Below are 137,208 nucleotides of genomic sequence, written 5' to 3'. Positions count from 1 at the left end.
ACTGCTCGTTTAAATGTTTCCAGAGCATCGGGGACGGCTGCCTCAACTGCAGCAACAACAACAACAACAACGACGACAACAACAACAACGACATCGTCGAGAGGGGCCTCCTCCAAAATGTCAATGAGGACATCTGTAACCACCACCACGCAACCCCGGCGAGGAACTCGTCCACCCACCGCCGGAAAAACAACAAGGACAACCAGACCCACCACTACCACTACTACTACCACTACCACGGTGGGTTCGAGCGCCGCGACGAGAAGCTCCGTCACCCTCGCGGCGCTATTTCAACGAAGCCGGCGCTCCTCCGCGGACGAGGCGAGCCCCAATGCCACAAGGACCAGCAGCGGGTCGGGGCCCAAGGGGAGGATTTCAGGGGGCTCTACCACCACGCCCCCTGCCCCCGCAAGGGGGAAGAAGAGCCCGGCGGCGCCCGCAGCAGCTGGGAGGAAGAGGCGGGCGTCGACCGAGCGTCCCCAACCCGACCCGCCCCGGAGGATTCTGCCATCGAGGAGGGTGACCCCCTCCACAACATTCGCGGAGGTCACCCGGGGCAGCCCGTCCGCCGTGGTTGGAGCGGCGGTGGTGTCAAGGAGCACAAGAGCGACGTCTCTCCCGCCCGCGTTGCCCAGGATAACGCGGGCGGCAGCGAAGAGGATGGGGGGTGCGCCCACCACCTCCAGCACCCCCCCAGCGACACCACCACTGCAGGGCCCTCCACCTACGCCCTGCAGCGCTCCGGCCACACTTACCACCACGACGGTGACGACATCGGTCCGTGGCTCTCCAATTATGACGGTGGCCGTCGTGTCACCTGTGGCGGTCACCGTCGCGGCGCGGACGCCGCCAGCCACGGGCCGCGCCTCCACCCCGCCAGCCAGGACGACTCGGGCGACGTCCCTCCCGCCCGGGTCGTCCGCGAAGAGGCCGATTCGGGGACGCCTGTCCCCTCCGGGGGTCAGAGGGGGCACCCAGACCACCGGGGTGTCCATTCGGGTGGAGGCGCGTGGGGAGGGGACCGAGAAGAGGAGGTCCCTACCTTCGCCCAGGCCCCTCCCCACCATCCATGAGTCATCGTCGTCATCGTCGGACGACGAGAGAGCGCCGGCGGCCGTTCCCAAGGAGGGACCGGCCCGGACGAGACGGAGGCGCCGCTGCCTGGGAAGCAGCGGCAGCAGCAGCAGTAGTAGCAGTAGCAGCTCCAGCAGCAGCAATAACAACAGGAGCAACACGAGCGCCGCGAGGGGACGGTCTGGAGCAACACCAGGAGCGGCGAGAAGGCGGTGGGTGGACCGCACCATTACCTCCACCACGGATTCGTCGGGGGAAGAGGAGGCCCCAAGGCAGCCGTCCCCGCGGGTGGAGGGAACCGGTCCCTCCACTCGAAGGTCACCGAGGCTCCCCAGGGAGGAGGAAGGGGGCCTCAACCTAGATAATTTATTATCAGAAAATCGTTTTTATCCTTTGACTGACCGGGCATCTAGTCCGGTCATTAATGACAATATTATTGACTCCCCCGGGCGTAACCGGGGGTGTATTTGTGTGTGCAGGTGTGGAGGCGCGCGGGACCCGCCCGCGTCATCATCCCGGGGCAGCATCGTCGTGGAGGCTCCGGTGAGGATGGCCCCGTCGAGCATTCGGGAAAGCCACCCGGTGAGTGCAACACGTGGGTATCGCGCGGGTACCAGAGGCGGTCGTGCACCTGCAGCGACCGTGGGGCGGCGGCGCGGGACAGCGACATCGGGCCTCCCGGCTGCTTGCGAGCGGGTAGGCGGGGCGTCTCAGCCTCGGGCCCCGCGGCAATCCAGGGTGCCCCATCCCCGAGGTGGAGGTCGCGACGCTGCGTCCGGCGCGCCACCAACCGGTAGACCCCGATCTAGGGGACGCCGGGAGGTGGACGTTGCCGCAAGGGCGCGGTTAGTGGCCGTCGCGGAGGGGGTGGGAACACCCGAGCAACTGGAGGCGCTCGCCACGAAGGTGGACGAGTACTTTCAGGGGCGGAGGGCCGCGGGACCCGGGGCTGGCGCACGGAGTGCCGCCTCCAACGGGGGGGCCGGTCGGCGCCGGCCGGTCGCGGGGAGTGAGGGGCGTCGGGGCGATGTGGCCAATTCGATGGTGAGCGATGGCCCTCCCAGCGTCCCGGATCGCGTAGGGGAGGCTACCCGAATCCAACGTCTTTTCAGGGCGGATCGGAAGCGCGCGGTGCGGGAGATTCTCGCCGGAGAATCTCCCCATTGCAGTGTGCCCCTGGAACGGGTCCAGGAGCACTTTACGAACGTTTACTCGCTCCGAGCCCGCCCTGGTAGCCTTCCCTCTCTCTATGGGGAGGACCCGACCACTGAGTCGAACGATGCCCTGGTTTCCCCCTTCACGGAAGCCGAGGTCAGCCGTCGGTTAAAGCGGATGAAGCTTGCTTCTTCCGCCGGACCCGACGGTCTGACCTATGGTGACCTACGGAGGGGGGACCCAGGAGCGGTCCTCCTTACGGCGGTATTCAACACCTGCCGCCGCATGGAGAAGATTCCGGGGCGCTGGAAGCAGTCCAACACCGTCCTCCTTTTCAAGAAGGGTGATCGCGAGGACCTATCGAATTGGAGGCCTATCGCCCTGGGTGATGTCACCCCCAAGCTCTTCGCGGCGGTCGTCGCCGATCGGCTCACTCGTTGGGCCGTAGTCAACAAGCGGCTCAGCCAAGCACAGAAGGGCTTCTTGCCCTTCGAAGGCTGTCTGGAGCACAACTTTGTGCTTCAGCAGGCCATGGCTGCCGCTCGTAAGCAGCGTAGGGAGGTGGTGGTGGCGTGGTTGGATCTGGCCAACGCTTTCGGTTCGGTTCCCCACGCCACCATCATCGATTCGCTGGCCGGCGCCGGCGCTCCCCGGCCGCTTATCAACATCGTCGCCAGCCTTTACGACGGCGTGGCGACACGGGTCCGTACCGCTGAAGGGTACACGCCCTGGATCCCCATGAAGTCGGGGGTGAGGCAGGGCTGCCCACTTAGCCCGATCCTATTCGACCTTTCCATTGAGGCCATGGTTCGCGGGGCCGTGGACTCGGTGGAGGGTCTGAGTGTGAGAGGGCATAAGGTGACAGCCCTGGCGTACGCAGACGACGTGGCACTCGTCGCGTCATCCGTCGACGGAATGGGAAGGCTATTGCAAGCAGCAGAGGGGACGGCTCGGCAGCTGGGGCTCTCCTTCAACCCCTCGAAGTGTGCAACCCTGCACATCAGAGGGGACGGGAGGGTTTCTGGCACCGAGTTCCGTCTAGTCGGGGGACTCGTTCCTGCCCTGTCGGAGGGGCAGAGTTACGAGCATCTGGGAGTGCCGACCGGGGTTCGGATCGACCAAACCCCGTATCCGACGATCCAAGCCTTGTTAGTAGATCTTTGCGCGGTCGACGATTCCCTGCTCGCCCCCTGGCAAAAAATCGAGACCGTGGCGACATTCTTGTTGCCACGCCTCGATTTCGCGTTCAGGGGAGGCCACGTGCGAAGAACCGCTTTAGCCGATGCCGACAGGGTCATCAAACGCACGGTAAAGAGGTGGTTGCACCTCCCGCAGCGTGCCAGTGCGGAGCTGGTCTATATCCCCCCCGCTTGGGGTGGGTGCGGCCTTCTCCCGCTGGTGGATCTGGCCGACGTGGCGACCGTGTCGCACGCGTTCAGGTTATTGAATGCGAGCGATCCGGTCGTTGCGGACTTGGCCAGGTCAGCGCTGTGTGACGCCGTGCGGGAGAAGGCCGGTCGGACCCTTGGGAGCAGGGGCCTTGCCGACTATCTCTCCGGCTCTTTGTCGGGCGAGATGGCGAGGCCATCGGCGGGCCGGGCTTCGTTCTGGTCGCGAGTAAGGAACGTCGGGATTCGTTCTTGTGCGCGGCTTGGATTCAGTTGGAGATGGGACGAGGTTCGTGAAGAACTCTCGGTCGTTTGTCGCTCCCGGAATGGGCGTAGCGTTGTTGTGCCGCCTGCTGCCAAGGGCCAAGTCACGCGGAGGCTGAGGGCAGCAGTGGGAGAGTGCTACCTGGAAAGGCTTCTTCGGAAGCCCGACCAGGGGAAGGTTTTCGACGCGACCTCCCGTTGCGCGGTCAGTAACCACTTTCTGCGCACCGGGGGGTTTGTCCGCTTCGCTGATTGGCGCTTCGTTCACCGGGCCCGCCTCGACGTGTTGCCGCTAAATGGAGCACGTCGGTGGGGGACCGGTGGCAAGCGTTGCCGGCGTTGCGGGCATGAGTTCGAGGGCCTTCCCCACGTGCTCTCCCACTGCGGTCCTCACTCCGCTGCCCGGCAGCTGCGGCATGACAACCTCGTTCATAGGCTCGTGGCGGCTGCCCGTCTGCCAGGGGAGCTCCGGGTCAATAAGCGCGTCCCGGGAGTCGACGGCGAGCTGGCAGCCCTGCGTCCCGACATCGTCGTGGAGCACGGGCTGTCGAAAAACATCGTCGTGGTCGACGTGGCCGTGCCTTTCGAGAACACTCTCGAGGCAATTGAGGAGGCGAGGATGGCGAAGATACGCAAGTATCAGCCCCTCGCCGAATCATTGCGGAGGCGCGGCTACCGAGTCCACGTAGATGCGTTCGTCGTCGGCGCCCTGGGCGCGTGGGACCCGGGAAACGAGTTTGTCCTGGACCTGCTGCGCGTCTCTCAGCGTTATGCAGCGCTGATGAGGCGTCTCATGATATCTGAGACAATAGCCTGGTCCAGAGATATCTACGTGGAGCATGTATCCGGGGTGCGTCAGTACCGGGCTCCACGGGGTACGTCCGAGGCGGGGTCGACATCGGCGGCGCTGAGCGGGAGCAGTGGAGGCGCCCGCGTCCCTGGGGTGGTGTCGCCCGCGGATCCTTAGGGCCTCCACACCTGGGCTGAGAGGACTGGCTGCTGGGGGACTGGAGCGGTTATTAAGGGCCTCCACATGATAAGGAACCCCTACTTATTTTATTCTATTTTACTATACTTAACCTACTCTATTCTATTTTACCATACTTAACTTACTCTATTTTATTCTATTCTACTTATTTTACTGTATTTATTTTACTTTTATTCACTTAAGGGGTACTTCTTATCTATTTTACCTCATTATATTTTAACTCATTCTTAATTTATTTGAACTTAGTTGCTATAGTATATCTATTTTATCTTAACATACACTAATTTATTTATTTATTTACTAATTTATTCTTCCTTTTTTATTCTGTGTTGACCATACGGCAGCTAATGAGTACCTTAATACCGCTTTGGAAGGCCTAGGGGTGACTGGTACCTCCGGCCCTGACTCGTGTGACTGCAGCTAAGCGCCTAATCCGCACACTGAGATTTTGCGATACACACGTCCAAGACACTCACTATACGAGCAACATATAGTACACATATATATATTGCATCTATAAGGATTCACCCTATGATTTATTTATTCACTAACATGACTGAGATAGACTCTGTGCAATATGCGTGCACTAGTCATTATGAAAGTAATACTCAAGTTCCTTTATAATATATAACCACGCTATAGTGTGAATAATAGATTAGAACTGACGTTGTGTGGGGTTTCTCCCCATCCTTGTTATTGTTACCATGATACACATTATACACTTAATTTGTGCGGTATAAACACAAATTGATATATTGTAAGACAATTGTATACCCCTGGGGCTTCGGCCTCAGGGGAACATTAGTTGAAAATAAAGAAGCGTTTATCTGTTCTTATCAGCTTAATATCTGATACACTCCTCATTAGGAGTCAGAATATTAACCTGATTTTTGGAAAAAGGCGGACCGCTGGGGCTTGCTCCACCTCCGCCGCGAGTCGACCCAGTATTGCAGTGCCTCTGGGACCGGCTCAATAAGCCTTTTCCAAGAATCAGTTTTATTTATTTATCTAGTCAAACCCACACACTTTGATTTATCCATCAGTAGCTTTAAGTATTCGTTTTAACCTGTGTTCGACTCGCTCACCGGAGTGTCGCGTCTTCATCCGCGTCGCGCGTGCTGTGCTCGTGTGTAGTGCAGTGTTCAGTGCGTTCGACTTAGCTGGTGGAACCCCGGACTTGGTAAGTCTGGCACTTGGAATTTCGGTGGAGGTCCCTTCCGCGTAGTTAGTTTAAAGTGCTCCCGATGCGGTGGTGTTGAACGCATCGGGTAGACGTTAGACGTCCATACGTGACGTCCCTCCTCCTAGGTCGACCATTTCGACCTCCGAGGAGTTTGAATCCGAGTAGAATCGGTTTGTTCGTCCTTATACCCGGTTATAAGTGTAAACTTTACACTTATAGCCGTTGGTTTTGAATTCGACCTCTCCGTGTTTTGGGTGTTAGACTTTGCACGTACGCCCGTAATTCGAGTTTTTTTTTCTCGATTTTACGGGTCGTCGCTGCGAAATAGCAGCAATTAGTTTAATTAAATTCACCGTTTATTTGTTTTAATTAAGAGATCGGGGTACACGGAGGCCCTTTACACCCCGTGTAACTCGATACGTCGCGGTCCGGAGTTTTCCAGGCCGTGTGGAGTGTCGTGGAAAGTTAAACCGTTTGCGGTTGCTGGTCACGTACGCGAAGCACGGTTCGTTCGTGCGGGGCTGTGTCCACCGGGCACAGCGGAATTGTTTTATATTATTTTATTCTATTTTATTTCATTAGATTCCGTTTCGTCCGTTAATTCGTATTGAGTGATTAATTTATTCGCGTTCGCGTTCGCGTTGTCCCTTGTGATAATTGTATATACTTATTTATTCAATTTGTCCTTCGTCTTACGTGTTCGTCCCGTTCCGACCGTTACCGTCTGTGTTTCGCTCCGGTGAGCGTATTGTTTTATTATTTCGACTATTTATTTTATTAGACGAGCCGTGTGTTGCGTTGCGACACTATCTTCACGATGGCGGGTACAAATAGCAGTGTTAATTCGAGTAATAACGAATGCGTGGTGAAGCTATTGTACCCGTTCCCGGCAGAATTTCCCTGCCCCTTCTGCTTCGTCGGCAGAACGGTGTGCAGAAAGGGAGCGTGTGTCTATCTGAGACACACGGATTTATTCAAACATCTCAAACTCCATCACCCCGGTGCTATCAAGAGATGGACCTGTGCTGAGTGTGGCTTCTCCGACGACAGCGCGTATGCGCTGAAGAAGGTGAAGGCGCACCACCAGGTCCGTCATCCAGCCACCGGGGGTCCGTGTGTCTCCGTTAGACACAACTCCCTTGCAGGGAGTGCCGCCCGCGCAACGCCCGGCGACAGCGTTGCCGAGTCGCGACCTCTTGACGCGACGGAGTTATCCGTCGAGAGCGAGGTCTCTTTCCCCCCCTTGGGTGTTTCCCCGGTGACCTGTGGGGGCGCAACGACGTGCGCCTCCACCAGACCACGAACTGTTTCTGCTCGATCAAATGTTTTCAGAGCAACGGGGACGGCTGCCTCCACCGCAGCAGTAACAACAACGACGACAACGACAACAACAACAACATCCACGGCGTCGAGAGGGGCCTCCTCCAGAACGTCAACCAAAGGCATCACCACCACGCAACCCCGGCGAGGAACTCGTCCACCCACCGCCGGGACAACAAGGACCACGAGAGCCTCCACCACCGCGACCACAACATCAACAACGACGGTAGTGGGGAGCAGCGCCGCGACACGGAGCTCCGTCACCCTCGCGGCGTTCTTACAACGAAGCCGGCGCTCCTCCGCGGACGAGGCTAGCCCGAACACAACGAGGACCAGCAGCGGGTCGGGGGTCAAGGGGAGAAGTTCAGGGGGCACCTCCACCACGCCCCCTGCCCCCTCTAAGGGGAAGAAGAGGAGTCCGGCGGCGCCCGCAGCAGCTGGGAGGAAGAGGCGGGCGTCGACCGAGCCTCCCCAACCCGACCCGCCCAGACGCATTTTACCGTCAAGGAAAGTGACCCCAACCACCACCTTCGCGGAGGTCACAAGGGGCAGCCCGTCCGCCGTGGCCGGAGCGGCGGTGGTGTCGAGGAATACAAGAGCAACGTCTCTTCCGCCCGCGTTGCCCAGGATCACGCGGGCGGCAGCGAAGAGGATGGGGGGCGCGTCCACCACCTCCAGCGCCCCCCCAGCGACACCACCACTGCAGGGCCCTCCACCTACGCCCTGCAGCGCTCCGGCCACATTAACAACCACGACGATGACGACCACGGTCCGTGGCTCGCCAATTATGACGGTGGCCGTCGTGTCACCTGTGGCGGTCACCGTCGCGGCGCGGACGCCGCCAGCCACGGGCCGCGCCTCCACCCCGCCAGCCAGGACGACTCGGGCGACGTCCCTCCCGCCCGGGTCGTCCGCGAAGAGGCCCATTCGGGGACGCCTGTCCCCTCCGGGGGGCAGAGGGGACACCCAGACCACCGGGGTGTCCCTTCGGGTGGAGGCGCGTGGGGAAGGGACCGAGAAGAGGAGGTCCCTACCTTCGCCCAGGCCCCTCCCCACCATCCATGAGTCATCGTCGTCATCGTCGGACGACGAGAGAGCGCCGGCGGCCGTTCCCAAGGAGGGACCGGCCCGGACGAGACGGAGGCGCCGCTGCCTGGGAAGCAGCGGCAGCAGCAGCAGTAGTAGCAGTAGCAGCTCCAGCAGCAGCAATAACAACAGGAGCAACACGAGCGCCGCGAGGGGACGGTCTGGAGCAACACCAGGAGCGGCGAGAAGGCGGTGGGTGGACCGCACCATTACCTCCACCACGGATTCGTCGGGGGAAGAGGAGGCCCCAAGGCAGCCGTCCCCGCGGGTGGAGGCTCCGGTTACCTCCACCCGAAGGTCACCGAGGCTCCCCAGGGAAGAGGAAGGGGGCCTCAACTTAGATAATTTATTGTCTAGTAATAGATTTTATTCGTTGACCGACCGGGCAACTAGTCCGGTCAATAATGACAATTTTATTGACTCCCCCGGGCGAAACCGGGGGTGTGTTTGTGTGTGCAGGTGTGGAGGCGCGCGGGACCCGCCCGCGTCATCATCCCGGGGCAGCGTCGTCGTGGAGGCTCCGGTGAGGATGGCCCCGTCGAGCATTCGGGAAAGCCACCCGGTGAGTGTGACACGTGGGTATCGTGCGGGTACCAGAGGCGGTCGTGCACCTGCAGCGACCGTGGGGCGGCGGCGCGGGACAGCGACATCGGGCCTCCCGGCTGCTTGCGAGCGGGTAGGCGGGGCGTCTCAGCCTCGGGCCCCGCGGCAATCGATGGTGCCCCATCCCCGAGGTGGAGGTCGCGACGCTGCGTCCGGCGCGCCACCAACCGGTAGACCCCGATCTAGGGGACGCCGGGAGGTGGACGTTGCCGCTAGGGCGCGGTTAGTGGCCTTCGCGGAGGGGGTGGGATCACTCGAGCAACTGGAGGCGCTCGCCACGAAGGTGGACGAGTACTTTCAGGGGCGGAGGGCCGCGGGACCCGGGGCTGGCGCACGGAGTGCCGCCTCCAGCGGGGGGGCCGGTCGGCGCCGGCCAGTCGCGGGGAGTGAGGGGCGTCGGGGTGATGTGGCCAATTCGATGGTGAGCGATGGCCCTCCCAGCGTCCCGGATCGCGTAGGGGAGGCTACCCGAATCCAACGTCTCTTCAGGGCGGATCGGAAGCGCGCGGTGCTGGAGATTCTCGCCGGAGAATCTCCCCATTGCAGTGTGCCCCTGGAACGGGTCCAGGAGCACTTTACCAACGTTTATTCGCTCCGAGCCCGCCCTGGTAGCCTTCCCTCTCTCTATGGGGAGGACCCGACCACTGAGTCGAACGATGCCCTGGTTTCCCCCTTCACGGAAGCCGAGGTCAGCCGTCGGCTAAAGCGGATGAAGCTTGCTTCTTCCGCCGGACCCGACGGTCTGACCTATGGTTACCTACGGAGGGGGGACCCAGGAGCGGTCCTCCTTACGGCGGTATTCAACACCTGCCGCCGCATGGAGAAGATTCCGGGGCGCTGGAAGCAGTCCAACACCGTCCTCCTTTTTAAGAAGGGTGATCGCGAGGACCTATCGAATTGGAGGCCTATCGCCCTGGGTGATGTCACCCCCAAGCTCTTCGCGGCGGTCGTCGCCGATCGGCTCACTCGTTGGGCCGTAGTCAACAAGCGGCTCAGCCAAGCACAGAAGGGCTTCTTGCCCTTCGAAGGCTGTCTGGAGCACAACTTTGTGCTTCAGCAGGCCATGGCTGCCGCTCGTAAGCAGCGTAGGGAGGTGGTGGTGGCGTGGTTGGATCTGGCCAACGCTTTCGGATCGGTTCCCCACGCCACCATCATCGATTCGCTGGCCGGTGCCGGCGCTCCCCGGCCGCTCATCAGCATCGTCGCCAGCCTTTACGACGGCGTGGCGACGCGGGTCCGTACCGCTGAAGGGTACACGCCCTGGATCCCCATGAAGTCGGGGGTGAGGCAGGGCTGCCCACTTAGCCCGATCCTATTCAACCTTTCCATTGAGGCCATGGTTCGCGGGGCCGTGGACTCGGTGGAGGGTCTGAGTGTGAGAGGGCATAAGGTGACAGCCCTGGCGTACGCAGACGACGTGGCACTCGTCGCGTCATCCGTCGACGGAATGGGAAGGCTGTTGCAAGCAGCAGAGGGGACGGCTCGGCAGCTGGGGCTCTCCTTCAACCCCTCGAAGTGTGCAACCCTGCACATCAGAGGGGACGGGAGAGTCGCTAGCACCGAGTTCCGTCTAGTCGGGGGACTCGTTCCTGCCCTGTCGGAGGGGCAGAGTTACGAGCATCTGGGAGTGCCGACCGGGGTTCGGATCGACCAAACCCCGTATCCGACGATCCAAGCCTTACTAGTAGATCTTCGCGCGGTCGACGATTCCCTGCTCGCCCCCTGGCAAAAAATCGAGACCGTGGCGACATTCTTGTTGCCACGCCTCGATTTCGCGTTCAGGGGAGGCCACGTGCGAAGAACCGCTTTAGCCGATGCCGACAGGGTCATCAAACGCACGGTAAAGAGGTGGTTGCACCTCCCGCAGCGTGCCAGTGCGGAGCTGGTCTATATCCCCCCCGCTTGGGGTGGGTGCGGCCTTCTCCCGCTGGTGGATCTGGCCGACGTGGCGACCGTGTCGCACGCGTTCAGGTTATTGAATGCGAGCGATCCGGTCGTCGCGGACTTGGCCAGGTCAGCGCTGTGTGACGCCGTGCGGGAGAAGGCCGGTCGGACCCTTGGGAGCAGGGGCCTTGCCGACTATCTCTCCGGCTCTTTGTCGGGCGAGATGGCGAGGCCATCGGCGGGCCGAGCTTCGTTCTGGTCGCGAGTAAGGAACGTCGGAATTCGTTCATGTGCGCGGCTTGGATTTAGTTGGAGATGGGACGAGGTCCGTGAAGAGCTCTCGGTTGTGTGCCGCTCCCGGAATGGGCGTAGCGTTGTTGTGCCGCCTGCTGCCAAGGGCCAAGTCACGCGGAGGCTGAGGGCAGCAGTGGGAGAGTGCTACCTGGAAAGGCTTCTTCGGAAGCCTGACCAGGGGAAGGTTTTCGACGCGACCTCCCGTTGCGCGGTCAGTAACCACTTTCTGCGCACCGGGGGGTATGTCCGCTTCGCTGATTGGCGCTTCGTTCACCGGGCCCGCCTCGACGTGTTGCCGCTAAATGGAGCACGTCGGTGGGGGACCGGTGACAAGCGTTGCCGGCGTTGCGGGCATGAGTTCGAGGGCCTTCCCCACGTGCTCTCCCACTGCGGTCCTCACTCCGCTGCCCGGCAGCTGCGGCATGACGGCCTCGTTCATAGGCTCGTGGCGGCTGCCCGTCTGCCAGGGGAGATCCGGGTCAATAAGCGCGTCCCGGGAGTCGACGGCGAGCTGGCAGCCCTGCGTCCCGACATCGTCGTGGAGCACGGGCTGTCGAAAAACATCGTCGTGGTCGACGTGGCCGTGCCTTTCGAGAACACTCTCGAGGCAATTGAGGAGGCGAGGATGGCGAAGATACGTAAGTATCAGCCCCTCGCCGAATCATTGCGGAGGCGCGGCTACCGAGTCCACGTAGATGCGTTCGTCGTCGGCGCCCTGGGCGCGTGGGACCCGGGAAACGAGTTTGTCCTGGACCTGCTGCGCGTCTCTCAGCGTTATGCAGCGCTGATGAGGCGTCTCATGATATCTGAGACAATAGCCTGGTCCAGAGATATCTACGTGGAGCATGTATCCGGGGTGCGTCAGTACCGGGCTCCACGGGGTACGTCTGAGGCGGAGTCGACATCGGCGGCGCTGAGCGGGAGCAGTGGAGGCGCCCGCGTCCCTGGGGTGGTGTCGCCTGCGGATCCCTGAAGCCTCCACACCTGTAAGTCGGGAGGGTGAGTCGCTGGGACCTAGAGTGAGTTTCTTACATCTCTTTCGTTCTCTTTATCTTTAGCTTCTTTCTCTATTGTATTTCTATGTTTTGCTTCTCCTTATTTAACTTACTTTTATTTCTATTCATACTGCACACACTGCCTCCACACCAAAAGACTAAAGACGCGTGGATGCAACTGGAGCGTGACAAAGGGGAGTCCACTGGCTTAACAAATGGACTAAGTCTCCTAGATACGCGCCTTTTACTTATGAACACTATTTTATTCTATTTTATTTTATTTTATTTTATTCTATTTTATTTTATTTTATGATACTTGACTTTGTTTTACTATCTTGATACCCCATGGTACTAGGTACTGTTTTACGTTACGTCTTCTCTCTTTTGCTCTACGCGTCTGTGTGTGTTAATCTAATGGATTATTTTATTTTATTATTTTATTATCTTATTAATTGACTATATGGCCTATCTTTTATACTCTATTGTATTTTGGTCATCGATGCCTTCTTGTGTTGCTCTGGACCACCTGATAGCGGCTAATACCTCCTGACTGGACTCGCTTGACTACAGTAAGGCGTGTATCCGCACGCTGGCGTCGAAATACCATCTAGTCAACTATGTTATGTATTACGCTTATATAATATAAGTTCACTTTGTTTGTTATACATATAAATCAGACTCTATGTTACTTTTTAATACTATTATTACTATACTGAACAAATATACTGTTAATACGTGCCTAGGTCATGTTACCGCTTTGTATTATCTCGATGTATGACGCTAGGTTCACCTCATAGTGAGGTTGTCATGAAATTAATGGACGCTGCAGGGATTTATCCCCTAGCATGGTTGTAGATAGAAGATGGTGTATAAGTGAATTCGTGCGGATTAGTGCGAATGTATTGTATAAAACAAATGTATAACCCCTGGGGCTTCGGCCCCGGGGGAACATTAATTGTTTTAATAAACGTCTTATCTGTTCTTATCAGCTTAATATCTGATACACTCCTCATTAGGAGTCAGAATATTAACCTGATTTTTGGAAAAAGGCGGACCGCTGGGGCTTGCTCCACCTCCGCCGCGAGTCGACCCAGTATTGCAGTGCCTCTGGGACCGGCTCAATAAGAGTTCCAAAAATCAGTTTTATCTAGTCAAACCCACACACTTGATCTTCCCCATCAGTAGCTTTTAAGTATCATTTTACTTTGTGTCTTTCCGACTCGCTCACCGGAGTGTCGCGTTATCATCCGCGTCGCGCGTGCTGTGCTCGTGTGTGGTGCAGTGTTCAGTGCGTTCGACTTAGCTGGTGGAACCCCGGACTTGGTAAGTCTAACACGTGAAATTTCGGTGGAGGTCCCTTCGCGCGTAGTTAGTCTAAAGTGCTCCCGATGCGGTGGTGTTGAACGCATCGGGTAGACGTCAGACGTCCGTACGTGACGTCCCTCCTCCTAGGTCGACCATTTCGACCTCCGAGGAGTTTGAATCCGAGTAGATTCGGTTTGTTCGTCCTTATACCCGGTTATAAGTGTAAACTTTACACTTATAGCCGTTGGTTTTGAATTCGACCTCTCCGTGTTTTGGGTGTTAGACTGTTTGCACGTACGCCCGTAAATCGAATTTTTTGCTCGATTTTACGGGTCGTCGCTGCGAAATAGCAGCTGTAGATTAATTAAAATCACCGATTTATTTGTTTTAATTAAGAGATCGGGGTACACGGAGGCCCTTTACACCCCGTGTAACTCGATACGTCGCGGTCCGGAGTTTTCCAGGCCGTGTGGAGTGTCGTGGAAAGTTAAACCGTTTGCGGTTGCTGGTCACGTACGCGAAGCACGGTTCGTTCGTGCGGGGCTGTGTCCACCGGGCACAGCGGATTTGTTTTATATTATTTTATTTTAGTTTATTAGAGCCAGTTTCGTCGTTACTTTGTATTATCTGATTAATTTATTCGCGTTCGCGATCGCGTTGTCCCTTGTGATAATTGTATATACTTATTTATTCAACTTGTCCTTCGTCTTACGTGTTCGTCCCGTTCCGACCGTTACCGTTTGTGTTTGCTCCGGTGAGCGTTTTGTTTTATTACTTTGATTATTTATTTTATTTCGACGAGCCGAGTGTTTGCGTTGCGACACTATCGTAACGATGGCGGGTAATAGCAGTAATAATACAAGTTCAAGTGAAAATAGCGTGGTGTTGCTGCATTACCCGTTCCCTGCGGAATTTCCTTGCCCGTTCTGCTACCTTGGCAGAACTGTGTGCAAAAAGGGAGCGTGTGTCTATCTGAGACACACGGATCTATTCAAACATTTAAAGATCCATCACCCCGGTGCGATCAAAAGGTGGGTGTGCGGTGAGTGCGGCTTCACCGACGAAAGTGCGTATGCACTGAAGCGTGTGAAGTCGCACCACCAAACAAAACACCCGTCCACCGGGGGTCCGTGTGTCTCCGTTAGACACAACTCCCTTGCAGGGAGTGCCGCCCGCGCAACGCCCGGCGACAGCGTTGCCGAGTCGCGACCTCTTGACGCGACGGAGTTATCCGTCGAGAGCGAGGTCTCTTTCCCCCCCTTGGGTGTTTCCCCGGTGACCTGTGGGGGCGCAACGACGTGCGCCTCCACCAGACCACGAACTGTTTCTGCTCGATCAAATGTTTTCAGAGCAACGGGGACGGCTGCCTCCACCGCAGCAGTAACAACAACGACGACAACGACAACAACAACAACATCCACGGCGTCGAGAGGGGCCTCCTCCAGAACGTCAACCAAAGGCATCACCACCACGCAACCCCGGCGAGGAACTCGTCCACCCACCGCCGGGACAACAAGGACCACGAGAGCCTCCACCACCGCGACCACAACATCAACAACGACGGTAGTGGGGAGCAGCGCCGCGACACGGAGCTCCGTCACCCTCGCGGCGTTCTTACAACGAAGCCGGCGCTCCTCCGCGGACGAGGCTAGCCCGAACACAACGAGGACCAGCAGCGGGTCGGGGGTCAAGGGGAGAAGTTCAGGGGGCACCTCCACCACGCCCCCTGCCCCCTCTAAGGGGAAGAAGAGGAGTCCGGCGGCGCCCGCAGCAGCTGGGAGGAAGAGGCGGGCGTCGACCGAGCCTCCCCAACCCGACCCGCCCAGACGCATTTTACCGTCAAGGAAAGTGACCCCAACCACCACCTTCGCGGAGGTCACAAGGGGCAGCCCGTCCGCCGTGGCCGGAGCGGCGGTGGTGTCGAGGAATACAAGAGCAACGTCTCTTCCGCCCGCGTTGCCCAGGATCACGCGGGCGGCAGCGAAGAGGATGGGGGGCGCGTCCACCACCTCCAGCGCCCCCCCAGCGACACCACCACTGCAGGGCCCTCCACCTACGCCCTGCAGCGCTCCGGCCACCCTTACAACAACCACGGTGACGACATCGGTCCGTGGCTCGCCTATAATGACGGCGGCCGTCACAACACCTACGGCGGTCGCCGTCGCGGCGCGGACGCCGCCAGCCACGGGCCGCGCCTCCACCCCGCCAGCCAGGACGACTCGGGCGACGTCCCTCCCGCCCGGGTCGTCCGCGAAGAGGCCCATTCGGGGACGCCTGTCCCCTCCGGGGGTCAGAGGGGGCACCCAGACCACCGGGGTGTCCCTTCGGGTGGAGGCGCGTGGGGAGGGGACCGAGAAGAGGAGGTCCCTACCTTCGCCCAGGCCCCTCCCCACCATCCATGAGTCATCGTCGTCATCGTCGGACGACGAGAGAGCGCCGGCGGCCGTTCCCAAGGAGGGACCGGCCCGGACGAGACGGAGGCGCCGCTGCCTGGGAAGCAGCGGCAGCAGCAGCAGCAGTAGCAGTAGCAGCAGCAGCAGCAACAGGAACAGGAGCAATACGAGCGCCGCGAGGGGACGGTCTGGAACAACACCAGGAGCGGCGAGGAGGCGGTGGGTGGACCGCACCATTACTTCCACCACGGATTCGTCGGGGGAAGAGGAGGCCCCAAGGCAGCCGTCCCCGCGGGTGGAGGGAACCGGTCCCTCCACTCGAAGGTCACCGAGGCTCCCCAGGGAGGAGGAAGGGGGCCTCAATTTAGATAATTTATTACTAGAAAATAGATTTTATTCGTTGACTGACCGGGCAACTAGTCCGGTCAATAATGACAATTGTACTGACTCCCCCGGGCGAAACCGGGGGTGTATTTGTGTGTGCAGGTGTGGAGGCGCGCGGGACCCGCCCGCGTCATCATCCCGGGGCAGCGTCGTCGTGGAGGCTCCGGTGAGGACGGCCCCGTCGAGCATTCGGGAAAGCCACCCGGTGAGTGTGACACGTGGGTATCGTGCGGGTACCAGAGGCGGTCGTGCACCTGCAGCGACCGTGGGGCGGCGGCGCGGGACAGCGACAACGGGCCTCCCGGCTGCTTGCGAGCGGGTAGGCGGGGCGTCTCAGCCTCGGGCCCCGCGGCAATCTAGGGTGCCCCATCCCCGAGGTGGAGGTCGCGACGCTGCGTCCGGCGCGCCACCAACCGGTAGACCCCGATCTAGGGGACGCCGGGAGGTGGACGTTGCCGCAAGGGCGCGGTTAGTGGCCTTCGCGGAGGGGGTGGGATCACCCGAGCAACTGGAGGCGCTCGCCACGAAGGTGGACGAGTACTTTCAGGGGCGGAGGGCCGCGGGACCCGGGGCTGGCGCACGGAGTGCCGCCTCCAACGGGGGGGCCGGTCGGCGCCGGCCAGTCGCGGGGAGTGAGGGGCGTCGGGGTGATGTGGCCAATTCGATGGTGAGCGATGGCCCTCCCAGCGTCCCGGATCGCGTAGGGGAGGCTACCCGAATCCAACGTCTTTTCAGGGCGGATCGGAAGCGCGCGGTGCGGGAGATTCTCGCCGGAGAATCTCCCCATTGCAGTGTGCCCCTGGAACGGGTCCAGGAGCACTTTACGAACGTTTACTCGCTCCGAGCCCGCCCTGGTAGCCTTCCCTCTCTCTATGGGGAGGACCCGACCACTGAGTCGAACGATGCCCTGGTTTCCCCCTTCACGGAAGCCGAGGTCAGCCGTCGGTTAAAGCGGATGAAGCTTGCTTCTTCCGCCGGACCCGACGGTCTGACCTATGGTGACCTACGGAGGGGGGACCCAGGAGCGGTCCTCCTTACGGCGGTATTCAACACCTGCCGCCGCATGGAGAAGATTCCGGGGCGCTGGAAGCAGTCCAACACCGTCCTCCTTTTCAAGAAGGGTGATCGCGAGGACCTATCGAATTGGAGGCCTATCGCCCTGGGTGATGTCACCCCCAAGCTCTTCGCGGCGGTCGTCGCCGATCGGCTCACTCGTTGGGCCGTAGTCAACAAGCGGCTCAGCCAAGCACAGAAGGGCTTCTTGCCCTTCGAAGGCTGTCTGGAGCACAACTTTGTGCTTCAGCAGGCCATGGCTGCCGCTCGTAAGCAGCGTAGGGAGGTGGTGGTGGCGTGGTTGGATCTGGCCAACGCTTTCGGTTCGGTTCCCCACGCCACCATCATCGATTCGCTGGCCGGCGCCGGCGCTCCCCGGCCGCTTATCAACATCGTCGCCAGCCTTTACGACGGCGTGGCGACGCGGGTCCGTACCGCTGAAGGGTACACGCCCTGGATCCCCATGAAGTCGGGGGTGAGGCAGGGCTGCCCACTTAGCCCGATCCTATTCGACCTTTCCATTGAGGCCATGGTTCGCGGGGCCGTGGACTCGGTGGAGGGTCTGAGTGTGAGAGGGCATAAGGTGACAGCCCTGGCGTACGCAGACGACGTGGCACTCGTCGCGTCATCCGTCGACGGAATGGGAAGGCTATTGCAAGCAGCAGAGGGGACGGCTCGGCAGCTGGGGCTCTCCTTCAACCCCTCGAAGTGTGCAACCCTGCACATCAGAGGGGACGGGAGGGTTTCTAGCACCGAGTTCCGTCTAGTCGGGGGACTCGTTCCTGCCCTGTCGGAGGGGCGGAGTTACGAGCATCTGGGAGTGCCGACCGGGGTTCGGATCGACCAAACCCCGTATCCGACGATCCAAGCCTTACTAGTAGATCTTCGCGCGGTCGACGATTCCCTGCTCGCCCCCTGGCAAAAAATCGAGACCGTGGCGACATTCTTGTTGCCACGCCTCGATTTCGCGTTCAGGGGAGGCCACGTGCGAAGAACCGCTTTAGCCGATGCCGACAGGGTCGTCAAACGCACGGTAAAGAGGTGGTTGCACCTCCCGCAGCGTGCCAGTGCGGAGCTGGTCTATATCCCCCCCGCTTGGGGTGGGTGCGGCCTTCTCCCGCTGGTGGATCTGGCCGACGTGGCGACCGTGTCGCACGCGTTCAGGTTATTGAATGCGAGCGATCCGGTCGTTGCGGACTTGGCCAGGTCAGCGCTGTGTGACGCCGTGCGGGAGAAGGCCGGTCGGACCCTTGGGAGCAGGGGCCTTGCCGACTATCTCTCCGGCTCTTTGTCGGGCGAGATGGCGAGGCCATCGGCGGGCCGGGCTTCGTTCTGGTCGCGAGTAAGGAACGTCGGGATTCGTTCTTGTGCGCGGCTTGGATTCAGTTGGAGGTGGGACGAGGTTCGTGAAGAACTCTCGGTCGTTTGTCGCTCCCGGAATGGGCGTAGCGTTGTTGTGCCGCCTGCTGCCAAGGGCCAAGTCACGCGGAGGCTGAGGGCAGCAGTGGGAGAGTGCTACCTGGAAAGGCTTCTTCGGAAGCCCGACCAGGGGAAGGTTTTCGACGCGACCTCCCGTTGCGCGGTCAGTAACCACTTTCTGCGCACCGGGGGGTTTGTCCGCTTCGCTGATTGGCGCTTCGTTCACCGGGCCCGCCTCGACGTGTTGCCGCTAAATGGAGCACGTCGGTGGGGGACCGGTGACAAGCGTTGCCGGCGTTGCGGGCATGAGTTCGAGGGCCTTCCCCACGTGCTCTCCCACTGCGGTCCTCACTCCGCTGCCCGGCAGCTGCGGCATGACAACCTCGTTCATAGGCTCGTGGCGGCTGCCCGTCTGCCAGGGGAGATCCGGGTCAATAAGCGCGTCCCGGGAGTCGACGGCGAGCTGGCAGCCCTGCGTCCCGACATCGTCGTGGAGCACGGGCTGTCGAAAAACATCGTCGTGGTCGACGTGGCCGTGCCTTTCGAGAACACTCTCGAGGCAATTGAGGAGGCGAGGATGGCGAAGATACGTAAGTATCAGCCCCTCGCCGAATCATTGCGGAGGCGCGGCTACCGAGTCCACGTAGATGCGTTCGTCGTCGGCGCCCTGGGCGCGTGGGACCCGGGAAACGAGTTTGTCCTGGACCTGCTGCGCGTCTCTCAGCGTTATGCAGCGCTGATGAGGCGTCTCATGATATCTGAGACAATAGCCTGGTCCAGAGATATCTACGTGGAGCATGTATCCGGGGTGCGTCAGTACCGGGCTCCACGGGGTACGTCTGAGGCGGAGTCGACATCGGCGGCGCTGAGCGGGAGCAGTGGAGGCGCCCGCGTCCCTGGGGTGGTGCCGCCGACGGATCCTTAGGGCCTCCACACCTGCGGATCGGGGAGTCTAGTCGCCTGGAGGGGAGCTGGAGCTGGATCTGTATGGCCTCCACTTAACGTATTCCATTTTAAATTATGTCAAATCATTTTATTTTATCTAGTCTATAGTATCTTACTCTAGTCTATTCTAGTTGTCTTATTTTATTTTACCTCACTCTACCCTGTCTTATTTTATTTACTCTATCTATTTTATCTATCTCACTTTTCTTGATTTTATTCTATTTTATTTATTTTACCTTAACCTGACTAGTTTACTCATTTTAAGATGTTTATACATTTACTATCTACTCTTATTTATTTATTCGGTTATGGTTAATTTAGTAACAGATACACTACTTCTCCACTCAATATATGGCGGCCTGCATTCTCCCGACCCAACATGTGTGACTTGGATTGAGCGTACATCCGCACTAAGACTGTGAACGAGGACGCGTACATCTAGCGTGCTACAGTGGGATGCATACTGAGCTTAAAATTCGTGCACACACTATGTGATGCACTAATGCATATTGTGCAATATCCTATTTAAACTTATTGACGGTCTTTTTGAATTATATATGACTATCTTATCAGTCATGTAGCTATATTTATTGTAATATTGTTGTGTTCTGTATGCTGTACATCAAATTGTTGTTATAACTATATATAAGATGTTGCGTCAGGGGTTAGCCCCCAACATAACTTATAATAAAATTATTATACTTTTGTTAATTCGTGCGGATTAAACACGGAGATATATTGTAAACTGACTGTATACCCCTGGGGCTCCGGCCCCAGGGGAACATTAATTGATAAATAAACGCTCTTAATCTGTTCTTATCAGCTTAATATCTGATACACTCCTCATTAGGAGTCAGAATATTAACCTGATTTTTGGAAAAAGGCGGACCGCTGGGGCTTGCTCCACCTCCGCCGCGAGTCGACCCAGTATTGCAGTGCCTCTGGGACCGGCTCAATAAGCCTTTTCCAAAGATCAGTTTTATTTATCTAGTCAAAACCCACGCACTTTGATTTATCCATCAGTAGCTATAAGTATCATTTTACCTTGTGTTTTTCCGACTCGCTCACCGGAGTGTCGCGTCTTCATCCGCGTCGCGCGTGCTGTGCTCGTGTGTGGTGCAGTGTTCAGTGCGTTCGACTTAGCTGGTGGAACCCCGGACTTGGTAAGTCTAGCACTTGGAATATCGGTGGAGGTCCCATTTCGCGTGATTAGTTTAAAGTGCTCCCGATGCGGTGGTGTTGAACGCATCGGGTAGACGTTAGACGTCCATACGTGACGTCCCTCCTCCTAGGTCGACCATTTCGACCTCCGAGGAGTTTGAATTCGAGTAGAATCGGTTTGTCTGACCTTATACCCGGTTATAAGTGTAAACTTTACACTTATAGCCGTTGGTTTTGAATTCGACCTCTCCGTATTTTGGGTGTTAGACTGTTTGCACGTACGCCCGTAAATCGAATTTTTTTGCTCGATTTTACGGGTCGTCGCTGCGTAATAGCAGCAATTAGTTTAATTAAATTCACCGTCTATTTGTTTAATTAAGAGATCGGGGTACACGGAGGCCCTTTACACCCCGTGTAACTCGATACGTCGCGTTTCCGGAGTTTTCCAGGCCGTGTGGAGTGTATCGTGAAAAGTTAAACCGTCGCGGTTGCTGGTCACGTACGCGAAGCACGGTTCGTTCGTGCGGGGCTGTGTCCACCGGGCACAGCGGAATTGTTTTATATTATTTTATTTTATTTTATTTTATTCTATTAGATTCCGTTTCGCCGTTAATCCGTATTAAGATATTTATTTAATCGCGTTCGCGTTCGCGTTGTCCCTTGTCTTCTCTAGTGTATATACTTATTTATTATTGTCCCTTGTCTTACGTGTTCGTCTCGATCGACCGTTAACCGTCTGTGTTTGCTCCGGTGAGCGTATTGTTTTATTATTTTAACTCATAATTTTATTGAGACGAGCCGTGTGTTGCGTTGCGACACTATCTTCACGATGGCGGGTAATAGCAGCAAAAACGATAGTACAAATAGTAATAGTGAGCGCGTGGTGTTGCTGCATTACCCGTTCCCGGCAGAATTTCCTTGCCCGTTCTGCTACCTTGGCAGAACTGTGTGCAAAAAGGGAGCGTGTGTCTATCTGAGACACACGGATCTATTCAAACATTTAAAGATCCATCACCCCGGTGCGATCAAAAGGTGGGTGTGCGGTGAGTGCGGCTTCACCGACGAAAGTGCGTATGCACTGAAGCGTGTGAAGTCGCACCACCAAACAAAACACCCGACCACCGGGGGTCCGTGTGTCTCCGTTAGACACAACTCCCTTGCAGGGAGTGCCGCCCGCGCAACGCCCGGCGATAGCGTTGCCGAGTCGCGACCCGTTGACGCGGTGGAGGCGTTCTCCACCGAGAACGAGGCCTCTTTTCCCCCTCTGGGGGCGTCCCCGGTGACCTGTGGGGGCACTACAACGTGTGCCTCCACTTCAACAAGGACTACAACAACAATAACGACAACAACAACAACTAAGAGTCCAAATGTTTTCAGAGTATCGGGGACGGCTGCCTCTACTGCAGCCAAGACGACATCGAGAGGGGCCTCCTCCACATCGTCAACCAAAGGTACCACCACCACGCAACCCCGGCGAGGAACCCGTCCACCCACCGCCGGGACAACGAAAGCAAGGACGTCTAGATCCTCCACCACCACAATCACAACGACAACGACAACGACAGTGGTGGGGAGCAGCGCCGCGACACGGAGCTCCGTCACCCTCGCGGCGTTCCTTCAACGAAGCCGGCGCTCCTCCGCGGACGAGGCAAGCCCCAATACCACAAGGACCAGCAGCGGGTCGGGGGCCAAGGGGAGAAGTTCAGGGGGCACCTCCACCACGCCCCCTGCCCCCTCTAAGGGGAAGAAGAGGAGTCCGGCGGCGCCCGCAGCAGCTGGGAGGAAGAGGCGGGCGTCGACCGAGCCTCCCCAACCCGACCCGCCCCGGAGAATATTACCGGCAAGACGGGTCACACCCTCCACCACTTTCGCCGAAGTGACCCGGGGCAGCCCGTCCGCGGTGGCCGGGGCGACGACGGTGGTGTCGCGAAATGTGAGAGCGACGTCACTCCCGCCCGCTCCACTCAGAGTGACCAGAGCGACAGCCAAGAGGATGGGGGGCGCGTCCACCACCTCCAGCGCCCCCCCAGCGACACCACCACTGCAGGGCCCACCACCCACGCCCTGCAGCGCTCCGGCCACACTTACCACCACGACGGTGACGACATCGGTCCGTGGCTCTCCAATTATGACGGTGGCCGTCATTACACCTACGGCGGTCACCGTCGCGGCGCGGACGCCGCCAGCCACGGGCCGCGCCTCCACCCCGCCAGCCAGGACGACTCGGGCGACGTCCCTCCCGCCCGGGTCGTCCGCGAAGAGGCCGATTCGGGGACGCCTGTCCCCTCCGGGGGGCAGAGGGGACACCCAGACCACCGGGGTGTCCCTTCGGGTGGAGGCGCGTGGGGAGGGGACCGAGAAGAGGAGGTCCCTACCTTCGCCCAGGCCCCTCCCCACCATCCATGAGTCATCGTCGTCATCGTCGGACGATGAGAGAGCGCCGGCGGCCGCTCCCAAGGAGGGACCGGCCCGGACAAGGCGGAGGCGCCGCTGCCTGGGAAGCAGCGGTACCAGCAGCAGCAGCAGTAGCAGCAGCAGCAGCAACAGGAGTAACACGAGCGCCGCGAGGGGACGATCCACGGCAACACCAGGTGCGGCGAGGAGAATGCGGTGGGTGGACCGTACCATAACCACCACGGATTCGTCGGGGGAAGAGGAGGCCCCAAGGCAGCCGTCCCCGCGGGTGGAGGGAACCGGTCCCTCCACTCGAAGGTCACCGAGGCTCCCCAGGGAGGAGGAGGGGGGCCTCAATGTTAATAATTTAATAAATAATAATAGATTTTATTTATTGACCGATCGGGCAACCAGCCCGGTCAATTCCGAACATTTTATTGACTCCCCCGGGCGAAACCGGGGGTGTGTTTGTGTGTGCAGGTGTGGAGGCGCGCGGGACCCGCCCGCGTCATCATCCCGGGGCAGCGTCGTCGTGGAGGCTCCGGTGAGGACGGCCCCGTCGAGCATTCGGGAAAGCCACCCGGTGAGTGTGACACGTGGGTATCGTGCGGGTACCAGAGGCGGTCGTGCACCTGCAGCGACCGTGGGGCGGCGGCGCGGGACAGCGACATCGGGCCTCCCGGCTGCTTGCGAGCGGGTAGGCGGGGCGTCTCAGCCTCGGGCCCCGCGGCAATCCAGGGTGCCCCATCCCCGAGGTGGAGGTCGCGACGCTGCGTCCGGCGCGCCACCAACCGGTAGACCCCGATCTAGGGGACGCCGGGAGGTGGACGTTGCCGCAAGGGCGCGGTTAGTGGCCTTCGCGGAGGGGGTGGGATCACCCGAGCAACTGGAGGCGCTCGCCACGAAGGTGGACGAGTACTTTCAGGGGCGGAGGGCCGCGGGACCCGGGGCTGGCGCACGGAGTGCCGCCTCCAGCGGGGGGGCCGGTCGGCGCCGGCCAGTCGCGGGGAGTGAGGGGCGTCGGGGTGATGTGGCCAATTCGATGGTGAGCGATGGCCCTCCCAGCGTCCCGGATCGCGTAGGGGAGGCTACCCGAATCCAACGTCTTTTCAGGGCGGATCGGAAGCGCGCGGTGCGGGAGATTCTCGCCGGAGAATCTCCCCATTGCAGTGTGCCCCTGGAACGGGTCCAGGAGCACTTTACGAACGTTTACTCGCTCCGAGCCCGCCCTGGTAGCCTTCCCTCTCTCTATGGGGAGGACCCGACCACTGAGTCGAACGATGCCCTGGTTTCCCCCTTCACGGAAGCCGAGGTCAGCCGTCGGTTAAAGCGGATGAAGCTTGCTTCTTCCGCCGGACCCGACGGTCTGACCTATGGTGACCTACGGAGGGGGGACCCAGGAGCGGTCCTCCTTACGGCGGTATTCAACACCTGCCGCCGCATGGAGAAGATTCCGGGGCGCTGGAAGCAGTCCAACACCGTCCTCCTTTTCAAGAAGGGTGATCGCGAGGACCTATCGAATTGGAGGCCTATCGCCCTGGGTGATGTCACCCCCAAGCTCTTCGCGGCGGTCGTCGCCGATCGGCTCACTCGTTGGGCCGTAGTCAACAAGCGGCTCAGCCAAGCACAGAAGGGCTTCTTGCCCTTCGAAGGCTGTCTGGAGCACAACTTTGTGCTTCAGCAGGCCATGGCTGCCGCTCGTAAGCAGCGTAGGGAGGTGGTGGTGGCGTGGTTGGATCTGGCCAACGCTTTCGGATCGGTTCCCCACGCCACCATCATCGATTCGCTGGCCGGTGCCGGCGCTCCCCGGCCGCTCATCAACATCGTCGCCAGCCTTTACGACGGCGTGGCGACGCGGGTCCGTACCGCTGAAGGGTACACGCCCTGGATCCCCATGAAGTCGGGGGTGAGGCAGGGCTGCCCACTTAGCCCGATCCTATTCGACCTTTCCATTGAGGCCATGGTTCGCGGGGCCGTGGACTCGGTGGAGGGTCTGAGTGTGAGAGGGCATAAGGTGACAGCCCTGGCGTACGCAGACGACGTGGCACTCGTCGCGTCATCCGTCGACGGAATGGGAAGGCTGTTGCAAGCAGCAGAGGGGACGGCTCGGCAGCTGGGGCTCTCCTTCAACCCCTCGAAGTGTGCAACCCTGCACATCAGAGGGGACGGGAGAGTCGCTAGCACCGAGTTCCGTCTAGTCGGGGGACTCGTTCCTGCCCTGTCGGAGGGGCAGAGTTACGAGCATCTGGGAGTGCCGACCGGGGTTCGGATCGACCAAACCCCGTATCCGACGATCCAAGCCTTACTAGTAGATCTTCGCGCGGTCGACGATTCCCTGCTCGCCCCCTGGCAAAAAATCGAGACCGTGGCGACATTCTTGTTGCCACGCCTCGATTTCGCGTTCAGGGGAGGCCACGTGCGAAGAACCGCTTTAGCCGATGCCGACAGGGTCATCAAACGCACGGTAAAGAGGTGGTTGCACCTCCCGCAGCGTGCCAGTGCGGAGCTGGTCTATATCCCCCCCGCTTGGGGTGGGTGCGGCCTTCTCCCGCTGGTGGATCTGGCCGACGTGGCGACCGTGTCGCACGCGTTCAGGTTATTGAATGCGAGCGATCCGGTCGTTGCGGACTTGGCCAGGTCAGCGCTGTGTGACGCCGTGCGGGAGAAGGCCGGTCGGACCCTTGGGAGCAGGGGCCTTGCCGACTATCTCTCCGGCTCTTTGTCGGGCGAGATGGCGAGGCCATCGGCGGGCCGGGCTTCGTTCTGGTCGCGAGTAAGGAACGTCGGAATTCGTTCATGTGCGCGGCTTGGATTTAGTTGGAGATGGGACGAGGTCCGTGAAGAGCTCTCGGTTGTGTGTCGCTCCCGGAATGGGCGTAGCGTTGTTGTGCCGCCTGCTGCCAAGGGCCAAGTCACGCGGAGGCTGAGGGCAGCAGTGGGAGAGTGCTACCTGGAAAGGCTTCTTCGGAAGCCCGACCAGGGGAAGGTTTTCGACGCGACCTCCCGTTGCGCGGTCAGTAACCACTTTCTGCGCACCGGGGGGTTTGTCCGCTTCGCTGATTGGCGCTTCGTTCACCGGGCCCGCCTCGACGTGTTGCCGCTAAATGGGGCACGTCGGTGGGGGACCGGTGACAAGCGTTGCCGGCGTTGCGGGCATGAGTTCGAGGGCCTTCCCCACGTGCTCTCCCACTGCGGTCCTCACTCCGCTGCCCGGCAGCTGCGGCATGACGGCCTCGTTCATAGGCTCGTGGCGGCTGCCCGTCTGCCAGGGGAGATCCGGGTCAATAAGCGCGTCCCGGGAGTCGACGGCGAGCTGGCAGCCCTGCGTCCCGACATCGTCGTGGAGCACGGGCTGTCGAAAAACATCGTCGTGGTCGACGTGGCCGTGCCTTTCGAGAACACTCTCGAGGCAATTGAGGAGGCGAGGATGGGGAAGATACGCAAGTATCAACCCCTCGCCGAATCATTGCGGAGGCGCGGCTACCGAGTCCACGTAGATGCGTTCGTCGTCGGCGCCCTGGGCGCGTGGGACCCGGGGAACGAGTTTGTCCTGGACCTGCTGCGCGTCTCTCAGCGTTATGCAGCGCTGATGAGGCGTCTCATGATATCTGAGACAATAGCCTGGTCCAGAGATATTTACGTGGAGCACGTATCCGGGGTGCGTCAGTACCGGGCTCCACGGGGTACGTCCGAGGCGGAGTCGACATCGGCGGCGCTGAGCGGGAGCAGTGGAGGCGCCCGCGTCCCTGGGGTGGTGTCGCCTGCGGATCCTTAGGGCCTCCACATCTGCGGATCGGGTGGTCGTCCTACTAAGAGCCGGAAACGGATCCCCACGGCCTCCACATGGGCTGAGTATCTTGACACACATATATATATACATATTTGTATACATATATTCTATTCTTCTCTATGCTATTTATTCATTCTAGTTCACTATAACATATTTCTATATTCTTATTTCTTTATTGCCCTTTTATTTCTATTTCCCTATTTGTATACATATTTCATTACTTATACATTTACTTATCTGCATAGATCTCCGTATGTTTACAAGCCGTTGCTAGTACTCAGCCATGGTCCTCCACAATAATAATTATAACCAGTACCATGCCTGATTCGGACCACTATTCATCTTGGGTATGGTCATTAGTTACTACCGGGCGAAGAAGATGAGGGGATCCGCTATATGTATATATGTATATATATATATATATATATATATATATATATATATATATATATATATATATATATATATATATACATGTATATTCACATCCATGGCTCTATGGTGGTCGTCTCCCGACCCTACATGTCTGACTACAGAAAGCGCTGATCCGCACTGTTATAATACCCAAAGATTATACCTCGTTGATTATAAGATTTACAAGTTATTGATATACTGTGAGGATTGTTATGAATTTTCAAATTATTTAAATGTCATACTTAAGTGTGTTATATTTGATGTATGGACCAAGACTTTACTGCCCATCGTATTATGATTAACTGTACTAAGAGATATCAAACGCCCTATTGCGTTAGTTAGTAAGGGACGCTGCGTGGGGTTTACCCCGGCATTGTTATATTATACTTATTTTATTGTGTATTCGTGCGGAGAGAACACGATTACTTGTTGTGTAATAATTGTATACCCCTGGGGCCTCGGCCTCAGGGGAACATTATTTGAAAATAAAGAAGCGTTTATCTGTTCTTATCAGCTTAATATCTGATACACTCCTCATTAGGAGTCAGAATATTAACCTGATTTTTGGAAAAAGGCGGACCGCTGGGGCTTGCTCCACCTCCGCCGCGAGTCGACCCAGTATTGCAGTGCCTCTGGGACCGGCTCAATAAGCCTTTTCCAAGAATCAGTTTTATTTATTTATCTAGTCAAACCCACACACTTTGATTTATCCATCAGTAGCTTTAAGTATTCGTTTTAACCTGTGTTCGACTCGCTCACCGGAGTGTCGCGTTATCATCCGCGTCGCGCGTGCTGTGTCCGTGAGTGGTGCAGTGTTCAGTGCGTTCGGCTTGCTGGTGGACTCTGGACTTGGTAAGTCTAGCACTTGGAATTTCGGTGGAGGTCCCATTTCGCGTGATTAGTTTAAAGTGCTCCCGATGCGGTGGTGTTGAACGCATCGGGTAGACGTTAGACGTCCATACGTGACGTCCCTCCTCCTAGGTCGACCATTTCGACCTCCGAGGAGTTTGAATCCGAGTAGATTCGGTTTGTCTGACCTTATACCCGGTTATAAGTGTAAACTTTACACTTATAGCCGTTGGTTTTGAATTCGACCTCTCCGTGTTTTGGGTGTCAGACTGTTTGCACGTACGCCCGTAATTCGAGTTTTTTGCTCGATTTTACGGGTCGTCGCTGCGAAATAGCAGCTATTAGATTAATTAAATTCACCGTTTTATTTGTTTAATCAAGAGATCGGGGTACACGGAGGCCCTTTACACCCCGTGTAACTCGATACGTCGCGGTCCGGAGTTTTCCAGGCCGTGTGGAGTGTCGTGAAAAGTTAAACCGTCGCGGTTACTAGTCACGTACGCGAAGCACGGTTCGTTCGTGCGGGGCTGTGACCACCGGGCACAGCGGAATTGTTTTATATTATTTTATTCTATTTATTTTATTAGATTCCGCTTCGTCCGTTAATTCGTGTTAATATATTAATTTATTCGCGTTCGCGTTCGGGATTGTCCGTTGTCTATTCTGTGTATATACTTATTTATTCAATTTGTCCTTTGTCTTACGTGTTCGTTCGCTCGACCGTTAACCGTTTGTGTTTGCTCCGGTGAGCGTTTGTTTTATTATTTGGATTATTATTTATTTTATTTCGACGAGCCGAGTGTTTGCGTTGCGACACTATCGTAACGATGGCGGGTACAAGCAATGGTAATTCGAGCAACAGTGAGTGCGTGGTGAAATTGCTGTACCCGTTCCCTGCCGAATTTCCCTGCCCCTTCTGCTTTGTAGGCAGAACGGTGTGCAGAAAGGGAGCGTGTGTCTATCTGAGACACACGGATTTATTCAAACATCTAAAATTACATCACCCCGGTGCTATCAAAAGATGGACCTGCGCTGAGTGCGGCTTCTCCGACGACAGCGCGTATGCGCTGAAGAAGGTGAAGGCGCACCACCAGGTCCGCCATCCAGCCACCGGGGGTCCGTGTGTCTCCGTTAGACACAACTCCCTTGCAGGGAGTGCCGCCCGCGCAACGCCCGGCGATAGCGTTGCCGAGTCGCGACCTCTTGACGTGACGGAGTTATCCGTCGAGAGCGAGGTCTCTTTCCCCCCCTTGGGTGTGTCCCCGGTGACCTGTGGGGGCGCAACGACGTGCGCCTCCACCAGACCACGAACTGTTTCTGCTCGATCAAATGTTTTCAGAGCAACGGGGACGGCTGCCTCCACCGCAGCAGTAACAACAACGACGACAACGACAACAACAACAACATCCACGGCGTCGAGAGGGGCCTCCTCCAGAACGTCAACCAAAGGCATCACCACCACGCAACCCCGGCGAGGAACTCGTCCACCCACCGCCGGGACAACAAGGACCACGAGAGCCTCCACCACCGCGACCACAACATCAACAACGACGGTAGTGGGGAGCAGCGCCGCGACACGGAGCTCCGTCACCCTCGCGGCGTTCTTACAACGAAGCCGGCGCTCCTCCGCGGACGAGGCTAGCCCGAACACAACGAGGACCAGCAGCGGGTCGGGGGTTAAGGGGAGAAGTTCAGGGGGCACCTCCACCACGCCCCCTGCCCCCTCTAAGGGGAAGAAGAGGAGTCCGGCGGCGCCCGCAGCAGCTGGGAGGAAGAGGCGGGCGTCGACCGAGCCTCCCCAACCCGACCCGCCCAGACGCATTTTACCGTCAAGGAAAGTGACCCCAACCACCACCTTCGCGGAGGTCACAAGGGGCAGCCCGTCCGCCGTGGCCGGAGCGGCGGTGGTGTCGAGGAATACAAGAGCAACGTCTCTTCCGCCCGCGTTGCCCAGGATCACGCGGGCGGCAGCGAAGAGGATGGGGGGCGCGTCCACCACCTCCAGCGCCCCCCCAGCGACACCACCACTGCAGGGCCCTCCACCTACGCCCTGCAGCGCTCCGGCCACATTAACAACCACGACGATGACGACCACGGTCCGTGGCTCGCCAATTATGACGGTGGCCGTCGTGTCACCTGTGGCGGTCACCGTCGCGGCGCGGACGCCGCCAGCCACGGGCCGCGCCTCCACCCCGCCAGCCAGGACGACTCGGGCGACGTCCCTCCCGCCCGGGTCGTCCGCGAAGAGGCCCATTCGGGGACGCCTGTCCCCTCCGGGGGGCAGAGGGGACACCCAGACCACCGGGGTGTCCCTTCGGGTGGAGGCGCGTGGGGAAGGGACCGAGAAGAGGAGGTCCCTACCTTCGCCCAGGCCCCTCCCCACCATCCATGAGTCATCGTCGTCATCGTCGGACGACGAGAGAGCGCCGGCGGCCGTTCCCAAGGAGGGACCGGCCCGGACGAGACGGAGGCGCCGCTGCCTGGGAAGCAGCGGCAGCAGCAGCAGTAGTAGCAGTAGCAGCTCCAGCAGCAGCAATAACAACAGGAGCAACACGAGCGCCGCGAGGGGACGGTCTGGAGCAACACCAGGAGCGGCGAGAAGGCGGTGGGTGGACCGCACCATTACCTCCACCACGGATTCGTCGGGGGAAGAGGAGGCCCCAAGGCAGCCGTCCCCGCGGGTGGAGGGAACCGGTCCCTCCACTCGAAGGTCACCGAGGCTCCCCAGGGAGGAGGAGGGGGGCCTCAATTTAGACAATTTAATTCAAAATAATAGATTTTATTCATTGACCAACCGGGCTTCCAGTCCGGTCAATTTTAACAATTTGACTGACTCCCCCGGGCGTAACCGGGGGTGTATTTGTGTGTGCAGGTGTGGAGGCGCGCGGGACCCGCCCGCGTCATCATCCCGGGGCAGCGTCGTCGTGGAGGCTCCGGTGAGGACGGCCCCGTCGAGCATTCGGGAAAGCCACCCGGTGAGTGTGACACGTGGGTATCGTGCGGGTACCAGAGGCGGTCGTGCACCTGCAGCGACCGTGGGGCGGCGGCGCGGGACAGCGACATCGGGCCTCCCGGCTGCTTGCGAGCGGGTAGGCGGGGCGTCTCAGCCTCGGGCCCCGCGGCAATCTAGGGTGCCCCATCCCCGAGGTGGAGGTCGCGACGCTGCGTCCGGCGCGCCACCAACCGGTAGACCCCGATCTAGGGGACGCCGGGAGGTGGACGTTGCCGCAAGGGCGCGGTTAGTGGCCTTCGCGGAGGGGGTGGGATCACTCGAGCAACTGGAGGCGCTCGCCACGAAGGTGGACGAGTACTTTCAGGGGCGGAGGGCCGCGGGACCCGGGGCTGGCGCACGGAGTGCCGCCTCCGGCGGGGGGGCCGGTCGGCGCCGGCCAGTCGCGGGGAGTGAGGGGCGTCGGGGTGATGTGGCCAATTCGATGGTGAGCGATGGCCCTCCCAGCGTCCCGGATCGCGTAGGGGAGGCTACCCGAATCCAACGTCTTTTCAGGGCGGATCGGAAGCGCGCGGTGCGGGAGATTCTCGCCGGAGAATCTCCCCATTGCAGTGTGCCCCTGGAACGGGTCCAGGAGCACTTTACGAACGTTTACTCGCTCCGAGCCCGCCCTGGTAGCCTTCCCTCTCTCTATGGGGAGGACCCGACCACTGAGTCGAACGATGCCCTGGTTTCCCCCTTCACGGAAGCCGAGGTCAGCCGTCGGCTAAAGCGGATGAAGCTTGCTTCTTCCGCCGGACCCGACGGTCTGACCTATGGTGACCTACGGAGGGGGGACCCAGGAGCGGTCCTCCTTACGGCGGTATTCAACACCTGCCGCCGCATGGAGAAGATTCCGGGGCGCTGGAAGCAGTCCAACACCGTCCTCCTTTTCAAGAAGGGTGATCGCGAGGACCTATCGAATTGGAGGCCTATCGCCCTGGGTGATGTCACCCCCAAGCTCTTCGCGGCGGTCGTCGCCGATCGGCTCACTCGTTGGGCCGTAGTCAACAAGCGGCTCAGCCAAGCACAGAAGGGCTTCTTGCCCTTCGAAGGCTGTCTGGAGCACAACTTTGTGCTTCAGCAGGCCATGGCTGCCGCTCGTAAGCAGCGTAGGGAGGTGGTGGTGGCGTGGTTGGATCTGGCCAACGCTTTCGGTTCGGTTCCCCACGCCACCATCATCGATTCGCTGGCCGGTGCCGGCGCTCCCCGGCCGCTCATCAACATCGTCGCCAGCCTTTACGACGGCGTGGCGACGCGGGTCCGTACCGCTGAAGGGTACACGCCCTGGATCCCCATGAAGTCGGGGGTGAGGCAGGGCTGCCCACTTAGCCCGATCCTATTCGACCTTTCCATTGAGGCCATGGTTCGCGGGGCCGTGGACTCGGTGGAGGGTCTGAGTGTGAGAGGGCATAAGGTGACAGCCCTGGCGTACGCAGACGACGTGGCACTCGTCGCGTCATCCGTCGACGGAATGGGAAGGCTGTTGCAAGCAGCAGAGGGGACGGCTCGGCAGCTGGGGCTCTCCTTCAACCCCTCGAAGTGTGCAACCCTGCACATCAGAGGGGACGGGAGGGTTTCCGGCACCGAGTTCCGTCTAGTCGGGGGACTCGTTCCTGCCCTGTCGGAGGGGCAGAGTTACGAGCATCTGGGAGTGCCGACCGGGGTTCGGATCGACCAAACCCCGTATCCGACGATCCAAGCCTTGTTAGTAGATCTTCGCGCGGTCGACGATTCCCTGCTCGCCCCCTGGCAAAAAATCGAGACCGTGGCGACATTCTTGTTGCCACGCCTCGATTTCGCGTTCAGGGGAGGCCACGTGCGAAGAACCGCTTTAGCCGATGCCGACAGGGTCATCAAACGCACGGTAAAGAGGTGGTTGCACCTCCCGCAGCGTGCCAGTGCGGAGCTGGTCTATATCCCCCCCGCTTGGGGTGGGTGCGGCCTCCTCCCGCTGGTGGATCTGGCCGACGTGGCGGCCGTGTCGCACGCGTTCAGGTTACTGAATGCGAGCGATCCGGTCGTCGCGGACTTGGCCAGGTCAGCGCTGTGTGACGCCGTGCGGGAGAAGGCCGGTCGGACCCTTGGGAGCAGGGGCCTTGCCGACTATCTCTCCGGCTCTTTGTCGGGCGAGATGGCGAGGCCATCGGCGGGCCGGGCTTCGTTCTGGTCGCGGGTAAGGAACGTCGGGATTCGTTCATGTGCGCGGCTGGGATTTAGTTGGAGATGGGACGAGGTCCGTGAAGAGCTCTCGGTTGTGTGTCGCTCCCGGAATGGGCGTAGCGTTGTTGTGCCGCCTGCTGCCAAGGGCCAAGTCACGCGGAGGCTGAGGGCAGCAGTGGGGGAGTGCTACTTGGAAAGGCTTCTTCGGAAGCCCGACCAGGGGAAGGTTTTCGACGCGACCTCCCGCTGCGCGGTTAGTAACCACTTTCTGCGCACCGGGGGGTATGTCCGCTTCGCTGATTGGCGCTTTGTTCACCGGGCCCGCCTCGACGTGTTGCCGCTAAATGGGGCACGTCGGTGGGGGACCGGTGACAAGCGTTGCCGGCGTTGCGGGCATGAGTTCGAGGGTCTTCCCCATGTACTCTCCCACTGCGGTCCTCACTCCGCTGCCCGGCAGCTGCGGCATGACAACCTCGTTCATAGGCTCGTGACGGCTGTCCGTCTGCCAGGTGAGCTCCGGGTCAACAAGCGCGTCCCGGGCGCGAGCGACCGGCGAGCTGGCAGCCCTGCGTCCCGACATCGTCGTGGAGCACGGGCTGTCGAAAAACATCGTCGTGGTCGACGTGGCCGTGCCTTTCGAGAACACTCTCGAGGCAATTGAGGAGGCGAGGATGGGGAAGATACGCAAGTATCAACCCCTCGCCGAATCATTGCGGAGGCGCGGCTACCGAGTCCACGTAGATGCGTTCGTCGTCGGCGCCCTGGGCGCGTGGGACCCGGGGAACGAGTTTGTCCTGGACCTGCTGCGCGTCTCTCAGCGTTATGCAGCGCTGATGAGGCGTCTCATGATATCCGAGACAATAGCTTGGTCCAGGGATATTTACGTGGAGCACGTATCCGGGGTGCGTCAGTACCGGGCTCCACGGGGTACGTCCGAGGCGGGGTCGACATCGGCGGCGCTGAGCGGGAGCGGTGGAGGCGCCCGCGTCCCTGGGGTGGTGCCGCCCGCGGATCCTTAGGGCCTCCACATCTGCGGATCGGGGAGTCTGGCCGCCGGGAGGGGAGCTGGATCTGTATGGCCTCCACTTAACGTACTCTGGTCTAAACTATGCCAATTTATGCTATTTTACTCTATTTTATTATTTTATCTATATTACTTCAATTTATTTTATCGTAGTTACTTTATTTTATTTGACTTCACTTATCTTATCTTATTCCATTATCATGTTTTATCTTGACTTGACTTGCTCATTTTAATATATTTTTTTTGCATCATTTACCTATTTACTTATTCAGGCATCTACTCATTTCCTCATTCTCTACTCATTCTTATTTGTTCAGCCTAGTTATTAACAGATCCACGAATCTAACTTCTCCACTCGTCACTTGGCGGCCTGTACCCTCCTGACCCAACATGCGTGACTCGGATGGAAGCGTATGTCCGCACTTTGATCTATGAACGAGGACGCCTATATCTAATGAGCTATAGCTGGATGCATGCTAAGCCTAGAGTTTCTATACACACTATGCGATATTCTTATGTGAATTGTGCAATACCATATGTAAGCTAACTAACGATTACTATTTTGACTCATGTACGACTATTGATCGGTCATGTGGTATATTCATTGCAATACTGTTGAGCTCTGTATTTTATTGATATAACTATATATAAGAAGATGCGTCAGGGGTTAGTCCCCAGCATAATTTATTATAAAATATTATATTTTTGCTAACTCGTGCGGACAAAAACACGGAGTTATACTGTAAAACGATTGTATACCCCTGGGGCTTCGGCCCCAGGGGAACATTAGTTGATAAATAAACGCTTTTAATCTGTTCTTATCAGCTTAATATCTGATACACTCCTCATTAGGAGTCAGAATATTAACCTGATTTTTGGAAAAAGGCGGACCGCTGGGGCTTGCTCCACCTCCGCCGCGAGTCGACCCAGTATTGCAGTGCCTCTGGGACCGGCTCAATAAGCCTTTTCCAAAGATCAGTTTTTATCTAGTCAAAACCCACACACTTTGACTTATCCATCAGTAGCTTAAGTATTTATTTTATTTGTGTTCTTCCGACTCGCTCACCGGAGTGTCGCGTTATCATCCGCGTCGCGCGTGCTGTGCTCGTGTTTGGTGCAGTGTTCAGTGCGTTCGGCTTGCTGGTGGACTCTGGACTTGGTAAGTCTAACACTTGGAATTTCGGTGGAGGTCCCATTTCGCGTGATTAGTTTAAAGTGCTCCCGATGCGGTGGTGTTGAACGCATCGGGTAGACGATAGACGTCCATACGTGACGTCCCTCCTCCTAGGTCGACCATTTCGACCTCCGAGGAGTTTGAATCCGAGTAGAATCGGTTTGTCTGACCTTATACCCGGTTATAAGTGTAAACTTTACACTTATAGCCGTTGGGTTTGAATTCGACCTCTCCGTGTTTTGGGTGTTAGACTGTTTGCACGTACGCCCGTAAATCGAATTTTTTGCTCGATTTTACGGGTCGTCGCTGCGAAATAGCAGCAATTAGATTAATTAGAATCACCGTCTATTTGTTTTATCAAGTGATCGGGGTACACGGAGGCCCTTTACACCCTGTGTAACTCGATACGTCGCGTTTCCGGAGTTTTCCAGGCCGTGTGGAGTGTCGTGAAAAGTTAAACCGTCGCGGTTGCTAGTCACGTACGCGAAGCACGGTTCGTTCGTGCGGGGCTGTGTCCACCGGGCACAGCGGAATTGTTTTATATTAATTTATTTTAGTTTATTTTATTTTATTAGATTCTCCGTCGTTACTTCGTATTAATATATTAATTTATTCGCGTTCGCGTTCGGGATTGTCCGTTGTGATAAGTGTATATAGTCTTATTTATTCAACCTTGTCCTTTGTCTTCTGTATACGTTTCGTATCGACCGTTACCGTCTGTGTTTCGCTCCGGTGAGCGTATTGTTTTATATCATAACTTATTTATTTTATCGAGACGAGCCGTGTGTTGCGTTGCGACACTATCTTCACGATGGCGGGTAATAGCAGCAAAAACGATAGTACAAATAGTAATAGTGAGCGCGTGGTGTTGCTGCATTACCCGTTCCCGGCAGAATTTCCTTGCCCGTTCTGCTACCTTGGCAGAACCGTGTGCAAAAAGGGAGCGTGTGTCTATCTGAGACACACGGATTTATTTAAACACTTAAAGATCCATCACCCCGGTGCGATCAAAAGGTGGGTGTGCGGTGAGTGCGGCTTCACCGACGAAAGTGCGTATGCACTGAAGCGTGTGAAGTCGCACCACCAAACAAAACACCCGTCCACCGGGGGTCCGTGTGTCTCCGTTAGACACAACTCCCTTGCAGGGAGTGCCGCCCGCGCAACGCCCGGCGACAGCGTTGCCGAGTCGCGACCTCTTGACGCGACGGAGTTATCCGTCGAGAGCGAGGTCTCTTTCCCCCCCTTGGGTGTTTCCCCGGTGACCTGTGGGGGCGCAACGACGTGCGCCTCCACCAGACCACGAACTGTTTCTGCTCGATCAAATGTTTTCAGAGCAACGGGGACGGCTGCCTCCACCGCAGCAGTAACAACAACGACGACAACGACAACAACAACAACATCCACGGCGTCGAGAGGGGCCTCCTCCAGAACGTCAACCAAAGGCATCACCACCACGCAACCCCGGCGAGGAACTCGTCCACCCACCGCCGGGACAACAAGGACCACGAGAGCCTCCACCACCGCGACCACAACATCAACAACGACGGTAGTGGGGAGCAGCGCCGCGACACGGAGCTCCGTCACCCTCGCGGCGTTCTTACAACGAAGCCGGCGCTCCTCCGCGGACGAGGCTAGCCCGAACACAACGAGGACCGGCAGCGGGTCGGGGGTCAAGGGGAGAAGTTCAGGGGGCACCTCCACCACGCCCCCTGCCCCCTCTAAGGGGAAGAAGAGGAGTCCGGCGGCGCCCGCAGCAGCTGGGAGGAAGAGGCGGGCGTCGACCGAGCCTCCCCAACCCGACCCGCCCAGACGCATTTTACCGTCAAGGAAAGTGACCCCAACCACCACCTTCGCGGAGGTCACAAGGGGCAGCCCGTCCGCCGTGGCCGGAGCGGCGGTGGTGTCAAGAAACACCAGAGCTACGTCTCTCCCGCCCGCGTTGCCCAGGATCACGCGGGCGGCAGCGAAGAGGATGGGGGGCGCGTCCACCACCTCCAGCGCCCCCCCAGCGACACCACCACTGCAGGGCCCTCCACCTACGCCCTGCAGCGCTCCGGCCACATTAACAACCACGACGATGACGACCACGGTCCGTGGCTCGCCAATTATGACGGTGGCCGTCGTGTCACCTGTGGCGGTCACCGTCGCGGCGCGGACGCCGCCAGCCACGGGCCGCGCCTCCACCCCGCCAGCCAGGACGACTCGGGCGACGTCCCTCCCGCCCGGGTCGTCCGCGAAGAGGCCCATTCGGGGACGCCTGTCCCCTCCGGGGGGCAGAGGGGACACCCAGACCACCGGGGTGTCCCTTCGGGTGGAGGCGCGTGGGGAGGGGACCGAGAAGAGGAGGTCCCTACCTTCGCCCAGGCCCCTCCCCACCATACGGGAATCTTCGTCGTCATCGTCGGATGACGAGAGAGCGCCGGCGGCCGTCCCCAAGGAGGGACCGGCCCGGACAAGGCGGAGGCGCCGCTGCTTGGGGAGCAGCGGCAGCAGCAGCAGCAGTAGCAGTAGCAGCTCCAGTAGCAGCAACAACAACAACAGGAGCAATACGAGCGCCGCGAGGGGACGGCAGAGCACGACACCAGGAGCGGCGAGGAGAAGGCGGTGGGTGGACCGCACAATAACCACTACGGACACGTCGGGGGATGAGGAGGCCCCAAGGCAGCCGTCCCCGCGGGTGGAGGGAACCGGTCCCTCCACTCGAAGGTCACCGAGGCCCCCCAGGGAAGAGGAAGGGGGCCTCAATATAGATAATTTATTAATACAAAATAGATTTTATTCGTTGACCGACCGGGCAACCAGCCCGGTCGCTAATGACAATTTTAATGACTCCCCCGGGCGAAACCGGGGGTGTGTTTGTGTGTGCAGGTGTGGAGGCGCGCGGGACCCGCCCGCGTCATCATCCCGGGGCAGCGTCGTCGTGGAGGCTCCGGTGAGGACGGCCCCGTCGAGCATTCGGGAAAGCCACCCGGTGAGTGCAACACGTGGGTATCGTGCGGGTACCAGAGGCGGTCGTGCACCTGCAGCGACCGTGGGGCGGCGGCGCGGGACAGCGACATCGGGCCTCCCGGCTGCTTGCGAGCGGGTAGGCGGGGCGTCTCAGCCTCGGGCCCCGCGGCAATCTAGGGTGCCCCATCACCGAAGTGGAGGTCGCGACGCTGCGTCCGGCGCGCCACCAACCGGTAGACCCCGATCTAGGGGACGCCGGGAGGTGGACGTTGCCGCAAGGGCGCGGTTAGTGGCCTTCGCGGAGGGGGTGGGATCACCCGAGCAACTGGAGGCGCTCGCCACGAAGGTGGACGAGTACTTTCAGGGGCGGAGGGCCGCGGGACCCGGGGCTGGCGCACGGAGTGCCGCCTCCAGCGGGGGGGCCGGTCGGCGCCGGCCGGTCGCGGGGAGTGAGGGGCGTCGGGGCGATGTGGCCAATTCGATGGTGAGCGATGGCCCTCCCAGCGTCCCGGATCGCGTAGGGGAGGCTACCCGAATCCAACGTCTTTTCAGGGCGGATCGGAAGCGCGCGGTGCGGGAGATTCTCGCCGGAGAATCTCCCCATTGCAGTGTGCCCCTGGAACGGGTCCAGGAGCACTTTACGAACGTTTACTCGCTCCGAGCCCGCCCTGGTAGCCTTCCCTCTCTCTATGGGGAGGACCCGACCACTGAGTCGAACGATGCCCTGGTTTCCCCCTTCACGGAAGCCGAGGTCAGCCGTCGGCTAAAGCGGATGAAGCTTGCTTCTCCCGCCGGACCCGACGGTCTGACCTATGGTGACCTACGGAGGGGGGACCCAGGAGCGGTCCTCCTTACGGCGGTATTCAACACCTGCCGCCGCATGGAGAAGATTCCGGGGCGCTGGAAGCAGTCCAACATCGTCCTCCTTTTCAAGAAGGGTGATCGCGAGGACCTATCGAATTGGAGGCCTATCGCCCTGGGTGATGTCACCCCCAAGCTCTTCGCGGCGGTCGTCGCCGATCGGCTCACTCGTTGGGCCGTAGTCAACAAGCGGCTCAGCCAAGCACAGAAGGGCTTCTTGCCCTTCGAAGGCTGTCTGGAGCACAACTTTGTGCTTCAGCAGGCCATGGCTGCCGCTCGTAAGCAGCGTAGGGAGGTGGTGGTGGCGTGGTTGGATCTGGCCAACGCTTTCGGTTCGGTTCCCCACGCCACCATCATCGATTCGCTGGCCGGCGCCGGCGCTCCCCGGCCGCTTATCAACATCGTCGCCAGCCTTTACGACGGCGTGGCGACGCGGGTCCGTACCGCTGAAGGGTACACGCCCTGGATCCCCATGAAGTCGGGGGTGAGGCAGGGCTGCCCACTTAGCCCGATCCTATTCGACCTTTCCATTGAGGCCATGGTTCGCGGGGCCGTGGACTCGGTGGAGGGTCTGAGTGTGAGAGGGCATAAGGTGACAGCCCTGGCGTACGCGGACGATGTGGCACTCGTCGCGTCATCCGTTGGCGGCATGGGGAGGCTATTGCAAGCAGCAGAGGGGACGGCTCGGCAGCTGGGGCTCTCCTTCAACCCCTCGAAGTGTGCAACCCTGCACATCAGAGGGGACGGGAGGGTTTCCGGCACCGAGTTCCGTCTAGTCGGGGGACTCGTTCCTGCCCTGTCGGAGGGGCAGAGTTACGAGCATCTGGGAGTGCCGACCGGGGTTCGGATCGACCAAACCCCGTATCCGACGATCCAAGCCTTGTTAGTAGATCTTCGCGCGGTCGACGATTCCCTGCTCGCCCCCTGGCAAAAAATCGAGACCGTGGCGACATTCTTGTTGCCACGCCTCGATTTCGCGTTCAGGGGAGGCCACGTGCGAAGAACCGCTTTAGCCGATGCCGACAGGGTCATCAAACGCACGGTAAAGAGGTGGTTGCACCTCCCGCAGCGTGCCAGTGCGGAGCTGGTCTATATCCCCCCCGCTTGGGGTGGGTGCGGCCTCCTCCCGCTGGTGGATCTGGCCGACGTGGCGGCCGTGTCGCACGCGTTCAGGTTACTGAATGCGAGCGATCCGGTCGTCGCGGACTTGGCCAGGTCAGCGCTGTGTGACGCCGTGCGGGAGAAGGCCGGTCGGACCCTTGGGAGCAGGGGCCTTGCCGACTATCTCTCCGGCTCTTTGTCGGGCGAGATGGCGAGGCCATCGGCGGGCCGGGCTTCGTTCTGGTCGCGGGTAAGGAACGTCGGGATTCGTTCATGTGCGCGGCTGGGATTTAGTTGGAGATGGGACGAGGTCCGTGAAGAGCTCTCGGTTGTGTGTCGCTCCCGGAATGGGCGTAGCGTTGTTGTGCCGCCTGCTGCCAAGGGCCAAGTCACGCGGAGGCTGAGGGCAGCAGTGGGGGAGTGCTACTTGGAAAGGCTTCTTCGGAAGCCCGACCAGGGGAAGGTTTTCGACGCGACCTCCCGCTGCGCGGTTAGTAACCACTTTCTGCGCACCGGGGGGTATGTCCGCTTCGCTGATTGGCGCTTTGTTCACCGGGCCCGCCTCGACGTGTTGCCGCTAAATGGGGCACGTCGGTGGGGGACCGGTGACAAGCGTTGCCGGCGTTGCGGGCATGAGTTCGAGGGTCTTCCCCATGTACTCTCCCACTGCGGTCCTCACTCCGCTGCCCGGCAGCTGCGGCATGACAACCTCGTTCATAGGCTCGTGACGGCTGTCCGTCTGCCAGGTGAGCTCCGGGTCAACAAGCGCGTCCCGGGGGTCGACGGCGAGCTGGCAGCCCTGCGTCCCGACATCGTCGTGGAGCACGGGCTGTCGAAAAACATCGTCGTGGTCGACGTGGCCGTGCCTTTCGAGAACACTCTCGAGGCAATTGAGGAGGCGAGGATGGGGAAGATACGCAAGTATCAACCCCTCGCCGAATCATTGCGGAGGCGCGGCTACCGAGTCCACGTAGATGCGTTCGTCGTCGGCGCCCTGGGCGCGTGGGACCCGGGGAACGAGTTTGTCCTGGACCTGCTGCGCGTCTCTCAGCGTTATGCAGCGCTGATGAGGCGTCTCATGATATCCGAGACAATAGCTTGGTCCAGGGATATTTACGTGGAGCACGTATCCGGGGTGCGTCAGTACCGGGCTCCACGGGGTACGTCCGAGGCGGGGTCGACATCGGCGGCGCTGAGCGGGAGCAGTGGAGGCGCCCGCGTCCCTGGGGTGGTGTCGCCGGCGGATCCCTGAAGCCTCCACACCTGCGGTTGAGGGGTGCCGGCATTGACTATGGACGAGAAGGATCGCTACAGCCTCCACGACTATCCAGATAAATCTTTTCTAGTTATTTATTTACTTATTTATTTGATTGGTACTTACCTACTTATTTATTTATTTATTTATTCATTTATTTATCTGCTTAGTTGTTCATTTACTTGTATGCATATATTTACCTCGTTAGTACTAAATTAAAATTAAAATTAAAACAAAAACTAAATTAAACTAAACTATTAATATGCATCTACGTATATTTAGTAGCGATCCAGCTTCAAATTGAGTAACCTACTGAATATGGAGACATGAACACAATAGCCGTCCTTATGGGAAAGCACGCGCCCCCGACCATGACTGATGGACTACAGTAAAGCGCTATTCCGCACTTTGGTGCCTAGAAGACTTCTTCACTATTTTTCATTACTATTATTATTATCGTTATTATTATCATGTTTTTGTTCTTCTTGGCTCTATACGCCTTTTTCTTTGTTATATTATATATAATTTATCAAAGATTTTATATACTCTACACATACTATGTATACCATTGTTAAGAATACTACGACACATAAGACGTTGTTACGGGGATACTCCCCTTACATAGTGTTATAAAAATTATATAAGTTACCATATCGTGCGGAACACCCACGAAATTAGATTGTATAATTCATGTATACCCCTGGGGCTTCGGCCTCAGGGGAACATTAGTTGAAAATAAAGAAGCGTTTATCTGTTCTTATCAGCTTAATATCTGATACACTCCTCATTAGGAGTCAGAATATTAACCTGATTTTTGGAAAAAGGCGGACCGCTGGGGCTTGCTCCACCTCCGCCGCGAGTCGACCCAGTATTGCAGTGCCTCTGGGACCGGCTCAATAAGCCTTTTCCAAAGATCAGTTTTTATCTAGTCAAAACCCACACACTTTGACTTATCCATCAGTAGCTTAAGTATTTATTTTATTTGTGTTCTTCCGACTCGCTCACCGGAGTGTCGCGTTATCATCCGCGTCGCGCGTGCTGTGCTCGTGTTTGGTGCAGTGTTCAGTGCGTTCGGCTTGCTGGTGGACTCTGGACTTGGTAAGTCTAACACTTGGAATTTCGGTGGAGGTCCCATTTCGCGTGATTAGTTTAAAGTGCTCCCGATGCGGTGGTGTTGAACGCATCGGGTAGACGATAGACGTCCATACGTGACGTCCCTCCTCCTAGGTCGACCATTTCGACCTCCGAGGAGTTTGAATCCGAGTAGAATCGGTTTGTCTGACCTTATACCCGGTTATAAGTGTAAACTTTACACTTATAGCCGTTGGGTTTGAATTCGACCTCTCCGTGTTTTGGGTGTTAGACTGTTTGCACGTACGCCCGTAAATCGAATTTTTTGCTCGATTTTACGGGTCGTCGCTGCGAAATAGCAGCAATTAGATTAATTAGAATCACCGTCTATTTGTTTTATCAAGTGATCGGGGTACACGGAGGCCCTTTACACCCTGTGTAACTCGATACGTCGCGTTTCCGGAGTTTTCCAGGCCGTGTGGAGTGTCGTGAAAAGTTAAACCGTCGCGGTTGCTAGTCACGTACGCGAAGCACGGTTCGTTCGTGCGGGGCTGTGTCCACCGGGCACAGCGGAATTGTTTTATATTAATTTATTTTAGTTTATTTTATTTTATTAGATTCTCCGTCGTTACTTCGTATTAATATATTAATTTATTCGCGTTCGCGTTCGGGATTGTCCGTTGTGATAAGTGTATATAGTCTTATTTATTCAACCTTGTCCTTTGTCTTCTGTATACGTTTCGTATCGACCGTTACCGTCTGTGTTTCGCTCCGGTGAGCGTATTGTTTTATATCATAACTTATTTATTTTATCGAGACGAGCCGTGTGTTGCGTTGCGACACTATCTTCACGATGGCGGGTAATAGCAGCAAAAACGATAGTACAAATAGTAATAGTGAGCGCGTGGTGTTGCTGCATTACCCGTTCCCGGCAGAATTTCCTTGCCCGTTCTGCTACCTTGGCAGAACCGTGTGCAAAAAGGGAGCGTGTGTCTATCTGAGACACACGGATTTATTTAAACACTTAAAGATCCATCACCCCGGTGCGATCAAAAGGTGGGTGTGCGGTGAGTGCGGCTTCACCGACGAAAGTGCGTATGCACTGAAGCGTGTGAAGTCGCACCACCAAACAAAACACCCGTCCACCGGGGGTCCGTGTGTCTCCGTTAGACACAACTCCCTTGCAGGGAGTGCCGCCCGCGCAACGCCCGGCGACAGCGTTGCCGAGTCGCGACCCGTTGACGCGGTGGAGGCGTTCTCCACCGAGAACGAGGTCTCCTTTCCCCCCCTGGGTGCTTCCCCGGTGACCTGTGGGGGCACTACAACGTGTGCCTCCACCACAACAAAAACAATAACAACAACAACAACGACAACACCAATAACAACGGTAGTTAATAGAACAAATGTTTGTAGAGCATCGGGGACGGCTGCTTCCACTGCAGCCAAGACGACAACGAGAGGGGCCTCCTCCACATCGTCAACCAAAGGCACTACCACCACGCAACCCCGGCGAGGAACTCGTCCACCCACCGCCGGAAAAACAAGGACTACAAGGAGCTCCACCACCACAGCAATAACGACCACGACAACGACGGTGGTGGGGAGCAGCGCCGCGACACGGAGCTCCGTCACCCTCGCGGCGTTCTTACAACGAAGCCGGCGCTCCTCCGCGGACGAGGCTAGCCCGAACACAACGAGGACCAGCAGCGGGTCGGGGGTCAAGGGGAGAAGTTCAGGGGGCACCTCCACCATGCCCCCTGCCCCCTCTAAGGGGAAGAAGAGGAGTCCGGCGGCGCCCGCAGCAGCTGGGAGGAAGAGGCGGGCGTCGACCGAGCCACCCCAACCCGACCCGCCCCGACGCATCTTACCGGCGAGGAGGGTGACCCCCTCCACAACATTCGCGGAGGTCACTAGGGGCAGCCCGTCCGCCGTGGCCGGAGCGGCGGTGGTGTCACGCAACACCAGAGCAACGTCTCTCCCGCCCGCGTTGCCCAGGATAACGCGGGCGGCAGCGAAGAGGATGGGGGGCGCGTCCACCACCTCCAGCGCCCCCCCAGCGACACCACCACTGCAGGGCCCTCCACCTACGCCCTGCAGCGCTCCGGCCACGCTAACAACCACGACGGTGACGACATCGGTCCGTGGCTCGCCTATAATGACGGTGGCCGTCTCAACACCTACGGCGGTCACCGTCGCGGCGCGGACGCCGCCAGCCACGGGCCGCGCCTCCACCCCGCCAGCCAGGACGACTCGGGCGACGTCCCTCCCGCCCGGGTCGTCCGTGAAGAGGCCGATTCGGGGACGCCTGTCCCCTCCGGGGGTCAGAGGGGGCACCCAGACCACCGGGGTGTCCCTTCGGGTGGAGGCGCGTGGGGAGGGGACCGAGAAGAGGAGGTCCCTACCTTCGCCCAGGCCCCTCCCCACCATTCATGAGTCATCGTCGTCATCGTCGGACGATGAGAGAGCGCCGGCGGCCGTGTCTGAGGAGGGACCGGCCAGGACAACGACGAGAAGGAGGCGCCGCTGCATCGGCAGCAGCGGCAGTGGCAGCAGCAGCAGTAGTAGCAGCAGCAGCAGCAGCAGGAATAGCCACACGAGCGCCGCGAGGGGACGGACTGGACCAACACCAGGAGCGGCGAGAAGGCGGTGGGTGGACCGCACAATAACCACCACGGATTCGTCGGGGGAAGAGGAGGCCCCAAGGCAGCCGTCCCCGCGGGTGGAGGCTCCGGTTACCTCCACCCGAAGGTCACCGAGGCTCCCCAGGGAAGAGGAAGGGGGCCTCAACTTAGATAATTTATTATCAGAAAATAGATTTTATTCACTGACCGACCGGGCATCTAGTCCGGTCATTAATGACAATATTATTGACTCCCCCGGGCGAAACCGGGGGTGTGTTTGTGTGTGCAGGTGTGGAGGCGCGCGGGACCCGCCCGCGTCATCATCCCGGGGCAGCGTCGTCGTGGAGGCTCCGGTGAGGACGGCCCCGTCGAGCATTCGGGAAAGCCACCCGGTGAGTGCAACACGTGGGTATCGTGCGGGTACCAGAGGCGGTCGTGCACCTGCAGCGACCGTGGGGCGGCGGCGCGGGACAGCGACATCGGGCCTCCCGGCTGCTTGCGAGCGGGTAGGCGGGGCGTCTCAGCCTCGGGCCCCGCGGCAATCTAGGGTGCCCCATCACCGAAGTGGAGGTCGCGACGCTGCGTCCGGCGCGCCACCAACCGGTAGACCCCGATCTAGGGGACGCCGGGAGGTGGACGTTGCCGCAAGGGCGCGGTTAGTGGCCTTCGCGGAGGGGGTGGGATCACCCGAGCAACTGGAGGCGCTCACCACGAAGGTGGACGAGTACTTTCAGGGGCGGAGGGCCGCGGGACCCGGGGCTGGCGCACGGAGTGCCGCCTCCAGCGGGGGGGCCGGTCGGCGCCGGCCGGTCGCGGGGAGTGAGGGGCGTCGGGGCGATGTGGCCAATTCGATGGTGAGCGATGGCCCTCCCAGCGTCCCGGATCGCGTAGGGGAGGCTACCCGAATCCAACGTCTTTTCAGGGCGGATCGGAAGCGCGCGGTGCGGGAGATTCTCGCCGGAGAATCTCCCCATTGCAGTGTGCCCCTGGAACGGGTCCAGGAGCACTTTACGAACGTTTACTCGCTCCGAGCCCGCCCTGGTAGCCTTCCCTCTCTCTATGGGGAGGACCCGACCACTGAGTCGAACGATGCCCTGGTTTCCCCCTTCACGGAAGCCGAGGTCAGCCGTCGGCTAAAGCGGATGAAGCTTGCTTCTTCCGCCGGACCCGACGGTCTGACCTATGGTGACCTACGGAGGGGGGACCCAGGAGCGGTCCTCCTTACGGCGGTATTCAACACCTGCCGCCGCATGGAGAAGATTCCGGGGCGCTGGAAGCAGTCCAACACCGTCCTCCTTTTCAAGAAGGGTGATCGCGAGGACCTATCGAATTGGAGGCCTATCGCCCTGGGTGATGTCACCCCCAAGCTCTTCGCGGCGGTCGTCGCCGATCGGCTCACTCGTTGGGCCGTAGTCAACAAGCGGCTCAGCCAAGCACAGAAGGGCTTCTTGCCCTTCGAAGGCTGTCTGGAGCACAACTTTGTGCTTCAGCAGGCCATGGCTGCCGCTCGTAAGCAGCGTAGGGAGGTGGTGGTGGCGTGGTTGGATCTGGCCAACGCTTTCGGTTCGGTTCCCCACGCCACCATCATCGATTCGCTGGCCGGCGCCGGCGCTCCCCGGCCGCTTATCAACATCGTCGCCAGCCTTTACGACGGCGTGGCGACGCGGGTCCGTACCGCTGAAGGGTACACGCCCTGGATCCCCATGAAGTCGGGGGTGAGGCAGGGCTGCCCACTTAGCCCGATCCTATTCGACCTTTCCATTGAGGCCATGGTTCGCGGGGCCGTGGACTCGGTGGAGGGTCTGAGTGTGAGAGGGCATAAGGTGACAGCCCTGGCGTACGCGGACGATGTGGCACTCGTCGCGTCATCCGTTGGCGGCATGGGGAGGCTATTGCAAGCAGCAGAGGGGACGGCTCGGCAGCTGGGGCTCTCCTTCAACCCCTCGAAGTGTGCAACCCTGCACATCAGAGGGGACGGGAGGGTTTCCGGCACCGAGTTCCGTCTAGTCGGGGGACTCGTTCCTGCCCTGTCGGAGGGGCAGAGTTACGAGCATCTGGGAGTGCCGACCGGGGTTCGGATCGACCAAACCCCGTATCCGACGATCCAAGCCTTGTTAGTAGATCTTCGCGCGGTCGACGATTCCCTGCTCGCCCCCTGGCAAAAAATCGAGACCGTGGCGACATTCTTGTTGCCACGCCTCGATTTCGCGTTCAGGGGAGGCCACGTGCGAAGAACCGCTTTAGCCGATGCCGACAGGGTCATCAAACGCACGGTAAAGAGGTGGTTGCACCTCCCGCAGCGTGCCAGTGCGGAGCTGGTCTATATCCCCCCCGCTTGGGGTGGGTGCGGCCTCCTCCCGCTGGTGGATCTGGCCGACGTGGCGGCCGTGTCGCACGCGTTCAGGTTACTGAATGCGAGCGATCCGGTCGTCGCGGACTTGGCCAGGTCAGCGCTGTGTGACGCCGTGCGGGAGAAGGCCGGTCGGACCCTTGGGAGCAGGGGCCTTGCCGACTATCTCTCCGGCTCTTTGTCGGGCGAGATGGCGAGGCCATCGGCGGGCCGGGCTTCGTTCTGGTCGCGGGTAAGGAACGTCGGGATTCGTTCATGTGCGCGGCTGGGATTTAGTTGGAGATGGGACGAGGTCCGTGAAGAGCTCTCGGTTGTGTGTCGCTCCCGGAATGGGCGTAGCGTTGTTGTGCCGCCTGCTGCCAAGGGCCAAGTCACGCGGAGGCTGAGGGCAGCAGTGGGGGAGTGCTACTTGGAAAGGCTTCTTCGGAAGCCCGACCAGGGGAAGGTTTTCGACGCGACCTCCCGCTGCGCGGTTAGTAACCACTTTCTGCGCACCGGGGGGTATGTCCGCTTCGCTGATTGGCGCTTTGTTCACCGGGCCCGCCTCGACGTGTTGCCGCTAAATGGGGCACGTCGGTGGGGGACCGGTGACAAGCGTTGCCGGCGTTGCGGGCATGAGTTCGAGGGTCTTCCCCATGTACTCTCCCACTGCGGTCCTCACTCCGCTGCCCGGCAGCTGCGGCATGACAACCTCGTTCATAGGCTCGTGACGGCTGTCCGTCTGCCAGGTGAGCTCCGGGTCAACAAGCGCGTCCCGGGGGTCGACGGCGAGCTGGCAGCCCTGCGTCCCGACATCGTCGTGGAGCACGGGCTGTCGAAAAACATCGTCGTGGTCGACGTGGCCGTGCCTTTCGAGAACACTCTCGAGGCAATTGAGGAGGCGAGGATGGGGAAGATACGCAAGTATCAACCCCTCGCCGAATCATTGCGGAGGCGCGGCTACCGAGTCCACGTAGATGCGTTCGTCGTCGGCGCCCTGGGCGCGTGGGACCCGGGGAACGAGTTTGTCCTGGACCTGCTGCGCGTCTCTCAGCGTTATGCAGCGCTGATGAGGCGTCTCATGATATCCGAGACAATAGCTTGGTCCAGGGATATTTACGTGGAGCACGTATCCGGGGTGCGTCAGTACCGGGCTCCACGGGGTACGTCCGAGGCGGGGTCGACATCGGCGGCGCTGAGCGGGAGCAGTGGAGGCGCCCGCGTCCCTGGGGTGGTGTCGCCGGCGGATCCCTGAAGCCTCCACACCTGCGGTTGAGGGGTGCCGGCATTGACTATGGACGAGAAGGATCGCTACAGCCTCCACGACTATCCAGATAAATCTTTTCTAGTTATTTATTTACTTATTTATTTGATTGGTACTTACCTACTTATTTATTTATTTATTTATTCATTTATTTATCTGCTTAGTTGTTCATTTACTTGTATGCATATATTTACCTCGTTAGTACTAAATTAAAATTAAAATTAAAACAAAAACTAAATTAAACTAAACTATTAATATGCATCTACGTATATTTAGTAGCGATCCAGCTTCAAATTGAGTAACCTACTGAATATGGAGACATGAACACAATAGCCGTCCTTATGGGAAAGCACGCGCCCCCGACCATGACTGATGGACTACAGTAAAGCGCTATTCCGCACTTTGGTGCCTAGAAGACTTCTTCACTATTTTTCATTACTATTATTATTATCGTTATTATTATCATGTTTTTGTTCTTCTTGGCTCTATACGCCTTTTTCTTTGTTATATTATATATAATTTATCAAAGATTTTATATACTCTACACATACTATGTATACCATTGTTAAGAATACTACGACACATAAGACGTTGTTACGGGGATACTCCCCTTACATAGTGTTATAAAAATTATATAAGTTACCATATCGTGCGGAACACCCACGAAATTAGATTGTATAATTCATGTATACCCCTGGGGCTTCGGCCTCAGGGGAACATTAGTTGAAAATAAAGAAGCGTTTATCTGTTCTTATCAGCTTAATATCTGATACACTCCTCATTAGGAGTCAGAATATTAACCTGATTTTTGGAAAAAGGCGGACCGCTGGGGCTTGCTCCACCTCCGCCGCGAGTCGACCCAGTATTGCAGTGCCTCTGGGACCGGCTCAATAAGCCTTTTCCAAAGATCAGTTTTTATCTAGTCAAAACCCACACACTTTGACTTATCCATCAGTAGCTTAAGTATTTATTTTATTTGTGTTCTTCCGACTCGCTCACCGGAGTGTCGCGTTATCATCCGCGTCGCGCGTGCTGTGCTCGTGTTTGGTGCAGTGTTCAGTGCGTTCGGCTTGCTGGTGGACTCTGGACTTGGTAAGTCTAACACTTGGAATTTCGGTGGAGGTCCCATTTCGCGTGATTAGTTTAAAGTGCTCCCGATGCGGTGGTGTTGAACGCATCGGGTAGACGATAGACGTCCATACGTGACGTCCCTCCTCCTAGGTCGACCATTTCGACCTCCGAGGAGTTTGAATCCGAGTAGAATCGGTTTGTCTGACCTTATACCCGGTTATAAGTGTAAACTTTACACTTATAGCCGTTGGGTTTGAATTCGACCTCTCCGTGTTTTGGGTGTTAGACTGTTTGCACGTACGCCCGTAAATCGAATTTTTTGCTCGATTTTACGGGTCGTCGCTGCGAAATAGCAGCAATTAGATTAATTAGAATCACCGTCTATTTGTTTTATCAAGTGATCGGGGTACACGGAGGCCCTTTACACCCTGTGTAACTCGATACGTCGCGTTTCCGGAGTTTTCCAGGCCGTGTGGAGTGTCGTGAAAAGTTAAACCGTCGCGGTTGCTAGTCACGTACGCGAAGCACGGTTCGTTCGTGCGGGGCTGTGTCCACCGGGCACAGCGGAATTGTTTTATATTAATTTATTTTAGTTTATTTTATTTTATTAGATTCTCCGTCGTTACTTCGTATTAATATATTAATTTATTCGCGTTCGCGTTCGGGATTGTCCGTTGTGATAAGTGTATATAGTCTTATTTATTCAACCTTGTCCTTTGTCTTCTGTATACGTTTCGTATCGACCGTTACCGTCTGTGTTTCGCTCCGGTGAGCGTATTGTTTTATATCATAACTTATTTATTTTATCGAGACGAGCCGTGTGTTGCGTTGCGACACTATCTTCACGATGGCGGGTAATAGCAGCAAAAACGATAGTACAAATAGTAATAGTGAGCGCGTGGTGTTGCTGCATTACCCGTTCCCGGCAGAATTTCCTTGCCCGTTCTGCTACCTTGGCAGAACCGTGTGCAAAAAGGGAGCGTGTGTCTATCTGAGACACACGGATTTATTTAAACACTTAAAGATCCATCACCCCGGTGCGATCAAAAGGTGGGTGTGCGGTGAGTGCGGCTTCACCGACGAAAGTGCGTATGCACTGAAGCGTGTGAAGTCGCACCACCAAACAAAACACCCGTCCACCGGGGGTCCGTGTGTCTCCGTTAGACACAACTCCCTTGCAGGGAGTGCCGCCCGCGCAACGCCCGGCGACAGCGTTGCCGAGTCGCGACCTCTTGACGCGACGGAGTTATCCGTCGAGAGCGAGGTCTCTTTCCCCCCCTTGGGTGTTTCCCCGGTGACCTGTGGGGGCGCAACGACGTGCGCCTCCACCAGACCACGAACAACTACTGCTCGCTTAAACGTTTTCAGAGCAACGGGGACGGCTGCCTCCACCGCAGCCATAACATCAACAACGACGACGACAACAACAACAACAACAACAACATCTACAGCGTCGAAGGGGGCCTCCTCGAGTACGTCAAAGAGGACAATCGCTAACACCACCACGCAACCCCGGCGAGGAACTCGTCCACCCACCGCCGGAAAAACGACAAGGACAGTGAGATCCACCACCACTACCACTACTACTACTACCACGGTGGGATCCAGCGCCGCGACGAGAAGCTCCGTCACCCTCGCGGCGCTATTCCAGCGAAGCCGGCGCTCCTCCGCGGACGAGGCGAGCCCCAACTCCACCAGGACCAGCAGCGGGTCGGGGCCCAAGGGGAGGATTTCAGGGGGCACTTCCACCACGCCCCCTGCCCCCGCAAGGGGGAAGAAGAGCCCGGCGGCGCCCGCAGCAGCTGGGAGGAAGAGGCGGGCGTCGACCGAGCCTCCCCAACCCGACCCGCCCCGACGCATCCTCCCATCGAGGAGGGTGACCCCCTCCACAACCTTCGCGGAGGTCACCCGGGGCAGCCCGTCCGCCGTGGCTGGAGCGGCGGTGGTGTCTAGGAATACAAGAGCGACGTCTCTCCCGCCCGCATTACCAAGGATCACGCGGGCGGCAGCCAAGAGGATGGGGGGCGCGTCCACCACCTCCAGCGCCCCCCCAGCGACACCACCACTGCAGGGCCCACCACCCACGCCCTGCAGCGCTCCGGCCACACTTACCACCACGACGGTGACGACATCGGTCCGTGGCTCTCCAATTATGACGGTGGCCGTCATTACACCTACCGCGGTCACCGTCGCGGCGCGGACGCCGCCAGCCACGGGCCGCGCCTCCACCCCGCCAGCCAGGACGACTCGGGCGACGTCCCTCCCGCCCGGGTCGTCCGCGAAGAGGCCTATCAGGGGACGCCTGTCCCCTCCGGGGGGCAGAGGGGCCACCCAGACCACCGGGGTGTCCCTTCGGGTGGAGGCGCGTGGGGAGGGGACCGAGAAGAGGAGGTCCCTACCTTCGCCCAGGCCCCTCCCCACCATCCATGAGTCATCGTCGTCATCGTCGGACGATGAGAGAGCGCCGGCGGCCGTTCCTGAGGAGGGACCGGCCAGGACAACGAGGAGGCGCCGCTGCATCAGGAGCAGCGGCAGCAGCAGCAGCAGTAGCAGCAGCAGCAACAACAGCAGGAACAGCCATACGAGCGCCGCGAGGGGACGGACATCCACGACACCAGGAGCGGCGAGGAGAAGGCGGTGGGTGGACCGTACCATAACCACCACGGATTCGTCGGGGGAAGAGGAGGCCCCAAGGCAGCCGTCCCCGCGGGTGGAGGCTCCGGTTACCTCCACCCGAAGGTCACCGAGGCTCCCCAGGGAGGAGGAGGGGGGCCTCAATTCAGATAATTTATTACATAGTAATAGTTTTTATTTGTTGACCGACCGGGCGTCTAGTCCGGTCAATTCTGAACATTTTATTGACTCCCCCGGGCGAAATCGGGGGTGTATTTGTGTGTGCAGGTGTGGAGGCGCGCGGGACCCGCCCGCGTCATCATCCCGGGGCAGCGTCGTCGTGGAGGCTCCGGTGAGGACGGCCCCGTCGAGCATTCGGGAAAGCCACCCGGTGAGTGCAACACGTGGGTATCGTGCGGGTACCAGAGGCGGTCGTGCACCTGCAGCGACCGTGGGGCGGCGGCGCGGGACAGCGACATCGGGCCTCCCGGCTGCATGCGAGCGGGTAGGCGGGGCGTCTCAGCCTCGGGCCCCGCGGCAATCTAGGGTGCCCCATCACCGAAGTGGAGGTCGCGACGCTGCGTCCGGCGCGCCACCAACCGGTAGACCCCGATCTAGGGGACGCCGGGAGGTGGACGTTGCCGCAAGGGCGCGGCTAGTGGCCTTCGCGGAGGGGGTGGGATCACCCGAGCAACTGGAGGCGCTCGCCACGAAGGTGGACGAGTACTTTCAGGGGCGGAGGGCCGCGGGACCCGGGGCTGGCGCACGGAGTGCCGCCTCCAGCGGGGGGGCCGGTCGGCGCCGGCCGGTCGCGGGGAGTGAGGGGCGTCGGGGCGATGTGGCCAATTCGATGGTGAGCGATGGCCCTCCCAGCGTCCCGGATCGCGTAGGGGAGGCTACCCGAATCCAACGTCTTTTCAGGGCGGATCGGAAGCGCGCGGTGCGGGAGATTCTCGCCGGAGAATCTCCCCATTGCAGTGTGCCCCTGGAACGGGTCCAGGAGCACTTTACGAACGTTTACTCGCTCCGAGCCCGCCCTGGTAGCCTTCCCTCTCTCTATGGGGAGGACCCGACCACTGAGTCGAACGATGCCCTGGTTTCCCCCTTCACGGAAGCCGAGGTCAGCCGTCGGCTAAAGCGGATGAAGCTTGCTTCTTCCGCCGGACCCGACGGTCTGACCTATGGTGACCTACGGAGGGGGGACCCAGGAGCGGTCCTCCTTACGGCGGTATTCAACACCTGCCGCCGCATGGAGAAGATTCCGGGGCGCTGGAAGCAGTCCAACACCGTCCTCCTTTTCAAGAAGGGTGATCGCGAGGACCTATCGAATTGGAGGCCTATCGCCCTGGGTGATGTCACCCCCAAGCTCTTCGCGGCGGTCGTCGCCGATCGGCTCACTCGTTGGGCCGTAGTCAACAAGCGGCTCAGCCAAGCACAGAAGGGCTTCTTGCCCTTCGAAGGCTGTCTGGAGCACAACTTTGTGCTTCAGCAGGCCATGGCTGCCGCTCGTAAGCAGCGTAGGGAGGTGGTGGTGGCGTGGTTGGATCTGGCCAACGCTTTCGGATCGGTTCCCCACGCCACCATCATCGATTCGCTGGCCGGTGCCGGCGCTCCCCGGCCGCTCATCAACATCGTCGCCAGCCTTTACGACGGCGTGGCGACGCGGGTCCGTACCGCTGAAGGGTACACGCCCTGGATCCCCATGAAGTCGGGGGTGAGGCAGGGCTGCCCACTTAGCCCGATCCTATTCGACCTTTCCATTGAGGCCATGGTTCGCGGGGCCGTGGACTCGGTGGAGGGTCTGAGTGTGAGAGGGCATAAGGTGACAGCCCTGGCGTACGCAGACGACGTGGCACTCGTCGCGTCATCCGTCGACGGAATGGGAAGGCTATTGCAAGCAGCAGAGGGGACGGCTCGGCAGCTGGGGCTCTCCTTCAACCCCTCGAAGTGTGCAACCCTGCACATCAGAGGGGACGGGAGGGTTTCTAGCACCGAGTTCCGTCTAGTCGGGGGACTCGTTCCTGCCCTGTCGGAGGGGCAGAGTTACGAGCATCTGGGAGTGCCGACCGGGGTTCGGATCGACCAAACCCCGTATCCGACGATCCAAGCCTTATTAGTAGATCTTCGCGCGGTCGACGATTCCCTGCTCGCCCCCTGGCAAAAAATCGAGACCGTGGCGACATTCCTGTTGCCACGCCTCGATTTCGCGTTCAGGGGAGGCCACGTGCGAAGAACCGCTTTAGCCGATGCCGACAGGGTCATCAAACGCACGGTAAAGAGGTGGTTGCACCTCCCGCAGCGTGCCAGTGCGGAGCTGGTCTATATCCCCCCCGCTTGGGGTGGGTGCGGCCTTCTCCCGCTGGTGGATCTGGCCGACGTGGCGGCCGTGTCGCACGCGTTCAGGTTATTGAATGCGAGCGATCCGGTCGTTGCGGACTTGGCCAGGTCAGCGCTGTGTGACGCCGTGCGGGAGAAGGCCGGTCGGACCCTTGGGAGCAGGGGCCTTGCCGACTATCTCTCCGGCTCTTTGTCGGGCGAGATGGCGAGGCCATCGGCGGGCCGAGCTTCGTTCTGGTCGCGAGTAAGGAACGTCGGAATTCGTTCATGTGCGCGGCTTGGATTTAGTTGGAGATGGGACGAGGTCCGTGAAGAGCTCTCGGTTGTGTGCCGCTCCCGGAATGGGCGTAGCGTTGTTGTGCCGCCTGCTGCCAAGGGCCAAGTCACGCGGAGGCTGAGGGCAGCAGTGGGAGAGTGCTACCTGGAAAGGCTTCTTCGGAAGCCTGACCAGGGGAAGGTTTTCGACGCGACCTCCCGTTGCGCGGTCAGTAACCACTTTCTGCGCACCGGGGGGTTTGTCCGCTTCGCTGATTGGCGCTTCGTTCACCGGGCCCGCCTCGACGTGTTGCCGCTAAATGGAGCACGTCGGTGGGGGACCGGTGACAAGCGTTGCCGGCGTTGCGGGCATGAGTTCGAGGGCCTTCCCCACGTGCTCTCCCACTGCGGTCCTCACTCCGCTGCCCGGCAGCTGCGGCATGACAACCTCGTTCATAGGCTCGTGGCGGCTGCCCGTCTGCCAGGGGAGATCCGGGTCAATAAGCGCGTCCCGGGAGTCGACGGCGAGCTGGCAGCCCTGCGTCCCGACATCGTCGTGGAGCACGGGCTGTCGAAAAACATCGTCGTGGTCGACGTGGCCGTGCCTTTCGAGAACACTCTCGAGGCAATTGAGGAGGCGAGGATGGCGAAGATACGTAAGTATCAGCCCCTCGCCGAATCATTGCGGAGGCGCGGCTACCGAGTCCACGTAGATGCGTTCGTCGTCGGCGCCCTGGGCGCGTGGGACCCGGGAAACGAGTTTGTCCTGGACCTGCTGCGCGTCTCTCAGCGTTATGCAGCGCTGATGAGGCGTCTCATGATATCTGAGACAATAGCCTGGTCCAGAGATATCTACGTGGAGCATGTATCCGGGGTGCGTCAGTACCGGGCTCCACGGGGTACGTCCGAGGCGGGGTCGACATCGGCGGCGCTGAGCGGGAGCAGTGGAGGCGCCCGCGTCCCTGGGGTGGTGTCGCCTGCGGATCCTTAGGGCCTCCACATCTGCGGGGCGGGCGTGCCGGCTGCTGGGGGACTGGAGCGGTTATTGAGGGCCTCCACATGATAAGAGAAAATTTTACCTTATTTCAGTATATTTTATTATATTTTATCCTATTTTACTTATCTTACTTTACTATATATTTTACCTTATTTTGCTTATCCACTTAAGTGATATTTTATCTATTTTACCTTATCTTATTTTAACCCATTCTTAACTTATTCTTAACTTATTTTATCTTAGTTGCTATAGTATACTTACCTTATCTTAATGTACATTAATTTATTTATTTTACTCTGTTTTGACCATATGGCAGCTAGTGAATACCTTAATACCGCTTTGGATGGCCTAGGGGTGTCTGGTATCTCCGGCCCTGACTCGTGTGACTGCAGTTAAGCGCCTAATCCGCACGCTGAGGTTCTGTGATACACACGTCAAAGTCACTTTATTAAACGATCACCATATGATATATATATATATATATATATATAGATACGGTGTACATATATTAAATCACCCCACGACTTTCTTATCTACTAAGATGACTGAGTGAGATTTTGTGCAATATGTGAGCACCAGTCATTGTTAAACTAATACTTAAAATCCTTTATAATATGTGATCACGCTACAGTGAGAATAATAGACTTTAACTGACGTTGTGTGGGGCTATTCCCCATCTCTGTTATTGTTATTATTATATTTATTATATACTTAATTTGTGCGGTATAAACACAAATTTATATTGTAAGACAATTGTATACCCCTGGGGCTTCGGTCTCAGGGGAACATTAGTTGAAAATAAAGAAGCGTTTATCTGTTCTTATCAGCTTAATATCTGATACACTCCTCATTAGGAGTCAGAATATTAACCTGATTTTTGGAAAAAGGCGGACCGCTGGGGCTTGCTCCACCTCCGCCGCGAGTCGACCCAGTATTGCAGTGCCTCTGGGACCGGCTCAATAAGCCTTTTCCAAAGATCAGTTTTTATCTAGTCAAAACCCACACACTTTGACTTATCCATCAGTAGCTTAAGTATTTATTTTATTTGTGTTCTTCCGACTCGCTCACCGGAGTGTCGCGTTATCATCCGCGTTGCGCGTGCTGTGCTCGTGTTTGGTGCAGTGTTCAGTGCGTTCGGCTTGCTGGTGGACTCTGGACTTGGTAAGTCTAACACTTGGAATTTCGGTGGAGGTCCCATTTCGCGTGATTAGTTTAAAGTGCTCCCGATGCGGTGGTGTTGAACGCATCGGGTAGACGATAGACGTCCATACGTGACGTCCCTCCTCCTAGGTCGACCATTTCGACCTCCGAGGAGTTTGAATCCGAGTAGAATCGGTTTGTCTGACCTTATACCCGGTTATAAGTGTAAACTTTACACTTATAGCCGTTGGGTTTGAATTCGACCTCTCCGTGTTTTGGGTGTTAGACTGTTTGCACGTACGCCCGTAAATCGAATTTTTTGCTCGATTTTACGGGTCGTCGCTGCGAAATAGCAGCAATTAGATTAATTAGAATCACCGTCTATTTGTTTTATCAAGTGATCGGGGTACACGGAGGCCCTTTACACCCTGTGTAACTCGATACGTCGCGTTTCCGGAGTTTTCCAGGCCGTGTGGAGTGTCGTGAAAAGTTAAACCGTCGCGGTTGCTAGTCACGTACGCGAAGCACGGTTCGTTCGTGCGGGGCTGTGTCCACCGGGCACAGCGGAATTGTTTTATATTAATTTATTTTAGTTTATTTTATTTTATTAGATTCTCCGTCGTTACTTCGTATTAATATATTAATTTATTCGCGTTCGCGTTCGGGATTGTCCGTTGTGATAAGTGTATATAGTCTTATTTATTCAACCTTGTCCTTTGTCTTCTGTATACGTTTCGTATCGACCGTTACCGTCTGTGTTTCGCTCCGGTGAGCGTATTGTTTTATATCATAACTTATTTATTTTATCGAGACGAGCCGTGTGTTGCGTTGCGACACTATCTTCACGATGGCGGGTAATAGCAGCAAAAACGATAGTACAAATAGTAATAGTGAGCGCGTGGTGTTGCTGCATTACCCGTTCCCGGCAGAATTTCCTTGCCCGTTCTGCTACCTTGGCAGAACCGTGTGCAAAAAGGGAGCGTGTGTCTATCTGAGACACACGGATTTATTTAAACACTTAAAGATCCATCACCCCGGTGCGATCAAAAGGTGGGTGTGCGGTGAGTGCGGCTTCACCGACGAAAGTGCGTATGCACTGAAGCGTGTGAAGTCGCACCACCAAACAAAACACCCGTCCACCGGGGGTCCGTGTGTCTCCGTTAGACACAACTCCCTTGCAGGGAGTGCCGCCCGCGCAACGCCCGGCGACAGCGTTGCCGAGTCGCGACCCGTTGACGCGGTGGAGGCGTTCTCCACCGAGAACGAGGTCTCCTTTCCCCCCCTGGGTGCTTCCCCGGTGACCTGTGGGGGCACTACAACGTGTGCCTCCACCACAACAAAAACAATAACAACAACAACAACGACAACACCAATAACAACGGTAGTTAATAGAACAAATGTTTGTAGAGCATCGGGGACGGCTGCTTCCACTGCAGCCAAGACGACAACGAGAGGGGCCTCCTCCACATCGTCAACCAAAGGCACTACCACCACGCAACCCCGGCGAGGAACTCGTCCACCCACCGCCGGAAAAACAAGGACTACAAGGAGCTCCACCACCACAGCAATAACGACCACGACAACGACGGTGGTGGGGAGCAGCGCCGCGACACGGAGCTCCGTCACCCTCGCGGCGTTCTTACAACGAAGCCGGCGCTCCTCCGCGGACGAGGCTAGCCCGAACACAACGAGGACCAGCAGCGGGTCGGGGGTCAAGGGGAGAAGTTCAGGGGGCACCTCCACCACGCCCCCTGCCCCCTCTAAGGGGAAGAAGAGGAGTCCGGCGGCGCCCGCAGCAGCTGGGAGGAAGAGGCGGGCGTCGACCGAGCCACCCCAACCCGACCCGCCCCGACGCATCTTACCGGCGAGGAGGGTGACCCCCTCCACAACATTCGCGGAGGTCACTAGGGGCAGCCCGTCCGCCGTGGCCGGAGCGGCGGTGGTGTCACGCAACACCAGAGCAACGTCTCTCCCGCCCGCGTTGCCCAGGATAACGCGGGCGGCAGCGAAGAGGATGGGGGGCGCGTCCACCACCTCCAGCGCCCCCCCAGCGACACCACCACTGCAGGGCCCTCCACCTACGCCCTGCAGCGCTCCGGCCACGCTAACAACCACGACGGTGACGACATCGGTCCGTGGCTCGCCTATAATGACGGTGGCCGTCTCAACACCTACGGCGGTCACCGTCGCGGCGCGGACGCCGCCAGCCACGGGCCGCGCCTCCACCCCGCCAGCCAGGACGACTCGGGCGACGTCCCTCCCGCCCGGGTCGTCCGTGAAGAGGCCGATTCGGGGACGCCTGTCCCCTCCGGGGGTCAGAGGGGGCACCCAGACCACCGGGGTGTCCCTTCGGGTGGAGGCGCGTGGGGAGGGGACCGAGAAGAGGAGGTCCCTACCTTCGCCCAGGCCCCTCCCCACCATTCATGAGTCATCGTCGTCATCGTCGGACGATGAGAGAGCGCCGGCGGCCGTGTCTGAGGAGGGACCGGCCAGGACAACGACGAGAAGGAGGCGCCGCTGCATCGGCAGCAGCGGCAGTGGCAGCAGCAGCAGTAGTAGCAGCAGCAGCAGCAGCAGGAATAGCCACACGAGCGCCGCGAGGGGACGGACTGGACCAACACCAGGAGCGGCGAGAAGGCGGTGGGTGGACCGCACAATAACCACCACGGATTCGTCGGGGGAAGAGGAGGCCCCAAGGCAGCCGTCCCCGCGGGTGGAGGCTCCGGTTACCTCCACCCGAAGGTCACCGAGGCTCCCCAGGGAAGAGGAAGGGGGCCTCAACTTAGATAATTTATTATCAGAAAATAGATTTTATTCACTGACCGACCGGGCATCTAGTCCGGTCATTAATGACAATATTATTGACTCCCCCGGGCGTAACCGGGGGTGTATTTGTGTGTGCAGGTGTGGAGGCGCGCGGGACCCGCCCGCGTCATCATCCCGGGGCAGCGTCGTCGTGGAGGCTCCGGTGAGGACGGCCCCGTCGAGCATTCGGGAAAGCCACCCGGTGAGTGCAACACGTGGGTATCGTGCGGGTACCAGAGGCGGTCGTGCACCTGCAGCGACCGTGGGGCGGCGGCGCGGGACAGCGACATCGGGCCTCCCGGCTGCTTGCGAGCGGGTAGGCGGGGCGTCTCAGCCTCGGGCCCCGCGGCAATCCAGGGTGCCCCATCCCCGAGGTGGAGGTCGCGACGCTGCGTCCGGCGCGCCACCAACCGGTAGACCCCGATCTAGGGGACGCCGGGAGGTGGACGTTGCCGCAAGGGCGCGGTTAGTGGCCTTCGCGGAGGGGGTGGGAACGCCCGAGCAACTGGAGGCGCTCGCCACGAAGGTGGACGAGTACTTTCAGGGGCGGAGGGCCGCGGGACCCGGGGCTGGCGCACGGAGTGCCGCCTCCAGCGGGGGGGCCGGTCGGCGCCGGCCGGTCGCGGAGAGTGAGGGGCGTCGGGGCGATGTGGCCAATTCGATGGTGAGCGATGGCCCTCCCAGCGTCCCGGATCGCGTAGGGGAGGCTACCCGAATCCAACGTCTCTTCAGGGCGGATCGGAAGCGCGCGGTGCGGGAGATTCTCGCTGGAGAATCTCCCCATTGCAGTGTGCCCCTGGAACGGGTCCAGGAGCACTTTACGAACGTTTACTCGCTCCGAGCCCGCCCTGGTAGCCTTCCCTCTCTCTATGGGGAGGACCCGACCACTGAGTCGAACGATGCCCTGGTTTCCCCCTTCACGGAAGCCGAGGTCAGCCGTCGGTTAAAGCGGATGAAGCTTGCTTCTTCCGCCAGACCCGACGGTCTGACCTATGGTGACCTACGGAGGGGGGACCCAGGAGCGGTCCTCCTTACGGCGGTATTCAACACCTGCCGCCGCATGGAGAAGATTCCGGGGCGCTGGAAGCAGTCCAACACCGTCCTCCTTTTCAAGAAGGGTGATCGCGAGGACCTATCGAATTGGAGGCCTATCGCCCTGGGTGATGTCACCCCCAAGCTCTTCGCGGCGGTCGTCGCCGATCGGCTCACTCGTTGGGCCGTAGTCAACAAGCGGCTCAGCCAAGCACAGAAGGGCTTCTTGCCCTTCGAAGGCTGTCTGGAGCACAACTTTGTGCTTCAGCAGGCCATGGCTGCCGCTCGTAAGCAGCGTAGGGAGGTGGTGGTGGCGTGGTTGGATCTGGCCAACGCTTTCGGATCGGTTCCCCACGCCACCATCATCGATTCGCTGGCCGGTGCCGGCGCTCCCCGGCCGCTCATCAACATCGTCGCCAGCCTTTACGACGGCGTGGCGACGCGGGTCCGTACCGCTGAAGGGTACACGCCCTGGATCCCCATGAAGTCGGGGGTGAGGCAGGGCTGCCCACTTAGCCCGATCCTATTCGACCTTTCCATTGAGGCCATGGTTCGCGGGGCCGTGGACTCGGTGGAGGGTCTGAGTGTGAGAGGGCATAAGGTGACAGCCCTGGCGTACGCAGACGACGTGGCACTCGTCGCGTCATCCGTCGACGGAATGGGAAGGCTATTGCAAGCAGCAGAGGGGACGGCTCGGCAGCTGGGGCTCTCCTTCAACCCCTCGAAGTGTGCAACCCTGCACATCAGAGGGGACGGGAGGGTTTCTAGCACCGAGTTCCGTCTAGTCGGGGGACTCGTTCCTGCCCTGTCGGAGGGGCAGAGTTACGAGCATCTGGGAGTGCCGACCGGGGTTCGGATCGACCAAACCCCGTATCCGACGATCCAAGCCTTATTAGTAGATCTTCGCGCGGTCGACGATTCCCTGCTCGCCCCCTGGCAAAAAATCGAGACCGTGGCGACATTCCTGTTGCCACGCCTCGATTTCGCGTTCAGGGGAGGCCACGTGCGAAGAACCGCTTTAGCCGATGCCGACAGGGTCATCAAACGCACGGTAAAGAGGTGGTTGCACCTCCCGCAGCGTGCCAGTGCGGAGCTGGTCTATATCCCCCCCGCTTGGGGTGGGTGCGGCCTTCTCCCGCTGGTGGATCTGGCCGACGTGGCGACCGTGTCGCACGCGTTCAGGTTATTGAATGCGAGCGATCCGGTCGTTGCGGACTTGGCCAGGTCAGCGCTGTGTGACGCCGTGCGGGAGAAGGCCGGTCGGACCCTTGGGAGCAGGGGCCTTGCCGACTATCTCTCCGGCTCTTTGTCGGGCGAGATGGCGAGGCCATCGGCGGGCCGGGCTTCGTTCTGGTCGCGAGTAAGGAACGTCGGAATTCGTTCATGTGCGCGGCTTGGATTTAGTTGGAGATGGGACGAGGTCCGTGAAGAGCTCTCGGTTGTGTGTCGCTCCCGGAATGGGCGTAGCGTTGTTGTGCCGCCTGCTGCCAAGGGCCAAGTCACGCGGAGGCTGAGGGCAGCAGTGGGAGAGTGCTACCTGGAAAGGCTTCTTCGGAAGCCCGACCAGGGGAAGGTTTTCGACGCGACCTCCCGTTGCGCGGTCAGTAACCACTTTCTGCGCACCGGGGGGTTTGTCCGCTTCGCTGATTGGCGCTTCGTTCACCGGGCCCGCCTCGACGTGTTGCCGCTAAATGGGGCACGTCGGTGGGGGACCGGTGACAAGCGTTGCCGGCGTTGCGGGCATGAGTTCGAGGGCCTTCCCCACGTGCTCTCCCACTGCGGTCCTCACTCCGCTGCCCGGCAGCTGCGGCATGACGGCCTCGTTCATAGGCTCGTGGCGGCTGCCCGTCTGCCAGGGGAGATCCGGGTCAATAAGCGCGTCCCGGGAGTCGACGGCGAGCTGGCAGCCCTGCGTCCCGACATCGTCGTGGAGCACGGGCTGTCGAAAAACATCGTCGTGGTCGACGTGGCCGTGCCTTTCGAGAACACTCTCGAGGCAATTGAGGAGGCGAGGATGGGGAAGATACGCAAGTATCAACCCCTCGCCGAATCATTGCGGAGGCGCGGCTACCGAGTCCACGTAGATGCGTTCGTCGTCGGCGCCCTGGGCGCGTGGGACCCGGGGAACGAGTTTGTCCTGGACCTGCTGCGCGTCTCTCAGCGTTATGCAGCGCTGATGAGGCGTCTCATGATATCTGAGACAATAGCCTGGTCCAGAGATATCTACGTGGAGCATGTATCCGGGGTGCGTCAGTACCGGGCTCCACGGGGTACGTCCGAGGCGGGGTCGACATCGGCGGCGCTGAGCGGGAGCGGTGGAGGCGCCCGCGTCCCTGGGGTGGTGTCGCCTGCGGGCCCTTAGTGCCTCCACACCTGCGGATCGGGGAGTCTAGCCGCCGGGAGAGGAGTTAGTTCTGTATGGCCTCCACTGAACGTATTGTATTATTCCCACTCTACGTTAACTTATTTTATCCTAGCTATGGTATCTTATTGTATTGTATCTATTTATTTATTCTGTCTTATTCCATCTTACTTTAATCCATTTTATTTTATTCCAATCTACTGTGTTCTATCCTATCTTAGTTATTTTATTTTATTTTATATATTTTATTTTATCTATTTTACGTTATCTACTCTATTTAATTACTGACTCGGTTTTGTTTTACCCACGTTACTTTACTTATTTTATTATTTTAACCAGACCTGTGCACCTTAAGATACCATCACACTATCATTTATTTATTTATCTATGTATTTATCTATTTATCTACTTGCTTACCTATTTATTTATTCGTACTTGTTTAATCTAGCTAATAATAGATTCGTATATACAACTTCTCCACTCACCGTATGGCGGCCTGTATTCTCCCGACCCAACATGCGTGACTCGGATAAAAGCGTATATCCGCACTATGATCCGCGAACGAGGACGATCACATTTAATGAGCTAAAGTTGGATACGTGCTAAGCTCGGAGTCTCTGTACATGCTACGCGACATACCTATGCGCATTGTGCAACACTACATTGAAGTTTATTGATGCTGTTTTGACCTACATATGATCAATGATCGGTCATGTGATTATATATACTGTAATATTGTTGAGCTATGTACCTTGTACACCAAATTATTGTTGCAATTCTATATAAGATGATGCGTCAGGGGTTAGTCCCCAGCACAGCTTATAATAAAATACTATACATATTTGTTAATTCGTGCGGACTAAACACGGAAATATTGTAAATCTACTGTATACCCCTGGGGCTTCGGCCCCAGGGGAACATTAATTGATAAATAAACGCTTTTAATCTGTTCTTATCAGCTTAATATCTGATACACTCCTCATTAGGAGTCAGAATATTAACCTGATTTTTGGAAAAAGGCGGACCGCTGGGGCTTGCTCCACCTCCGCCGCGAGTCGACCCAGTATTGCAGTGCCTCTGGGACCGGCTCAATAAGCCTTTTCCAAAGATCAGTTTTTATCTAGTCAAAACCCACACACTTTGACTTATCCATCAGTAGCTTAAGTATTTATTTTATTTGTGTTCTTCCGACTCGCTCACCGGAGTGTCGCGTTATCATCCGCGTCGCGCGTGCTGTGCTCGTGTTTGGTGCAGTGTTCAGTGCGTTCGGCTTGCTGGTGGACTCTGGACTTGGTAAGTCTAACACTTGGAATTTCGGTGGAGGTCCCATTTCGCGTGATTAGTTTAAAGTGCTCCCGATGCGGTGGTGTTGAACGCATCGGGTAGACGATAGACGTCCATACGTGACGTCCCTCCTCCTAGGTCGACCATTTCGACCTCCGAGGAGTTTGAATCCGAGTAGAATCGGTTTGTCTGACCTTATACCCGGTTATAAGTGTAAACTTTACACTTATAGCCGTTGGGTTTGAATTCGACCTCTCCGTGTTTTGGGTGTTAGACTGTTTGCACGTACGCCCGTAAATCGAATTTTTTGCTCGATTTTACGGGTCGTCGCTGCGAAATAGCAGCAATTAGATTAATTAGAATCACCGTCTATTTGTTTTATCAAGTGATCGGGGTACACGGAGGCCCTTTACACCCTGTGTAACTCGATACGTCGCGTTTCCGGAGTTTTCCAGGCCGTGTGGAGTGTCGTGAAAAGTTAAACCGTCGCGGTTGCTAGTCACGTACGCGAAGCACGGTTCGTTCGTGCGGGGCTGTGTCCACCGGGCACAGCGGAATTGTTTTATATTAATTTATTTTAGTTTATTTTATTTTATTAGATTCTCCGTCGTTACTTCGTATTAATATATTAATTTATTCGCGTTCGCGTTCGGGATTGTCCGTTGTGATAAGTGTATATAGTCTTATTTATTCAACCTTGTCCTTTGTCTTCTGTATACGTTTCGTATCGACCGTTACCGTCTGTGTTTCGCTCCGGTGAGCGTATTGTTTTATATCATAACTTATTTATTTTATCGAGACGAGCCGTGTGTTGCGTTGCGACACTATCTTCACGATGGCGGGTAATAGCAGCAAAAACGATAGTACAAATAGTAATAGTGAGCGCGTGGTGTTGCTGCATTACCCGTTCCCGGCAGAATTTCCTTGCCCGTTCTGCTACCTTGGCAGAACCGTGTGCAAAAAGGGAGCGTGTGTCTATCTGAGACACACGGATTTATTTAAACACTTAAAGATCCATCACCCCGGTGCGATCAAAAGGTGGGTGTGCGGTGAGTGCGGCTTCACCGACGAAAGTGCGTATGCACTGAAGCGTGTGAAGTCGCACCACCAAACAAAACACCCGTCCACCGGGGGTCCGTGTGTCTCCGTTAGACACAACTCCCTTGCAGGGAGTGCCGCCCGCGCAACGCCCGGCGACAGCGTTGCCGAGTCGCGACCCGTTGACGCGGTGGAGGCGTTCTCCACCGAGAACGAGGTCTCCTTTCCCCCCCTGGGTGCTTCCCCGGTGACCTGTGGGGGCACTACAACGTGTGCCTCCACCACAACAAAAACAATAACAACAACAACAACGACAACACCAATAACAACGGTAGTTAATAGAACAAATGTTTGTAGAGCATCGGGGACGGCTGCTTCCACTGCAGCCAAGACGACAACGAGAGGGGCCTCCTCCACATCGTCAACCAAAGGCACTACCACCACGCAACCCCGGCGAGGAACTCGTCCACCCACCGCCGGAAAAACAAGGACTACAAGGAGCTCCACCACCACAGCAATAACGACCACGACAACGACGGTGGTGGGGAGCAGCGCCGCGACACGGAGCTCCGTCACCCTCGCGGCGTTCTTACAACGAAGCCGGCGCTCCTCCGCGGACGAGGCGAGCCCCAATACCACGAGGACCAGCAGCGGGTCGGGGCCCAAGGGGAGGATTTCAGGGGGCTCTACCACCACGCCCCCTGCCCCCGCAAGGGGGAAGATGAGCCCGGCGGCGCCCGCAGCAGCTGGGAGGAAGAGGCGGGCGTCGACCGAGCCTCCCCAACCCGACCCGCCCCGACGCATTCTACCGGCAAGGAGGGTGACCCCCACAACCACCTTCGCGGAGGTCACCCGGGGCAGCCCGTCCGCCGTGGCTGGAGCGGCGGTGGTGTCAAGGAGTACAAGAGCGACGTCTCTCCCGCCCGCGTTGCCCAGGATAACGCGGGCGGCAGCGAAGAGGATGGGGGGCGCGTCCACCGCCTCCAGCGCCCCCCCAGCGACACCACCACTGCAGGGCCCTCCACCTACGCCCTGCAGCGCTCCGGCCACGCTTACTACCACGACGATGACGACATCGGTCCGTGGCTCGCCGATAATGACGGTGGCCGTCGTGTCACCTTTGGCGGTCACCGTCGCGGCGCGGACGCCGCCAGCCACGGGCCGCGCCTCCACCCCGCCAGCTAGGACGACTCGGGCGACGTCCCTCCCGCCCGGGTCGTCTGCGAAGAGGCCTATCCGGGGACGCCTGTCCCCTCCGGGGGGCAGAGGGGACACCCAGACCACCGGGGTGTCCCTTCGGGTGGAGGCGCGTGGGGAGGGGACCGAGAAGAGGAGGTCCCTACCTTCGCCCAGGCCCCTCCCCACCATACGGGAATCTTCGTCGTCATCGTCGGATGACGAGAGAGCGCCGGCGGCCGTCCCCAAGGAGGGACCGGCCCGGACAAGGCGGAGGCGCCGCTGCTTGGGGAGCAGCGGCAGCAGCAGCAGCAGTAGCAGTAGCAGCTCCAGTAGCAGCAACAACAACAACAGGAGCAATACGAGCGCCGCGAGGGGACGGCAGAGCACGACACCAGGAGCGGCGAGGAGAAGGCGGTGGGTGGACCGCACAATAACCACTACGGACACGTCGGGGGATGAGGAGGCCCCAAGGCAGCCGTCCCCGCGGGTGGAGGGAACCGGTCCCTCCACTCGAAGGTCACCGAGGCCCCCCAGGGAAGAGGAAGGGGGCCTCAATATAGATAATTTATTAATACAAAATAGATTTTATTCGTTGACCGACCGGGCAACCAGCCCGGTCGCTAATGACAATTTTAATGACTCCCCCGGGCGAAACCGGGGGTGTGTTTGTGTGTGCAGGTGTGGAGGCGCGCGGGACCCGCCCGCGTCATCATCCCGGGGCAGCGTCGTCGTGGAGGCTCCGGTGAGGATGGCCCCGTCGAGCATTCGGGAAAGCCACCCGGTGAGTGTGACACGTGGGTATCGTGCGGGTACCAGAGGCGGTCGTGCACCTGCAGCGACCGTGGGGCGGCGGCGCGGGACAGCGACATCGGGCCTCCCGGCTGCTTGCGAGCGGGTAGGCGGGGCGTCTCAGCCTCGGGCCCCGCGGCAATCTAGGGTGCCCCATCCCCGAGGTGGAGGTCGCGACGCTGCGTCCGGCGCGCCACCAACCGGTAGACCCCGATCTAGGGGACGCCGGGAGGTGGACGTTGCCGCAAGGGCGCGGTTAGTGGCCTTCGCGGAGGGGGTGGGATCACTCGAGCAACTGGAGGCGCTCGCCACGAAGGTGGACGAGTACTTTCAGGGGCGGAGGGCCGCGGGACCCGGGGCTGGCGCACGGAGTGCCGCCTCCAGCGGGGGGGCCGGTCGGCGCCGGCCAGTCGCGGGGAGTGAGGGGCGTCGGGGTGATGTGGCCAATTCGATGGTGAGCGATGGCCCTCCCAGCGTCCCGGATCGCGTAGGGGAGGCTACCCGAATCCAACGTCTTTTCAGGGCGGATCGGAAGCGCGCGGTGCGGGAGATTCTCGCCGGAGAATCTCCCCATTGCAGTGTGCCCCTGGAACGGGTCCAGGAGCACTTTACGAACGTTTACTCGCTCCGAGCCCGCCCTGGTAGCCTTCCCTCTCTCTATGGGGAGGACCCGACCACTGAGTCGAACGATGCCCTGGTTTCCCCCTTCACGGAAGCCGAGGTCAGACGTCGGCTAAAGCGGATGAAGCTTGCTTCTTCCGCCGGACCCGACGGTCTGACCTATGGTGACCTACGGAGGGGGGACCCAGGAGCGGTCCTCCTTACGGCGGTATTCAACACCTGCCGCCGCATGGAGAAGATTCCGGGGCGCTGGAAGCAGTCCAACACCGTCCTCCTTTTCAAGAAGGGTGATCGCGAGGACCTATCGAATTGGAGGCCTATCGCCCTGGGTGATGTCACCCCCAAGCTCTTCGCGGCGGTCGTCGCCGATCGGCTCACTCGTTGGGCCGTAGTCAACAAGCGGCTCAGCCAAGCACAGAAGGGCTTCTTGCCCTTCGAAGGCTGTCTGGAGCACAACTTTGTGCTTCAGCAGGCCATGGCTGCCGCTCGTAAGCAGCGTAGGGAGGTGGTGGTGGCGTGGTTGGATCTGGCCAACGCTTTCGGATCGGTTCCCCACGCCACCATCATCGATTCGCTGGCCGGTGCCGGCGCTCCCCGGCCGCTCATCAACATCGTCGCCAGCCTTTACGACGGCGTGGCGACGCGGGTCCGTACCGCTGAAGGGTACACGCCCTGGATCCCCATGAAGTCGGGGGTGAGGCAGGGCTGCCCACTTAGCCCGATCCTATTCGACCTTTCCATTGAGGCCATGGTTCGCGGGGCCGTGGACTCGGTGGAGGGTCTGAGTGTGAGAGGGCATAAGGTGACAGCCCTGGCGTACGCGGACGATGTGGCACTCGTCGCGTCATCCGTTGACGGCATGGGGAGGCTATTGCAAGCAGCAGAGGGGACGGCTCGGCAGCTGGGGCTCTCCTTCAACCCCTCGAAGTGTGCAACCCTGCACATCAGAGGGGACGGGAGGGTTTCCGGCACCGAGTTCCGTCTAGTCGGGGGACTCGTTCCTGCCCTGTCGGAGGGGCAGAGTTACGAGCATCTGGGAGTGCCGACCGGGGTTCGGATCGACCAAACCCCGTATCCGACGATCCAAGCCTTGTTAGTAGATCTTCGCGCGGTCGACGATTCCCTGCTCGCCCCCTGGCAAAAAATCGAGACCGTGGCGACATTCTTGTTGCCACGCCTCGATTTCGCGTTCAGGGGAGGCCACGTGCGAAGAACCGCTTTAGCCGATGCCGACAGGGTCATCAAACGCACGGTAAAGAGGTGGTTGCACCTCCCGCAGCGTGCCAGTGCGGAGCTGGTCTATATCCCCCCCGCTTGGGGTGGGTGCGGCCTCCTCCCGCTGGTGGATCTGGCCGACGTGGCGACCGTGTCGCACGCGTTCAGGTTACTGAATGCGAGCGATCCGGTCGTCGCGGACTTGGCCAGGTCAGCGCTGTGTGACGCCGTGCGGGAGAAGGCCGGTCGGACCCTTGGGAGCAGGGGCCTTGCCGACTATCTCTCCGGCTCTTTGTCGGGCGAGATGGCGAGGCCATCGGCGGGCCGGGCTTCGTTCTGGTCGCGGGTAAGGAACGTCGGGATTCGTTCATGTGCGCGGCTGGGATTTAGTTGGAGATGGGACGAGGTCCGTGAAGAGCTCTCGGTTGTGTGTCGCTCCCGGAATGGGCGTAGCGTTGTTGTGCCGCCTGCTGCCAAGGGCCAAGTCACGCGGAGGCTGAGGGCAGCAGTGGGGGAGTGCTACTTGGAAAGGCTTCTTCGGAAGCCCGACCAGGGGAAGGTTTTCGACGCGACCTCCCGCTGCGCGGTTAGTAACCACTTTCTGCGCACCGGGGGGTATGTCCGCTTCGCTGATTGGCGCTTTGTTCACCGGGCCCGCCTCGACGTGTTGCCGCTAAATGGGGCACGTCGGTGGGGGACCGGTGACAAGCGTTGCCGGCGTTGCGGGCATGAGTTCGAGGGTCTTCCCCATGTACTCTCCCACTGCGGTCCTCACTCCGCTGCCCGGCAGCTGCGGCATGACAGCCTCGTTCATAGGCTCGTGACGGCTGTCCGTCTGCCTGGTGAGCTCCGGGTCAACAAGCGCGTCCCGGGGGTCGACGGCGAGCTGGCAGCCCTGCGTCCCGACATCGTCGTGGAGCACGGGCTGTCGAAAAACATCGTCGTGGTCGACGTGGCCGTGCCTTTCGAGAACACTCTCGAGGCAATTGAGGAGGCGAGGATGGGGAAGATACGCAAGTATCAACCCCTCGCCGAATCATTGCGGAGGCGCGGCTACCGAGTCCACGTAGATGCGTTCGTCGTCGGCGCCCTGGGCGCGTGGGACCCGGGGAACGAGTTTGTCCTGGACCTGCTGCGCGTCTCTCAGCGTTATGCAGCGCTGATGAGGCGTCTCATGATATCCGAGACAATAGCTTGGTCCAGGGATATTTACGTGGAGCACGTATCCGGGGTGCGTCAGTACCGGGCTCCACGGGGTACGTCCGAGGCGGAGTCGACATCGGCGGCGCTGAGCGGGAGCAGTGGAGGCGCCCGCGTCCCTGGGGTGGTGCCGCCCGCGGATCCCTGAAGCCTCCACACCTGCGGTCTGAGAGGACTGGCCGCGAGGGTCTGGAGTAAGCCCTGGTTATTCTATTTTATCTTATCTTGTTTTAATTTATTTTATTCTGTTTTACTCGGTTTTGGTTGGCCTTTTTGGTTCGCGCTTTTTGGTTGCCTCCACGCGAAATGAGAATCAAATTAATTCGTCTTATTCTGTTTATCTTATTTTACTGTATCGTACTTTACTATATTCATCTTATTCAATTGGATCCTATTTCATTTTATTGATTTATCTATGTACTTATTTTACTTATTTGACTTTACTCTATCTTAGTTTAATCTACTTACCTAATCCTATGTTGCTTTATGTTATTACAACTTATTCTTTCTCATTTCGCCTTTTCTCTCTCTTAATACTTTCTTTTTATTTCTTTATGCGCGTACCTTACATTACCATACCATATGCTATTTTACGCTATTGGACCTTACCATTCCATTTTATCTTATTTTATCTTATCATATCTTGTTATACCTATCGCTCTACTTTATTTATTTATTTATTTATTTTATTCTACTATAACACGAGCGCTAGTTGTTGCTCCTCTGGACCTCGCGGTGGCGGCTGGTACCTCTTGACCCTACCTGAGTGACTACAGTAAGGCGCATATCCGCACACTGACGCTCTAAGTCCATCTAGTCCATCACGCCATACGTCATGATATATTAATGACTATACATTTTAATCTATTGAGTACTAACTATATCTACTCTGTATACTTTACTTTAGTACATGGATATTCTATGTTACGCTACTGAGAAGTTAAGCTGTTAAACCGTGTCCTTTGTCACGCGGTTCATTTGTTACTTATGATAACCAATTGTATGGTGCAATATTCACCCGAATGCAATTATGATACATCTACAATGGACGCTGTAAGGACTTTCCCAACGGCATTATCCAATGTTATACATTACTGGTTAACAACCAAACTCGTGCGGAAGCAACACGAATAACTTTGTAACACAATTGTACACCCCTGGGGCTTCGGCCCCGGGGGAACATTAACTGATAAATAAACGCCTTAATCTGTTCTTATCAGCTTAATATCTGATACACTCCTCATTAGGAGTCAGAATATTAACCTGATTTTTGGAAAAAGGCGGACCGCTGGGGCTTGCTCCACCTCCGCCGCGAGTCGACCCAGTATTGCAGTGCCTCTGGGACCGGCTCAATAAGAGTTCCAAAAATCAGTTTTCTGCACTCTATATCACTTGATCTTTCCCATCAGTAGCTTAAGTATTTATTTAATCTGTGTTTTTCCGACTCGCTCACCGGAGTGTCGCGTCTTCATCCGCGTCGCGCGTGCTGTGCTCGTGTTTGGTGCAGTGTTCAGTGCGTTCGGCTTGCTGGTGGACTCTGGACTTGGTAAGTCTAACACTTGGAATTTCGGTGGAGGTCCCATTTCGCGTGATTAGTTTAAAGTGCTCCCGATGCGGTGGTGTTGAACGCATCGGGTAGACGTTAGACGTCCATACGTGACGTCCCTCCTCCTAGGTCGACCATTTCGACCTCCGAGGAGTTTGAATCCGAGTAGATTCGGTTTGTTCGACCTTATACCCGGTTATAAGTGTAAACTTTACACTTATAGCCGTTGGTTTTGAATTCGACCTCTCCGTGTTTTGGGTGTTAGACTGTTTGCACGTACGCCCGTAATTCGAGTTTTTTTTGCTCGATTTTACGGGTCGTCGCTGCGAAATAGCAGCAATTAGTTTAATTAAATTCACCGTTTATTTGTTTTAATTAAGAGATCGGGGTACACGGAGGCCCTTTACACCCCGTGTAACTCGATACGTCGCGGTCCGGAGTTTTCCAGGCCGTGTGGAGTGTCGTGGAAAGTTAAACCGTTTGCGGTTGCTGGTCACGTACGCGAAGCACGGTTCGTTCGTGCGGGGCTGTGTCCACCGGGCACAGCGGAATTGTTTTATATTATTTTATTCTATTTATTTTATTAGATTCCGCTTCGTCCGTTAATTCGTGTTAATATATTAATTTATTCGCGTTCGCGTTCGGGATTGTCCGTTGTCTATTCTGTGTATATACTTATTTATTCAATTTGTCCTTTGTCTTACGTGTTCGTTCGCTCGACCGTTAACCGTTTGTGTTTGCTCCGGTGAGCGTTTTGTTTTATTATTTTGATTTATTTATTTTATTTCGACGAGCCGAGTGTTGCGTTGCGACACTATCTTCACGATGGCGGGTACAAGCAATAACAGTAATACTAGTGGAGGTGAATGCGTGGTGAAATTGCTGTACCCGTTCCCTGCCGAATTTCCCTGCCCCTTCTGCTTTGTAGGCAGAACGGTGTGCAGAAAGGGAGCGTGTGTCTATCTGAGACACACGGATTTATTTAAACACCTAAAATTACATCACCCCGGTGCGATTAAAAGGTGGACCTGCGCTGAGTGCGGCTTCGCCGACGATAGCGCTTATGCGCTAAAGAAGGTGAAGGCGCACCACCAGGTCCGCCATCCAGCCACCGGGGGTCCGTGTGTCTCCGTTAGACACAACTCCCTTGCAGGGAGTGCCGCCCGCGCAACGCCCGGCGATAGCGTTGCCGAGTCGCGACCTCTTGACGTGACGGAGTTATCCGTCGAGAGCGAGGTCTCTTTCCCCCCCTTGGGTGTGTCCCCGGTGACCTGTGGGGGCGCAACGACGTGCGCCTCCACCAGAGCCACAACAACGTCAACTACTGCTAAGGGTACCAATGTTTGCAGAGTATCGGGGACGGCTGCCACCACAGCAGCTACAGCAACAATAACAACAACAACAACAACAACGACAACAACCACAGCATCGAAAGGGGCCTCCTCCAGAACGTCAGCTAAAGGCACCACCACCACGCAACCCCGGCGAGGAACTCGTCCACCCACCGCCGGGAAAACGACAAGGACTACGAGAGCCTCCACCACCACAATCACAGCAACCACGACAACGACAGTGGTGGGGAGCAGCGCCGCAACGAGGAGCACCGTCACCCTCGCGGCGTTCCTACAACGAAGCCGGCGCTCCTCCGCGGACGAGGCAAGCCCCAATACCACAAGGACCAGCAGCGGGTCGGGGGTCAAGGGGAGAAGTTCAGGGGGCTCTACCACCACGCCCCCTGCCCCCGCAAGGGGGAAGAAGAGCCCGGCGGCGCCCGCAGCGGCCGGGAGGAAGAGGCGGGCGTCGACCGAGCCTCCCCAACCCGACCCGCCAAGGAGGATTTTGCCATCCAGGAGGGTGACCCCCACAACCACCTTCGCGGAGGTCACCCGGGGCAGCCCGTCCGCGGTGGCCGGGGCGACGACGGTGGTGTCGAGGAATACAAGAGCAACGTCTCTTCCGCCCGCGTTGCCCAGGATCACGCGGGCGGCAGCGAAGAGGATGGGGGGCGCGCCCACCACCTCCAGCGCCCCCCCAGCGACACCACCACTGCAGGGCCCTCCACCTACGCCCTGCAGCGCTCCGGCCACATTAACAACCACGACGATGACGACCACGGTCCGTGGCTCGCCAATTATGACGGTGGCCGTCGTGTCACCTGTGGCGGTCACCGTCGCGGCGCGGACGCCGCCAGCCACGGGCCGCGCCTCCACCCCGCCAGCCAGGACGACTCGGGCGACGTCCCTCCCGCCCGGGTCGTCCGCGAAGAGGCCTATCAGGGGACGCCTGTCCCCTCCGGGGGGCAGAGGGGCCACCCAGACCACCGGGGTGTCCCTTCGGGTGGAGGCGCGTGGGGAGGGGACCGAGAAGAGGAGGTCCCTACCTTCGCCCAGGCCCCTCCCCACCATCCATGAGTCATCGTCGTCATCGTCGGACGATGAGAGAGCGCCGGCGGCCGTTCCTGAGGAGGGACCGGCCAGGACAACGAGGAGGCGCCGCTGCATCAGGAGCAGCGGCAGCAGCAGCAGCAGTAGCAGCAGCAGCAACAACAGCAGGAACAGCCATACGAGCGCCGCGAGGGGACGGACATCCACGACACCAGGAGCGGCGAGGAGAAGGCGGTGGGTGGACCGTACCATAACCACCACGGATTCGTCGGGGGAAGAGGAGGCCCCAAGGCAGCCGTCCCCGCGGGTGGAGGCTCCGGTTACCTCCACCCGAAGGTCACCGAGGCTCCCCAGGGAGGAGGAGGGGGGCCTCAATTTAGATAATTTACTGTCTAGTAATAGATTTTATTCTCTGACCGACCGGGCTTCTAGTCCGGTCAACCTTGACAATTTTAATGACTCCCCCGGGCGAAACCGGGGGTGCGTTTGTGTGTGCAGGTGTGGAGGCGCGCGGGACCCGCCCGCGTCATCATCCCGGGGCAGCGTCGTCGTGGAGGCTCCGGTGAGGACGGCCCCGTCGAGCATTCGGGAAAGCCACCCGGTGAGTGTGACACGTGGGTATCGTGCGGGTACCAGAGGCGGTCGTGCACCTGCAGCGACCGTGGGGCGGCGGCGCGGGACAGCGACATCGGGCCTCCCGGCTGCTTGCGAGCGGGTAGGCGGGGCGTCTCAGCCTCGGGCCCCGCGGCAATCTAGGGTGCCCCATCCCCGAGGTGGAGGTCGCGACGCTGCGTCCGGCGCGCCACCAACCGGTAGACCCCGATCTAGGGGACGCCGGGAGGTGGACGTTGCCGCAAGGGCGCGGTTAGTGGCCTTCGCGGAGGGGGTGGGATCACCCGAGCAACTGGAGGCGCTCGCCACGAAGGTGGACGAGTACTTTCAGGGGCGGAGGGCCGCGGGACCCGGGGCTGGCGCACGGAGTGCCGCCTCCAACGGGGGGGCCGGTCGGCGCCGGCCGGTCGCGGGGAGTGAGGGGCGTCGGGGCGATGTGGCCAATTCGATGGTGAGCGATGGCCCTCCCAGCGTCCCGGATCGCGTAGGGGAGGCTACCCGAATTCAACGTCTCTTCAGGGCGGATCGGAAGCGCGCGGTGCGGGAGATTCTCGCCGGAGAATCTCCCCATTGCAGTGTGCCCCTGGAACGGGTCCAGGAGCACTTTACTAACGTTTATTCGCTCCGAGCCCGCCCTGGTAGCCTTCCCTCTCTCTATGGGGAGGACCCGACCACTGAGTCGAACGATGCCCTGGTTTCCCCCTTCACGGAAGCCGAGGTCAGCCGTCGGCTAAAGCGGATGAAGCTTGCTTCTTCCGCCGGACCCGACGGTCTGACCTATGGTGACCTACGGAGGGGGGACCCAGGAGCGGTCCTCCTTACGGCGGTATTCAACACCTGCCGCCGCATGGAGAAGATTCCGGGGCGCTGGAAGCAGTCCAACACCGTCCTCCTTTTCAAGAAGGGTGATCGCGAGGACCTATCGAATTGGAGGCCTATCGCCCTGGGTGATGTCACCCCCAAGCTCTTCGCGGCGGTCGTCGCCGATCGGCTCACTCGTTGGGCCGTAGTCAACAAGCGGCTCAGCCAAGCACAGAAGGGCTTCTTGCCCTTCGAAGGCTGTCTGGAGCACAACTTTGTGCTTCAGCAGGCCATGGCTGCCGCTCGTAAGCAGCGTAGGGAGGTGGTGGTGGCGTGGTTGGATCTGGCCAACGCTTTCGGATCGGTTCCCCACGCCACCATCATCGATTCGCTGGCCGGTGCCGGCGCTCCCCGGCCGCTCATCAACATCGTCGCCAGCCTTTACGACGGCGTGGCGACGCGGGTCCGTACCGCTGAAGGGTACACGCCCTGGATCCCCATGAAGTCGGGGGTGAGGCAGGGCTGCCCACTTAGCCCGATCCTATTCGACCTTTCCATTGAGGCCATGGTTCGCGGGGCCGTGGACTCGGTGGAGGGTCTGAGTGTGAGAGGGCATAAGGTGACAGCCCTGGCGTACGCAGACGACGTGGCACTCGTCGCGTCATCCGTCGACGGAATGGGAAGGCTGTTGCAAGCAGCAGAGGGGACGGCTCGGCAGCTGGGGCTCTCCTTCAACCCCTCGAAGTGTGCAACCCTGCACATCAGAGGGGACGGGAGAGTCGCTAGCACCGAGTTCCGTCTAGTCGGGGGACTCGTTCCTGCCCTGTCGGAGGGGCAGAGTTACGAGCATCTGGGAGTGCCGACCGGGGTTCGGATCGACCAAACCCCGTATCCGACGATCCAAGCCTTGTTAGTAGATCTTCGCGCGGTCGACGATTCCCTGCTCGCCCCCTGGCAAAAAATCGAGACCGTGGCGACATTCTTGTTGCCACGCCTCGATTTCGCGTTCAGGGGAGGCCACGTGCGAAGAACCGCTTTAGCCGATGCCGACAGGGTCATCAAACGCACGGTAAAGAGGTGGTTGCACCTCCCGCAGCGTGCCAGTGCGGAGCTGGTCTATATCCCCCCCGCTTGGGGTGGGTGCGGCCTCCTCCCGCTGGTGGATCTGGCCGACGTGGCGACCGTGTCGCACGCGTTCAGGTTACTGAATGCGAGCGATCCGGTCGTCGCGGACTTGGCCAGGTCAGCGCTGTGTGACGCCGTGCGGGAGAAGGCCGGTCGGACCCTTGGGAGCAGGGGCCTTGCCGACTATCTCTCCGGCTCTTTGTCGGGCGAGATGGCGAGGCCATCGGCGGGCCGGGCTTCGTTCTGGTCGCGGGTAAGGAACGTCGGGATTCGTTCATGTGCGCGGCTGGGATTTAGTTGGAGATGGGACGAGGTCCGTGAAGAGCTCTCGGTTGTGTGTCGCTCCCGGAATGGGCGTAGTGTTGTTGTGCCGCCTGCTGCCAAGGGCCAAGTCACGCGGAGGCTGAGGGCAGCAGTGGGGGAGTGCTACTTGGAAAGGCTTCTTCGGAAGCCCGACCAGGGGAAGGTTTTCGACGCGACCTCCCGCTGCGCGGTTAGTAACCACTTTCTGCGCACCGGGGGGTATGTCCGCTTCGCTGATTGGCGCTTTGTTCACCGGGCCCGCCTCGACGTGTTGCCGCTAAATGGGGCACGTCGGTGGGGGACCGGTGACAAGCGTTGCCGGCGTTGCGGGCATGAGTTCGAGGGTCTTCCCCATGTACTCTCCCACTGCGGTCCTCACTCCGCTGCCCGGCAGCTGCGGCATGACAGCCTCGTTCATAGGCTCGTGACGGCTGTCCGTCTGCCAGGTGAGCTCCGGGTCAACAAGCGCGTCCCGGGGGTCGACGGCGAGCTGGCAGCCCTGCGTCCCGACATCGTCGTGGAGCACGGGCTGTCGAAAAACATCGTCGTGGTCGACGTGGCCGTGCCTTTCGAGAACACTCTCGAGGCAATTGAGGAGGCGAGGATGGGGAAGATACGCAAGTATCAACCCCTCGCCGAATCATTGCGGAGGCGCGGCTACCGAGTCCACGTAGATGCGTTCGTCGTCGGCGCCCTGGGCGCGTGGGACCCGGGGAACGAGTTTGTCCTGGACCTGCTGCGCGTCTCTCAGCGTTATGCAGCGCTGATGAGGCGTCTCATGATATCCGAGACAATAGCTTGGTCCAGGGATATTTACGTGGAGCACGTATCCGGGGTGCGTCAGTACCGGGCTCCACGGGGTACGTCCGAGGCGGAGTCGACATCGGCGGCGCTGAGCGGGAGCAGTGGAGGCGCCCGCGTCCCTGGGGTGGTGCCGCCCGCGGATCCCTGAAGCCTCCACACCTGCGGTCTGAGAGGACTGGCCGCGAGGGTCTGGAGTAAGCCCTGGTTATTCTATTTTATCTTATCTTGTTTTAATTTATTTTATTCTGTTTTACTCGGTTTTGGTTGGCCTTTTTGGTTCGCGCTTTTTGGTTGCCTCCACGCGAAATGAGAATCAAATTAATTCGTCTTATTCTGTTTATCTTATTTTACTGTATCGTACTTTACTATATTCATCTTATTCAATTGGATCCTATTTCATTTTATTGATTTATCTATGTACTTATTTTACTTATTTGACTTTACTCTATCTTAGTTTAATCTACTTACCTAATCCTATGTTGCTTTATGTTATTACAACTTATTCTTTCTCATTTCGCCTTTTCTCTCTCTTAATACTTTCTTTTTATTTCTTTATGCGCGTACCTTACATTACCATACCATATGCTATTTTACGCTATTGGACCTTACCATTCCATTTTATCTTATTTTATCTTATCATATCTTGTTATACCTATCGCTCTACTTTATTTATTTATTTATTTATTTTATTCTACTATAACACGAGCGCTAGTTGTTGCTCCTCTGGACCTCGCGGTGGCGGCTGGTACCTCTTGACCCTACCTGAGTGACTACAGTAAGGCGCATATCCGCACACTGACGCTCTAAGTCCATCTAGTCCATCACGCCATACGTCATGATATATTAATGACTATACATTTTAATCTATTGAGTACTAACTATATCTACTCTGTATACTTTACTTTAGTACATGGATATTCTATGTTACGCTACTGAGAAGTTAAGCTGTTAAACCGTGTCCTTTGTCACGCGGTTCATTTGTTACTTATGATAACCAATTGTATGGTGCAATATTCACCCGAATGCAATTATGATACATCTACAATGGACGCTGTAAGGACTTTCCCAACGGCATTATCCAATGTTATACATTACTGGTTAACAACCAAACTCGTGCGGAAGCAACACGAATAACTTTGTAACACAATTGTACACCCCTGGGGCTTCGGCCCCGGGGGAACATTAACTGATAAATAAACGCCTTAATCTGTTCTTATCAGCTTAATATCTGATACACTCCTCATTAGGAGTCAGAATATTAACCTGATTTTTGGAAAAAGGCGGACCGCTGGGGCTTGCTCCACCTCCGCCGCGAGTCGACCCAGTATTGCAGTGCCTCTGGGACCGGCTCAATAAGAGTTCCAAAAATCAGTTTTCTGCACTCTATATCACTTGATCTTTCCCATCAGTAGCTTAAGTATTTATTTAATCTGTGTTTTTCCGACTCGCTCACCGGAGTGTCGCGTCTTCATCCGCGTCGCGCGTGCTGTGCTCGTGTTTGGTGCAGTGTTCAGTGCGTTCGGCTTGCTGGTGGACTCTGGACTTGGTAAGTCTAACACTTGGAATTTCGGTGGAGGTCCCATTTCGCGTGATTAGTTTAAAGTGCTCCCGATGCGGTGGTGTTGAACGCATCGGGTAGACGTTAGACGTCCATACGTGACGTCCCTCCTCCTAGGTCGACCATTTCGACCTCCGAGGAGTTTGAATCCGAGTAGATTCGGTTTGTTCGACCTTATACCCGGTTATAAGTGTAAACTTTACACTTATAGCCGTTGGTTTTGAATTCGACCTCTCCGTGTTTTGGGTGTTAGACTGTTTGCACGTACGCCCGTAATTCGAGTTTTTTTTGCTCGATTTTACGGGTCGTCGCTGCGAAATAGCAGCAATTAGTTTAATTAAATTCACCGTTTATTTGTTTTAATTAAGAGATCGGGGTACACGGAGGCCCTTTACACCCCGTGTAACTCGATACGTCGCGGTCCGGAGTTTTCCAGGCCGTGTGGAGTGTCGTGGAAAGTTAAACCGTTTGCGGTTGCTGGTCACGTACGCGAAGCACGGTTCGTTCGTGCGGGGCTGTGTCCACCGGGCACAGCGGAATTGTTTTATATTATTTTATTCTATTTATTTTATTAGATTCCGCTTCGTCCGTTAATTCGTGTTAATATATTAATTTATTCGCGTTCGCGTTCGGGATTGTCCGTTGTCTATTCTGTGTATATACTTATTTATTCAATTTGTCCTTTGTCTTACGTGTTCGTTCGCTCGACCGTTAACCGTTTGTGTTTGCTCCGGTGAGCGTTTTGTTTTATTATTTTGATTTATTTATTTTATTTCGACGAGCCGAGTGTTGCGTTGCGACACTATCTTCACGATGGCGGGTACAAGCAATAACAGTAATACTAGTGGAGGTGAATGCGTGGTGAAATTGCTGTACCCGTTCCCTGCCGAATTTCCCTGCCCCTTCTGCTTTGTAGGCAGAACGGTGTGCAGAAAGGGAGCGTGTGTCTATCTGAGACACACGGATTTATTTAAACACCTAAAATTACATCACCCCGGTGCGATTAAAAGGTGGACCTGCGCTGAGTGCGGCTTCGCCGACGATAGCGCTTATGCGCTAAAGAAGGTGAAGGCGCACCACCAGGTCCGCCATCCAGCCACCGGGGGTCCGTGTGTCTCCGTTAGACACAACTCCCTTGCAGGGAGTGCCGCCCGCGCAACGCCCGGCGATAGCGTTGCCGAGTCGCGACCTCTTGACGTGACGGAGTTATCCGTCGAGAGCGAGGTCTCTTTCCCCCCCTTGGGTGTGTCCCCGGTGACCTGTGGGGGCGCAACGACGTGCGCCTCCACCAGAGCCACAACAACGTCAACTACTGCTAAGGGTACCAATGTTTGCAGAGTATCGGGGACGGCTGCCACCACAGCAGCTACAGCAACAATAACAACAACAACAACAACAACGACAACAACCACAGCATCGAAAGGGGCCTCCTCCAGAACGTCAGCTAAAGGCACCACCACCACGCAACCCCGGCGAGGAACTCGTCCACCCACCGCCGGGAAAACGACAAGGACTACGAGAGCCTCCACCACCACAATCACAGCAACCACGACAACGACAGTGGTGGGGAGCAGCGCCGCAACGAGGAGCACCGTCACCCTCGCGGCGTTCCTACAACGAAGCCGGCGCTCCTCCGCGGACGAGGCAAGCCCCAATACCACAAGGACCAGCAGCGGGTCGGGGGTCAAGGGGAGAAGTTCAGGGGGCTCTACCACCACGCCCCCTGCCCCCGCAAGGGGGAAGAAGAGCCCGGCGGCGCCCGCAGCGGCCGGGAGGAAGAGGCGGGCGTCGACCGAGCCTCCCCAACCCGACCCGCCAAGGAGGATTTTGCCATCCAGGAGGGTGACCCCCACAACCACCTTCGCGGAGGTCACCCGGGGCAGCCCGTCCGCGGTGGCCGGGGCGACGACGGTGGTGTCGAGGAATACAAGAGCAACGTCTCTTCCGCCCGCGTTGCCCAGGATCACGCGGGCGGCAGCGAAGAGGATGGGGGGCGCGCCCACCACCTCCAGCGCCCCCCCAGCGACACCACCACTGCAGGGCCCTCCACCTACGCCCTGCAGCGCTCCGGCCACATTAACAACCACGACGATGACGACCACGGTCCGTGGCTCGCCAATTATGACGGTGGCCGTCGTGTCACCTGTGGCGGTCACCGTCGCGGCGCGGACGCCGCCAGCCACGGGCCGCGCCTCCACCCCGCCAGCCAGGACGACTCGGGCGACGTCCCTCCCGCCCGGGTCGTCCGCGAAGAGGCCTATCAGGGGACGCCTGTCCCCTCCGGGGGGCAGAGGGGCCACCCAGACCACCGGGGTGTCCCTTCGGGTGGAGGCGCGTGGGGAGGGGACCGAGAAGAGGAGGTCCCTACCTTCGCCCAGGCCCCTCCCCACCATCCATGAGTCATCGTCGTCATCGTCGGACGATGAGAGAGCGCCGGCGGCCGTTCCTGAGGAGGGACCGGCCAGGACAACGAGGAGGCGCCGCTGCATCAGGAGCAGCGGCAGCAGCAGCAGCAGTAGCAGCAGCAGCAACAACAGCAGGAACAGCCATACGAGCGCCGCGAGGGGACGGACATCCACGACACCAGGAGCGGCGAGGAGAAGGCGGTGGGTGGACCGTACCATAACCACCACGGATTCGTCGGGGGAAGAGGAGGCCCCAAGGCAGCCGTCCCCGCGGGTGGAGGCTCCGGTTACCTCCACCCGAAGGTCACCGAGGCTCCCCAGGGAGGAGGAGGGGGGCCTCAATTTAGATAATTTACTGTCTAGTAATAGATTTTATTCTCTGACCGACCGGGCTTCTAGTCCGGTCAACCTTGACAATTTTAATGACTCCCCCGGGCGAAACCGGGGGTGCGTTTGTGTGTGCAGGTGTGGAGGCGCGCGGGACCCGCCCGCGTCATCATCCCGGGGCAGCGTCGTCGTGGAGGCTCCGGTGAGGACGGCCCCGTCGAGCATTCGGGAAAGCCACCCGGTGAGTGTGACACGTGGGTATCGTGCGGGTACCAGAGGCGGTCGTGCACCTGCAGCGACCGTGGGGCGGCGGCGCGGGACAGCGACATCGGGCCTCCCGGCTGCTTGCGAGCGGGTAGGCGGGGCGTCTCAGCCTCGGGCCCCGCGGCAATCTAGGGTGCCCCATCCCCGAGGTGGAGGTCGCGACGCTGCGTCCGGCGCGCCACCAACCGGTAGACCCCGATCTAGGGGACGCCGGGAGGTGGACGTTGCCGCAAGGGCGCGGTTAGTGGCCTTCGCGGAGGGGGTGGGATCACCCGAGCAACTGGAGGCGCTCGCCACGAAGGTGGACGAGTACTTTCAGGGGCGGAGGGCCGCGGGACTCGGGGCTGGCGCACGGAGTGCCGCCTCCAACGGGGGGGCCGGTCGGCGCCGGCCGGTCGCGGGGAGTGAGGGGCGTCGGGGCGATGTGGCCAATTCGATGGTGAGCGATGGCCCTCCCAGCGTCCCGGATCGCGTAGGGGAGGCTACCCGAATTCAACGTCTCTTCAGGGCGGATCGGAAGCGCGCGGTGCGGGAGATTCTCGCCGGAGAATCTCCCCATTGCAGTGTGCCCCTGGAACGGGTCCAGGAGCACTTTACCAACGTTTATTCGCTCCGAGCCCGCCCTGGTAGCCTTCCCTCTCTCTATGGGGAGGACCCGACCACTGAGTCGAACGATGCCCTGGTTTCCCCCTTCACGGAAGCCGAGGTCAGCCGTCGGCTAAAGCGGATGAAGCTTGCTTCTTCCGCCGGACCCGACGGTCTGACCTATGGTGACCTACGGAGGGGGGACCCAGGAGCGGTCCTCCTTACGGCGGTATTCAACACCTGCCGCCGCATGGAGAAGATTCCGGGGCGCTGGAAGCAGTCCAACACCGTCCTCCTTTTCAAGAAGGGTGATCGCGAGGACCTATCGAATTGGAGGCCTATCGCCCTGGGTGATGTCACCCCCAAGCTCTTCGCGGCGGTCGTCGCCGATCGGCTCACTCGTTGGGCCGTAGTCAACAAGCGGCTCAGCCAAGCACAGAAGGGCTTCTTGCCCTTCGAAGGCTGTCTGGAGCACAACTTTGTGCTTCAGCAGGCCATGGCTGCCGCTCGTAAGCAGCGTAGGGAGGTGGTGGTGGCGTGGTTGGATCTGGCCAACGCTTTCGGTTCGGTTCCCCACGCCACCATCATCGATTCGCTGGCCGGTGCCGGCGCTCCCCGGCCGCTCATCAACATCGTCGCCAGCCTTTACGACGGCGTGGCGACGCGGGTCCGTACCGCTGAAGGGTACACGCCCTGGATCCCCATGAAGTCGGGGGTGAGGCAGGGCTGCCCACTTAGCCCGATCCTATTCGACCTTTCCATTGAGGCCATGGTTCGCGGGGCCGTGGACTCGGTGGAGGGTCTGAGTGTGAGAGGGCATAAGGTGACAGCCCTGGCGTACGCAGACGACGTGGCACTCGTCGCGTCATCCGTCGACGGAATGGGAAGGCTGTTGCAAGCAGCAGAGGGGACGGCTCGGCAGCTGGGGCTCTCCTTCAACCCCTCGAAGTGTGCAACCCTGCACATCAGAGGGGACGGGAGAGTCGCTAGCACCGAGTTCCGTCTAGTCGGGGGACTCGTTCCTGCCCTGTCGGAGGGGCAGAGTTACGAGCATCTGGGAGTGCCGACCGGGGTTCGGATCGACCAAACCCCGTATCCGACGATCCAAGCCTTGTTAGTAGATCTTCGCGCGGTCGACGATTCCCTGCTCGCCCCCTGGCAAAAAATCGAGACCGTGGCGACATTCTTGTTGCCACGCCTCGATTTCGCGTTCAGGGGAGGCCACGTGCGAAGAACCGCTTTAGCCGATGCCGACAGGGTCATCAAACGCACGGTAAAGAGGTGGTTGCACCTCCCGCAGCGTGCCAGTGCGGAGCTGGTCTATATCCCCCCCGCTTGGGGTGGGTGCGGCCTTCTCCCGCTGGTGGATCTGGCCGACGTGGCGACCGTGTCGCACGCGTTCAGGTTATTGAATGCGAGCGATCCGGTCGTTGCGGACTTGGCCAGGTCAGCGCTGTGTGACGCCGTGCGGGAGAAGGCCGGTCGGACCCTTGGGAGCAGGGGCCTTGCCGACTATCTCTCCGGCTCTTTGTCGGGCGAGATGGCGAGGCCATCGGCGGGCCGAGCTTCGTTCTGGTCGTGAGTAAGGAACGTCGGAATTCGTTCATGTGCGCGGCTTGGATTTAGTTGGAGATGGGACGAGGTCCGTGAAGAGCTCTCGGTTGTGTGCCGCTCCCGGAATGGGCGTGGCGTTGTTGTGCCGCCTGCTGCCAAGGGCCAAGTCACGCGGAGGCTGAGGGCAGCAGTGGGAGAGTGCTACCTGGAAAGGCTTCTTCGGAAGCCTGACCAGGGGAAGGTTTTCGACGCGACCTCCCGTTGCGCGGTCAGTAACCACTTTCTGCGCACCGGGGGGTATGTCCGCTTCGCTGATTGGCGCTTCGTTCACCGGGCCCGCCTCGACGTGTTGCCGCTAAATGGAGCACGTCGGTGGGGGACCGGTGACGAGCGTTGCCGGCGTTGCGGGCATGAGTTCGAGGGCCTTCCCCACGTGCTCTCCCACTGCGGTCCTCACTCCGCTGCCCGGCAGCTGCGGCATGACGGCCTCGTTCATAGGCTCGTGGCGGCTGCCCGTCTGCCAGGGGAGATCCGGGTCAATAAGCGCGTCCCGGGAGTCGACGGCGAGCTGGCAGCCCTGCGTCCCGACATCGTCGTGGAGCACGGGCTGTCGAAAAACATCGTCGTGGTCGACGTGGCCGTGCCTTTCGAGAACACTCTCGAGGCAATTGAGGAGGCGAGGATGGCGAAGATACGTAAGTATCAGCCCCTCGCCGAATCATTGCGGAGGCGCGGCTACCGAGTCCACGTAGATGCGTTCGTCGTCGGCGCCCTGGGCGCGTGGGACCCGGGAAACGAGTTTGTCCTGGACCTGCTGCGCGTCTCTCAGCGTTATGCAGCGCTGATGAGGCGTCTCATGATATCTGAGACAATAGCCTGGTCCAGAGATATCTACGTGGAGCATGTATCCGGGGTGCGTCAGTACCGGGCTCCACGGGGTTCGTCCGAGGCGGGGTCGACATCGGCGGCGCTGAGCGGGAGCAGTGGAGGCGCCCGCGTCCCTGGGGTGGTGCCGCCTGCGGATCCTTAGGGCCTCCACATCTGCGGATCGGGGAGTCTAGCCGCCGGGAGGGGAGCTGGATCTGTATGGCCTCCACTTAACGTATTCTATTTTAAACTATGTTAACTCATGCTAATTTATTTATTTTATTTATTTTACTTTATCTAGTCTATAGTATTTTACTCTATTCTACTCTAGTTGTTTTATTTATTCTACTCTATTCTACCCCGTTTTATTTTATTTTATTTACTCTATCTATTTTATCTATCTCACTTTTCTTGATTTTATTCTACTGTATTTATTTTATCTTTATCTTTACCTGACTAGCTCGTTTATTTGAAGATATTTATATATTTATTATCTATTTTTATCTATTTGTTTATGATTAATTTAGTAACAGATCCATATGCATTACTTCTCCACTCAATATATGGCGGCCTGCATTCTCCCGATCCAACATGTGTGACTCGGATTGAGCGTACATCCGCACTAAGACTGTGAACGAGGACGCGTACATCTAGTGTGCTACAGTGGGATGCATACTGAGCTTATAACTCGTGTACACACTATGTGATGCACTAATGCATACTGTGCAATATTCTATTTAAACTTATTGACAATTGTTTTGAAGTATATATGACTATCGTATCAGTCATGTAGTTATTATTTATTGTAATACTGTTGTGATCTGTATTCTGTACACCAAAATTGTTGTTGTAACTATACATAAGATGTTGCGTCAGGGGTTAGTCCCCAACACAACTTATGATAAAATTATTGTACTTTGTTAATTCGTGCGGATTAGACACGGAGATATATTGTAAACTGATTGTATACCCCTGGGGCTCCGGCCCCAGGGGAACATTAATTGATAATAAACGCTTTTAATCTGTTCTTATCAGCTTAATATCTGATACACTCCTCATTAGGAGTCAGAATATTAACCTGATTTTTGGAAAAAGGCGGACCGCTGGGCTTGCTCCACCTCCGCCGCGAGTCGACCCAGTATTGCAGTGCCTCTGGGACCGGCTCAATAAGCCTTTTCCAAAGATCAGTTTTTATCTAGTCAAACCCACGCACTTTGATTTATCCATCAGTAGCTATAAGTATTCGTTTTAACCTGTGTTCGACTCGCTCACCGGAGTGTCGCGTTATCATCCGCGTCGCGCGTGCTGTGTCCGTGAGTGGTGCAGTGTTCAGTGCGTTCGGCTTGCTGGTGAACTTCGGACTTGGTAAGTCTAACACTTGAATTTCGGTGGAGGTCCCTTTCGCGCGTAGTTAGTTTAAAGTGCTCCCGATGCGGTGGTGTTGAACGCATCGGGTAGACGTTAGACGTCCATACGTGACGTCCCTCCTCCTAGGTCGACCATTTCGACCTCCGAGGAGTTTGAATCCGAGTAGATTCGGTTTGTTCGTCCTTGTACCCGGTTATAAGTGTAAACTTTACACTTATAGCCGTTGGTTTTGAATTCGACCTCTCCGTGTTTTGGGTGTTAGACTTTGCACGTACGCCCGTAATTCGAGTTTTTTGCTCGATTTTACGGGTCGTCGCTGCGAAATAGCAGCATTTAGTTTGATTAAAATCACCGTTTATTTGTTTTAATTAAGAGATCGGGGTACACGGAGGCCCTTTACACCCCGTGTAACTCGATACGTCGCGGTCCGGAGTTTTCCAGGCCGTGTGGAGTGTATCGTGGAAAGTTAAACCGTTTGCGGTTACTAGTCACGTACGCGAAGCACGGTTCGTTCGTGCGGGGCTGTGTCCACCGGGCACAGCGGATTTGTTTTATTTTATTTTATTTTAGTTTAATTTATTAGATTCATCCGTCCGTTAACCCGTATTAATATATTAATTTATTCGCGTTCGCGTTCGGGATTGTCCGTTGTCTATTCTGTATATATATTTATTTATTCAATTTGTCCTTTGTCTTACGTGTTCGTTCGCTCGACCGTTAACCGTCTGTGTTTGCTCCGGTGAGCGTTTTGTTTTATTATTTTAACTTATTATTTTATTAGACGAGCCGAGTGTTTGCGTTGCGACACTATCGTAACGATGGCGGGTAATAGCAGCAAAAACGATAGTACAAATAGTAATAGTGAGCGCGTGGTGTTGCTGCATTACCCGTTCCCTGCGGAATTTCCTTGCCCGTTCTGCTACCTTGGCAGAACTGTGTGCAAAAAGGGAGCGTGTGTCTATCTGAGACACACGGATCTATTCAAACATTTAAAGATCCATCACCCCGGTGCGATCAAAAGGTGGGTGTGCGGTGAGTGCGGCTTCACCGACGAAAGTGCGTATGCACTGAAGCGTGTGAAGTCGCACCACCAAACAAAACACCCGTCCACCGGGGGTCCGTGTGTCTCCGTTAGACACAACTCCCTTGCAGGGAGTGCCGCCCGCGCAACGCCCGGCGATAGCGTTGCCGAGTCGCGACCTCGTGACGTGGTGGATCTCTCCACCGAGAGTGAGGTCTCCTTTCCCCCCTGGGTGTTTCCCCGGTGACCTGTGGGGGCGCAACGACGTGCGCCTCCACCAGACCACGAACAACTACTGCTCGCCCAAATGTTTTCAGAGCAACGGGGACGGCTGCCTCCACCGCAGCCATAACATCAACAACGACGACGACAACAACAACAACAACAACATCTACAGCGTCGAAGGGGGCCTCCTCGAGTACGTCAAAGAGGACAATCGCTAACACCACCACGCAACCCCGGCGAGGAACTCGTCCACCCACCGCCGGAAAAACGACAAGGACAGTGAGATCCACCACCACTACCACTACTACTACTACCACGGTGGGATCCAGCGCCGCGACGAGAAGCTCCGTCACCCTCGCGGCGCTATTCCAGCGAAGCCGGCGCTCCTCCGCGGACGAGGCGAGCCCCAACTCCACCAGGACCAGCAGCGGGTCGGGGCCCAAGGGGAGGATTTCAGGGGGCACTTCCACCACGCCCCCTGCCCCCGCAAGGGGGAAGAAGAGCCCGGCGGCGCCCGCAGCAGCTGGGAGGAAGAGGCGGGCGTCGACCGAGCCTCCCCAACCCGACCCGCCCCGACGCATCCTCCCATCGAGGAGGGTGACCCCCTCCACAACCTTCGCGGAGGTCACCCGGGGCAGCCCGTCCGCCGTGGCTGGAGCGGCGGTGGTGTCTAGGAATACAAGAGCGACGTCTCTCCCGCCCGCATTACCAAGGATCACGCGGGCGGCAGCCAAGAGGATGGGGGGCGCGTCCACCACCTCCAGCGCCCCCCCAGCGACACCACCACTGCAGGGCCCACCACCCACGCCCTGCAGCGCTCCGGCCACACTTACCACCACGACGGTGACGACATCGGTCCGTGGCTCTCCAATTATGACGGTGGCCGTCATTACACCTACGGCGGTCACCGTCGCGGCGCGGACGCCGCCAGCCACGGGCCGCGCCTCCACCCCGCCAGCCAGGACGACTCGGGCGACGTCCCTCCCGCCCGGGTCGTCCGCGAAGAGGCCTATCAGGGGACGCCTGTCCCCTCCGGGGGGCAGAGGGGCCACCCAGACCACCGGGGTGTCCCTTCGGGTGGAGGCGCGTGGGGAGGGGACCGAGAAGAGGAGGTCCCTACCTTCGCCCAGGCCCCTCCCCACCATACGGGAATCTTCGTCGTCATCGTCGGATGACGAGAGAGCGCCGGCGGCCGTCCCCAAGGAGGGACCGGCCCGGACAAGGCGGAGGCGCCGCTGCTTGGGGAGCAGCGGCAGCAGCAGCAGCAGTAGCAGTAGCAGCTCCAGTAGCAGCAACAACAACAACAGGAGCAATACGAGCGCCGCGAGGGGACGGCAGAGCACGACACCAGGAGCGGCGAGGAGAAGGCGGTGGGTGGACCGCACAATAACCACTACGGACACGTCGGGGGATGAGGAGGCCCCAAGGCAGCCGTCCCCGCGGGTGGAGGGAACCGGTCCCTCCACTCGAAGGTCACCGAGGCCCCCCAGGGAAGAGGAAGGGGGCCTCAATATAGATAATTTATTAATACAAAATAGATTTTATTCGTTGACCGACCGGGCAACCAGCCCGGTCGCTAATGACAATTTTAATGACTCCCCCGGGCGAAACCGGGGGTGTGTTTGTGTGTGCAGGTGTGGAGGCGCGCGGGACCCGCCCGCGTCATCATCCCGGGGCAGCGTCGTCGTGGAGGCTCCGGTGAGGACGGCCCCGTCGAGCATTCGGGAAAGCCACCCGGTGAGTGCAACACGTGGGTATCGTGCGGGTGCCAGAGGCGGTCGTGCACCTGCAGCGACCGTGGGGCGGCGGCGCGGGACAGCGACATCGGGCCTCCCGGCTGCTTGCGAGCGGGTAGGCGGGGCGTCTCAGCCTCGGGCCCCGCGGCAATCTAGGGTGCCCCATCACCGAAGTGGAGGTCGCGACGCTGCGTCCGGCGCGCCACCAACCGGTAGACCCCGATCTAGGGGACGCCGGGAGGTGGACGTTGCCGCAAGGGCGCGGTTAGTGGCCTTCGCGGAGGGGGTGGGATCACCCGAGCAACTGGAGGCGCTCGCCACGAAGGTGGACGAGTACTTTCAGGGGCGGAGGGCCGCGGGACCCGGGGCTGGCGCACGGAGTGCCGCCTCCAGCGGGGGGGCCGGTCGGCGCCGGCCGGTCGCGGGGAGTGAGGGGCGTCGGGGCGATGTGGCCAATTCGATGGTGAGCGATGGCCCTCCCAGCGTCCCGGATCGCGTAGGGGAGGCTACCCGAATCCAACGTCTTTTCAGGGCGGATCGGAAGCGCGCGGTGCGGGAGATTCTCGCCGGAGAATCTCCCCATTGCAGTGTGCCCCTGGAACGGGTCCAGGAGCACTTTACGAACGTTTACTCGCTCCGAGCCCGCCCTGGTAGCCTTCCCTCTCTCTATGGGGAGGACCCGACCACTGAGTCGAACGATGCCCTGGTTTCCCCCTTCACGGAAGCCGAGGTCAGCCGTCGGTTAAAGCGGATGAAGCTTGCTTCTTCCGCCGGACCCGACGGTCTGACCTATGGTGACCTACGGAGGGGGGACCCAGGAGCGGTCCTCCTTACGGCGGTATTCAACACCTGCCGCCGCATGGAGAAGATTCCGGGGCGCTGGAAGCAGTCCAACACCGTCCTCCTTTTCAAGAAGGGTGATCGCGAGGACCTATCGAATTGGAGGCCTATCGCCCTGGGTGATGTCACCCCCAAGCTCTTCGCGGCGGTCGTCGCCGATCGGCTCACTCGTTGGGCCGTAGTCAACAAGCGGCTCAGCCAAGCACAGAAGGGCTTCTTGCCCTTCGAAGGCTGTCTGGAGCACAACTTTGTGCTTCAGCAGGCCATGGCTGCCGCTCGTAAGCAGCGTAGGGAGGTGGTGGTGGCGTGGTTGGATCTGGCCAACGCTTTCGGATCGGTTCCCCACGCCACCATCATCGATTCGCTGGCCGGCGCCGGCGCTCCCCGGCCGCTTATCAACATCGTCGCCAGCCTTTACGACGGCGTGGCGACGCGGGTCCGTACCGCTGAAGGGTACACGCCCTGGATCCCCATGAAGTCGGGGGTGAGGCAGGGCTGCCCACTTAGCCCGATCCTATTCGACCTTTCCATTGAGGCCATGGTTCGCGGGGCCGTGGACTCGGTGGAGGGTCTGAGTGTGAGAGGGCATAGGGTGACAGCCCTGGCGTACGCAGACGACGTGGCACTCGTCGCGTCATCCGTCGACGGAATGGGAAGGCTGTTGCAAGCAGCAGAGGGGACGGCTCGGCAGCTGGGGCTCTCCTTCAACCCCTCGAAGTGTGCAACCCTGCACATCAGAGGGGACGGGAGAGTCGCTAGCACCGAGTTCCGTCTAGTCGGGGGACTCGTTCCTGCCCTGTCGGAGGGGCAGAGTTACGAGCATCTGGGAGTGCCGACCGGGGTTCGGATCGACCAAACCCCGTATCCGACGATCCAAGCCTTACTAGTAGATCTTCGCGCGGTCGACGATTCCCTGCTCGCCCCCTGGCAAAAAATCGAGACCGTGGCGACATTCTTGTTGCCACGCCTCGATTTCGCGTTCAGGGGAGGCCACGTGCGAAGAACCGCTTTAGCCGATGCCGACAGGGTCATCAAACGCACGGTAAAGAGGTGGTTGCACCTCCCGCAGCGTGCCAGTGCGGAGCTGGTCTATATCCCCCCCGCTTGGGGTGGGTGCGGCCTTCTCCCGCTGGTGGATCTGGCCGACGTGGCGGCCGTGTCGCACGCGTTCAGGTTATTGAATGCGAGCGATCCGGTCGTTGCGGACTTGGCCAGGTCAGCGCTGTGTGACGCCGTGCGGGAGAAGGCCGGTCGGACCCTTGGGAGCAGGGGCCTTGCCGACTATCTCTCCGGCTCTTTGTCGGGCGAGATGGCGAGGCCATCGGCGGGCCGGGCTTCGTTCTGGTCGCGAGTAAGGAACGTCGGAATTCGTTCATGTGCGCGGCTTGGATTTAGTTGGAGGTGGGACGAGGTCCGTGAAGAGCTCTCGGTTGTGTGCCGCTCCCGGAATGGGCGTAGCGTTGTTGTGCCGCCTGCTGCCAAGGGCCAAGTCACGCGGAGGCTGAGGGCAGCAGTGGGAGAGTGCTACCTGGAAAGGCTTCTTCGGAAGCCTGACCAGGGGAAGGTTTTCGACGCGACCTCCCGTTGCGCGGTCAGTAACCACTTTCTGCGCACCGGGGGGTTTGTCCGCTTCGCTGATTGGCGCTTCGTTCACCGGGCCCGCCTCGACGTGTTGCCGCTAAATGGAGCACGTCGGTGGGGGACCGGTGACAAGCGTTGCCGGCGTTGCGGGCATGAGTTCGAGGGCCTTCCCCACGTGCTCTCCCACTGCGGTCCTCACTCCGCTGCCCGGCAGCTGCGGCATGACAGCCTCGTTCGTAGGCTCGTGACGGCTGTCCGTCTGCCAGGTGAGCTCCGGGTCAACAAGCGCGTCCCGGGAGTCGACGGCGAGCTGGCAGCCCTGCGTCCCGACATCGTCGTGGAGCACGGGCTGTCGAAAAACATCGTCGTGGTCGACGTGGCCGTGCCTTTCGAGAACACTCTCGAGGCAATTGAGGAGGCGAGGATGGGGAAGATATGCAAGTATCAACCCCTCGCCGAATCATTGCGGAGGCGCGGCTACCGAGTCCACGTAGATGCGTTCGTCGTCGGCGCCCTGGGCGCGTGGGACCCGGGGAACGAGTTTGTCCTGGACCTGCTGCGCGTCTCTCAGCGTTATGCAGCGCTGATGAGGCGTCTCATGATATCCGAGACAATAGCTTGGTCCAGGGATATTTACGTGGAGCACGTATCCGGGGTGCGTCAGTACCGGGCTCCACGGGGTACGTCCGAGGCGGAGTCGACATCGGCGGCGCTGAGCGGGAGCAGTGGAGGCGCCCGCGTCCCTGGGGTGGTGTCGCCCGCGGATCCTTAGGGCCTCCACACCTGGGCTGAGAGGACTGGCTGCTGGGGGACTGGAGCGGTTATTAAGGGCCTCCACATGATAAGGAACCCCTACTTATTTTATTCTATTTTACTACACTTAATCTACTCTATTCTATTTTACCATACTTAACTTACTCTATTTTATTCTATTCTACTTATTTTACTGTATTTATTTTACTTTTATTCACTTAAGGGGTACTTCTTATCTATTCTACCTCATTATATTTTAACTCATTCTTAATTTATTTGAACTTAGTTGCTATAGTATATCTATTTTATCTTAACATACACTAATTTATTTATTTATTTACTAATTTATTCTTCCTTTTTTATTCTGTGTTGACCATACGGCAGCTAATGAGTACCTTAATACCGCTTTGGAAGGCCTAGGGGTGACTGGTACCTCCGGCCCTGACTCGTGTGACTGCAGCTAAGCGCCTAATCCGCACACTGAGATTTTGCGATACACACGTCCAAGACACTCACTATACGAGCAACATATAGTACACATATATATATTGCATCTATAAGGATTCACCCTATGATTTATTTATTCATTAACATGACTGAGATAGACTCTGTGCAATATGCGTGCACTAGTCATTATGAAAGTAATACTCAAGTTCCTTTATAATATATAACCACGCTATAGTGTGAATAATAGATTAGAACTGACGTTGTGTGGGGTTTCTCCCCATCCTTGTTATTGTTACCATGATACACATTATACACTTAATTTGTGCGGTATAAACACAAATTGATATATTGTAAGACAATTGTATACCCCTGGGGCTTCGGCCTCAGGGGAACATTAGTTGAAAATAAAGAAGCGTTTATCTGTTCTTATCAGCTTAATATCTGATACACTCCTCATTAGGAGTCAGAATATTAACCTGATTTTTGGAAAAAGGCGGACCGCTGGGGCTTGCTCCACCTCCGCCGCGAGTCGACCCAGTATTGCAGTGCCTCTGGGACCGGCTCAATAAGCCTTTTCCAAAGATCAGTTTTTATCTAGTCAAACCCACGCACTTTGATTTATCCATCAGTAGCTATAAGTATTCGTTTTAACCTGTGTTCGACTCGCTCACCGGAGTGTCGCGTTATCATCCGCGTCGCGCGTGCTGTGTCCGTGAGTGGTGCAGTGTTCAGTGCGTTCGGCTTGCTGGTGAACTTCGGACTTGGTAAGTCTAACACTTGGAATTTCGGTGGAGGTCCCTTTCGCGCGTAGTTAGTTTAAAGTGCTCCCGATGCGGTGGTGTTGAACGCATCGGGTAGACGTTAGACGTCCATACGTGACGTCCCTCCTCCTAGGTCGACCATTTCGACCTCCGAGGAGTTTGAATCCGAGTAGATTCGGTTTGTTCGTCCTTGTACCCGGTTATAAGTGTAAACTTTACACTTATAGCCGTTGGTTTTGAATTCGACCTCTCCGTGTTTTGGGTGTTAGACTTTGCACGTACGCCCGTAATTCGAGTTTTTTGCTCGATTTTACGGGTCGTCGCTGCGAAATAGCAGCATTTAGTTTGATTAAAATCACCGTTTATTTGTTTTAATTAAGAGATCGGGGTACACGGAGGCCCTTTACACCCCGTGTAACTCGATACGTCGCGGTCCGGAGTTTTCCAGGCCGTGTGGAGTGTATCGTGGAAAGTTAAACCGTTTGCGGTTACTAGTCACGTACGCGAAGCACGGTTCGTTCGTGCGGGGCTGTGTCCACCGGGCACAGCGGATTTGTTTTATTTTATTTTATTTTAGTTTAATTTATTAGATTCATCCGTCCGTTAACCCGTATTAATATATTAATTTATTCGCGTTCGCGTTCGGGATTGTCCGTTGTCTATTCTGTATATATATTTATTTATTCAATTTGTCCTTTGTCTTACGTGTTCGTTCGCTCGACCGTTAACCGTCTGTGTTTGCTCCGGTGAGCGTTTTGTTTTATTATTTTAACTTATTATTTTATTAGACGAGCCGAGTGTTTGCGTTGCGACACTATCGTAACGATGGCGGGTAATAGCAGCAAAAACGATAGTACAAATAGTAATAGTGAGCGCGTGGTGTTGCTGCATTACCCGTTCCCTGCGGAATTTCCTTGCCCGTTCTGCTACCTTGGCAGAACTGTGTGCAAAAAGGGAGCGTGTGTCTATCTGAGACACACGGATCTATTCAAACATTTAAAGATCCATCACCCCGGTGCGATCAAAAGGTGGGTGTGCGGTGAGTGCGGCTTCACCGACGAAAGTGCGTATGCACTGAAGCGTGTGAAGTCGCACCACCAAACAAAACACCCGTCCACCGGGGGTCCGTGTGTCTCCGTTAGACACAACTCCCTTGCAGGGAGTGCCGCCCGCGCAACGCCCGGCGATAGCGTTGCCGAGTCGCGACCTCGTGACGTGGTGGATCTCTCCACCGAGAGTGAGGTCTCCTTTCCCCCCCTGGGTGTTTCCCCGGTGACCTGTGGGGGCGCAACGACGTGCGCCTCCACCAGACCACGAACAACTACTGCTCGCCCAAATGTTTTCAGAGCAACGGGGACGGCTGCCTCCACCGCAGCCATAACATCAACAACGACGACGACAACAACAACAACAACAACATCTACAGCGTCGAAGGGGGCCTCCTCGAGTACGTCAAAGAGGACAATCGCTAACACCACCACGCAACCCCGGCGAGGAACTCGTCCACCCACCGCCGGAAAAACGACAAGGACAGTGAGATCCACCACCACTACCACTACTACTACTACCACGGTGGGATCCAGCGCCGCGACGAGAAGCTCCGTCACCCTCGCGGCGCTATTCCAGCGAAGCCGGCGCTCCTCCGCGGACGAGGCGAGCCCCAACTCCACCAGGACCAGCAGCGGGTCGGGGCCCAAGGGGAGGATTTCAGGGGGCACTTCCACCACGCCCCCTGCCCCCGCAAGGGGGAAGAAGAGCCCGGCGGCGCCCGCAGCAGCTGGGAGGAAGAGGCGGGCGTCGACCGAGCCTCCCCAACCCGACCCGCCCCGACGCATCCTCCCATCGAGGAGGGTGACCCCCTCCACAACCTTCGCGGAGGTCACCCGGGGCAGCCCGTCCGCCGTGGCTGGAGCGGCGGTGGTGTCTAGGAATACAAGAGCGACGTCTCTCCCGCCCGCATTACCAAGGATCACGCGGGCGGCAGCCAAGAGGATGGGGGGCGCGTCCACCACCTCCAGCGCCCCCCCAGCGACACCACCACTGCAGGGCCCACCACCCACGCCCTGCAGCGCTCCGGCCACACTTACCACCACGACGGTGACGACATCGGTCCGTGGCTCTCCAATTATGACGGTGGCCGTCATTACACCTACGGCGGTCACCGTCGCGGCGCGGACGCCGCCAGCCACGGGCCGCGCCTCCACCCCGCCAGCCAGGACGACTCGGGCGACGTCCCTCCCGCCCGGGTCGTCCGCGAAGAGGCCTATCAGGGGACGCCTGTCCCCTCCGGGGGGCAGAGGGGCCACCCAGACCACCGGGGTGTCCCTTCGGGTGGAGGCGCGTGGGGAGGGGACCGAGAAGAGGAGGTCCCTACCTTCGCCCAGGCCCCTCCCCACCATACGGGAATCTTCGTCGTCATCGTCGGATGACGAGAGAGCGCCGGCGGCCGTCCCCAAGGAGGGACCGGCCCGGACAAGGCGGAGGCGCCGCTGCTTGGGGAGCAGCGGCAGCAGCAGCAGCAGTAGCAGTAGCAGCTCCAGTAGCAGCAACAACAACAACAGGAGCAATACGAGCGCCGCGAGGGGACGGCAGAGCACGACACCAGGAGCGGCGAGGAGAAGGCGGTGGGTGGACCGCACAATAACCACTACGGACACGTCGGGGGATGAGGAGGCCCCAAGGCAGCCGTCCCCGCGGGTGGAGGGAACCGGTCCCTCCACTCGAAGGTCACCGAGGCCCCCCAGGGAAGAGGAAGGGGGCCTCAATATAGATAATTTATTAATACAAAATAGATTTTATTCGTTGACCGACCGGGCAACCAGCCCGGTCGCTAATGACAATTTTAATGACTCCCCCGGGCGAAACCGGGGGTGTGTTTGTGTGTGCAGGTGTGGAGGCGCGCGGGACCCGCCCGCGTCATCATCCCGGGGCAGCGTCGTCGTGGAGGCTCCGGTGAGGACGGCCCCGTCGAGCATTCGGGAAAGCCACCCGGTGAGTGCAACACGTGGGTATCGTGCGGGTACCAGAGGCGGTCGTGCACCTGCAGCGACCGTGGGGCGGCGGCGCGGGACAGCGACATCGGGCCTCCCGGCTGCTTGCGAGCGGGTAGGCGGGGCGTCTCAGCCTCGGGCCCCGCGGCAATCTAGGGTGCCCCATCACCGAAGTGGAGGTCGCGACGCTGCGTCCGGCGCGCCACCAACCGGTAGACCCCGATCTAGGGGACGCCGGGAGGTGGACGTTGCCGCAAGGGCGCGGTTAGTGGCCTTCGCGGAGGGGGTGGGATCACCCGAGCAACTGGAGGCGCTCGCCACGAAGGTGGACGAGTACTTTCAGGGGCGGAGGGCCGCGGGACCCGGGGCTGGCGCACGGAGTGCCGCCTCCAGCGGGGGGGCCGGTCGGCGCCGGCCGGTCGCGGGGAGTGAGGGGCGTCGGGGCGATGTGGCCAATTCGATGGTGAGCGATGGCCCTCCCAGCGTCCCGGATCGCGTAGGGGAGGCTACCCGAATCCAACGTCTTTTCAGGGCGGATCGGAAGCGCGCGGTGCGGGAGATTCTCGCCGGAGAATCTCCCCATTGCAGTGTGCCCCTGGAACGGGTCCAGGAGCACTTTACGAACGTTTACTCGCTCCGAGCCCGCCCTGGTAGCCTTCCCTCTCTCTATGGGGAGGACCCGACCACTGAGTCGAACGATGCCCTGGTTTCCCCCTTCACGGAAGCCGAGGTCAGCCGTCGGTTAAAGCGGATGAAGCTTGCTTCTTCCGCCGGACCCGACGGTCTGACCTATGGTGACCTACGGAGGGGGGACCCAGGAGCGGTCCTCCTTACGGCGGTATTCAACACCTGCCGCCGCATGGAGAAGATTCCGGGGCGCTGGAAGCAGTCCAACACCGTCCTCCTTTTCAAGAAGGGTGATCGCGAGGACCTATCGAATTGGAGGCCTATCGCCCTGGGTGATGTCACCCCCAAGCTCTTCGCGGCGGTCGTCGCCGATCGGCTCACTCGTTGGGCCGTAGTCAACAAGCGGCTCAGCCAAGCACAGAAGGGCTTCTTGCCCTTCGAAGGCTGTCTGGAGCACAACTTTGTGCTTCAGCAGGCCATGGCTGCCGCTCGTAAGCAGCGTAGGGAGGTGGTGGTGGCGTGGTTGGATCTGGCCAACGCTTTCGGTTCGGTTCCCCACGCCACCATCATCGATTCGCTGGCCGGCGCCGGCGCTCCCCGGCCGCTTATCAACATCGTCGCCAGCCTTTACGACGGCGTGGCGACACGGGTCCGTACCGCTGAAGGGTACACGCCCTGGATCCCCATGAAGTCGGGGGTGAGGCAGGGCTGCCCACTTAGCCCGATCCTATTCGACCTTTCCATTGAGGCCATGGTTCGCGGGGCCGTGGACTCGGTGGAGGGTCTGAGTGTGAGAGGGCATAAGGTGACAGCCCTGGCGTACGCAGACGACGTGGCACTCGTCGCGTCATCCGTCGACGGAATGGGAAGGCTATTGCAAGCAGCAGAGGGGACGGCTCGGCAGCTGGGGCTCTCCTTCAACCCCTCGAAGTGTGCAACCCTGCACATCAGAGGGGACGGGAGGGTTTCTGGCACCGAGTTCCGTCTAGTCGGGGGACTCGTTCCTGCCCTGTCGGAGGGGCAGAGTTACGAGCATCTGGGAGTGCCGACCGGGGTTCGGATCGACCAAACCCCGTATCCGACGATCCAAGCCTTATTAGTAGATCTTCGCGCGGTCGACGATTCCCTGCTCGCCCCCTGGCAAAAAATCGAGACCGTGGCGACATTCCTGTTGCCACGCCTCGATTTCGCGTTCAGGGGAGGCCACGTGCGAAGAACCGCTTTAGCCGATGCCGACAGGGTCATCAAACGCACGGTAAAGAGGTGGTTGCACCTCCCGCAGCGTGCCAGTGCGGAGCTGGTCTATATCCCCCCCGCTTGGGGTGGGTGCGGCCTTCTCCCGCTGGTGGATCTGGCCGACGTGGCGACCGTGTCGCACGCGTTCAGGTTATTGAATGCGAGCGATCCGGTCGTTGCGGACTTGGCCAGGTCAGCGCTGTGTGACGCCGTGCGGGAGAAGGCCGGTCGGACCCTTGGGAGCAGGGGCCTTGCCGACTATCTCTCCGGCTCTTTGTCGGGCGAGATGGCGAGGCCATCGGCGGGCCGGGCTTCGTTCTGGTCGCGAGTAAGGAACGTCGGGATTCGTTCTTGTGCGCGGCTTGGATTCAGTTGGAGATGGGACGAGGTCCGTGAAGAGCTCTCGGTTGTGTGCCGCTCCCGGAATGGGCGTAGCGTTGTTGTGCCGCCTGCTGCCAAGGGCCAAGTCACGCGGAGGCTGAGGGCAGCAGTGGGAGAGTGCTACCTGGAAAGGCTTCTTCGGAAGCCTGACCAGGGGAAGGTTTTCGACGCGACCTCCCGTTGCGCGGTCAGTAACCACTTTCTGCGCACCGGGGGGTATGTCCGCTTCGCTGATTGGCGCTTCGTTCACCGGGCCCGCCTCGACGTGTTGCCGCTAAATGGAGCACGTCGGTGGGGGACCGGTGACAAGCGTTGCCGGCGTTGCGGGCATGAGTTCGAGGGCCTTCCCCACGTGCTCTCCCACTGCGGTCCTCACTCCGCTGCCCGGCAGCTGCGGCATGACGGCCTCGTTCATAGGCTCGTGGCGGCTGCCCGTCTGCCAGGGGAGATCCGGGTCAATAAGCGCGTCCCGGGAGTCGACGGCGAGCTGGCAGCCCTGCGTCCCGACATCGTCGTGGAGCACGGGCTGTCGAAAAACATCGTCGTGGTCGACGTGGCCGTGCCTTTCGAGAACACTCTCGAGGCAATTGAGGAGGCGAGGATGGGGAAGATACGCAAGTATCAACCCCTCGCCGAATCATTGCGGAGGCGCGGCTACCGAGTCCACGTAGATGCGTTCGTCGTCGGCGCCCTGGGCGCGTGGGACCCGGGGAATGAGTTTGTCCTGGACCTGCTGCGCGTCTCTCAGCGTTATGCAGCGCTGATGAGGCGTCTCATGATATCTGAGACAATAGCCTGGTCCAGAGATATCTACGTGGAGCATGTATCCGGGGTGCGTCAGTACCGGGCTCCACGGGGTTCGTCCGAGGCGGGGTCGACATCGGCGGCGCTGAGCGGGAGCAGTGGAGGCGCCCGCGTCCCTGGGGTGGTGCCGCCTGCGGATCCTTAGGGCCTCCACATCTGCGGATCGGGGAGTCTAGCCGCCGGGAGGGGAGCTGGATCTGTATGGCCTCCACTTAACGTATTCTATTTTAAACTATGTTAACTCATGCTAATTTATTTATTTTATTTATTTTACTTTATCTAGTCTATAGTATTTTACTCTATTCTACTCTAGTTGTTTTATTTATTCTACTCTATTCTACCCCGTTTTATTTTATTTTATTTACTCTATCTATTTTATCTATCTCACTTTTCTTGATTTTATTCTACTGTATTTATTTTATCTTTATCTTTACCTGACTAGCTCGTTTATTTGAAGATATTTATATATTTATTATCTATTTTTATCTATTTGTTTATGATTAATTTAGTAACAGATCCATATGCATTACTTCTCCACTCAATATATGGCGGCCTGCATTCTCCCGATCCAACATGTGTGACTCGGATTGAGCGTACATCCGCACTAAGACTGTGAACGAGGACGCGTACATCTAGTGTGCTACAGTGGGATGCATACTGAGCTTATAACTCGTGTACACACTATGTGATGCACTAATGCATACTGTGCAATATTCTATTTAAACTTATTGACAATTGTTTTGAAGTATATATGACTATCGTATCAGTCATGTAGTTATTATTTATTGTAATACTGTTGTGATCTGTATTCTGTACACCAAAATTGTTGTTGTAACTATACATAAGATGTTGCGTCAGGGGTTAGTCCCCAACACAACTTATGATAAAATTATTGTACTTTGTTAATTCGTGCGGATTAGACACGGAGATATATTGTAAACTGATTGTATACCCCTGGGGCTCCGGCCCCAGGGGAACATTAATTGATAATAAACGCTTTTAATCTGTTCTTATCAGCTTAATATCTGATACACTCCTCATTAGGAGTCAGAATATTAACCTGATTTTTGGAAAAAGGCGGACCGCTGGGGCTTGCTCCACCTCCGCCGCGAGTCGACCCAGTATTGCAGTGCCTCTGGGACCGGCTCAATAAGAGTTTCCAAAGATCAGATATATTCTTTTAACCATTAAACCCACACACTTGATCTTCTCCGTCAGTAGCTATAAGTATTCGTTTTAACCTGTGTTCGACTCGCTCACCGGAGTGTCGCGTTATCATCCGCGTCGCGCGTGCTGTGTCCGTGTGTGGTGCAGTGATCAGTGCGTTCGACTCAGCTGGTGGACTTCGGATTTGGTAAGTCTAACACTTGGAATATCGGTGGAGGTCCCTTCCGCGTGATTAGTTTAAAGTGCTCCCGATGCGGTGGTGTTGAACGCATCGGGTAGACGTTAGACGTCCATACGTGACGTCCCTCCTCCTAGGTCGACCATTTCGACCTCCGAGGAGTTTGAATCCGAGTAGATTCGGTTTGTTCGACCTTATACCCGGTTATAAGTGTAAACTTTACACTTATAGCCGTTGGTTTTGAATTCGACCTCTCCGTGTTTTGGGTGTTAGACTGTTTGCACGTACACCCGTAATTCGAGTTTTTTGCTCGATTTTACGGGTCGTCGCTGCGAAATAGCAGCATTTAGTTTGATTAAAATCACCGATTTATTTGTTTTAATTAAGAGATCGGGGTACACGGAGGCCCTTTACACCCCGTGTAACTCGATACTTCGCGTTTCCGGAGTTTTCCAGGCCGTGTGGAGTGTATCGTGAAAAGTTAAACCGTTTGCGGTTGCTAGTCACGTACGCGAAGCACGGTTCGTTCGTGCGGGGCTGTGTCCACCGGGCACAGCGGAATTGTTTTATATTATTTTATTCTATTTATTTTATTAGATTCCGCTTCGTCCGTTAATTCGTGTTAATATATTAATTTATTCGCGTTCGCGTTCGGGATTGTCCGTTGTCTATTCTGTGTATATACTTATTTATTCAATTTGTCCTTTGTCTTACGTGTTCGTTCGCTCGACCGTTAACCGTTTGTGTTTGCTCCGGTGAGCGTTTTGTTTTATTATTATAACTTATTTATTTTATTAGACGAGCCGAGTGTTTGCGTTGCGACACTATCGTAACGATGGCGGGTAATAGCAGCAAAAACGATAGTACAAATAGTAATAGTGAGCGCGTGGTGTTGCTGCATTACCCGTTCCCGGCAGAATTTCCTTGCCCGTTCTGCTACCTTGGCAGAACCGTGTGCAAAAAGGGAGCGTGTGTCTATCTGAGACACACGGATTTATTTAAACACTTAAAGATCCATCACCCCGGTGCGATCAAAAGGTGGGTGTGCGGTGAGTGCGGCTTCACCGACGAAAGTGCGTATGCACTGAAGCGTGTGAAGTCGCACCACCAAACAAAACACCCGTCCACCGGGGGTCCGGGTGTCTCCGTTAGACACAACTCCCTTGCAGGGAGTGCCGCCCGCGCAACGCCCGGCGATAGCGTTGCCGAGTCGCGACCCGTTGACGCGGTGGAGGCGTTCTCCACCGAGAACGAGGCCTCTTTTCCCCCTCTGGGGGCGTCCCCGGTGACCTGTGGGGGCACTACAACGTGTGCCTCCACTTCAACAAGGACTACAAAAACAATAACGACAACAACAACAACTAAGAGTCCAAATGTTTTCAGAGTATCGGGGACGGCTGCCTCTACTGCAGCCAAGACGACATCGAGAGGGGCCTCCTCCACATCGTCAACCAAAGGTACCACCACCACGCAACCCCGGCGAGGAACCCGTCCACCCACCGCCGGGACAACGAAAGCAAGGACGTCTAGATCCTCCACCACCACAATCACAACGACAACGACAACGACAGTGGTGGGGAGCAGCGCCGCGACACGGAGCTCCGTCACCCTCGCGGCGTTCCTTCAACGAAGCCGGCGCTCCTCCGCGGACGAGGCGAGCCCCAACTCCACCAGGACCAGCAGCGGGTCGGGGCCCAAGGGGAGGATTTCAGGGGGCTCTACCACCACGCCCCCTGCCCCCGCAAGGGGGAAGAAGAGCCCGGCGGCGCCCGCAGCAGCTGGGAGGAAGAGGCGGGCGTCGACCGAGCCTCCCCAACCCGACCCGCCCCGACGAATTCTTCCGTCAAGAAGGGTGACCCCCACAACCACCTTCGCGGAGGTCACCCGGGGCAGCCCGTCCGCCGTGGCTGGAGCGGCGGTGGTGTCAAGGAGTACAAGAGCGACGTCTCTCCCGCCCGCGTTGCCCAGGATAACGCGGGCGGCAGCGAAGAGGATGGGGGGCGCGTCCACCACCTCCAGCGCCCCCCCAGCGACACCACCACTGCAGGGCCCTCCACCAACGCCCTGCAGCGCTCCGGCCACGCTTACTACCACGACGATGACGACATCGGTCCGTGGCTCGCCTATAATGACGGTGGCCGTCGTGTCACCTGTGGCGGTCACCGTCGCGGCGCGGACGCCGCCAGCCACGGGCCGCGCCTCCACCCCGCCAGCCAGGACGACTCGGGCGACGTCCCTCCCGCCCGGGTCGTCCGCGAAGAGGCCTATCAGGGGACGCCTGTCCCCTCCGGGGGGCAGAGGGGACACCCAGACCACCGGGGTGTCCCTTCGGGTGGAGGCGCGTGGGGAGGGGACCGAGAAGAGGAGGTCCCTACCTTCGCCCGGGCCCCTCCCCACCATACGGGAATCTTCGTCGTCATCGTCGGACGAAGAGAGAGCGCCGGCGGCCGTCCACGAGGAGGGACCGGCCCGGACGACCAGACGGAGGCGCCGCTGCATTGGCAGTAGCGGCAGCAGCAGCAGCAGCAGTGGCAGCAGCAGCAGGAACAGCCACACGAGCGCCGCGAGGGGACGGACTGGACCAACACCAGGAGCGGCGAGAAGGCGGTGGGTGGACCGCACCATTACCTCCACCACGGATTCGTCGGGGGAAGAGGAGGCCCCAAGGCAGCCGTCCCCGCGGGTGGAGGGAACCGGTCCCTCCACTCGAAGGTCACCGAGGCTCCCCAGGGAGGAGGAGGGGGGCCTCAATGTTAATAATTTAATAAATAATAATAGATTTTATTTATTGACCGATCGGGCAACCAGCCCGGTCAATTCCGAACATTTTATTGACTCCCCCGGGCGAAACCGGGGGTGTGCTTGTGTGTGCAGGTGTGGAGGCGCGCGGGACCCGCCCGCGTCATCATCCCGGGGCAGCGTCGTCGTGGAGGCTCCGGTGAGGATGGCCCCGTCGAGCATTCGGGAAAGCCACCCGGTGAGTGTGACACGTGGGTATCGTGCGGGTACCAGAGGCGGTCGTGCACCTGCAGCGACCGTGGGGCGGCGGCGCGGGACAGCGACATCGGGCCTCCCGGCTGCTTGCGAGCGGGTAGGCGGGGCGTCTCAGCCTCGGGCCCCGCGGCAATCTAGGGTGCCCCATCCCCGAGGTGGAGGTCGCGACGCTGTGTCCGGCGCGCCACCAACCGGTAGACCCCGATCTAGGAGACGCCGGGAGGTGGACGTTGCCGCAAGGGCGCGGTTAGTGGCCTTCGCGGAGGGGGTGGGTTCACTCGAGCAACTGGAGGCGCTCGCCACGAAGGTGGACGAGTACTTTCAGGGGCGGAGGGCCGCGGGACCCGGGGCTGGCGCACGGAGTGCCGCCTCCAGCGGGGGGGCCGGTCGGCGCCGGCCAGTCGCGGGGAGTGAGGGGCGTCGGGGTGATGTGGCCAATTCGATGGTGAGCGATGGCCCTCCCAGCGTCCCGGATCGCGTAGGGGAGGCTACCCGAATCCAACGTCTTTTCAGGGCGGATCGGAAGCGCGCGGTGCGGGAGATTCTCGCCGGAGAATCTCCCCATTGCAGTGTGCCCCTGGAACGGGTCCAGGAGCACTTTACGAACGTTTACTCGCTCCGAGCCCGCCCTGGTAGCCTTCCCTCTCTCTATGGGGAGGACCCGACCACTGAGTCGAACGATGCCCTGGTTTCCCCCTTCACGGAAGCCGAGGTCAGCCGTCGGCTAAAGCGGATGAAGCTGGCTTCTTCCGCCGGACCCGACGGTCTGACCTATGGTGACCTACGGAGGGGGGACCCAGGAGCGGTCCTCCTTACGGCGGTATTCAACACCTGCCGCCGCATGGAGAAGATTCCGGGGCGCTGGAAGGAGTCCAACACCGTCCTCCTTTTCAAGAAGGGTGATCGCGAGGACCTATCGAATTGGAGGCCTATCGCCCTGGGTGATGTCACCCCCAAGCTCTTCGCGGCGGTCGTCGCCGATCGGCTCACTCGTTGGGCCGTAGTCAACAAGCGGCTCAGCCAAGCACAGAAGGGCTTCTTGCCCTTCGAAGGCTGTCTGGAGCACAACTTTGTGCTTCAGCAGGCCATGGCTGCCGCTCGTAAGCAGCGTAGGGAGGTGGTGGTGGCGTGGTTGGATCTGGCCAACGCTTTCGGTTCGGTTCCCCACGCCACCATCATCGATTCGCTGGCCGGCGCCGGCGCTCCCCGGCCGCTTATCAACATCGTCACCAGCCTTTACGACGGCGTGGCGACGCGGGTCCGTACCGCTGAAGGGTACACGCACTGGATCCCCATGAAGTCGGGGGTGAGGCAGGGCTGCCCACTTAGCCCGATCCTATTCGACCTTTCCATTGAGGCCATGGTTCGCGGGGCCGTGGACTCGGTGGAGGGTCTGAGTGTGAGAGGGCATAAGGTGACAGCCCTGGCGTACGCAGACGACGTGGCACTCGTCGCGTCATCCGTCGACGGAATGGGAAGGCTGTTGCAAGCAGCAGAGGGGACGGCTCGGCAGCTGGGGCTCTCCTTCAACCCCTCGAAGTGTGCAACCCTGCACATCAGAGGGGACGGGAGAGTCGCTAGCACCGAGTTCCGTCTATTCGGGGGACTCGTTCCTGCCCTGTCGGAGGGGCAGAGTTACGAGCATCTGGGAGTGCCGACCGGGGTTCGGATCGACCAAACCCCGTATCCGACGATCCAAGCCTTACTAGTAGATCTTCGCGCGGTCGACGATTCCCTGCTCGCCCCCTGGCAAAAAATCGAGACCGTGGCGACATTCTTGTTGCCACGCCTCGATTTCGCGTTCAGGGGAGGCCACGTGCGAAGAACCGCTTTAGCCGATGCCGACAGGGTCATCAAACGCACGGTAAAGAGGTGGTTGCACCTCCCGCAGCGTGCCAGTGCGGAGCTGGTCTATATTCCCCCCGCTTGGGGTGGGTGCGGCCTCCTCCCGCTGGTGGATCTGGCCGACGTGGCGACCGTGTCGCACGCGTTCAGGTTATTGAACGCGAGCGACCCGGTCGTCGCGGACTTGGCCAGGTCAGCGCTGTGTGACGCCGTGCGGGAGAAGGCCGGTCGGACCCTTGGGAGCAGGGGCCTTGCCGACTATCTCTCCGGCTCTTTGTCGGGCGAGATGGCGAGGCCATCGGCGGGCCGGGCTTCGTTCTGGTCGCGAGTAAGGAACGTCGGGATTCGTTCATGTGCGCGGCTGGGATTTAGTTGGAGATGGGACGAGGTTCGTGAAGAACTTTCGGTCGTTTGTCGCTCCCGGAATGGGCGTAGTGTCGTTGTGCCGCCTGCTGCCAAGGGCCAGGTCACGCGGAGGCTGAGGGCAGCAGTGGGAGAGTGCTACCTGGAAAGGCTTCTTCGGAAGCCCGACCAGGGGAAGGTTTTCGACGCGACCTCCCGCTGCGCGGTTAGTAACCACTTTCTGCGCACCGGGGGGTATGTCCGCTTCGCTGATTGGCGCTTCGTTCACCGGGCCCGCCTCGACGTGTTGCCGTTAAATGGAGCACGTCGGTGGGGGACCGGTGACAAGCGTTGCCGGCGTTGCGGGCATGAGTTCGAGGGTCTTCCCCACGTGCTCTCCCACTGCGGTCCTCACTCCGCTGCCCGGCAGCTGCGGCATGACAACCTCGTTCATAGGCTCGTGACGGCTGTCCGTCTGCCAGGTGAGCTCCGGGTTAACAAGCGCGTCCCGGGGGTCGACGGCGAGCTGGCAGCCCTGCGTCCCGACATCGTCGTGGAGCACGGGCTGTCGAAAAACATCGTCGTGGTCGACGTGGCCGTGCCTTTCGAGAACACTCTCGAGGCAATTGAGGAGGCGAGGATGGGGAAGATACGCAAGTATCAACCCCTCGCCGAATCATTGCGGAGGCGCGGCTACCGAGTCCACGTAGATGCGTTCGTCGTCGGCGCCCTGGGCGCGTGGGACCCGGGGAACGAGTTTGTCCTGGACCTGCTGCGCGTCTCTCAGCGTTATGCAGCGCTGATGAGGCGTCTCATGATATCCGAGACAATAGCTTGGTCCAGGGATATTTACGTGGAGCACGTATCCGGGGTGCGTCAGTACCGGGCTCCACGGGGTACGTCCGAGGCGGAGTCGACATCGGCGGCGCTGAGCGGGAGCAGTGGAGGCGCCCGCGTCCCTGGGGTGGTGTCGCCCGCGGATCCTTAGGGCCTCCACACCTGTAAGTCGGGAGGGAGAGTTGCTGGGATCTGGAGTGAGTTCCTCTTCGTTTTCATATCTCTTTTGTTCTTTTTCTCTCTTTCTTTCGTTACTCTTATTTTTACTTCTATCTTAATTTTATTTTTATTTCTATTGCACACACAGCCTCCACACCAAAAGACCAAAGACGCGTAGATGCAATCGGAGCGTGACAAAGGGGAGTCCATTGGTCTAACAAATGGACTAAGTCTCCTAGATACGCGCCTTTTAGTCACAAACACTATTTTATTTTATTTTATTTTATCTTATTTTATTCTATTTATTTATTTTATTTATTTTATTCTATTTTATCTTATGTTACTTTACTTATCTATTTTATCCTATTTTACTTTTAACTAATTTATTTTATCCTATTGTACTTACCTCGTTTTACTATCTTGATACCTTATGGTACTAGTTACTGTTCTACTTTACGTTCTCTTTCTTTTGCTCTACGCGTCTGTGTGTGTTAAATTAATTTAATGGATTGTTTTATTATTTGACTATATCGCTTATTTTCTATATTTTGTCATATTTTGGTCATTGATGCCTTTTGGTGCTGCTCTGGACCACCTGATAGCGGCTAATTCCTCCTGACTGGACTCGTTTGACTACAGTAAGGCGTGTATCCGCACACTGGCGTCGAAATACCATCTAGTCAACTATGTTATGCACTACGCTTATATAATACAAGTTCACTTTGTTGGTTATACATATAAATTAAACTCTATGTTACTTCTTGATATTATTATTATTATTATATAGAATGAATATGCTGTTAATACGTGCCTAGGTCACGTTACTGCTTTGTATTATCTTGATGTATGACGCTAGGTTCACCTCATAGGGAGGTTGCTACGAAACTAAAGGACGCTGCAGGGATTTATCCCCCAGCACGGTTGTAGATAGAAGATGATGTATAAGTGAATTCGTGCGGACTAGTACGAATATATTGTATAAAACAAGTGTATAACCCCTGGGGCTTCGGCCCCGGGGGAACATTAATTGTTAAATAAACGTCTTATCTGTTCTTATCAGCTTAATATCTGATACACTCCTCATTAGGAGTCAGAATATTAACCTGATTTTTGGAAAAAGGCGGACCGCTGGGGCTTGCTCCACCTCCGCCGCGAGTCGACCCAGTATTGCAGTGCCTCTGGGACCGGCTCAATAAGCCTTTTCCAAAGATCAGTTTTTTTTACTCTATAAACCAACACACTTGATCTTTCCCGTCAGTAGCTTTAAGTTTCATTTTACCTTGTGTCTTTCCGACTCGCTCACCGGAGTGTCGCGTTATCATCCGCGTCGCGCGTGCTGTGCTCGTGTTTGGTGCAGTGATCAGTGCGTTCGGCTTCCTGGTGGACTCTTGACTTGGTAAGTCTGGCACTTGGAATTTCGGTGGAGGTCCCTTCCGCGTGATTAGTTTAAAGTGCTCCCGATGCGGTGGTGTTGAACGCATCGGGTAGACGTTAGACGTCCATACGTGACGTCTCTCCTCCTAGGTCGACCATTTCGACCTCCGAGGAGTTTGAATTCGAGTAGAATCGGTTTGTCTGACCTTATACCCGGTTATAAGTGTAAACCTTACACTTATAGCCGTTGGTTTTGAATTCGACCTCTCCGTATTTTGGGTGTTAGACTGTTTGCACGTACGCCCGTAAATCGAATTTTTTGCTCGATTTTACGGGTCGTCGCTGCGAAATAGCAGCTATTAGATTAATTAAATTCACCGTTTTATTTGTTTAATCAAGTGATCGGGGTACACGGAGGCCCTTTACACCCCGTGTAACTCGATACGTCGCGGTCCGGAGTTTTCCAGGCCGTGTGGAGTGTCGTGGAAAGTTAAACCGTTTGCGGTTGCTAGGCACGTACGCGAAGCACGGTTCGTTCGTGCGGGGCTGTGTCCACCGGGCACAGCGGAATTGTTTTATTTTATTTTATTTATCTTATTAGATTCTATTCCGCTCGTCAATCCGTATTTATTTGATTAATTTATTCGCGTTCGCGTTCGCGTTGTCTCTTGTCTTCTCTAGTGTATATACTTATTTATTATTGTCCCTTGTCTTACGTGTTCGTCTCGATCGACCGTTAACCGTCTGTGTTTGCTCCGGTGAGCGTATTGTTTTATTATTGACTTATTTATTTTATTTCGACGAGCCGAGTGTTTGCGTTGCGACACTATCTTCACGATGGCGGGTAATAGCAGCAAAAACGATAGTACAAATAGTAATAGTGAGCGCGTGGTGTTGCTGCATTACCCGTTCCCGGCAGAATTTCCTTGCCCGTTCTGCTTTGTCGGCAGAACCGTGTGCAAAAAGGGAGCGTGTGTCTATCTGAGACACACGGATCTATTCAAACATTTAAAGATCCATCACCCCGGTGCGATCAAAAGGTGGGTGTGCGGTGAGTGCGGCTTCACCGACGAAAGTGCGTATGCACTGAAGCGTGTGAAGTCGCACCACCAAACAAAACACCCGTCCACCGGGGGTCCGTGTGTCTCCGTTAGACACAACTCCCTTGCAGGGAGTGCCGCCCGCGCAACGCCCGGCGACAGCGTTGCCGAGTCGCGACCCGTTGACGCGGTGGAGGCGTTCTCCACCGAGAACGAGGCCTCTTTTCCCACTCTGGGGGCGTCCCCGGTGACCTGTGGGGGCACTACAACGTGTGCCTCCACTAAAACAACAACAACAACAACAATAACAACAACACCAACAATAACAGCTAACATTCGAACCGCTGTTTCCAGAGTATCGGGGACGGCTGCCTCCACTGCAGCTAAGACGACATCGAGAGGGGCCTCCTCCACTACGTCTACCAGAAGCACCACCACCACGCAACCCCGGCGAGGAACTCGTCCACCCACCGCCGGGACAACAAAAAGGACAACCAGACCCACCACTACGACCACTGCAACAACGACTACCACGGTGGGATCCAGCGCCGCAACGAGGAGCACCGTCACTCTCGCGGCGCTATTTCAAAGAAGCCGGCGCTCCTCCGCGGACGAGGCGTGCCCCAATACCACAAGGACCAGCAGCGGGTCGGGGGCCAAGGGGAGAAGTTCAGGGGGCACCTCCACCACGCCCCCTGCCCCCTCTAAGGGGAAGAAGAGGAGTCCGGCGGCGCCCGCAGCAGCTGGGAGGAAGAAGCGGGCGTCGACCGAGCCTCCCCAACCCGACCCGCCCCGACGCATCCTCCCATCGAGGAAGGTGACCCCCTCCACAACCTTCGCGGAGGTCACCCGGGGCAGCCCGTCCGCCGTGGCTGGAGCGGCGGTGGTGTCGAGGAATACAAGAGCAACGTCTCTTCCGCCCGCGTTGCCCAGGATCACGCGGGCGGCAGCGAAGAGGATGGGGGGCGCGTCCACAACCTCCAGCGCCCCCCCAGCGACACCACCACTGCAGGGCCCTCCACCAACGCCCTGCAGCGCTCCGGCCACGCTTACTACCACGACGATGACGACATCGGTCCGTGGCTCGCCTATAATGACGGTGGCCGTCGTGTCACCTGTGGCGGTCACCGTCGCGGCGCGGACGCCGCCAGCCACGGGCCGCGCCTCCACCCCGCCAGCCAGGACGACTCGGGCGACGTCCCTCCCGCCCGGGTCGTCCGCGAAGAGGCCGATTCGGGGACGCCTGTCCCCTCCGGGGGTCAGAGGGGGCACCCAGACCACAGGGGTGTCCCTTCGGGTGGAGGCGCGTGGGGAGGGGACCGAGAAGAGGAGGTCCCTTCCTTCGCCCAGGCCCCTCCCCACCATCCATGAGTCATCGTCGTCATCGTCGGACGATGAGAGAGCGCCGGCGGCCGCTCCCAAGGAGGAACCGGCCCGGACGAGACGGAGGCGCCGCTGCATTGGGAGCAGCGGCAGCAGCAGTAGCAGTAGTAGTAGCAGCTCCAGCAGTAGCAACAACAACAACAGGAGCAATACGAGCGCCGCGAGGGGACGGCAGAGCACGACACCAGGAGCGGCGAGAAGGCGGTGGGTGGACCGCACCATAACCACCACGGATTCGTCGGGGGAAGAGGAGGCCCCAAGGCAGCCGTCCCCGCGGGTGGAGGCTCCGGTTACCTCCACCCGAAGGTCACCGAGGCTCCCCAGGGAGGAGGAAGGGGGCCTCAGTAGTGATAATTTATTAGTACAAAATAGATTTTATCCATTGACGGACCGGGCATCTAGTCCGGTCATTAATGACAATATTATTGACTCCCCCGGGCGTAACCGGGGGTGTATTTGTCTGTGCAGGTGTGGAGGCGCGCGGGACCCGCCCGCGTCATCATCCCGGGGCAGCGTCGTCGTGGAGGCTCCGGTGAGGATGGCCCCGTCGAGCATTCGGGAATGCCACCCGGTGAGTGTGACACGTGGGTATCGTGCGGGTACCAGAGGCGGTCGTGCACCTGCAGCGACCGTGGGGCGGCGGCGCGGGACAGCGACATCGGGCCTCCCGGCTGCTTGCGAGCGGGTAGGCGGGGCGTCTCAGCCTCGGGCCCCGCGGCAATCTAGGGTGCCCCATCCCCGAGGTGGAGGTCGCGACGCTGCGTCCGGCGCGCCATCAACCGGTAGACCCCGATCTAGGGGACGCCGGGAGGTGGACGTTGCCGCAAGGGCGCGGTTAGTGGCCTTCGCGGAAGGGGTGGGATCACCCGAGCGACTGGAGGCGCTCGCCACGAAGGTGGACGAGTACTTTCAGGGGCGGAGGGCCACGGGACCCGGGGCTGGCGCACGGAGTGCCGCCTCCAGCGGGGGGGCCGGTCGGCGCCGGCCAGTCGCGGGGAGTGAGGGGCGTCGGGGCGATGTGGCCAATTCGATGGTGAGCGATGGCCCTCCCAGCGTCCCGGATCGCGTAGGGGAGGCTACCCGAATTCAACGTCTCTTCAGGGCGGATCGGAAGCGCGCGGTGCGGGAGATTCTCGCCGGAGAATCTCCCCATTGCAGTGTGCCCCTGGAACGGGTCCAGGAGCACTTTACTAACGTTTACTCGCTCCGAGCCCGCCCTGGTAGCCTTCCCTCTCTCTATGGGGAGGACCCGACCACTGAGTCGAACGATGCCCTGGTTTCCCCCTTCACGGAAGCCGAGGTCAGCCGTCGGCTAAAGCGGATGAAGCTTGCTTCTTCCGCCGGACCCGACGGTCTGACCTATGGTGACCTACGGAGGGGGGACCCAGGAGCGGTCCTCCTTACGGCGGTATTCAACACCTGCCGCCGCATGGAGAAGATTCCGGGGCGCTGGAAGCAGTCCAACACCATTCTCCTTTTTAAGAAGGGTGATCGCGAGGACCTATCGAATTGGAGGCCTTTCGCCCTGGGTGATGTCACCCCCAAGCTCTTCGCGGCGGTCGTCGCCGATCGGCTCACTCGTTGGGCCGTAGTCAACAAGCGGCTCAGCCAAGCACAGAAGGGCTTCTTGCCCTTCGAAGGCTGTCTGGAGCACAACTTTGTGCTTCAGCAAGCCATGGCTGCCGGTCGTAAGCAGCGTAGGGAGGTGGTGGTGGCGTGGTTGGATCTGGCCAACGCTTTCGGTTCGGTTCCCCACGCCACCATCATCGATTCGCTGGCCGGCGCCGGCGCTCCCCGGCCGCTCATCAACATCGTCGCCAGCCTTTACGACGGCGTGGCGACGCGGGTCCGTACCGCTGAAGGGTACACGCCCTGGATCCCCATGAAGTCGGGGGTGAGGCAGGGCTGCCCACTTAGCCCGATCCTATTCGACCTTTCCATTGAGGCCATGGTTCGCGGGGCCGTGGACTCGGTGGAGGGTCTGAGTGTGAGAGGGCATAAGGTGACAGCCCTGGCGTACGCAGACGACGTGGCACTCGTCGCGTCATCCGTCGACGGAATGGGAAGGCTGTTGCAAGCAGCAGAGGGGACGGCTCGGCAGCTGGGGCTCTCCTTCAACCCCTCGAAGTGTGCAACCCTGCACATCAGAGGGGACGGGAGGGTTTCTAGCACCGAGTTCCGTCTATTCGGGGGACTCGTTCCTGCCCTGTCGGAGGGGCAGAGTTACGAGCATCTGGGAGTGCCGACCGGGGTTCGGATCGACCAAACCCCGTATCCGACGATCCAAGCCTTACTAGTAGATCTTCGCGCGGTCGACGATTCCCTGCTCGCCCCCTGGCAAAAAATCGAGACCGTGGCGACATTCCTGTTGCCACGCCTCGATTTCGCGTTCAGGGGAGGCCACGTGCGAAGAACCGCTTTAGCCGATGCCGACAGGGTCATCAAACGCACGGTAAAGAGGTGGTTGCACCTCCCGCAGCGTGCCAGTGCGGAGCTGGTCTATATCCCCCCCGCTTGGGGTGGGTGCGGCCTTCTCCCGCTGGTGGATCTGGCCGACGTGGCGACCGTGTCGCACGCGTTCAGGTTATTGAACGCGAGCGATCCGGTCGTCGCGGACTTGGCCAGGTCAGCGCTGTGTGACGCCGTGCGGGAGAAGGCCGGTCGGACCCTTGGGAGCAGGGGCCTTGCCGACTATCTCTCCGGCTCTTTGTCGGGCGAGATGGCGAGGCCATCGGCGGGCCGGGCTTCGTTCTGGTCGCGAGTAAGGAACGTCGGGATTCGTTCATGTGCGCGGCTTGGATTTAGTTGGAGATGGGACGAGGTCCGTGAAGAGCTCTCGGTTGTGTGTCGCTCCCGGAATGGGCGTAGCGTTGTTGTGCCGCCTGCTGCCAAGGGCCAAGTCACGCGGAGGCTGAGGGCAGCAGTGGGGGAGTGCTACCTGGAAAGGCTTCTTCGGAAGCCCGACCAGGGGAAGGTTTTCGACGCGACCTCCCGCTGCGCGGTTAGTAACCACTTTCTGCGCACCGGGGGGTATGTCCGCTTCGCTGATTGGCGCTTCGTTCACCGGGCCCGCCTCGACGTGTTGCCGCTAAATGGAGCACGTCGGTGGGGGACCGGTGACAAGCGTTGCCGGCGTTGCGGGCATGAGTTCGAGGGCCTTCCCCATGTACTCTCCCACTGCGGTCCTCACTCCGCTGCCCGGCAGCTGCGGCATGACAACCTCGTTCATAGGCTCGTGACGGCTGTCCGTCTGCCAGGTGAGCTCCGGGTTAACAAGCGCGTCCCGGGAGTCGACGGCGAGCTGGCAGCCCTGCGTCCCGACATCGTCGTGGAGCACGGGCTGTCGAAAAACATCGTCGTGGTCGACGTGGCCGTGCCTTTCGAGAACACTCTCGAGGCAATTGAGGAGGCGAGGATGGGGAAGATACGCAAGTATCAACCCCTCGCCGAATCATTGCGGAGGCGCGGCTACCGAGTCCACGTAGATGCGTTCGTCGTCGGCGCCCTGGGCGCGTGGGACCCGGGAAACGAGTTTGTCCTGGACCTGCTGCGCGTCTCTCAGCGTTATGCAGCGCTGATGAGGCGTCTCATGATATCTGAGACAATAGCCTGGTTCAGAGATATCTACGTGGAGCATGTATCCGGGGTGCGTCAGTACCGGGCTCCACGGGGTACGTCTGAGGCGGAGTCGACATCGGCGGCGCTGAGCGGGAGCAGTGGAGGCGCCCGCGTCCCTGGGGTGGTGTCGCCTGCGGGTCCTTAGTGCCTCCACACCTGCGGGCTGAGAGGACTGGCCGCGAGGGTCTGGAGTAAGCTCTGAGTCATATTGACCGATTTATTTACTCTACCTTGTTTTATTATTTATTCTACTTTGTGTTGTTCTGTTTAGTTGCTCTGGTTCGCGCCTATATTGCCTCCACGCGAAATGAGGAGTTAATTGACCTATCTTATTTATCTAACTTAATGTATCTATTTTATTTCACTTTATTTCATTTTACTCCACTGGACTTTATTCTATTCTATTTTATCTTTTTCTAGTTATCTATTTTACTCACCTGACTCTATCTTATTTTAGCCCAGCTTACTCACCTCATTCTATGGTGTTCCATCTTATAATAATTTACTTCTCCTCATTTCGCCTTTCAATGCTTTTCTCTTATTTTTTACGCGCGTACCTTACTCCTCAGTACCATATAATATTTGATTTTATTTTATCCGATTTTACCTTCTTACTCTATTTTATCTTGTTTTATTTTATTTTGTTTTACTACATTTATTGGTTTGTCCTACTCTTGGCCACAACCCGAGCATTAATTGCGAATAGCTGCTCCTCTGGACCTCTCGGTGGCGGCTGGTACCTCTTAACCCCACTCGAATGACTACAGGAAGGCGTATATCCGCACACTGACGCTATAAACACGCCAAGTCCATACATATATACTTTATGCTACGTTAATATTGTACTTATTATATTTTATTTATCGGCATTAACTATATATTATATATTTTATATTTTATATTTTATATTTTATACTTTATAATTTATGTAGTTTACTATATTGACATTTTATTTCATCTATTGAGAAGTGAAGTTGCCTATCCGTGTCCTTTGGTACACGGCTCGTATTATACCTAAGCCAACTTATTGAATGGTGCAATGCTCACCTGATTCCAAATATGTTACAATCACAATGGACGCTTTAGGGAGGGATCCCATAGCATTATCCTAGCTATACATTATTTTTTATAACCAAATTCGTGCGGAAGCAACATGAATTACTTTGTACTACAAGTGTATACCCCTGGGGCTTCGGCCCCGGGGGAACATTAACTGATAAATAAACGCCTTATCTGTTCTTATCAGCTTAATATCTGATACACTCCTCATTAGGAGTCAGAATATTAACCTGATTTTTGGAAAAAGGCGGACCGCTGGGGCTTGCTCCACCTCCGCCGCGAGTCGACCCAGTATTGCAGTGCCTCTGGGACCGGCTCAATAAGCTTTCCAAGGATCAGATATATTCTTTTAACCAATAAACCCACACACTTGGTCTTTCCCATCAGTAGCTTAAGTATTTATTTTATTTGTGTTCTTCCGACTCGCTCACCGGAGTGTCGCGTTATCATCCGCGTCGCGCGTGCTGTGCTCGTGTTTGGTGCAGTGTTCAGTGCGTTCGGCTTGCTGGTGGACTCTGGACTTGGTAAGTCTAACACTTGGAATTTCGGTGGAGGTCCCATTTCGCGTAGTTAGTTTAAAGTGCTCCCGATGCGGTGGTGTTGAACGCATCGGGTAGACGTCAGACGTCCATAGTTGACGTCCCTCCTCTTAGGTCGACCATTTCGACCTCCGAGGAGTTTGAATCCGAGTAGATTCGGTTTGTTCGTCCTTGTACCCGGTTATAAGTGTAAACCTTACACTTATAGCCGTTGGTTTTGAATTCGACCTCTCCGTATTTTGGGTGTTAGACTGTTTGCACGTACGCCCGTAAATCGAATTTTTTGCTCGATTTTACGGGTCGTCGCTGCGAAATAGCAGCTATTAGATTAATTAAAATCACCGTTTATTTGTTTTAATTAAGTGATCGGGGTACACGGAGGCCCTTTACATCCCGTGTAACACGATACGTCGCGGTCCGGAGTTTTCCAGGCCGTGTGGAGTGTCGTGGAAAGTTAAACCGTTTGCGGTTGCTAGTCACGTACGCGAAGCTCGGTTCGTTCGTGCGGGGCTGTGTCCACCGGGCACAGCGGAATTGTTTTATTTTATTTTATTTATTTTATTAGATTCTATTCCGTTCGTTAATTCGTATTGATATATTAATTTATTCGCGTTCGCGTTCGCGTTGTCCCTTGTGATAATTGTATATACTTATTTATTCAATTTGTCCTTCGTCTTACGTGTTCGTCCCGTTCCGATCGTTACCGTCTGTGTTTCGCTCCGGTGAGCGTTTTGTTTTATTATCCAACCTTATTTATTTTATTAGACGAGCCGAGTGTTTGCGTTGCGACACTATCGTAACGATGGCGGGTAATAGCAGTAATAATACAAGTTCTAATGAGAATAGCGTGGTGATACTGCATTACCCGTTCCCTGCCGAATTTCGCTGCCCCTTCTGCTTCGTCGGCAGAACGGTGTGCAGAAAGGGAGCGTGTGTCTATCTGAGACACACGGATCTTTTTAAACATCTCAAACTCCATCACCCCGGTGCTATCAAGAGATGGACCTGTGCTGAGTGCGGCTTCGCCGACGACAGCGCGTATGCGCTGAAGAAGGTGAAGGCGCACCACCAGGTCCGTCATCCAGCCACCGGGGGTCCGTGTGTCTCCGTTAGACACAACTCCCTTGCAGGGAGTGCCGCCCGCGCAACGCCCGGCGACAACGTTGCCGAGTCGCGACCTCATGACGTGGTGGATCTCTCCACCGAGAGCGAGGTCTCCTTTCCCCCCCTGGGTGTTTCCCCGGTGACCTGTGGGGGCGCAACGACGTGCGCCTCCACCAGACCGCGAACAGCTACTGCTCGATTAAATGTTTTCGGAGCAACGGGGACGGCTGCCTCCACTGCAGCAACAACAACCACGACGACAACAACAACAACAACAACAACATCTACAGCATCGAGGGGGGCCTCCTCGAGTACGTCAAAGAGGACAACCGCTAATACCACCACGCAACCCCGGCGAGGAACTCGTCCACCCACCGCCGGAAAAACGACAAGGACAGTGAGATCCACCACCACTACCACTACTACTACTACCACGGTGGGATCCAGCGCCGCGACGAGAAGCTCCGTCACCCTCGCGGCGCTATTTCAACGAAGCCGGCGCTCCTCCGCGGACGAGGCTAGCCCCAAGTCAACGAGGACAAGTGGCGGGCCGGTGTCAATGGGGAGGGCCTCAGGGGGCAAAACCACCACGCCCCCTGCCCCTGCAAGGAACAAGAAGAGTCCGGCGGCGTCCGCGTCAACCGCAAGGAAGGCGCGGGCGTCGACCGAGCCCCCCCAACCCGGTCCGCCCCGACGAACTGGACCAGCCCGGAAAGTGACCCCAACCACCACCTTCGCGGTGGTCACAAGGGGCAGCCCGTCCGCCGTGGCCGGAGCGGCGGTGGTGTCGAGGAATATGAGGGCGACGTCTCTCCCGCCCGTCCCAATGAGAGTGACCAGGGCTACAGCGAAGAGGATGGGGGGTGCGCCCACCACCTCCAGCACCCCCCCAGCGACACCACCACTGCAGGGCCCTCCACCCACGCCCTGCAGCGCTCCGGCCACATTAACAACCACGACGATGACGACATCGCCCATCCAAGCCTCCTTGTGCCACCTGGTTCAAAATTCCTGCTGGACGTTCTGGATGTGTTGCTAGTGTGACAATCAGTTACGAGGAGTATCGCTGAAATCAGTCTCGGGCAAACTACGTGCCGATCAGGAAGTGGGTCGGAGTTAGGGACCATTAGGATCGGATGATAATGGAGCAAGCGGGCGGGAGTTTAGGATCGCTTCGATTTCGATCGCGAACGTATTGAACTATTCGAATGTAACCCGTATCTTCCCCGACGACTCGTTTGACGTGGTGTTTAAACGATTTCACAGCTGCCTCCCAAAGGCCGCGAAATTGGGAGAAGGAGCTGGCATGAAATGCCATGATATTCCCTTGCCCGTGAGGATGTGTCTTACCTTATCGTCCGTTTGCAGTTTTTGGTACAGTGCGCTTAATTCGTTATTCACTCCAACGAAATTTTGTCCCGTTGTCGGAATAAATGATCCGACAGATGCCCCTACGACCGATGAAGCGTTTCAATGCCGCGATGAACGCTTCGGTAGTCATGTCACCGACGATCTCAAGATAGACCGCTCTCGTTGCAAAGCACACAAACACTGCTACATATATTTTTACTCGCGCACAATTTCGGAAACGTTTTTCCTTGATATAAAAAGGACCGCAATAATCTGTTCCGCAATTATAAAAGGATCGGCATTCGGATTCGCGTGACGTAGGTAGAGTGCACATTACGTATTTCACGGCCGGTGGTTTTACGCGGAAGCACCGGATGTACTTCTTACCATCAATGGGCCAATACCTCTGCCTTAGTGTCGCCAGCGTGGTATTGATACCCGAATGATGTCCCTCTAAATGCGTGTGACGAATGATCAGATCGGTGATGTGATGCGATCTTGGAAGCAGGATCGAATGTTTCTGTCCGCAGGGAATGTTTGCGTTTTGTAGTCGACCGCCTACCTGTAGAAATCCCGTTTCGTCTAAGAATGGCTGCAGCGAGAGCCGGTTACTGTTTGGATGCAGCTCTGTACCGTTCTTCAAATTTCGGATCTCTTTTTCGAACGCGAAGGCTTTCACGAGCCTCAAGATCCGATCATTAGCGTCGTGGACCTCTCGTACGGTTAGAGGTCCTGTGTTACAATGATTTTTGCGGAATTGGAGGCAATACGCGACGGTCCTCCTTAATTTGCCGTCTGAATAGCGGCCGAGAATTTCGTTGCTACGGATGGTCGTTGCCAAGAATGTATGTGGATGAATATCGGGTATTTCCAAATCGAGGTTGAACGTAGATTTCGGCCAATCCCTGTTATCGTCGGCAAACCACGATGGTCCATGACGTCAGATGGAGGGCTTCAAGAATTCCGCCGGTGTTTGTCCTCTCTATATGAGGTCCGCTGGATTGTCGTTTGACCTGACGTGCCGCTATCGGTCCTCGTTTGAATTTCGGCCACTCTATTTGCCACGAATGTTCTTAGCGTGGCTGGTTCGAGTTGCAGCCAATTTAAAACTATCGTGGAATGCGTCCAGAAGTTAATCGAGTCGAATCGGCGTGCATTATTATCTCGGACGTTAGACAATAATGACGTCAGTAGCACCGCACCGCAAAGTTCGAGACGTGCGAGGCTGACAACTTTTACTGGTGCTACCCGAAATTTCGCGCATAATAGTCTCGTTTTAATTCGTCCGCGATTGTCGACTGACCGTAGATACACGCACGCTCCGTATGCTCGTTCGCTCGCGTCGCAGAACCTGTGTAATTCCACCCTTCGCACCTTCGATTAGCATACGTGTCACTCGAAGAATGTTTCGTTATATAACTGCATTTCCTTCACGTACGTGGACCATTCTGTATGGAGGATAGTTGGTAGTGATTCGTCCCAGGCCAATTGCAGTTTCCAAAGGTGTTGCATAAATATTTTTGCCGTTATTATTACTGGTGCCAGTAAACCTAACGGGTCGAATATTTTTGTCATGGTGGATAAGATCATGCGTTTGGTGATCCTCGTATCGATGTTTGGATCCTGTCACGTCCCGAGGTGCGGTTGCGCTCGCAACGGTGGCACAAAGTCGTAACCGTTCCCGAAAATAACGCGAATTGCGTCCGGACCGGGTTCGTTGGCGTTTCGGACTCGATAAAACGATAGTTAACACTAACTTACCTTGCGAAGGCTTGATTCCGCTGTCTGATTTCTCTTTCCAGGTACCTGGAGCGCCTTGGATCCGCAACCGGGATGGCAGCGGCGTACGGCTGGAACGGAGGTACGGGTCGTGCGGCGAAGGAAACCTCCTTCACAGGAACCAGGACTCGAACGCAGGAAATTGAATATTCTGGTGCACCACCCACGTATTCCCGAGCGAGACGACGAATAACTCTCTCCTCCCCGCGCGTCGTGTACGCTTTGTCGGAGGTGCAAGGCTCATCGAGAATACTTGAACTTCGGTTGAGTACGGCGCGGCTAAGCGTTGGTTCGCTCTAGCTTACCGGGATCGACCTGGGCGCAAGATATTCTGCACACGGTAGAAGTGAGGATGGAGCAACTAAGCGCTGGTTCGCTCTAGTCGTCGAGCCTCAAGACTATCGCAGATGAGATGCAGAATTAGAATAATCGCGAGCGTACCCGTGGATTAGAATTAAGGAATTGTATTTGATCTCGAATAAAGATACTTTGAATCTGGTAAAAATAAACTATATTCTATGATTTCACTATACTAGATACACTTGACTAAATTCTAAGTTACTGACTAACGATTATAATGAGAATTAGAAATAGTATGAAGTATCGAATGGACTCCGCTATGGGAGTATGGATAGAGACGAATGCATTAGAGCTAATTGCTCGTTGCGAATGAGCCTATTGCTCGGATCGGAAGTGCATCGTTCGGATGCTGGATTAGAACTCCTCGGTTCGGAGATGAGTTAGCAACTCTCCGGTTCGGAGATGAGATGGGAACTCTCCAGTTCGGAGATGAGTTAGCAACTCTCCGGTTCGGAGATGAGATGGGAACTGACTCTCGGATCTCGCGTCCGCGACCTCCTTGGGTCGCGCGGCGCGCGAGTCGCTGGGCCCTCGCGGTGGGGCGGACGGTCGGAGTAGGGCGGCCGCTCGGCCCTCGTGGTGGGGCGGCCGTTCGGAGTGGGGCGCGGCCCGCGTTAAGCGTGAGCCGCGAGCGTCGAGTGTGCGCGCGAGTGCACGGAACATAGCCGTGCATGAATAAAATATATACATATATTTACTTAAATCTAGGTGTGTGTTGGTGTGTATGTACAAATGTGAGTAGTGTGCTTATTCTAGTTCCACATGTACGAGAAGTACGTATAGGGCTTCGTGATCGCTGGGGATTCGACCCAGTACGTGTCGGAGAGCTCCTCGCCCTCGTAATACGGGGTGAAGTCCTCCCCCTCGTGTGTGGAGATCGCGCGTGGGCGCGGCATGCTGCATCCTTCTTCCCTCTCGTACCTTTGTCTCCTTCTGTAGGGACGGCGAGTCGGCGGGTGTCCCGTGTGCAGGGGCTCCGGATACGGATGCTGGGGATGATGAGGTGGACGCCGGAGGGTGGCAGGCGGTACGCCTGACGTTACAATCCACGGAATAGATGATTCGGTCGTTCTACGCGTGCCACGAAACGCCAAGAGCTTTCATTGTGGCGTCTCCAAAATACTTTGGGTGAATTTCGCCTTCCGGAAGTCCTACTAAAAGTTTCGGTTCGTTCGAGACCCATTGTTGAATGTGGAGGTTGCCGCCGTTAAGTAGCTTTATTACCTGATCCCGTAGTTGTCTAGCGTCTTCGTAATTATCTGTGCCAGTTAGGAGATCGTCGACGTATAGATCTCGCTGGAGCACGGTCGATGCGAAAGGAGCATTCACCTTTTCGTCGTCCGCTAGCTGATGAATATACCTGATGACGAGGAAAGGCGCTGAAGATAGTCCGAAAGCGATCGTCCGAAAGCATCTTCTTTTCACTGAACGGCAGTGCGACAATGTAACGATCGGTTCGTGTCTGTTTAACGTGGTCGTGAAAATACTGCTCGCATTCCTGCTTCGCGGAAAATAGCTGTCGTACGTGTGGACCCTCTACTAGCACCCAGAATTTTTGAAGTTCGAAATTCAGGGTTGTAACGAACGTTTGATGTCTCCTCCACGACGACGATGTGGATACGCTCCTCCCGATGATCCGTCCAAATTGGGTCCTTTGGAGGAATAATTCAGAATAGTTGCGAGGAGAAAGCTTGTACTGGCCGATGCTAAGGGATGATAAAGCGGGGCCGGTGCCGATTAACATATCCACATTTGCCGGTCGACGAAATTGTGAATCTGCTAGTTTTACGTTTGCTGGAGTCGGAATTCACATTCTGTTGTTGGATGCAAACACGTCGTCCTCAGGTTCTGCAGCGTATACAATTCAATACAATGTAAATGCCACACTTGCTACGTAAAGCGTTTCTAGATGTATACGTTTCGAAGCAATAGAGATCTATTGCTTCATTTAACGCGATATCGCATCTCATTTCTATGTTTCAGGATAAGATATAATATACATTGCGAAGTGTCATGTATACCTCGTATTCACTTCAAAAGAATGTAAGTGCGACACTCTCTTGCTGGGAAATAGCCTTTGCAGATGTTTACGTATCGTACCAATAGAGTTCTAATGCTCCTTATAATGCGATATCGCATCACATTCCTATGTTTCATGATAAGATATAATATCCATTGCGAAGTGTCATGTATACCTCGTATTCACTTCAAATGAATGTAAATGCGACACTTCCTTGCTAGGAAATTACGTTTGCAGATGTCTACGTATCGTAGCAATAGAGATCTAATGCTTCTTAGAACGCGATATTGCATCTCATTACTTTGTTTCATGATATGATATAAAATTCATTGCGAAGTGTTATGTATTCCACGCCTACACTTCAAATGGATGTAAATGCAACACTTCCTTGCTAGGATATAGCTGGTCCAGATGTCGATGTATCGAAACAATAGTGTTCTAATGATTCATAAAACGAGATATCGCATCTCATTTCTATGTTTCATGATAAGGTATAATATTCATTGCGAAGTGTCATGTATAACTCGTATTCACTTCAAAAGAATGTAAATGCGACACTTCCTTGCTAGGAAGTAGCGTTTGTGGATGTCTACGTATCGTAGCAATAGACTTCTAATGCTTGTTAGAACGAGATATCGCATCTCATTTGTATGTTTCATGATTAGATATAATATTCATTGCGAAGTGTTATGTATTGCTCGTCTACGCTTCAATTGAAAGTAAATGCGACACTTCCTTTCTAGGAATTTGTGTTTCCAGATGTCTACGGATCGAAGCAATATAGATCTAATGCTTCTTACAACGCACTATCGCATCTCATTCCTAAGTCTCATGATAAGATATAATATTCAATGTGGTATGTTATGTATACCTCGAATTCACTTCCAAAGAATGTAAATACGACACTTCCATCCTAGGAAATAGCGTTTGCAGATATCTACGTATCGAAGCAATGCAGTTCTAGTGCATCTTAAAACGCGATATCGCATCTCATTTCTATGTCTCATGATAAGATATAATATTCATTCTGAAGCGTTATGTATTCCACGTCTGCACTTCAAATGAATGTTAATGCGACAGTTCCTTGCTAGGAAATAGCGTTGGTAGATGTCTACGAATCGAAGCAATAGAGTTCTAATGCTTCTTAAATCGCCATATCGCATCTCATTTCTATGTTTCACGATAAGATATAATATTCATTGTGCAGTGATATGTATACCCCGTATTCACTTAAAAAGAATGTAAATGCGACACTCCCTTGCTAGGGAATAGCGTTTGCAGATGTCTACGTACCGAAGCAATAGAGTTCTAATGCTTCCTAAATCGTCATATCGTTTCTCATTTCTATGTTTCATGATAGTATATAATATTCATTGCGTAGTGTCATGTATACCTCGCATACACTTCAAATGAATGTCAATGCGACACTTACTAGCTGGGAAATAGCGTTTGCAGATGTCTACGCATCGAAGCAATAGACATCTAATGCTTCATAAATCGCCATATCGCATCTCATTTCTATGTTTCATGATAAGATATAATATTCATTGTGGAGTGTTATGTATACCTCGTATTCACTTCAAAAGAATGTAAATGCGATTCTTCCGCGCTAGGAAATAGCGTTTGCAGATGTCTACGTATCGTAGCAATGGAGTTCTTATGATTCTTAAAACGAGATATTGCATCTCATATCTATGTTTCATGATAAAATATAATATTCATTGCGAAGTGTTATGCATTCCTCGTCTACGATTCAAATGAACGTAAATGCGACACTTCCTTGCAAGGAAATAGCGTTTGCAGATGTCTACGTATCGAAGCAATAGAGTTCAAATGCTCCTTAAAACGGGATATTGCATCTCATATCTATGTTTCATGATAAGATATAATATTCATTGCGACGTGTTATGCATTCCTCGTCTACGATTCAAATGAACGTAAATGCGACACTTCCTTGCAAGGAAATAGCGTTTGCAGATGTCTTCGTATCGTAACAATAGAGTTCTAATGCTTCTTAAAACGCGATATCGCATCTCATTTCTATGTTTCATGGTAAGATATAATATGATTTGCGAAGTGTTATGTATTCCTCGTCTACACTTCAAATGAATGTGAAGCGACACTTCCTCGCTAGGAAATAGCGTTTGCAGATGTCTACGTATCGTAGCAATGGAGTTCTTATGATTCTTAAAACGCGATATCGCATCTCATTTCTATGTTTCATGGTAAGATATAACATGATTTGCGAAGTGTTACGTATTCCTCGTCTACACTTCAAATGAATGTGAATGCGATACTTCCTTGCAAGGAAATAGCGTTTGCAGATGTCTACTTATCGTAGCAATAGAGTTCTTATGATTCTTAAAACGCGATATCGCATCTCATTTCTATGTTTCATGGTAAGATATAATATGATTTGCGAAGTGTCATGTATTCCTCGTCTACACTTCAAATGAATGTAAATGCGACACTTCCTTGCTAGGAAATAGCGTCTGCAGATGTCTAGGTATCGTAGCAATAGAGTTCAAATGCTTCTTAAAACGAGATATTGCATCTCATATCTATGCTTCATGATAAGATATAATATTCATTGCGAAGTGTTATGCATTCCTCGTCTACGATTCAAATGAATGTAAATGCGACACTTCCCTGCAAGGAAACAGCGTTTGCAGATGTCTACGTATCGTAGCAATAGAGATTTTATGATTCTTAAAACGCGATATCGCATCTCATTTCTATGTTTCATGGTAAGATATAATATGATTCGCGAAGTGTTATGCATTCCTCGTTTACACTTCAAATGAATGTGAATGCCACACTTCCTCGCTAGGAAATAGCGTTTGCAGATGTCTACGTATCGTTGCAATAGATTTCTACTGCTTCTTAAAACGCGATATTGTAACGTCAGGCGTACCGCCTGCCACCCTCCGGCGTCCACCTCATCATCCCCAGCATCCGTATCCGGAGCCCCTGCACACGGGCCACCCGCCGACTCGCCGTCCCTACAGAAGGAGACAAAGGTACGAGAGGAAAGAAGGATGCAGCATGCCGCGCCCACGCGCGATCTCCACACACGAGGGGGAGGACTTCACCCCGTATTACGAGGGCGAGGAGCTCTCCGACACATACTGGGTCGAATCCCCAGCGATCACGAAGCCCTATACGTACTTCTCGTACATGTGGGATTAGAATAAGCACACTACTCATATATGTACATACACACCAACACACACCTAGATTTAAGTGAATATATGTATATATTTCATTCATGCACGGTTATGTTCCGTTGCACTCGCGCGCAGACTCGACGCTCGCGGCTCACGCTTAACGCGGGCCGCGCCCCACTCCGAACGGCCGCCCCACCACGAGGGCCGAGCGGCCGCCCTACTCCGACCGTCCGCCCCACCGCGAGGGCCCAGCGACTCGCGCGCCGCGCGATCCGAGGAGGTCGCGGACGCGAGATCCGAGAGTCAGTTCCTATCTCATCTCCGAACCGAAGAGTTCCTATCTCATCTCCGAACCGACGAGTTCCTAACTCGCCTCCAGCATCCGAACGATGCACTTTTGATCCGAGCAATAGGCTCATTCGCAACGAGCAATTAGCTCTAATGCATTCGTCTCTATCCATACTCCTATAGCGGAGTCCATTCGATACTTTATACTATTTCTAATTCTCATTGTAATCGTTAGTCAGTAACTTAGAATTTAGTCAAGTGTATCTAGTATAGTGAAATCATAGAATATAGTTTATTTTTACCAGATTCAAAGCATCTTTATTCGAGTTCGAATACAATTCCTTAATTCTAATCCACGGGTACGCTCGCGATTATTCTATTTCTATATCTCATCTGCGATAGTCTTGAGGCTCGACGACTAGAGCGAACCAGCGCTTAGTTGCTCCATCCTCACTTCTACCGTGTATAGAATATCTTGCGCCCAGGTTGATCCCGGTAAGCTAGAGCGAACCAATGCTTAGCCGCGCCGTACTCCACCGAAGTTCAAGTATTCTCGATGAGCCTTGCACCTCCGACAAAGCGTACACGACGCGCGGGGAGGAGAGAGTTATTCGTCGTCTCGTTCGGGAATACGTGGGTGATGCACCAGAATATTCAATTTCCTACGTTCGAGTCCTGGTTCCTGTGAAGGAGGTTTCCTTCGCCGCATGACCCGTACGAGTCGCCAATCGTCAGGGCCAAACGCTGATACCTGCCAGCCGGAGTCAACCCGCCTGGACGCTTATTCCCGTAGACGTACCTCCGTTCCAGCCGTACGCCGCCGCCATCCCGGTTGCGGATCCAAGGCGCTCCAGGTACATGGAAAGAGAAATCAGACAGCGGAATCAAGCCTTCGCAAGGTAAGTTTAGTGATAATTATCGTTTTATCGAGTCCGAAACGCCAACGAACCCGGTCCGGACGCACTTCGCGTTATTTTCGGGAACGGTTACGACTTTGTGCCACCGTTGCGAGCGCAACCGCACCTCGGGACGTGACACGAAAGTTATTTTTGGTGACAGCGGTGGGATAGCCACGCGTTTCCTCCGGAAATTCCGCCGAAAGGAACCGCGAAACTAGATATGGCAACCCGGACTCCGACAAAAACGCGCCAGCAGACACAGCGAGCCGCCGCGATGGCCGATTCCGAACGCGAAAAACGCACTAGCAGAACGCTCGACTTCCAAGACGCTATCGCCGAGCCTCTTCCTAGTACCGCGCAACAAAATACTTCCGCGAAAAATACGAAAGCGACCGATCCGAGTAATGCCGCGTTGCTCCAGCAAATAGAAATTCTACGTCGTGAATTAGAATCTATTCGCAGAACGCCTGATTTAACGCGCGACGATACCGTTTCGCTGGATATTCCTCGGGGAAATCCGCTTTCCGGACATAATACGAGCTCCGATTTTAATACAAATAGTTCGCAACACGACGAGCTATCGCTTAAGCAGGCCCTCGAAGCCGTGCCGACATTCGATGGTCAGAACATTCCTATTCTTCAGTTTACCCGAGCGTGTAAACGCGCTTACGAGCTTATCCCTAATGGGTGCGAGCGAACTTTCACACGCCTGCTTAAGGGAAAACTCAAGGGTCGTGCCTACGCCGCGCTAGAAGACGAGCCATGTTACACAATACTCGAATTAACGGACGTTCTTCGCAGCACATTTTGCTCCGTAAAATCAGCTCATCATTACTTGCTAATGATGCAATCAACTTGCTAATATATTTATGCGCGCGAACGAGCACATTCTAGATTACATCGGTCGAGTAAAAGATCTTAGAACCGCTATAATTGATTGCGAGTGGCTTGCTCGACGAGACACACCGGAATCGCTCGATGATGTAGACGCGCTCACTCTACAATGTTTTAAAGACGGTCTCATTCCGGAAATTCGAATGCAAATGACGATAAATTCATTCGGCACATTGCGAGAAACGTTCGCTCGAGCGCGAGAGCTTTACCAAATGCACGAACGTGATTGCAACCGACTAGGTAAATCGCGTGCCGCGCGACCAGAATCGCGCGAAAAACCAGCTGAAATTATTTGCCGAAAATGCAATAATATCGGACATTACGCGACCGAGTGTCGGTTCAGACCGCCATCGCCGTACCGACCGCAGGAATACCGTGACGCTTACTTGCGATCCAGGGACGTACCGCCTCCTACTCGAGGCCCCGCGTACGAACAACCGAGACAAATCGTAGCCAGGGACGCGCCCAAATTTTGTCGCTATTGCAAGACCCCGGGGCACGAAATAGGCGAGTGCCGCAAAAGACAGTACAACAACGCGGTAAACAAAAATTCGGGAAACGACAATGGCCTCCGCACCCGCCGCGAGACAGGTGGCGAGGCCGCGCACCAAGTCCGTCATCTCACCGCGAACAACTCCAACGCGGAAATCGACGAAAAGCCGCGATAAACATAACCGGAAAAACTAGCACGCCAAACGTAATTTTAAAATCCGATCTTCTAATTTCACCAACTCGCTTCATGGTGGACACTGGGGCGGAAATAAATATTATAAAACGTTCGGCTCTAAAAGCATCCGCGCGAATCGATAAGTCCGAGATCGTAATAATAACAGGGGTAACCGATGGCAAAACCGCAACCTTAGGGACGGTGAATCTTGTCATTTTCGGTCGCGTCGTTCCCTTTAATGTGGTCGAGGATGATTTTCCCCTTAAACCAAGCGGGATCCTCGGCTCCGGGTTCTGTATGGACGCAGAAATCTCTTTCCCAAATAAAATAATCAAATGGAATGGTAAGAGAATTCCTTTCGAAGACGATATCGAAGCACTCGAGGAACCGTCACCGGACTCGAAAATAAAGCCTCTCCTATCGCCGAAACGTAAACAAGCGCCGCGCACGGAATCTATTCCCCCTCCGCCGCCGCGCCCGCCGCGTAAATCATCGCCTCCGCTGAAACGCGATGCAGCAACGAAATCGAAGCTTCGAACGCGAGACAAAGCAGCTTCTCCGAAGTCAGGAGACCGTATCTCCATTCCGCCGAGATCAAATATCGGTATCAAGGTCCGCGTAGTTAATTCGAACCTCGCGGAAGGTATAATTCCTCGTATCGATCTTGCGCCGGGTATATTTTTCGGAAACGCTCTCGTCAGAGTAATTCGGGGCAAAGCGGTAACTCGAATAATTAATTCATCCGACCGCGCCGTCGAAATCGCGTTACCAGAGATCATACTCGAGCCCGCGAAAATCATGACTCCCCTCCACGAGGAGGATAGTCCGTCGCTCTATCCGGTTTTTCCCAAAAAGGGAAAACTTCTATTTCTTTCTCGAGTCAGACACCATACTCGACAATCGAAACTCCTCCTTCGCGTTGCAAAATCGCGAATGTTCAACAAATCTCCTATGCTCAGGCGGTTAAAAATAATATACAACAGGCGCCGTTAAAACAAACATCGAAATCCGCCAATCCTTCGAAATCTCGCCTAGACCGAATTCTTAGTCTTCTCCGTCTCGACCACCTCAACGCAGAGGAAAGAGAGCACGTCGTCCGTCTCGTTCAAAGCACGCAGGAGCTTTTTCACATTGAGGGGGATAAATTAGGGCATACGTCAGCAACCACGCACAAGATTCCAACCGTCGACGACCGCCCCGTCAATGTGAAACAATACCGATTCCCACCAGCTCATAAGGAGGAGATTCGACGACAAGTCGACAAATTTTTACAAAATGGTGTCATCTCTCCGTCAAAATCACCATATAATTCGCCATTGTGGGTTGTCCCAAAGAAACCGGACTCCTTGGGCAACAAGCAATGGCGCGTCGTCATCGACTACCGCGCACTCAATGAGAAATCTGTCGCCGATGCCTATCCCCTCCCTTGCATTACCGAGATACTTAATCAGCTCGGGAGCGCGAAGTATTTTAGTACATTCGATCTCGCGAGCGGATTTCACCAGATCCCAATGGAGCCCGCCGATGCTCCCAAAACCGCTTTTTCGACGCCTCACGGGCATTATGAATTTAAAAGAATGCCATTCGGATTAAAAAATGCGCCAGCGACGTTCCAACGACTTATGGACAATGTCCTGTCCGGTCTCCAGGGGAACGAAATTTTCGTCTATTTGGACGAAATTGTTATCTACGCTAGCTCTCTTCAAGAACATCGACTTAAATTCGAGAAATTAACTCAACGGCTCAAGGAAGCTAATTTAGTATTGCAGCCGGATAAGTGCGAATTCTTGAGGAGAGAAGTAAGCTATTTGGGTCATATTATCAGTGAGCATGGTGTAAAACCTGACCCTGCGAAAATTAGCGCCGTCAAAAATTTTCCGCGCCCGCGCAACACGAAACAGATCAAACAATTCCTCGGGCTCGGGGGTACTACAGGCGGTTCATCGCAAATTTTTCTAACATTGCTAAGCCTCTAACGAATTTGTAAAAAAAGGACGCGCCCTTTGTATGGCGTAACGAGCATGAGAATTCATTCGTCAAACTCCGAGATTGCCTATGCGAAGCGCCTATCTTGCAGTACCCCAACTTTAAACAACCATTCGTGATAACGACCGACGCGTCCGCCGAAGCTATTGGTGCTATCTTGAGTCAAGGACCAATAGGCCGCGACTTGCCAATCACGTACGCGTCGCGACTGTTAAACGCTGCGGAGAAAAACTACTCCACGATCGAGAAGGAATGTCTGGCGATCGTCTACGCCGTCCATTACTTTCGTCCATACATATACGGTAATCAATTCAAACTCGTTACCGACCATCGACCGTTAGTGTGGATGAATTCGGTCAAGGACCCGTCAAGTAGACTCGTACGGTGGAGGCTTAAGTTAGCGGAATTTGACTACGAGATGGTCTATAAAAGTGGAAAAACGAACCTTAATGCGGACGCATTGTCGCGGAATCCCGCTCAAATTTTTCCGCTCTCGTATTCAGAAAACTCGGAGGACGACATCTTCGATGTGCCTCCGGAAACCCGTAAAAAGTATACCACACTAGCGCCTCCTCCTACTCCGGTAACATCAGAACCTGAATTACCGACTCCAGGCACGTCCTTCCGTACCAACACAGCACCACCTCCGCAAGTCGCCAGCGACAGCACCGACTTCTATACTCCTGCTCCAAATGAATTTATCCGACGCGAACCTCTATTTAATTTCAGCCGTGACGCATTATCAACGCGACGAGACAATGTAGTTGTCTTCGTCACGCAATCTGGGCACCCCTATGACACGGGCGCCAAAGATCTAGCGAACGCTGAAAAATTCCTTCCAAACAAAGATCACGTTCTTACCAAAGCCAAAGTCATAAAAATCGGAAACGAATTCCAAATCCAGCTTCCAATCGTCGAACATTCCACCAGATCAATCAATTTCCAGACCGTAATAGAAACATTTAGATCCTTGTGCGACGTTGTAAACGAATTACAATTACAAACATTTAGTATCGCACAAACCTATCTAGACTCCGTATCCTGGTCCCGAATCCAGAAAATCCTTCAAGACCTGTTTTACGAAACAACTGTCCAGATTACGGTCTGCCAGGGCCTCATTAAAACCCCTTCGGTCGAAGAGCGACTGAAAATAATAAGAGAAAACCACGACTCCCCTGTGGGAGGTCACAAAGGGGTTAATAAAACTTATTCTCGCATCAGACAACAATACTTTTGGCCAAACATGAAAACACAAATACAAGAATATATTGGCAAATGTAAAAGTTGTCAGACAGAGAAACTGGTCCGGGTGAAGACCAGACAGCCTCTCACTTTAACCGACACCCCTGGCAGGGCATTCGATAAGATTTCAATGGACGTAATGGGTCCTCTTCCCGAAACTTCCGACGGTTATACAAGTATCCTCACGATCCAAGATCTCCTCACTAAATACTCAGTCGCAGTTCCTCTCAAAACCACCACCGCAGTAGACATTGCCGATGCTTTAATAAAAGAATTCATTTGTAAGTTCGGATGCCCGAAAGGCATACTCACGGACCAAGGTTCGAACTTTATAAATAGCTTGATTAAAGCCATAGCAATCAAATTCCGTATTAAACAATACAAGTCCACTGCGTTCCATCCACAGACAAACGGGTCCGTTGAACGATCTCACCACGTCCTGGCCGAATATCTGAAGCATTACATAGAGTCGAGTAACGATTGGATGAATTGGTTACCGTATGCAATGTTTTCATACAACACCAGTGTGCACGAGGGTACATTATACACCCCACACGAACTAGTGTTCGGCAGGATAGCTAGGACGCCGTCAGCCACTCCTTTTCAGGACAGCTCTGATAACGAAACTTATAGCGACTATCTTATACAACTTCAGGAGAAAATCACGAAATCTCAGGATTTGGCTAAAGCCAATCTAGACAATGCGAAACGCCGTTCTAAATATTATTATGACCGAAATCTCAATGTCCAAAACTTCGAGGTAGGCCAATGGGTCTATCTTTTAAAAGAGCCGAACAAACATAAGTTCCAGGCACAGTATTCTGGACCGTACCGTATCCTCGAAATTTTGGGCAATTGTAATGTTAAGCTGAATGTAAAAGGGCGCCATAAAATTGTTCATACGAACAAAATCAAAATTTGTAAGCGAATGCATAGTATGCAGAGTATGGATGCTAGTGAAAGAAAAGTGCGAAAAACTGAAAATGAAGTCAGTGAGAGCAGTGACATTCAAACGAACGCTGAAAGTGAAAGCGACGAAAGTGCCTGCAATCCGAAGGAAGCCCGCAGTCACGGTCCAAACTCCAAACGTTATCGCCAGGATCAACCAGGCGAAAAACCTCAGATTCCGCAGCATCCAGCCGACAGGACCAAAAGAAGGATCCAGCATCCCGAAATCTACCCAACAGACAAGAGATCTCGGCATGGCCGAGATTCTTTTTCCAAGGGGGGTGGTGTAACGTCAGGCGTACCGCCTGCCACCCTCCGGCGTCCACCTCATCATCCCCAGCATCCGTATCCGGAGCCCCTGCACACGGGCCACCCGCCGACTCGCCGTCCCTACAGAAGGAGACAAAGGTACGAGAGGGAAGAAGGATGCAGCATGCCGCGCCCACGCGCGATCTCCACACACGAGGGGGAGGACTTCACCCCGTATTACGAGGGCGAGGAGCTCTCCGACACGTACTGGGTCGAATCCCCAGCGATCACGAAGCCCTATACGTACTTCTCGTACATGTGGGACTAGAATAAGCACACTACTCATATATGTACATACACACCAACACACACCTAGATTTAAGTAAATATATGTATATATTTTATTCATGCACGGTTATGTTCCGTGCACTCGCGCGCACACTCGACGCTCGCGGCTCACGCTTAACGCGGGCCGCGCCCCACTCCGAACCCCCACCACGAGGGCCGAGCGGCCGCCCTACTCCGACCGTCCGCCCCACCGCGAGGGCCCAGCGACTCGCGCGCCGCGCGACCCGAGGAGGTCGCGGACGCGAGATCCAAGAGTCAGTTCATATCTCATCTCCGAACTGGAGAGTTGCTAACTCATCTCCGAACTGGAGAGTTCCGAACTCGCCTCCGAACCGAGGAGTTCTAATCCAGCATCCGAACGATGCACTTCCGATCCGAGCAATAGGCTCATTCGCAACGAGCAATTAGCTCTAATGCATTCGTCTCTATCCATACTCCCATAGCGGAGTCCATTCGATACTTTATACTATTTCTAATTCTCATTGTAATCGCTAGTCAGTAACTTAGAACTTAGTCAAGTGTATTTAGTATAGTGAAATCATAGAATATAGTTTATTTTTACCAGATTCAAAGTATCTTTATTCGAGTTCAAATACAATTCCTTAATTCTACTCCACGGGTACGCTCGCGATTATTCTATTTCTATATCTCATCTGCGATAGTCTTGAGGCTCGACGACTAGAGCGAACCAGCGCTTAGTTGCTCCATCCTCACTTCTACCGTGTACAGAATATCTTGCGCCCAGGTCGATCCCGGTAAGCTAGAGCGAACCAACGCTTAGCCGTGCCGTATTCAACCGAAGTTCAAGTATTCTCGATGAGCCTTGCACCTCCGACAAAGCGTACACGACGCGCGGAGAGGAGAGAGTTTATTCGTCGTCTCGCTCGGGAATACGTGGGTGAAGCACCAGAATATTCAATTTCCTACGTTCGAGTCCTGGTTCCTGTGAAGGAGGTTTCCTTCGCCGCACGACCCGTACGAGTCGCCAATCGTCAGGGCCAAACGCCGATACCTGCCAGCCGGAGTCAACCCGCCTGGACGCTTATTCCCGTAGACGTACCTCCGTTCCAGCCGTACGCCGCCGCCATCCCGGTTGCGGATCCAAGGCGCTCCAGGTACCTGGAAAGAGAAATCAGACAGCGGAATCAAGCTTTCGCAAGGTAAGTTTAGTGTTAATTACCGTTTTATCGAGTCCGAAACGCCAACGAACCCGGTCCGGACGCAATTCGCGTTATTTTCGGGAACGGTTACGACTTTGTGCCACCGTTGCGAGCGCAACCGCACCTCGGGACGTGACATAAGAACTCTATTGCTACGATACGTAGACATATGCAAACGCTATTTCCTTGCAAGGAAGTGTCGCATTTACATTCATTTGAAGTGTAGACGAGGAATACATAACACTTCAGAAATCATATTGTATCTTACCATGAAACATAGAAATGAGATGCGATATCGCGTTTTAAGAAGCATTAGAATTCTATTGCTACGATAGGTAGACATCTGCAAACGCTATTTCCTTGCAAGGAAGTGTCGCATTTACATTCATTTGAAGTGTAGACGAGGAATACATAACACTTCGCAAATCACATTGTATCTTACCATGAAACATAGAAATGAGATGCGATATCGCGTTTTAAGAAGCATTAGAAATGTATTGCAACGATACGTAGACATCTGCAAACGCTATTCCCTTGCTAGGAAGTGTCGCATTTACATTCATTTGAAGTGTAGACGAGGAATACATAGCACTTCGCAAATCATATTATATCTTACCATGAAGCATAGAAATGAGATGCGATATCGCGTTTTAAGAATCATAAGTACTCTATTGCAAAGATACGTAGAAATCTGCAAACGCTATTTCCTTGCAAAAAAGTGTCGCATTTACATTCATTTGAAGTGTAGACGAGGAATACATAACACTTCGCAAATCATATTATATCTTGCCATAAAACATAGAAATGAGATGCGATATCGCGTTTTAAGAATCATAAGAACTCTATTGCTACGATAAGTAGACATCTGCAAACGCTATTTCCTTGCAAGGAAGTATCGCATTCACATTCATTTGAAGTGTAGCCGAGGAATACATAACACTTCGCAAATCATGTTATATCTTACCATGAAACATAGAAATGAGATGCGATATCGCGTTTTAAGAATCATATGAACTCTATTGCTACGATACGTAGATATCTGCAATCGCTATTTCCTTGCAAGGAAGTGTAGCATTTACTTTCATTTGAATCGTAGACGAGGAATGCATAACACTTCGCAATGAATATTATATCTTATCACGAAACATAGATATGAGATGCAATATCTCGTTTTAAGAAGCATTTGAACTCTATTGCTTCGATACGTAGACATCTGCAAACGCTATT

General features: G+C 56.6%; 16 pseudogenes; all 16 read left to right on the top strand.

Moving 5' to 3' along the window:
* Positions 1-5,667: 5,667 nt before the first annotated feature.
* On the top strand, positions 5,668-5,847 carry LOC143429521 (U2 spliceosomal RNA; annotated as a pseudogene).
* Positions 5,848-13,188: 7,341 nt separating this feature from the next.
* LOC143429536 (U2 spliceosomal RNA) lies at positions 13,189-13,361 on the top strand (annotated as a pseudogene).
* Positions 13,362-20,516: 7,155 nt separating this feature from the next.
* LOC143429535 (U2 spliceosomal RNA) lies at positions 20,517-20,694 on the top strand (annotated as a pseudogene).
* Positions 20,695-27,964: 7,270 nt separating this feature from the next.
* On the top strand, positions 27,965-28,144 carry LOC143429498 (U2 spliceosomal RNA; annotated as a pseudogene).
* Positions 28,145-35,300: 7,156 nt separating this feature from the next.
* Positions 35,301-35,480, top strand: LOC143429531 (U2 spliceosomal RNA; annotated as a pseudogene).
* Positions 35,481-42,579: 7,099 nt separating this feature from the next.
* LOC143429517 (U2 spliceosomal RNA) lies at positions 42,580-42,759 on the top strand (annotated as a pseudogene).
* A 7,099-nt stretch (positions 42,760-49,858) lies between these two features.
* LOC143429516 (U2 spliceosomal RNA) lies at positions 49,859-50,038 on the top strand (annotated as a pseudogene).
* Positions 50,039-57,200: 7,162 nt separating this feature from the next.
* LOC143429519 (U2 spliceosomal RNA) lies at positions 57,201-57,380 on the top strand (annotated as a pseudogene).
* Positions 57,381-64,673: 7,293 nt separating this feature from the next.
* Positions 64,674-64,851, top strand: LOC143429530 (U2 spliceosomal RNA; annotated as a pseudogene).
* A 7,411-nt stretch (positions 64,852-72,262) lies between these two features.
* Positions 72,263-72,438, top strand: LOC143429539 (U2 spliceosomal RNA; annotated as a pseudogene).
* A 7,399-nt stretch (positions 72,439-79,837) lies between these two features.
* Positions 79,838-80,013, top strand: LOC143429538 (U2 spliceosomal RNA; annotated as a pseudogene).
* Positions 80,014-87,209: 7,196 nt separating this feature from the next.
* LOC143429534 (U2 spliceosomal RNA) lies at positions 87,210-87,387 on the top strand (annotated as a pseudogene).
* Positions 87,388-94,577: 7,190 nt separating this feature from the next.
* Positions 94,578-94,757, top strand: LOC143429520 (U2 spliceosomal RNA; annotated as a pseudogene).
* Positions 94,758-101,961: 7,204 nt separating this feature from the next.
* On the top strand, positions 101,962-102,140 carry LOC143429527 (U2 spliceosomal RNA; annotated as a pseudogene).
* A 7,387-nt stretch (positions 102,141-109,527) lies between these two features.
* Positions 109,528-109,705, top strand: LOC143429496 (U2 spliceosomal RNA; annotated as a pseudogene).
* A 7,423-nt stretch (positions 109,706-117,128) lies between these two features.
* LOC143429532 (U2 spliceosomal RNA) lies at positions 117,129-117,306 on the top strand (annotated as a pseudogene).
* Positions 117,307-137,208: the final 19,902 nt, after the last annotated feature.

This window comes from Xylocopa sonorina, chromosome 11 (assembly GCF_050948175.1).
Source record: "Xylocopa sonorina isolate GNS202 chromosome 11, iyXylSono1_principal, whole genome shotgun sequence".
In the NCBI taxonomy this organism is placed as follows: Eukaryota; Metazoa; Arthropoda; class Insecta; order Hymenoptera; family Apidae; genus Xylocopa; species Xylocopa sonorina.
The sequence above is the reverse complement of the archived record's forward strand: the minus strand, read 5'-3'. Positions and strand labels throughout refer to the sequence as shown.